The following is a 134,157-nucleotide window of genomic DNA, read 5'->3' as shown; positions in this document are numbered from 1 at the left end:
AGTAAGCTTTTTCTTCTTCAGGATATGGAGGGTGATCTATGGGGTCTCCAGGTCCTCCCCAACTTCCGTCCTTCCTCCCAATCTTAACATAGCTGCTGGCCATGCCCCTCCAGGCAGCCCCTTTGGTTGAGTGCCCTGTTAGTTAGAGTTGCTGGGAGCAGGGTAGGTGCTGCCTGTCAGGGCTAATGCTGATGGAGCCTAGGGCAGCAAGCTGGCATAGAGACAGAGGGGGAGGGGAGCAGTTGGGGTGGCAAGGTGGGGAGTCGGGGGTGGAGCTCAGGTCCAGGGAAATTAGCTATCAGAGGAGGGGCAGCTCTCCTGTCTCCTGCTGTTACGGCACAGGGGCTACCAGGTGAGCCCGCCTCACATCACATCCTTGTGCTCCTGCTTGGACTCCTTCATGACCTCCACATCTGGCATCTCCACAGTCTTCACCACGATGTTCCTCCTGAGCCCTCCAGCACCTTCCTGCAAGTGGCCACCTCCATGTCCAGGGCCCACTTGATGTTGAGCAGGTCCTGGCACTCCCGCAGGTGCAGGGCCATCTTGTCCTTGGGGTCTGCCCCTCTTCCTCCAGCCAGACAGGACCTCCTGGTAATACCCAATCTCCTCCAAGGATTCCTCCTGTTCCTGCATCTCAGTAGACTTTTTCTGTAAATGGGCAGATAGGAAGGAGTTTCCACCTTGTTTCTGTCTCAACTACTGAAATCTGCCAGTACAGGACAAAAGCAGTCAGAGATGACACACAAACAAATTAATGTTCCAATAAACCTTATTTACAAAACCTCTTTTTTGTAATCAACTTTTAAAAAAAAATCTTCTGATTTCTGCTCTGTTGCATTAAAATCCATTCATCTATCTGGACTTGGAGTGGATGATTTTGGCCATGCAAACGCCCTTAAAGGATTTTAGGGACCTCTAGGTGTCACTAGACCACACTGAGAGGAGTTAGCTTGACACACAGACAGACAGGGCAGGGGTCCAGTGGAAAGCAAAGGCAGGTGGAACATAGGCTGGGGCAGACAGGGCAGAGCAAGCCTAATCACAGGAACCAACCATGCTGAAATAGCAGAATGTTTTTAGACTCAGATCTGGAGGTATGTAAAACTAGGGAGGGGCTGCAACAATGAGGTGAACTGACACATAGGAACAGGGAAAGTTCAGGTTCGTTGCTGGGCAAGAACAATTAGGGAATCAATCAGGTGATGACACAGGTAGATATAGAGCAGGCTTGTAGCACATATATACCCCTAGACCCGTGGTCGGCAAACTGTGGCTCGTGAGCCACATGCGGCTCTTTGGCCCCTTGAGTGTGGCTCTTCCACAAAATACCACGGCGTGGGCGAGTCTATTTTGAAGAAGTGGCATTAGAAGAAGTGTAAGTTTAAAAAATTTGGCTCTCAAAAGAAATTTCAATTGTTGTACTGTTGATATTTGGCTCTGTTGACTAATGAGTTTGCCGACCACTGCCCTAGACCAATTAGCTTAACTCGCACCCATTATTGGGCCCCCTACCTGTGTGGCAGTTTGAATCTGTTTGTAATAAATTTCCCCACTTTTGCTTAAATCTTCTGGTCCATGGTGCTCATTCATCCCCAGGGATAAAAATGTCGGCTCACCATTCCAGTTATCAACACTTTGAGAACAACTGCTCTAATATTTTTGTTATATGACACTAGAGGCCTGGTGCACGAAATTCATGCATGGCGGGTGGGTATGTGTCCCTCAGCCCAGCCTGCACCCTCTCTAATCTGGGACCCCTCGATTGTGGGCTCAATCCCCAGTCAGGGAACATACGCAGGTTGTGGGTTTGATCCTCAGTTGGGGTGTGTGAGGGAGGCAACAGGTCTGCCTAAACGGGCAGTCGGACATCCCTCTCACAATCCAGGACTGCTGGCTCCCAACCGCTTGCCTGCCTGCCTTCCTGATGGCCCCTAACTGCTTCTGCCTGCCAACCTGATCACCCCCTAACCACTCCCCTGCCAGCCTGATCGAAGCCTAACTGCTCCCCTGCTGGCCTGATTGCCCCTAATTGCCCTCCCCTGCAAGCCTGGTCACCCCTAACTGCCCTCCCCTGCCGGCCTGGTCACCCCTAACTGCCCTCCCTTGCCAGCCTGGTTGCCCCTAATTGCCCTCCCCTGCCAGCCTGGTCACCCCCAACTGCCCTCCCCTGCAGGCCTGGTCACCCCTAACTGCCCTCCCCTGCTGGCCTGGTCACCCCCAACTGCCCTCCTCTGCAGGCCTGGTCACCCCTAACTGCCCTCCCCTGCAGGCCTGGTCACCCCCAACTGCCCTTTCTTACAGGCCTGGTCTCTCCCAACTGCCCTCCCCTGCTGGCCTGATTGCCCACAACTGCCCTCCCCTGCTGGCCATCTTGTGGCAGCCATCTTATGTTCACATGGGGGCAGCCATCTTTGACCACATGGGGGCAGCCATCTTGTGTGTTGGAGTGACAGTCAATTTGCATATTACCTTTTATTAGATAGGATAATACATTTTTTATTATTAAAGCCACTTTCGGTTGGCTCTTCTGTTGCTTGTGGCCAAAAGCATCTTGGCTGATAAACCCCAAGGGTCATTTCTCCAGGCAGAAATCTTCAATCAATGTCTATCTTGGATTCTGGGAAATGGCAAACCCACCCACAATCCTTCGACAGTGCCAGCAGGAGAGGAGAAATGACAGGATGCATGTCCAGGCAGAGAGGTCCTGAACCTCACTAGGTCCTAGAACATTGCAAGAGAGCTTCAGAGAGATTTCCATCTTTTCACTGGGAAGAGGGGTGTGGCTAAGAGAGGACTGAAAGGGACATGGTTTAGACCAGCGGTCGCCGCCAACCTTTCAGACCTCACGGACCACTAAATTCATAATTTTAAATCCCGCAGACCAATAATGTATTTAAAAAGATAAATACATTTGTAAAATAATGATTAGAGAACTTCCATTTTATTAATATGAAATGCACCTATTTAATATATCAATATTATAAATACTTATTTAATCATAACAAAATCTTCAAAGGTTGTTTAATTATAAAAAATTTATTAAAGTACAGTTAATTTTATGAAATAATTGAAGCTTATTTAAGTATTACGCATTTTTAGAGTGTGATATTTGCTCCTATTTGCTTGAAATAAGTTTACGGATTTTTGGCTCCAATGACGTTACTGCAAGACGGAGAGCCGTATTTATTTCAAGCTGAGACCGGTTTTAATTGCTGTGACAGATGAAAATGTTTTTTTGCACATATATGAAAGTTGAATCAAAATTTTCATATTTTTCACTCAGCAATGGGTATTCACTTTTACTGGAGATCCAAAAATGAGGTCTTGATAAGGATGACTGGAATTTAGCTTTGAGACTGTCGTCAGATGATAGATCGATGAGGCCTTCTTTTTCATTCATGCTTAAATTGCTATCTTCAGTGTTTGCTGCAAATGGATGTTATCCACATATTGCAGTGTCTGGAATCTTCTTTCTTTGGGTAATAACGACCAAAAGATTCTGTGAGTGATTGTAAGTGATTGTAGGTGTTGAACAATGGTTACCACCTGCCGGTTGACATCCTTCTCTCTCATATATTCATCAAAGTTTGAAAACATTTGCAGATCTTCTTGAGCCAACTGCATTTGCCACAGTAATATTTTCTTTTGAAAAGCATCCATTTTACCTTGTAGTATGAATACATCCTTAAGTTGTCCTTGCAAGGATATGTTTAGCTCATTTAATAGTGAAAAAATATCTGCCAGGTATGCAAGCTTGGCTACCCACTCATCATTGGAGAAGAGTTCTTGTAATTTCGGATTATTTTGCTGCTGGAAAAATATTTTTACTTCTTTGCGCGGGTGAACAGTCAGTCGGGTTAGGATCTTGTCCCTCGACAGCCATCTCACCTCAGCATGAAGAAGAAGGTGAGTATTCTGGGAGCCCATTTCTTCGCCAAGTGCCTCAAATCTTTGAGAATTGAGCACTTTGTGTTGAATTTCATTTATAACTTTAATAACATCTGATAATACTTCGTGTAAATCTGGGGACATATTTTTCGCCACAAGTTGCTCACGATGTATAATGCGGTGTGAGGACAAAATGTCTGGGTGACCAACATTTTTCACTTTTGCAACAATTGCTGAAAGATGTCCAGTCATGTTTGCGGCACTGTCTGTACATATCCCAATACATTTTTCCCATTCAATTCTGTGTTCCAGGAAATAACTAGTGACACCACATATGCCCTGTATAGCTTAGAGTCACCCCAGGGAGAAGTGGGGAGAGTGCGACCCTGAGTTGACTGAGGGACCCCTGAATTGACAAAGATGAACCTACAGTGACTGAGTTGAAGATATTGTTTCTGTCAAACAGAATAGGGGCTCCTGAGATAGAAATTAAGGTCAATTTTAGGGAATTTAGAAAACTTTAAAATGTTTTCATAAACATACATTTTTTCTAACAAGACTTAAATTAAAAATTTGCCAACCTGATGATTTTATTTCTATTAATTAATGATCAGTGAGGATGAGCATCATTCATGTATTATTGGGGCGTTATTTCTGAATCCACCACAGTGCTTTTGAATTCAGGGCCGTTAATGCTGACAGTTTAGAAGACTAGGATCTGCAGACGAACCCATATGCACACTGGGAGTGCTATTTTCACCTTTAAAGTGAGGCGATTTAGAGTTTGTCAAGCACCTCTCACCAACACCAGAGAGGTGCTACTAGACATCCCTCTGAGTGATGGGAGAGGGCTGTCCCCCACCGTGATCCTTGACTTCTCATATAAATGAGTTTATACGAGAGACCTTAACTGCATTGTAAAAAGCCAATTAATTAAAACAAAGCATGCACCTTTATTTATTGAAGAAGCAAGGAAGCTTATACACCTGGCTTATGAAGCGCAGAGGGGCTCTCAGCTAATCTGAAGAGTGATGAGTTGGGTGGGGGTCAGAGGCGTTATATACCCTTCTGTCTATAGGTCTCAAAATTCCTCTGCTGAATATCTTGGTACAGATTAATTCTCAGGGTCCCTTTTTACTTTGTCGTGGCCTTCCCAGAATTCATGAGCAGCACCTGGCAACTTTATCTTGCCAAGTCTTGACACTGCTGGCTTCTCTGCTTAGGGAGTAAACTGCCCTTTTTTCCTTTCCCTCTCCCTTTCAGCATTCTCTCCTTGGGAGGTTTTTAACCTTTTGCTCTCAAGTGTCTTTGGCTGGGGAAGATAATGGCTTGTTAGTTACAAGCTGGCTGCAAATTGCCTGTACTGTTTGGCCTTGTTTTAACATTCCTGTCTGTTTCCCTGTCCCTCCTGCACTGGAATCCTGTAACAAGACCACTGAAGAGTCGTACTCCTCTGTTTCAAGTTCATCTTCTGCCCTTCTCATATGTTCATGCTGTTCACCATGGGAGTTACACCTTGTTTTCACACGCATCCCTCTCTGCGTGTCTTCCTGTTTGCTCTGTTGACTGGCTGCTGGAAACAAAGCCGGGAATTGCGTTCCATGTGAATCCGGATTTTGTTACTTCCAACATCTCTCTTCTCTTTCCCAATATTGTAATAAAATCAACATGTGCTTCTTTGAATCTTGATTCCACATGGACAGAGGCAAGTAATTCTCCATCTTGTGCAATTTCTTTTATCTATTAAGCAACTTCAGTTTGCTTGCCGGCAGGGTAATACACATTTATTAAAAACAAAATGGTGCCCTAGCTGGTTTTTCTTAGTGGTTAGAGCATCGGCCTGTGGACTCAGGTTCCAGGCAGTCAAGTGTACATGCCCAGGTTGTGGGCTCGATCCCCAGTAGGGGGCTTGCAGGAGGCAGCCAATCAATGATTCTCATCATTGATGTTTCTATCTCTCTCTCTCCCCTCTCCCTTCCTCTCTGAAATCAATAAAAAATGTATTTAAAAAACACACACACAAAATGGTGCCCAGCTGGCATGGTTCAGTGGTTAAGTGTCAACCTATGAACCAGGAGGTCATGGTTCGATTCCCGGTCAGGGCATATGTCTGGGATTTGGGCTCAATCCCCAGTATGGGGCATGCAGGAGGTAGCTGATCAATGACTCTCTCTCATCATTGATGTTTTTCTCTCTCTCCCTCTCTCTTCCTCTTTGAAATCAATAGAAATATATATTTTTAAATGGTGCACAGAATAAAGAAGGCTACTTTAAATTCTACCACTCCAACACAAAAGTTAGCTTCATTTTTTTATATCACCATCTGATCCTTGCTCCACTACACAGATATCTGATACACTTATTTGCTGTATCATTAACTAAGCATTTTCCCCGTAACATTAGACATCAGTCGGCTATTATTTAGTCTACAAACATGATAAATCATAAAAACAATGGTATCATGGATTAGCAAAATCCTTAGTTATTGTACAATCTGAGTATTGTAACATCTCTTTATTCTACTTTTCTTCATTTATTTATTCATTCATTTACTCATTAATCCCACACATTCATGGTGCTAGGCAGTGGGGGTACAAATATAAATAAGACAGACACTGTCCCTGCCATCTAGGAGGGGAGATGGCCATCATGTGATCTTCATGCATTTACCCACATGAGTCCTACATTCATGTTATATTTGCACAAGCTTCAACATGCAGAATATCTCATTTTTAATGTTCGCTCATCATGTACAAGTGGCCAGAGTGGCAGTGTATGTTTTGGTGCACTGAGTTAGTTCCTCAAGGCTGTAAAAGCAGAACCATGGCAGACCTGCCTTCTCCTTTTGTGGTTTAATCTCCAGACAGCACTCCCTTCTACTTCCTGCCATAGGACTGGCAGTCAGATAACATGTTCTTTTGAATGAGAAAAACAATTAAGCATTGAAAATGTGAGAATAAGAAAGCACAAGATAAAAATAGAACTCACCAGCCTGCTTTATAAAATGTATTTTTAACTGGTGGGTTTAATGGTAGCATTTTTATCATCCTCCATACTTTCTGAACTATGCCACATTTATAAGGAGGAAGTCAGCAAAACATTAACCGTACCACTTAACTCTAGTTTTCAACTCTAGGCCATTATGAGGAAAGCTATTTTATGTTTGAAGCCCAGAATTAATCATTAACTCTTAAAAAAAACACTTTAGAAGAAACTTACTTTAAAATATATGTTTTAATTTATTTCAGAGAGGAAAGGAGAGGGAGAAAGAGATAGAAATATCAATGATGAATCATTGATCAGATGCCTCCTGCACGCCCCCTACAGGGGATTGAGCCTGCAAGCCGGTCATGTGCCTTGACTGGAATCGTGATCTCCTAGTTTAAAGGTCAATGCTCAACCACTGAGCCAAGCCCACTGGACAAAAAAAAAAAAAAAAAAAAATACAACTTAAGCCTGACTGGTGTGGCTCAGTGGTTGAGCATTGACCCATGAACCGAGAGGTCACCAGTTTGAATTGCAGTCAGGGCACAAGCACAGGTTTTGGGTTTGATCCCCAATTGGCGGGGGGGGGGGGGGGGGGGGGGACGGAAGGGGTGCAGGAAACAGCTGATCAATGGTTCTCTCTCATTGATGTTTCGATTTCTATCCTTCTCCCTTCCTCTCTCTCTAAAATCAATATAAATATATTTTTAAAAACTCAATTTAAAGCCTATACTTGAAAGAATAGCACCACCAACCCTTGAGTACCCTTTCTCTAATTTAAACAGTTCTTTACTGTTTTGTCCATTTTGCTACTTTTGCATATATATATATATATATATATTTTTTTTTTTTTTTTGCTGAAATTATTTGAAAGTAGATTATAGACATCACAACACTTCACCCCTAAAAGTTTCAGTACACACCTCCTAAGAACAAAGAGATTCTCTTATAGAACTACAATGTCATTACCACACCCAAGAAATGTATCATTAATGTAATAGGATCACATAATATCCTGCTGCAGTATCTTAGGATCGTGTGGCCTTGGGTTTGTGTGTCAACTCAGCCCGTCTCCCTGCTGGAACTAGCTGCCAGCTCAGCTGCCTGTGCGTCGAGTCCTGTCCCCGCCATGCCCACACCCCTGTTCATGACTAAAAGCCTGACTCGGGCACTGTCACTGCCCAGAGACTGTGCCAGGCACCTTCATCCACAGCTCAGACCCCTGGATGCAGACGCCTTCCAGACCCCTATAACTGAGACACTCCCCCCACCCCATTCCCCATCCCTGGGGGCCAGCCCCACAGCTAGGCTGATGCCTCTTGACCTTGACCTGTGGCCATGCTGTAGCTGCCCATTGATATTTAAAATAGCAGCATGTTAATCGTACATAATAGGACTGGCCATTGACATTTCCAATGCGTTCCTTGCACATGATGCTACCATGGAAAATGGCTTTCAGCAGCAACACCCATGAGCTTGAATTTCATTAACATTTATATCAGAAGATAGGTTCTCATAAAAGCCACGTGCATTTCAGGTTCTTAGTGAGGGAAAATGCTTTGGTCAGATGAAGATCCAAGTGTTAAAGGTGGGGAGGGGATGGACTGCTTCCTCTCTCATTCCTCTTGTTCATTTATTCTTTCAGCTCAAGCCTGCTCTTGCAGCAGGGCAGGGAGAGCACGTGGCCATCACAGGATGGCGCCCAATGAGCAAAGACTCAGCACCAGGACAAATGGGCATGTGACACAGACCTCTTCCAGCCTTGGTCCCTGCCCTGGTCACTTGCAGGCTAGGAATGGTGAGGACTCCGAAGAGCCCTTTGACCTGGGGAAGAGATCCTGGTGCTACCGCAGGTACAGGCTCAGCTGAGTGGAGTGTTCACTACTGTCTGCCAGTAACAGGAACTTGCTGCAAGGACAAAAAGCTGAGAGAAAAGGAAAAGGCAGGGGGTGAATAAAAATAGAAACAGGCTTGATGCTCTGACAGGCAAGATCCTCAATTAATCTGGTCCCTCAATGAGTAGAAATATCTCATTTGAAATAGAACTTTCCTCCCCCACCCCCACAAGCTTTGGGGCTTTCTGTTTCCACCACATTAAGGCCCTGACAAAGGGCTGCCGCACCGTGGATGCAGGGAAGGAGGGCAAGAGCAGACATTAAATGGCTCGCCCATTCCTCCCTTTTATGCAAACAGTGCTGGAGGCTGTGTGCTGGTTACCTAGGAAACAGCTTGGATGTGAAACTCCAGAAAATGTGCTATCAAGCAGCAGCCAATGCAATTGCTGATTTTTTTGCTGGCATTGCATGATGCCAGGCCATTGTCTTAACTGCTCTGAACCGGTTTCCTCATGTGCAGGGAGATCAGAACATCTACCAAGCAGGTGTGTGAGTGCATGAGTGTGGGTATGTGAATGCATGTGGGTGTGGGTGTGTGAGTGCATGAGTGTGGGTATGTGAATGCATGTGGGTGTGGGTGTGTGAGTACATGAGTATGGGTGTGTGTGCATGTGAATGTAGGTGTGTGAGTGCATGTAAGTGTGGGTTTCTGTGCATATGAGTGTGGGTGTGTATGAATGTGAGTGAGGATGTGTGTACATGTGAGTGTAGGTGTGTGAGTGCATGTGAATGTGGGTATATGAGTACATGTGAGTGTAGGTGTATGAGTGCATGTGAATGTGGGTTTGTGAGTGCATGTGAGTGTGCATGTGAGTGTGGGTGTGTGTGAATGTGAGTGTGGATGTTTGTGCATGTGAGTGTAGGTGTGTGAGTGCATGTGAATGTGGGTGTGTGAGTAAATGAGTGTGGGTGTGTGTGCATATGAGTGTGGGTGTGGGTATACATGTGAGTGTGGGTGTGTGAGTGCATGTGAGTGTGGGGGGGTGCATGTGAGTGTGGGTGTGTGAGTGCATGTGAGTGTGGGGGGTGTGCATGTGAGTGTGGGTGTGCGTGAGCAAAGCGCCTCCGCTAGCTGCATTACACAGGAGGAGCTCAGTGTGTATTTCCTTCCATCTTTTTTACTTGCCTCACAAGCAGAAGGCATTAAAAGGCACCATTGAATAAATGGGATATAGATCTGACATGGAAAGTTGGGGTAATGAATGAGAAGTTAATTCAATTGTTATAACTAAAATGATAATTTAACACTTAATAAGAAAATTCATTATGTGGTGTTAGATGATAAATCTTTAGTAAATTGAAAAATTATTTTCAAATACTTCTAATTTATCAGCTTTGGAAAAAGAAAAGTTTTAGTTTAATGTTTTAGCTGCCCGTTGACTGACCACAGCGGCATAGTAGGGGCGTGAGGGCCTCAGAAACAGCACTGCCTGTTGCTCTGCTCAAGTTCAGACCAAGTGAGAAAGGAATGTGGGAGTTGGACAGATCACCAGCAGAAAGGCAGCGTTATTACTGATGAAGTACCTGTTACTGTCCTGTGCAGAGACAATGGGCCTTTGGATGCTGCTCCCCAGAATGGGAAAGACTCACACTCTCATCCCAGGCAGCGCCGGACAATTGTGGCCACTCCCTGCCTCAGTTCCCTGGTGGAGCCGCTGTAAGCCATGGGCAGCTCCAGCTCACTCTCTCAGCGTGCAGGCTGATGTAGGAGCAGCAGAATCCGAGGTTGTCGATCACGTGTGCACCGAAGACTTCAAAGTTCAGGCTACATGTTTCCAGTTTAATTAAGGAAGTGATCCCTCTTCAGGGCTATGAGGCTCTCACATCCCCAGCTGTTGAGTTTAGGCCACTATGGCACTTCCGCTGAAGAGAGCTGCCCCACCCAGAGCCATGAACCCTTCCTCGGGGGTCACCTCATGTACAAGAGCTAGTCCAGACTCTGGCCGGGCAGCTCAGTTGGTTAGAGTGTTGTCCCAATACATCGAGGTTGAGGATTTGCTCCCTGGTCAGGGCACATACAAGAATCCACCAATAAATGCATGAATGAATGGAACAACAAATCGATGTTTCTCTCTCCAAATCAAGAAATGTAATTTTTTTTAAAGAGCTGGTTTGTGGGGGGGAGGTACAAAGGTTTAGCCTTCTTGCTTCAATTTGGGACATCTCTGAAGGGTCATCTGAGCTCCAGAGCACCCTTTGGGATGGGCTGAGCCCTTTAGTGGGACTGCACAATTCACTCCTCACTTCCCCCAAACCGGCTTCCTTCATTCTCCAATGTGCTTCTTATATAAATTTCTCTCTGAGTCTGTTTCCTGAGGAACTGATCTGACAGTTTTCCAAGTAACTAAATCATGCACTTAGATTGTAAGAAGGTGATGGACTTCACCATATAGAATTATATCTGGAAACTTACATTTTTCTGTGATTTAAGTGATATTTTTATATAATCACTAGAGGCCCGGTTCACGAAATTCGTGCACGGGTGCAGTCCCTAGGCCTGGCCGGCAATTGAAGTGCAAGTGTCTGGCGTGGAAGGGCAGGTCCTAGCTGATCTCTGGGCCCTGGGCAGCACCTGGGGCCCCAGGCTCCTGCACAGCCCCCTCCACCTGAGTTATCCGGCCCCTGCCCAGCTCCCTCAGCACCTGGGAGCTGGGCAGCAGCCCCACCCTCCCCTGCCGCCACTGGATAGGGCCCTGCTTGCACCCACCTTGGCCTGGTGCCGCCCGCTCACCTGCTCCACCATCCTGCCACAGTCCTGCTCTCGTTGGGGCCCATCGGGGCTGGTAGTGCCTCCACTGCCGCCCGCTGCCAGTGCTGCGTCGCCAACACCCGCCATGTTCCACGCACCCCCCTGCTGGTCAGCATATGTCATAGCGAGCGGTCGAACTCCGAGTTGGGGGGACAATTTGCATATTAGGCTTTTATCATATAGGATATTTCTCCAACCCTCCTCCTCCCTCCAGTTTTCTCTGTGGAGTACCTGGTCATCTAAGATTGGACTTCCAGCCAGTCTTCCAATTTTCTTATCAAATTCTCTCCAATTTTCTATCCCTCTCTCTTCTTACTGTGCTTTCTAGATTGGCTTGTCTTTATCTTCCAGTGTCTCAATTAAGTTTTCATTTGTGCTCTTGTAAATTTTGATTTCTAAGAGCATTTTCTTCTTTAAATTTTATATATTTATAGCATTCTGTTCTTATTTCATGGATGCACTATCATCTCATATCTGAGGAATTCATGAGATATATATTTTTTGTTTTGTTTTTTTGTTAATCCTCACCTGAAGATATTTTTTCAATTGATTTTTAGAGAAAGTGGAAAGGAGAGAGGGAAGGAGGGAGGAAGGGAGGAGGAGGAGGAGGAGGAGGAGGAGGAGGAGGAGGAGAGAGAGAGAGAGAGAGAGAGAGAGAGAAGAGAGAGGAGAGAGACATCAATTGGTTGCCTCCCCCACACGCTCTGACCGGGGCCATGATCGAACCTGCAACCAAGGTGTGTGCCCTTGACCAGGAATGGAACCCATGACCCTTTGGTGCACAGGCTGACACTCTAACCACTGAGAAAAACTGGCCAGGGCAGATTTATGAAATTTTTAACAGACATTTTTGTCCCCTTTATATAATTTCCTCCATATTTCTTTATTTTTTTATTTATTGATTTATTTGAGAGAGGGAGGCAGGAAGAGGGGAGAGAAAGAAAGAGAAACATAGATTTGTTGTTCCATTTATTTATGTATTCCTTTGTTGATTCCTGTATGTGCCCTGAGCAGGGATTGCACCCGCAACCTTGGTGTTGGGGCAAAGCCTCAAAAGTCTAAATTCAGGATGGATTCCAAAGAACTGACAGTAGCCTTATTCAAATTCATAAGAGCTTTAATAGGAGAAACTTACATACAGGGGCAAAGCAGCTGCTCCCAGTGGTGGCCAGGCTGGGAAGAATGCACACCCTCCCAGAACAGGGCTTCCCTTTTCATGGGGGGTTAGTAGTAAAAGCATATTGGGGGGCAGTTCTGTAGACCACCTGAAAGAGCAATGCATTCCTCAGCTAACAGGCCATTATCACACTCTATACATTCATCAACCTCCCTCCTGGGGCCTGAGGGTTATCTTTGGGCAGTATTCTGGCTTCTGGGTAGGCAGCCAAGCCTAAGGCCACAGAGTTAAACAGTCACAGAAGGTTAGAGTCCAATATTTCCCAGACGCCTTTACTGCTGGAGACATATTGCACCTCTGAGCTCCCCTATACCTGATGTCTCAGGATGACACTCTAACCAACTGAGCTACCCAGCAGGGCCATATTTCTTTTTTTAAAATCTTTGTTTGCTTGTTTGAGCCTCTGTCTTTCGTGATAGAGGCTTTCTTCATGTGGCTGGTAATCTTAGGTTTATGCTCCTTTAAGAGAGACATGAAGCTATTGGAATCTCTCAGCCCATGGGTGGAGCTTTTAGACTACAGGACTCATTGGGTGAAGTATGGGTGATCTGTCCAGTTGTTTGCTCAGAGAACCATCGGAGACTGTACAGATAGAACGCTAGCTGAATGTTTGCTCTGTGATGGTGAAATTTTATATGTCAACTTGGCTTAGCTGTGGAGCCCAGCTATTCGGTCAAACAATAGTCTCAGTGTTGCTGTGAAGGTATTTTGTAGACTCGACTCATATTAAAATCAATTTACTTTAAAACAGATGACTTTTCATGATGAGCCTTTCCAATCCCGTGAAGGCCTTAGGAGCAAACACTGAGGTTCCACAGAGAAGAATCCCTCCCAGGCGCCTGCCTGAGTTCCTGGCCTGCTGGCCTCCCCGCACACTCCAGACTCGGCTGGGTCTGTTTCCAGAGAACACTGACCGATACACGCTTCTTTGGAAGTGACTGTTCTCCTCTATCAACAGGTGAATTCTATTCCTCTACCTCCTCAATCTGGGTTTAGTTCCATGATTTGCTTTTGCTAATGGGGCATTGGCAAATGTGATACAAGCAAGGGTGGGAAAGGCATTTGTGAATGGGGGTTTGCCCTCTCCTGCCACTGGGGACCCCTTTGCCACCAAAGGAACAAGCATTACTAACCTGATGGACGACGAAAGACACATGGTTGTTGCTCCAGTTGACACCAAGCCAACTGCCAGACATAACAGTGCGTCTCACTAGACCCACAAGCCTGCTGACCACAGACACGTGCGTGAAGCTGCCCTAGAACAGTGGTTAGCAAACTGCGGCTCGCGAGCCACATGCGGCTCTTTGGCCCCTTGAGTGTGGCTCTTCCACAAAATACCATGTGCAGGCGCGCACATACAGTGCGATTGAAACTTCGTGGCCCATGCGCAGAAGTCGGTTTTCGGCCTGAGCGAGTCTATTTTGAAGAAGTGGTTCTAATGCCGAGCCACACTCAAGGGACCAAAGAGCCGCATGTGGCTCGTGAGCCGCGGTTTGCCGACCGATGCCCTAGAACATCTAGCCCCACATGAACTGGCCCATAACAAGACTACTCAGCCAGCCCTCAAATGTGTGATTGATAAGAAATGTTTCTGCTTGGCCAGTGTGGCTCAGCAGTTGAGCACTGACCCAAAAACCAGGAGGTCACTGGTTCAATTCCCAGTCAGGTCACATGCCTGGGTTGTGGGCTCAATCTCTAGTGGGGGGTGTGCAGGAGGCAGCCAATCAACACTCTCATCAGTGTTTCTGTTTCTCTCTCCCTTTCTCTTTCCCCTCTCTAAAAATCAATAAAAACATATTTTTTTTAAAAGAAATGTTTTGCCTCAATGCACTAAATTTTGGGTTAATTTGTTAGGTTGCAAAAGATAGCAGATATAACCATTATTACTACATCTTTCTTCTTGAAATGGTCATATACCCCAAAATATTCCTGCTTCCTATGCCTGGCTGTCAGCATTCTGACAGCTGAGTAGAAGCCTGGAGGTTTCAGCATTTCGCATGTAATATTTATACAATCCTCTGAATAAGTTAGGCCAACTATGAAGCTGGAGAAGGAACAAAGTCTCCATATAAAAGACTGCCCTCAATTCTGACACGTGCAAGTCTGAGGGGTTCTCAAACCACCCTCGCTTTCAATGATTTTCCAGAAGGATTCACAGAACTCACTGAGCTGTTACACTTATGGTTATAGTTTATCTTGGTGAAATAGTATAAATTAAAAACAGCCAGGGGAGGAGACACATGGGGAGGAGTCCGAGGGGTCCAAATATAGAGGTTCCGGTCATCCTCTGTCTGTGGAGTAATAGACCATGTTAACTCGCGGCATCAATGTGTGACAACAAGCACAGAGGCCTGCCAACCAAGGAGGTTCACCTGAGCTGCTGGTGTCCAGATGTTACTGGGGTTAGACCTCATGCTGCCCGCATAGCCAACCTGCAGACTCCAGCCCCTTTAGTCTCTCATTCCTAGGAGATCTGAACTGGCACCATGTGACCCAGAGTCCCCATCATCAATCACAGTGATAGATGGGCTGGTGAGGAAAGCCCCAGGCAAACAAAGACACTCCTGTTAGTCAGGGCATCCCAGGGTCCTAAAGATCACCTCCCAGGAACCTCGGCAAGGGCCAGACTTTGGGTAAATTAATTCTTCACAACACAGGTCACCCCTGGCCTTTAGCTAAGACTCTGAAAGCAAATCATCTTTGTCTGGGCATCTCTATTTCATGTGGCATCTATTAGAGCAACAGGAAACACTAAGCGATTCATCCTATAAAGTCATTACATATCTTTTCATACTTTTGGATGAAGTTGACTCTTTCCCACTCTTGATTTGCTGTTATTTGTATCTTATGATAAACTTGCACATAACTATTAAGCCTAAAAATGAGCTGATGGTTAGGTAAGTCCAGTTCTTCCCCACACCAGTCATTTTGTTACATCTTGAGGAGCTTTTAACTCTATTTCTCAATATATTTGATTGTCAATATCAATCTTAGAAGACTGTTTACACAAGGTGGTTGAATCTGACCAACAAGGCCAGTGCTACACTGCATCACAGTATGGTGACCTGAGCAGTGAGAGTCACAGACGCTGCCACATCACCAGAGCCCAGTGAACCACGAACACATAGTTCAGTCCATCGTCATGTCCCGGGATGTTGTTTGAGTGACGCTGCTCAGTTCTGCAGGTTTCCACTCACCTGCTCAGGTTCCAAAAACGAGAATGGTCTCAGCAGCAGGTGGCTCTGCCCTTCAGGCATCTGGTATAATTGGGCTAAGTCTTTCTCGAGGGACCAATATAAATACTTTACTTTCCTCATTGTATAAATCATGTATTCGTTCCTTTATCCTTCATGACCATTCCTCCTTCTCCACATTTATCATTTTATCTTTACCAAACTTTTGCACTTTTGTTTAGAAAGGATTTGGGTTTGGCCACTGCTGGTCTAGAAGCCAGCAGCAATACTAGTCTAGCAAGTGCCTCCCCTCGGTCCACTTCCATTTATACAGCGTGGGGCTCACAGGTGCAGAACTAGTGGGCTGCTTTGACCACTAGGAAATACAGCTCCATTCACTTGTTAACCCCAATTTTGCCAGATGAGATAGAGGCACAACCTTTATCTTTATCCCATCAACACCCACTTTATTTATCCAACTAGAGCCCAGGTGCATGAATTTGTGCACAAGTGGGGTCCCTCGGCCTGGCCAACGATCAAGGCCTACCAGGGGCCGGCCGGCCAGGGGGAGGGACCCTGGGAGGTTGGCCGGCCAGGCCCTCCGCCCCCCAATCGGGGCCAATGGGGGAGCCAGCCAGGTGCAGGGAGGGGCCGTGGGAAGTTGGCTGTGGGAGTGCACTGACCACCAGGGGGCAGCTCCTGCATTGAGTGTCTGCCCCCTGGTGGTCAGTGTGCATCATAGTGACTGGCCGACGGCTCGTTCTGGTCATTCAGTCGTAACAGTTGCTTAGGCTTTTATATATAGAGATAGTAACTGTTTAAAGATTTCTATCCTAGTGGATGGGTCTCTGGGCTCTCCCCATTGTGTTTCCTCTCATTGTCTTGTAAATCTTAGCCTCCACTGGCTGCAACCAACTATTCCCTTTGGTGGCAGCCCTGAGGTACCTCAGAACAGCCTGAATCCAAGCTGGTTCAGCCTCAAGATCCAGTCCGACACTCTACCTTTCATTTGATAACAACAACAGGCTTGATACTAGATTGTTTCTTGTTACTTGGTTTTCTTATGCATCCAGTGAGCCAACTTCTCAGGAGTTGGAGCTTTCATTTCTAAATTCCTTTGGTAAATTTTACCTTCCAACAACTAATTATAACACAGCTGTAGTTCTATACCACAGGTGACCTTGTGGTTACCCCAAAATCAAAGGCTCATCAGCCTCCACCCTTTCATCTTTCCTTTTCTTGAACCATATGTTTCAGCGAGTCGAGGTCAGGCTAGTGAATCCCACTTCTGACAGCAACTGAGAAATATTTGGGCCAACTGCCAAGTTAGAGGGATCAGCCTCCAAGATCATTCTTATTTCTGATACCAACTGCAAGGTCAGGGAGCCCTAACATCACCCTTGGATCTGATAATTCACTAGGAGGACTCACAGAACTTACTGAAAGATATTATACTCACAGCTTTCCCTTCCTTCCTTCCTTCCTTCCTTCCTTCCTTCCTTCCTTCCTGCCTGCCTGCCTGCCTTTCTTTTTTTATGGAGAAAGGATACAAATTCAAATCAGCCAAGAGCACATAGGGCGAAGTCCAGAGGAATACCAAACACACAATTTCTGTTGTCCTCCATGGAGTCAGGACATGTTACTTTACCTGGACAGATGTTTGACAATATATAGGGAGTGTTGCCAACCAGGGAAGCTCACCTGAGCTCAGTGTTCAGAGTTTTTATTATGCTTTGGGAGCATGTTTGTGGATGTCCCAGCCCACCCATCTAAACTCTATCATCCCCCTCTCCACTGCAGTCTCCCTGGGCCCTAAGGGATACGCAGGCACGGCCTGCCCTTTGGGCTACTCAGGGAGGGTGGATTATACATGCACTAGAAGTGGGCTTGGAGGGGTGCAAGCTTTGGGTACATTGACCTTTTGGTTCTACAAATGTCACCCCTGGAGAGGGGCATAGGCAAAAAGGGAAAAGCATGCCTTCAGTTGAAACAGATCCTGTTATTTAGCAAATCTCATTCACGCTTATCAAATCTTTAACCAGACTGCCTTCCTTTATTGCCATAACTATACTATCACCTCTGACTTCAGCTCACCGGGTCCTAGGTGATCCAAAAGGTGCACAAAAGCACATTACACCTGCAAGACGAGGTGCAGAATCCCAGACACAGAAAGTGGTTTGACTTCCGTCCTTGCCAGGTTCTCAAGAAGCTTTGGATCAAGAAGCTGAGGAGCTGGAGGACTCTAAGGCTGGACCGCTCAGCAGACCATGTGTGGACAATCTGTGTCCAGAGCTGCTGCTGGCTGGGCCACTCAGAAGGTTTGCCAGAAGCCCCCATTTTCCATGCTCTGCTTCCGACAATGACCAGAAGTGTAGGCAATCTTACCACAACACCAGCAACATCACCACAGAATGACAGGAAGTCCAGCAAATAGTCTGCATTGGACCTGATCCTGGCTTCCCCAGGGAGCACCTGTGCAGTGGTCAGAAGGAACCGCTGTGTGTGCGTTCCCGTAAATGTCTATGCCACCTCCAGAACTATTCACTGCAACCTGGAAATTCAGCAAATTGCCACTGTCATCCTAACTCTGCCACCTCAGGCCCCACATCTCTGAGCCTTCTCAGCTAGCTCCCTTCAAACCTCAAATTGTGGGTCGACTGCCTTGTTTAACCTTTAATAATAATTCTTTTTCAGCATGTTCCTAAGTTTGCCTCTTGTGAAATCTCTGATCTCTAAGACCCTCTTCACCTGCCAGTCAAGGAACTTGCTCAGCAGACGATAACAGCTAGTCCTTTCGGGCCAGCAGGAATGGGGAAGCCAGCCCACCTCTGATAACTGATTGGACCAAAGTCAACCTCACGTGACTCCTCTTCCGGTCCTAACAGTGCTAACCACAGACCGCCGGTGTGAAACAACAGGGGCGCTGACACCTGCTCACCCTGCCCCTTTCCACCCTCTACCCTGCTTCACCCAACTTTAGTCAGGCTTCCCCTACCCACAAACCAGGAATTTGGGGTCATCCCCAAGTTTAAGCAAGCACACAGGTGAACACTATGCCCCTTAACAGTTCACACTGAGAATCTGCTGACAACAGAGAAAATATTCCCGTGGCAGCAACCCGATTTTGTGCCTGTTTCCCACTCTTGTTTCCTCCTCACCCACGAAGCTCCATGGTCCTGCTCAAACCTCCCCAAAAAGAAAAGCCGATTCTGTATGATTTTAGATGCTTGCAGGTGTCTGAGATGAGAGCATTCTCCCTAGTGCATTAGCCTTTGATTAAAGTTGCTCCTTACCGAAGACTAGATATGTTTCTATTTGGCAACAGAGTCGCATAGATGAGGTGTTAGATCATCTGCCCAATGCGAGCACCATCTAGACATGGTAACATATGCCAGTCTGGCTTCCTGGCTCCCAAGCATGGTGTATGGGTGTGGGCGGCATCTGAACAAGGACATGTCTCTGTCAGAACCGCCACATTGCCCACCCAGCCTCCCTGTCCCCTTTTCCTGCTGCCAGTTCACAATAGAGGCTGTGCCCTCACCAGGGATCAGCTACACTCACTGCCCCAGTCCTGGTTCCAGGCTCCTCCCTTCCCCACTCCCCCACCCCCCCCCCCACCCCCATGAGCTCAGTGGCCAGAGGCCAGTATGGATGCCAGGGGCATCAAACTGCACACTTGGAGGGCTGGGTGGGGCTTGTGCCAGGAGACATTGATTCCCAACGCAGCCACAGGGTGGGATCCAATTGGGTCTGGATCTTGCCAAGACCCATACATCAGCCTGGACGCTGGGACCTCAGCCCTGCCTGGGGCTGCCAGCCTCCCCAGCACCCACAGCTCCTCCAGGAGACCTGCTGTGCCCACCCTCCTCCTCAGGCCCCTCCCAGCTCTTCAGTCTGTCGCCATCACATGGCCCAGGCTCTGCCAGTTCCCCAGCCCCTCAGCAGCCCCTGCTGGAGGGACAGGGGTGCACAGCTACCTGGTGTGTCTGGGACTCCTTGACCATCCGACCACCATGGCCGCTGCCCCAAGGGCACCAAGGAGAAAAGAGCCGTCCTTACTGGTGTTTAGGAAGCCAGGCCTTCATGTGATTTTTTAAAATTTCAATTTCCAGTTTTGGGAGGTCATCAGTGATGAGCATGGGATCGACCCCACTGGCAGTTACCATGGAGACAGCGAGTTGCAGCTGGAGAGAATCAATGTGTACTACAATGAAGCTGCTGGTGATTATTTGAATGTTTTTTGCTTTTCTTTCTACCTTGCTTTCCATACCGGGGCAGATGCAATGTACTAGGAACATACAAATGACAGAGAAATGCTTCTTGCATTCATTTAAAATGTCAGCTGCTAAAAAATACACCGCAGTTCCTTAAGACTCCTGCATGTTTGCCGTGGCCACGCTTGCTCATTAGCTCCTTTATGAAGCAGCAACGCTCCCCTATTCTTGTCCTTTTGTGTCACAAGCTGGAATGAGCTCTGGTGAACTCTGCTGGGAGAGGCGCAGAGAGCACCACCTTGTCTGATTCCTTTGCCATCACAGGTCTAAGTCCAGCTCTTCCCCCCGCAGGTAACAAGTACGTTCCTCGGGCCATCCTGGTGGACCTGGAGCCCGGCACGATGGACTCGGTCAGGTCTGGACCATTCGGCCAGATCTTCAGGCCGGACAACTTCGTGTTTGGTATGTTGTCGTGATCAATGGGAACTGGCTCACTGAGTCTTCTTCCTAAACACTGTGGAAACCAGAGTTTTTCGTGTTGAGTGCCAAGGTGGACACTGTGTGTCTACAGACGGCCCTGAGTCGTGGCCTCATTCCACCCAGTCCACGGGCCGTGACTGTCCAGACGGCTCTAAGAGCACTGTCAGCCTGCGGGGGCTGGTAGGTCGTCCTCGAACCACAGATCAGCCTGTGAAGGGTCAGGGATGAAGGGCAATGAACAAGCTTCCAGTGGGAGTTACTAGGCTACTGGTCAGTTCAGAGGGCCCGTCACAGTAGGTGGCCACTCCAAGAAGCAAAGGCACAGGAGTGAGGCACCTGCTTGGAGCCCGTGTCCTCTGATCTCATTGTGCCTTTGCTCTTGCCTGGTAATGGGGCCTAATATAAGTGTATAAATACTGAGACACACCTGTGCCAACTGGTCATGAGCACGTGTCCTTCCCCAGGATCGGGCCCTGACAGTGCCCGAGCTCACCCAGTCAATGTCATGTCCTCTCTACAATCCAAACGCTGGCAGCGGAGGGCCTGGCAGGGTGAGAGGGTTGCTAGCAGCTCCACAAAGACCCAGGACAGCTTTATCTGAGTCACAGTGTGATGAGGCTGCCCAGAAGCTGTGGTCAGCCTGCATTCCACACAACTCTCCATCCAGAACAACCCAACTGTGGGCGAAAAAGGTGACGGGATTCAGAAGTACAAAGTGATCCTTACAACATAGTCACAGGGATGTAAAGTAGAGCATAGGGAATTTAGTCAATAATATTGTAATAACTAGGTATGGTGTCAGATGGGTCTCGGTTTATCTGGGTGATCACTTCGTAAGATATATAAATATCTAGTCACTATGTTGTATACCCCAAACTAATATAATGTTGTATGTCAAGTATAATTAAAAAAATGTTTTTAAGGAGAGAAAAAGGAAAACAAAGTACAACCCAACTAGTTCTGAATCCAGTGCCTCCCTAGATTATAGCTGATTCCAAATTCTGTTTCATTTGGGGGCGGGGGGAGAGGGGGGGAGCAGGAAGGGACTGGAATGTTTAGCTGGGCAAGCCCTTGCTGGACCACTCCCTTCAGCATTAACCCCCAGGGATAACATCTAGGCCTCAGTTGTGCCTCTGTGAGCCCCTCCCAGCACACTTTCAGTAGAAGACAGACAGACTGGGTTCTGCACGCCTAGCTGGCAGCACGTAGAGGAAAAGGCTGACGTCAACCTTGTTATTTGCCTTGAAAGTGAAAGAACAAACCTTGAGCTCTGGAGCCTCGGTGAAAATGACCAGCACCCTTTCTGCCCGCAGCTTGGCGCTGTGAAGTGTGCGTGGTGGCCCCACCCAAGTGCTTTGGCAGCTCCGATTTCAGCGTGGAAAGGGCCAGTATTCAGAAAATAGATGGGAGGGGATCAGGACACGGGAAAGTGAAGGGAATTGGCTCCTCCAGGCGCTAGTCCAGTCCTGTACCGGCCTTGGGGGTCCTCGGGCTCAGAACCATCCTCAAGGCGGGGACCCCTTTGACTTGCACACTCTTGGGGTTTGGGTGAGAGAAAGAGCATTGCGAGTTGTGCTGCTTGTTCGTTGCCTTGCTGTGGACAAGCTCATGGACCAGGGGCCAGAATCACAGTACCGAGGTGTGTACACACTGTTATGGGCACAAAGGAGGGAGCATCACAGAGGAAATGACTAGAGCTGAGCCCTGCTTCAAGGGGAAGAGCTCCTGAAGTGGGGGAAGGAGGGAAAGACTGGGGAAGGGGGGGGGGGGAGAAGGGAGAGCAGGAAGGAAGCAAGGAGATAGTAAGACCAATTGTTACAGCTAAAATTTATATAACACCGTGGCTCAGGTGCTTTCTTTCAAATATTCATTCAGTCCTTGTAACAACCCCAGGAGGCAGTTGCTGTTGTTATTCCCACGTCACAGATGAGGCAATTGGAGCACAGAGAGGTTAAGTAACTTGCCCTGGGTCACATAGCTAGTAAGTGGCATATTCAAGATTTGCACCAACTCTGTCCAGGGCCTGTGGGAATGTGGAGTGGGCGGAATGGGGGGTAATTTAGTCCAGTAACGTGAACAGCCTTGGCCAGTGAAACAGGGGCAGTATGCCCTGAGAATTTGATATGGCCCAGACACCACAGACTATAGGAAAAGAGCATTCAGAGGAGATTGCATGTATCTGAGTTTGTAAGATCATGTCTGATTTAAATCATGGCATAATAAAATATAGTATTTTTACATTCTTAATGTTGAAGGCAAAAATAATTGAACTTACGTTAAAAAGGAACAAACAGCCGGCCTATGTGGCTCAGTGGTTGAGTGTCAACCTATGAACCAGGAGGCCATGGTTTGATTCTGGTCAGGGCCCGGGTCGGCCCCATTTCCTGCTATTATCTGTTTGTGCTGTGCAGGATAGCACTACGGTGGCATGGCCTGGTGGCTGGCCTGCCACAGGTGGAGGGGAGCAGGAGCCCAGCGCTCAGATGAGCCAGCTTAGGGTGGGCAGGCATTATTTAAAAACCTGCTTGTGTGCCCTGGTTGGTTTGGCTCAGTGGATAGAGCATCGGCCTTCTGACTCAAGGGTCCCAGGTTCAATTCCAGTCAAGGGCATGTACCTTCGTTGCAGGCACATACCCGGTGGGGAGTGTGCAGGAGGCAGCTGATCAATGTTTCTCTCTCACTGATGTTTCTAACTCTATCTCTCTCCCTTCCTCTCTGTAAAAAAAAATCAATAAAATATATTAAAAAATAAAAAATAATAAAAAATAAAAACCTGCTTGTGTGCTTCTCTTGGTGGTGAAACAGCACCAGAATGTCACCGGTGACGGGACCTGAGTTCAGAGATCTCAGTTCTTGCGTTCTGGCTAAGAAATAATTCAGATACAAGACTCAAATTATAAGAGGAAGTTTATTTAGAAAGTTACAGAGGTAGGAAAAGTGAGCTAGCTGGGTGTGAGCTCAGGAAACAAATTACAGAGGCCAAAGATGAGCCCTTGGAGCTTAGGAAAGAGAAAGGTAAAGGTAAAGCACCTGGGGGGGAGATGTGGGGGAAGGTGTGCTACAGGGAGGGGGAGGGCACTGGGCCATCGGTCTTGAGGTTATTTACCTGGAGGTCTCAGGGGAGGATCCCAATAGAATATTCATCAGCTTTCCAGGTGTGTCCTTTCAGGGTCATGGTCTCTGCTGATTGGTGGGCCCCAGGGCAAGGGGTCATTAATCAATGCAGCTGGTCCTGATCTCAGCTACCACATCACTTGTCTTTGTTTTGCTACTTTTCTGGGCCTGGAGCTGAAACACAACTGAGGCCTAGATTTTTTCCCTAGGGGTTAATGCTGAAGGGAGTGTTCCAGCAAGGGCCTGCATGGGAGTTGAATGAGGCCACTCTTAGGCCCTTGTTCCTCCTCTGAAGGGGACTACCACATGACTAGTGACAGGCCAGGGGAGGGAAGGTCAGGGGAGGGTCCAAACCTCATGACCAGCGAGATGAAAGGTCAGGGGGTCCAAACTACATGACAGATGAGACACTTGGAACACAGAGAGGTTAAGTGATATGCTAGGGGAGGAAAGGTTACCTTGGAGGTGAGGTCCTTGTTTTCCCAAATTTGCCTGTTGCTAGGTACCCGGAGCTTTCTGCCTTGGTGACCTTCTGTACCTGGCCCATCATCCTTGCTCTGCTCAGGTCTGTCTAACTGCCTACCACAGTTCTCTGACATCAGGGGCAGGTGTTGGAGGAGGCATGGGCAAACAAGTAAGAAGGTTGTGGCAGGAGGAGGCGGACTTGGGAAGAACATTGACTGCCAGTAACCCACAGAGGCCCTGCTGTAAGAAATGTCACTTATTTATTGACTGCATGTACACTAAAGGTCCCATTCACAGACACTGTCTCTCATCTTCACAACATAATACAAATGATTTCCAAATTTCAGACCAGTAAGAGAGGCTCTGAGAGGTTAGGTGACTTGCTTAACAACCCAATCAGAATGCAGCCAAGTGGGCACACTCCACAGGGTGATCTACACCTCCACAGGTAGAGAGATGCCCACCTGATAGAGTCCTCACATCACCAATAGCATCCCTTCCTGGTCTTCTCATCTCTCCTCTTTGGCATACCATGGTTGAAACAACAAAGGCCAAGAGGCAGTTATCTCCAGAAAGGCTTTGCGGAACTGTGTAATGGAGCAGGCCCTTCTCCGGGGAGGCTCTGGAAGACTCCTGCTGGCCGTGAAGAGCCCAAGCCCTGTGAGTTGGCGATAAAGGTGGAGAGCAGGTGCAGGACCAACCCTAGGAACCTGGGAACAGCACTTGTGGGATGGGCTCTATGGGGGGCCCAGCCATGTGGGGAGGGGAAAGAGGAGGAGAAAGTCTAGGAAACCCCTCCCACCCTGAGAGGAGGCCCCAGGTGCCTGCCTGTGTGGTGGGGCACCCTGAAAGACCAGCTTCCTAAAGCCGGGTGATAAAGCCATGATTTTGCCCACGCACCTCAGATATATGCTCATAGTAACGTGACAAATAGGCTTAGTATTTATGGCAGCATCACCTCGGGTTTTATGGGGTATTTTTGCTCCAGAAACTCGACCGGCTTTCATACAGAGCTGCTCATTTCCTGCTCACAAAGCTGGCTTCAGGGCTCCTGTAATTATCAACGTTTTGTAGTTGGAGAAACTGGCCCCAGAGAGGAAAAGGAGGATGTGCTGAGAAACAAAAGCAGTCCCAGGTCCCTGCTCACCTGGCCCACTGTTAAGATCATCTTTGAGAAGAATTAAGGTTGGGCCATACCTCACCCTAACCAAACCTTTAACACCCACCGGGGGCCTTCTCTTTATAAAAGGAGTCTAGGTGCCTTCATTTACTAGCTTCTGGCTACTCAGCTCTTTCAGCCTCCTTCCTGGGCTATGGCATCGGGATAGTAATACTGTTTGCTCCAGAATAGAAATACAATGTGAACCACATAGGTCATTTAAAATTTTCTAGCAATCACTGCTAGTCTAGAAATTATTTAAAAAGTTAACAGAAACAAGTGAAATTAATTTCAAAATATATCCCAAATATGTTGATATGTAATTAATACACAAAATCAGTAATGGGATGTTTTACATTCTTTTAACGTATGGAATCCATGGGATCCTCTGAGTATTTTACACTGAAAGCCCATACCAGTTCAGACTACCCATGTTTCACGTGTTCTGTATTCACACGTGGCTGGTGGCGCCGGGACTGGGCTGCCCAGATCTGGAAGATGTTGCTGTGAGGATGAGCTGACACCGTGTATGTAAGGCACTCGTACTTTGGCTGAAGCGTGGCTATTCTATTCACATTCATCCCCTTCCCTCTCTCTCGGCCACACACGCTCGCATCATTTCCCACATCTGAGTGGCCTTTACAAGGACCCAAGACCTAAAGCAGACAAACCCAGCACCGCGTCCCTTTTCATAGCCCCTCCCAAACCGACCGTTTTCCTTACACGCAGAAGGGGAGAGCCGCCCGCCCTCCCTCCTCGTTTTCCTTGAAGCCAGCTGCCTGCCCGTCGTTCTCGCCGGAGAACACCCCCTCCTCCCCACTTGCAGGCCCCCCCCCCCCCCCCGGGTTCATAATCGCCGCGAACCGCTCCCGTCCTCCCCCCCCCCCAACCCCACCCCCAACACACACCGGAATAGAAAGAAAACAAGGCTCAGGACGCAGGGAACCTCAGCGAGCCCCTGCGCTGAAAATTCTGGGCTCCCCAACCCAAAGGGTGCTGGGGGTCTCTCGCCCTCCCCTGCCCGGGAGGCAAGGACCCTGTTTGGAGGCAGCCTCCCCTCCGGGTCCCAGGACCCAGGTCTCCAGCGCCTCTCAGGGATCCAGAGGGACGGGGTGGCTTGGGGTGGGGATTCGGCTTTCCTGAATAACCCAGTGCAGAGTATGGCGGCACCGTGGTCGGGGAGAGGGCGGCTGGCTGGGTCGGAGGCCCTGGGGTGCCAGGTCTCGGTTCCTTCCGTGGACCCGGTGGGCGCGACGACCGGCCGCACCCCGGCACCGCGCACCGCGCCCCGGCTCCCCCTCGCGGTGCCGCAGTCTCGGGCGCGCCGCCCTCCGCACGTCCGCCCCCATCACGTCAGCGCAGGCCGGGCGGGGCCGGCGGCATAAAAGGTGGAGCCCGGGCGCACCCGCAGGTCTCAGGGTTCCGGTTCTCGGTCTCGCCGCGCTCCCAGTCCCGAGGTCCAGCGCCTCCACCCGCTCCGCAGCCGGCACCATGCGCGAGATCGTGCACATCCAGGCGGGCCAGTGCGGCAACCAGATCGGCGCCAAGGTGGGCGCGTCCCCGAAGAGGGGGCCTGGGGGGCGGCGGACCCCGGGGGTGGCAGCGGGTCCCCAGGGTGCGGGCCGGGGTGGCAGCGGGTCCCCAGGGTGCGGGCCGGGGTGGCAGCGGGTCTCCGGAGTCCCCGCCGGACCAGGGACGCATTCTCAGGGCGGCCGCCCGCGGGCTCCGGAAGCCCCATCACCTGCTGTGACGCAGCTGTAAGTGCCCTTAATCAAGGCCTTTGAAATTTCCTCGGAACCGACCTTAAGCTGCGTGTAGTTGGCGTTTCTCTGGGTGTATTAGTCTCTGAAATTTGGAGAGAGGCTGCGGCCGAATCAATCCAGAGGCCTCGTGTGGAATTTAATGGGATATTTTTGCCTATAGTTTGAATGAAAAAATTGCAGTGTCATTGAGGTGACAGATGTTATGCAGACTACTTGTTGGGATACAGAGATGCAACGTTAGGTCATTTCCCCAATCCGAGCACCGTCTGCATGGTAATATATGCCAGTCTGGCTTCCTGGCTTCCAGGCGGCAGGTGACGGTATTGGGGCTGCAGTTACCCCCAGTGGGCGAGGCCCGAGCGGCGTGGTGCGGGGGTGTGGGCGGCATCTGAGGGAGGACAGGTCTCTGTCGGAACCGCCATGTTCCCACCCAGCCTCCCCGGTGCCAGGGCCCTGCGCGCCGGCTGGTCTTGCCTGGTCGTCGCGCCCACGGGTCTCCCTGGTCCGCTGAGGGAGTCTAGACTCAGCACCAAGGGCCTCCGACCCAGCCAGCCATCCGCTCCCCGACCCACGGTGCCGCCCTTCCTGCTGCCAGTTCACAATGGAATCTGCGCCCTCACCAGGGATCAGCTACACTCACTGCCCCAGTCCTGGTTCCAGGCTCCTCCCTTCCCCACTCCACCCATCCCCCCCCCAGGCCCCCCCCCCCCCCCCCCCCCGTGAGCTCAGTGGCCAGAGGCCAGTATGGATGCCAGGGGCATCAAACTGCACACTTGGAGGGCTGGGTGGGGCTTGTGCCAGGAGACATTGATTCCCAACGCAGCCACAGGGTGGGATCCAATTGGGTCTGGATCTTGCCAAGACCCATACATCAGCCTGGACGCTGGGACCTCAGCCCTGCCTGGGGCTGCCAGCCTCCCCAGCACCCACAGCTCCTCCAGGAGACCTGCTGTGCCCACCCTCCTCCTCAGGCCCCTCCCAGCTCTCCAGTCTGTCGCCATCACATGGCCCAGGCTCTGCCAGTTCCCCAGCCCCTCAGCAGCCCCTGCTGGAGGGACAGGGGTGCACAGCTACCTGGTGTGTCTGGGACTCCTTGACCATCCGACCACCATGGCCGCTGCCCCAAGGGCACCAGAGAAGAAAAGGGCCGTCCTTACTGGTGTTTAGGAAGCCAGGCCTTCATGTGATTTTTTAAAATTTAAATTTCCAGTTTTGGGAGGTCATCAGTGATGAGCATGGGATCGACCCCACTGGCAGTTACCATGGAGACAGCGAGTTGCAGCTGGAGAGAATCAATGTGTACTACAATGAAGCTGCTGGTGATTATTTGAATGTTTTTTGCTTTTCTTTCTACCTTGCTTTCCATACCGGGGCAGATGCAATGTACTAGGAACATACAAATGACAGAGAAATGCTTCTTGCATTCATTTAAAATGTCAGCTGCTAAAAAATACACCACAGTTCCTTAAGACTCCTGCATGTTTGCCGTGGCCACGCTTGCTCATTAGCTCCTTTATGAAGCAGCAACGCTCCCCTGTTCTTGTCCTTTTGTGTCACAAGCGGGAATGAGCTCTGGTGAACTCTGCTGGGAGAGGCGCAGAGAGCACCAGCTTGTCTGATTCCTTTGCCATCACAGGTCTAAGTGCAGCTCTTCCCCCCACAGGTAACAAGTACGTTCCTCGGGCCATCCTGGTGGACCTGGAGCCCGGCACGATGGACTCGGTCAGGTCTGGACCATTCGGCCAGATCTTCAGGCCGGACAACTTCGTGTTTGGTATGTTGTCGTGATCAATGGGAACTGGCTCACTGAGTCTTCTTCCTAAACACTGTGGAAACCAGAGTTTTTCGTGTTGAGTGCCAAGGTGGACACTGTGTGTCCACAGACGGCCCTGAGTCATGGCCTCATTCCACCCAGTCCACGGGCCGTGACTGTCCAGACGGCTCTAAGAGCACTGGCAGCCTGCGGGGGCTGGTAGGTCGTCCTCGAACCACAGAGCAGCCTGTGAAGGGTCAGGGATGAAGGGCGATGAACAAGCTCCCAGTGGGAGTTACTAGGCTACTGGTCAGTTCAGAGGGCCCGTCACAGTAGGTGGCCACTCCAAGAAGCAAAGGCACAGGAGTGAGGCACCTGCTTGGAGCCCGTGTCCTCTGATCTCATTGTGCCTTTGCTCTTGCTTGGTAATGGGGCCTAATATAAGCGTTGTTGTTTTTATTTTTCGGGGGGTGGGGGGAGTAAGAGAACATTTATTAGGTAAGTTACAGAGGTATTAAAAGTAATTCCCAGAAGGAATTGGCTTAGCAAACAAGTTATTCAGGTAAAGGAAGAGCCTTAGAGCTTGGAAGTGAGGAAGCTAATGGTAAAGTGCCTGGAGGCGGGAGGGGGAAGAAAAAGGAAAGAAAGGGCAGGACGCACTCCCTCGAGGGACTGCACACTGGGTCCTCCATCCTAAGGGTTTTAAGGGAAAGGATTTTAGGAGAAGTCCCAGGGGAAGATCTCAATAGGATATTCAGCACCTTTCCAGGTGTGTCCTTTCAGGGTTGTGGTCTCCACTGATTGACTGGTGGGCACCAGGGCAGGGGGTCATTATTCAGTGCAGCTGGTCCTGAGGTCAGCTGTGGCTGGATTGGTTGCTTATCTGGTCCTGGAGCTTAAATACAACTAAGGCCTAGATGCTATCTTCAGGGAGGAAAAGTCAGGGTGTCCAAACCCCATGACCACCGATATGCTAGAGGAAAAGTCACCCTGGGGGCCACATCCCACCCCACAATTGATTGTCCACTGTTAGATACCCAGGGCTCTAAGTATTTTGTTTTTAAATATATTTTTATTTATCTCAGAGAAGAAGAGAGGGAGAGAGAGAGAGAAATATAAATGATGAGACAGAATCATTGATTGGCTGCCTCTTACACGCCCCACACTAGGGATCGAGCCCTAAATCTGGGCATGTGCCCTGACCCGGAATTGAACCATGGCCTTCTGGCTCATAGGTTGATGCTCAACCACTGAACCACGTTAGTCTAGCTAAGCTTTTTTTTTTTTTTTATCCTCATCTAAGGATAATGTTTTTATTGATTCGAGAGAGAAACATTGATGTGAGAGAGAAACACCAACCCATTGCCTCCCATATGCGCCCCCAACAAGGGATTGAACCCAAAACCTAGGTGTGTGCACTGACAGGGTGCAAGGGACAAAGTTCCAACCAACTGAGCCACCCGGCCAGTGCCTTAATTTGTTTTATGTAATGTTATCATTCTTAAATTCTCTGTCCTTTAGAAATAGTTTTGTCCAACTAATAACCTCATTTGAACTAATCTCATTTTATTGTGACCTCCAGTGTTTTTCAAGGTCACTGGTATAGAGAAATATTCAGTAGGTAAGAAAAGGCACCTAGTGCAGAGTCAAAGTGGCAGAGCTCTGAATTCCTTATGGTTCCCTAATAGTCTCCTTTCTCTCTGGCAGGCCAGAGCGGGGCCGGGAACAACTGGGCCAAGGGCCACTACACGGAGGGCGCCGAGCTGGTGGACTCCGTGCTGGACGTGGTGAGGAAGGAGTCAGAGAGCTGTGACTGTCTGCAGGGCTTCCAGCTGACCCACTCGCTGGGCGGGGGCACCGGGTCCGGGATGGGCACGCTGCTCATCAGCAAGATCCGGGAGGAGTACCCCGACCGCATCATGAACACCTTCAGCGTGATGCCCTCGCCCAAGGTGTCGGACACGGTGGTGGAGCCCTACAACGCCACGCTCTCCGTGCACCAGCTGGTGGAGAACACGGACGAGACCTACTGCATCGACAACGAGGCGCTGTACGACATCTGCTTCCGCACCCTGAAACTGACCACCCCCACGTACGGGGACCTCAACCACCTGGTGTCGGCCACCATGAGCGGCGTCACCACCTGCCTGCGCTTCCCCGGCCAGCTGAACGCGGACCTGCGCAAGCTGGCCGTGAACATGGTGCCCTTCCCGCGCCTGCACTTCTTCATGCCCGGCTTCGCGCCGCTCACCAGCCGCGGCAGCCAGCAGTACCGCGCCCTCACGGTGCCCGAGCTCACCCAGCAGATGTTCGACTCCAAGAACATGATGGCCGCGTGCGACCCGCGCCACGGCCGCTACCTCACGGTGGCCGCTATCTTCCGCGGCCGCATGTCCATGAAGGAGGTGGACGAGCAGATGCTCAACGTGCAGAACAAGAACAGCAGCTACTTCGTGGAGTGGATCCCCAACAACGTGAAGACGGCCGTGTGCGACATCCCGCCGCGGGGCCTGAAGATGTCGGCCACCTTCATCGGCAACAGCACGGCCATCCAGGAGCTGTTCAAGCGCATCTCGGAGCAGTTCACGGCCATGTTCCGGCGCAAGGCCTTCCTGCACTGGTACACGGGCGAGGGCATGGACGAGATGGAGTTCACCGAGGCCGAGAGCAACATGAACGACCTGGTGTCCGAGTACCAGCAGTACCAGGACGCCACGGCTGACGAGCAGGGCGAGTTCGAGGAGGAGGAGGTCGAGGAAGAGGCTTAAGAACTTGTCATAGACATCGTGCCGCCTCAGTGAATTTCTGTTGTCCTCAATGAAGCATGGTCTTTCTGTTTGTATCTATGGTGCTCAGTTTTGCCTGTCAGAAATTCACACTGTTGATATAATAATGTGGAACTCCTCTAAAAATTAAGATATATACTATACTAATTAAAATGCATGTGTCCAAAATCTTGTGGCTTTTTTATTTTTATTCTTTTCACTACATTCTTCTTGACTGTTTTTGGGTTTAGCAATTTTAACAAAATAGAATTTGTATTAAATGTTTTAAGTAATAGTTCTTTTAATAAAGAGATAAAAAGAAATATTTTTCCATCTTCACTGGTTCCAAGTATTAAAGTAAAGGAATCCAGCAAAGGTAAGGGAGTGAACGGGGATTTGAGGATAAAGCAGACTTTCTTCCCTTTGTTGGGAGTTAGAGCAACCCTGTGAAATGTAGAATCCGGGACCTTAGGCAAGGACTTTCTTCTATGTACTTCCTTTACACAAAGTGATAATACAACTAAAAAAGACTAGTGACCCCTGGTTCCTCTCAGATAAAAAGTACAGCATGAGTTCAAGGTGCCCTAAAAGAGCAGTCAGGAGCACTACAAGTGCTCACCTAAGATTTATTTGCAAATAAAGTAAATCATGACAGGAATTTATTTTGTCAATGTCAGAAATTCACAGCTTAATGTTAAGGAGTAGTGGAGGGAGGAGCTGGAAACCGGAGGGCAGGTGCAGGGAGGTGCGCCCTGGGGTGGGGGCAGAGGCCGCCCCAGCTCACAGGTTCTCGGCACACTTTCACTGTAAAAAGTCTTCTACTAACTTGTTGAATTCATTTGCAAAACGTAAATGGAGGTTGTGTTTGCCTTCTGGCATCAGATGCAACCTAAAGATAAAAATCCTATGTTTAATGGCACAGCATTTAAACCCTTTACCCGCCCCAACATGACCTGAAAATCTATAGTAAAGCCTGCCGCATCTTTTCCTGACTACTACTGGGGAGAAGATGTAAGGTACACAGTACACACTTTCCTGAATGGAGACTTAGAGTGAAAGCCTCCTGAGGCTGACTCTCAGTAACAGAGCGCACAGGCTGTATTTGGAATTGTATTCCATAACAGATGGTTTAACTGAACCTGACTGAGAGGGGCATAGGCTTTCGTTATTTTAAAAAAACAAAAAAACAATTTTACTAGTAATATGGTTGATTTTAACAAGATTAGAAAGATGATAAAATTCAATGTCCAGAATGCGCTGGATAGGAAGAGGTGAGCTGCTTGGGGCATCTATATAGTGGGAAAACCCAAGTCAATTCGGCCACCACCAGAGTCGTTCAAGGTTCCAAATCGCGTGGCCATTTTTGGAGAACTGAGTAACCCTAAACACAAGCCACTGGACGGAGGGTGAGGAGTGTTCCTTAAGGCTGTGAGGGCGGGGGCAGCCTGCATGGAACCATGTTCTGCAGTTGTCACTACCTGTCTTTTGTGGCAAACCTCCCTGTCCTAGTATGGCTCCTTCCCTTCAATAGGGCTGTGGTCAAATGTGGCTGGCTGGCAGTTTCTTTAATAAAGGAAGCCTTCTCTGAGTTCTACATTTTATTTATTGGCTATAAAAGCACAGAAATAAAAGTTTTAAATGAAAGCTTCTAGAATATAAGCACACAATTGGGCATTAATAGGACTATACGGGGACAAAACGTTGGTTTCTGAATTGCCTAATTCTCTGGTCTGTCAGCATGTGGGGTCTGAGAGCTCCCGGGACCTCAGCGAACACGGAGAACTTGTGAAAGGTCCTGTGGAACAGCTGCCCTTGCAGCTCCACCACATGGGGATGGGGGTGCCAAGATGATTAAGGCCGTTTACTAGAAAGGAGGAGAGATACATTGTTGGCATCTTTCTGAGGCTCCTAGGAAAGTTAAGGCCATTCACAGTAACTAGAACATTCCAAATTCAGTTCTAATGCTGTTCAGTAAAGAAGGGCAAACTGCACCAACCCCCAAGATAGGGTCCCAGTCGCCCCATACAAGGAAGGGCTTGCAGGGATGCTCAAGACCTCTGTTTTCAGGAGACAAGGAACCAGCTGCTAAGAATGCGGAAAGGTCATGAAGGACATGTCTAGGCTAAACTGCATCCTCTCTAATGTGTGTTGAGTTGGATTCAGAAGCAGAGACCCCAATCCTCCCAACTTGCAAGTCCACCTTTGTGGATAGCCATGCTGATTATCCTGTGCTCTTCCCCATTTCTGTGATTCATTCACTCAGCACCCCTAATGAGGCAGGAGAGACACCAGCAGTGACTCCCTTCTTTTCCACCTCATTGCTGTCTGCATTCTTCCTATAGTAAGCTCTAGGTCTCAGGGAAATAAAAACAAGTCTCCTTCATTAAGATTATGGGAGATCTGTTCTGGGGCATCTACATTCAGAACTGCACTGAATTATGGACGGATGGACGGACAGATGATGCTGTAAAGAAAATTGCTCTTCTCCTTGAGGCCTTCGGGGAGTCATTTCAAGTTCTTGAATATGCTTCCTTTAGGTCTGACACAAAGTCCCGGGACCCGAGGCCTCTGTATGCTCCTCTTTGGGAATAGCACCACGACAGGCAGTAGCTAGAGGTGTCCAGGCAACGCAGCAACTCCACTGCCGGCGCAGGTTCCCACCCAAATAACAAAAGGATCCAATCACATGCTCCACGGAGCGTGTTTCAAATGACCACGCCCCTCAGGAAAATCAGGAGGAAATCCACACCACCTAACACATGGTTCAGCTGGAGTTGTAGGACCTCTGAGACGGTGCCCAGGAGTTCCTATTTGCTGGGGCAGGTTCCTCATTGCATTTGGCACTTTTAGAAAAAGATGTGATTCTAGATCTTTTGAGAAATTAAAATGTTTAACTTCATAGTATAAACCCAGTGGTCAGTTTACTTCTGCCTGATACAGTCCTTCTAGGATCTCACTCTTTATAGCCAGGTAGCAAAGGAGAAATGATGCTGCCATCTACCATCCTTTCCTCAGTCCAACCTTCTACAGCTTTCAAATTCAGCTCTGAGAGCTACAGATATGAACAAGACTGTAAATAATGTGCTGTAGCATTCTTTTCCACGTTGATATAATGAAATTCTAAATTATTTATGAACCCATAGAGTTTCCAGCAAGTCTGTATTTTTGTTTTAATGGAAAACCAAAGTAGGGTTCTGACCAACTGCCTTTGAACTGGGCTATTGGCTGTTCACACCTTCAGAGTCAGACTGAAGCACCAGCTCTTCCGCTTCTCAGGCCTTCAGAGTCAGACTGAACCACGCCTTTTCTCTCCCGGGTCCCCACCTTCCTAACTCGTTCCAGCTTGCTGACAGATGACCTTGGGCTTCTTGGCCTCTCCGCTGTGTGAGCCACCTAACACACCCACACACCCAGACTAATAATGGTGCTGAACATGGGACGGAGGACAACCTGCCTCTCACCTGCTATGGAGCGATTTCCTGTTGTCTCCAGGAGCCCCTGGTCACCTGCACCTACACCAGCCTCCCACCCACAAAAATGGCAGCTACTGTGTGTTGTAAAATATTCACTCATTCCTCAAAAAATATTTTGAATGATATCATCCTCGATTTACTCACAAGGAAAACAGGCACAGAAATCCATGTACACTGCCTAAGTGACTGAGCCAACACTCCCTCCCTCCCCCAATTCCTGCTCCTCACCAACACTGCTATGAGTGTTTCTCTGGATCCCAAATACCCAGTCTGCTCTCCTGGCAGGACTCCGTTCCCCACTGCTCCCCTTTGGCCGACACTGGCCCCAGGCGCCACTCTGCGCACGTGGATGTTCCTCCTCATTCTTTCCCATCTGCTCTGGCCTCAGCCCAGAACACGAAGTTGGACTCTGTACCATGCTTTTTGGCCCTGAGTCACCAGTTGGTGACCAATGGCCATCCACAGAGGCTTGGCCCTATGTGCCTCTGCTGCTCCCACTTTCTCTTTCTTTCAAAATGTACTAGACTGCATCCTCGGATAGGTGTTGACATGCTCAACAGGCGGAAAACGAAATTCACATGTTCACCGCTGCATAAAGGTATGAATAAGAAGCTGTGTGGCCTCAGGCAGATGAGTAATTGGAGATGGAGGAGGAAGAGGAGGAGAAGACTGAAGGATGAGTACACTTGGCCAGGCTGTGAAGGGGCGAGAGCTAGAGCAGGACCAGGCAAAGTGCTGGTCACTTGCAACTGGGTCTCAAATCCAGGTCTCAGATCCTGACCTCTGCTGGCCTCCAACTCCTGAGATCTGAGCATCTCCTCAGAAACAGACAATTATGGACTGAATTGCATCCTCCCAAAAATTGTATGTTGAAGTCCTAACCCCCAGCACAGTGTGACCTTATTTGGATATACGTCTGTAAAGAGGTAATTAAGTTAAAATGAGGTCATTAGGGCCCACACTAATATGGCTGGTGTCCTTATAAGAAAAGGAGATCAGGACACAAACAGGCACAGAGGGAAGACCATGTGAGGACACAGGGAGAAGACGGCCATCTACAAGCCACGGAGAGAGACCTCAAAACCAACCCTACTGACACTTTGATCTCAGACTTCCAGCCTCCAGAACTGTGAGGAAATAAACTTCTAGTATCTAAGCCTCCCACCCAGGCTCTGGCATTTGTTGTAGCAGCCCTGGCAGACTAATACACATAATGAGCAGACACACAGTTCAGCAAGCTGTGGAGTCATCAGCTCTTCTGAGAGGTCTGAGCCCCACTGCCTCCTGGGGCCCATCACCCCAGCTCCAAAGAGTCTGATGCCAGCCTCTCCTCAATGCAAATTCTTTGAAAACGAGCTGGGGCTGGCCTCATGGGTGATGCCTGTCTGGGAACAGGAGACGCCCAAGCAGAGGCTGACTAGCTAGACGGGTGGTGAGCATTGTCAGTGCTTTCCTGTCTCGGAGGGAGGGCCGGACAAGCAGAGATACACAGGGACCGGGGCAGGACAGGGACCAAAGGGGCAGGTCTGCTCCCCACCACCATTGTGATCAGACCAGTTCCTACTTTATGTTTATATCCTGAACTTATGCATAAGATTTGTTGGGAGAAAGGGTTCAACTGCCTAAAAACAAATTTTAAAACTGGTGAACTTGAATGATCGCTAAAGCCTCTTTGCTTCCAAGAGATTCTATCACTCTTCTCCCACAAAGAGAGCAAAGAGAGAGACATTAACCTGAGCAAGACGCAGGCCTGCTGAACAACCCCACCCTTCATTAACCTCTTTCTGAGGAGAGAAAGGCATTGGTTTCATATTTGATATTTATTTGTTGGTAACATCTTTGAAGGGACAGACTGTATCTTTAAGTTGAGTTATAAAAGTACCTGACAAGGTAATAAAATACCAGGTTCCCTGGAGTTTGCTACACTCTGAGTTGCTACACCTGTTGTCAAGTGGCATGGTATACAGAACCACAGTATGACTTTGGTGCTCAAGGAATCCACCTTCCTTTTATGGGGTTCAAAATAAACCGCATCCATCCTAGGTAAATTCATGTCCAACATCAAGAGCTGTTTCAGCAGAGGAAGGGAGTAGGTGTAAACTGCAAGCTAGTTTTAGATAATCACCGCTAATAGCACTTTACCTTCAATGGATTTGTTCCAAAGAATGTTGCTCTAAGAAAAGTGATCTTCCATAAAATAGTCTGATGAAACAATTAACACCAGAACAGTAAGGGGATATTTTTCTCTCATACTGATGTATCCTGTTAGGACACAGATCTGGAAAAGAATTCCTACATTAAACTTCCTTGCAGACTGACCTTATTGAACCTGGCTGTCCAAGGGAACACATGCATTTACTATGAGAGTCAGCATACAAAACCCTGTCATTTCTGAAGGTAGAAAACAATTAACCAGAGCAGCAAGTATATAATCCAGGCATCTTACCATCATATTAAAATAAGAGTATGTTTATGAGAGGCAGCTGTGCTGTGGGGGAAAAGCACTATATTAGGAGAAAAACCATCTAGAATTTGTCTTTAATTGGCTATGCAACCTTGGATGATTACTTAGCATCTCAGCCTTGATATTCTTATGTGCAAAATGGGGACGATATTTCTTTTCCATAAGTTAGTTGTAAAATATAATTAGATTTTTGTATATAAAATGCCTTTTAAAATATAAAATGCTATATAACTATAGACATTATACAAGCTCATGGTAATTATTTATTGTAGAATAAGAAGCATGCCCCCACATTTAAAAGTTCTCTTGGGAACTGCTTTCAAGGCAGAAGCAGATGCAGTCCAGCAGGATGAGCCTTTTCATCTAAAATTAATCTAATAGGTATGATATGATAGAAATAGCAGTGGGAAAAGTTAGGGGCAAAAATAGAATATTGGGGACTAGCTATGGTTATGGGAAATATTAATCATGCTCTGTTAACCATGATTGCCTTGTGTTGGTTAAAGAAAGGACATTCCGACCTGGCTGGACTTTGTATGCCCCTGGGACCTGGGAGTCAACCTTGGACCTGGGATTCAACCTTGCAACCATTCTCATTCAAGAACCAACCAAAGGACTTGTATGCATGCGTACAAGCCTAACCAATGGACACAGACAACAGGGGGGTGAGGCATGAGTGGGAGGTGGGAAGGGCAATGGGGCGATAAGGACACATATGTAATACCTTAATCAATAAAGAAAAAAAACACCTGCCTATTATCATGGAAAGATTAACAACCTTTTTTGCCCAAACAATGGAGTCCCACCCCAGCTTCCTACTTCCCCTTGGCTGTAACCCCTACTTCCCCATGTGATCCTTGTCCTACCCTATATAAGCAGCTGGCTTATGGGGGGCTGCAGAGCAGATTTTTGTGAATGACCTGCTGCTCTCCCATACTGCTGACAGTATTGGAATAAACACTCATATATGATTCAAAAAAAAAAAAACCCCACAAAAACAAAAACAAAAAACGTTCTCTGAGAAATTTGTTTGTGAAAATACAGCATGGGATAGTGTGATTAGGAAGCAGTGGGATGGTTTCTGAGTCACTTTCCCTCCTGAACTGTGGGAGCTCCCAGGCAGCGCTGGCCCACAGTGGGCATCAGAAGTCGGCTCATGAAGGGAAAGGAGAGAGGGAGGATGAGAGGAAGGAACAAAGTGGGGAGGAAGAAAAGGATGAAAGGAGAGAGCGAATGAGCAAGGAAGGATTTTCTTAGGCTGCTAATAAAAGCCAGTTTCAAAAAATTCCAGAGTCCCAAAGGTGCCCTGCGTAATGACAGTACTGTTGAAGTTTACATATAGTCTGTGAAGTGGCGGAGGCTCATGGGATGTTTATTTTCCAGTATGTTTGCTTTAAAAAAAAAAGTTAGGTAACTATCTTCTAGTCACACCTCATTTTCTCCTTCAGGACATGCATCCATTGCATGTAAGGGAAATACTGAGTTTATTCCACTTTGAACTTTCATCTTGACAGAGTGGGCTGTAGATTTTGGCTGGCAAAAGCTGGCTCCTGTGCCAGCCAAAGTATTTAAAATATAAATTTATATATTTTTTCAAATTCAATACATTTTTCTTTAATTTAATTTAATTTAATTTTTCCATCACCATTTATCCCCTCTATGCCCTCACCTACCCCCTTCTCCTCCCCAACCCACCACGTCCCATAATCACCACACTGTCATCCATGTCCATGAGTTCTTTCCCCCCCCCCCCACTCTCTCTCTTTTCTCAATCCTCCCTCCTCATCTACTCTCTACCAGAGCTATATGCCTACTCTCTATTTATGAGTCTGTCTCTATTTTGCTTGATAATTCAGTTTGTTCATTAAATTCCACATATAAGTGAAATCATATGATACTTGTCTTTCTCTGACTGGCTTATTTCAGTTAGCATAACGGTCTCCAGGTAAAAAATAATAATACTAAAATAAAATAAAATAAAATAAAATATAAATTTCTATTCACTCTATACAAAAATGTAGGGAACTGAAGAACATAATTTTTGCTGACATAGCTTACAATGTTCCTGAAGCCCAAAGCCGGCTGGCAGAAACCAGAATGCAAAGGACAAGCAACATCTACCTGCTGTCTAACCAAGCACGCCACCAGCATGGTTGGGCATATGTTGGTATTTATAATTCTGAATAACAGGTTTATGTCTGGTATGTACATATTTAAGGCTGAAATGACATAAAAAGATTACAACATAATTTTAAGTGGAAAAAAAAGCAGCAGCAGAGTTGAATATAGAATATGATTATTTCTATGCGAAAAAAAGGAGAAACACAAAAATGCTAATGTGAAAGAATTGGGTGGCAAGCAAAAGGCGATTTATTTCCTTCTGATTTTACTGATTTTCTTTATTGGGTAATGATAATGATAAACTAGCTTGAAAATTCCCCAGTTGCATAAAATTGCTTTAGTTCACAACGATTGCTCTAAACCTAAACCGTCACCAGTGGTACAGAACTTGGGATGCGTCAGCACAGTTGCCTTCATAGTAACAAGACTTGTACCTGAGATTCCCTTCCTGGTGATTACTGGTTGCCCACAAACCAGGACTCCACTCCTGCTCCCCGTGTCCCGGGTGCCCTGTCGCCAGTGGTACTGTTTATGGACATTGGTAACACGGGGGTGGGGAGCCTTCCTGTCGCTTCCTTACTGCAGCTCTGCCATTTCCTCCGAAGCCCTGAGGCACCGGATGCTAACGCGGAGATTGGACTTACCGTGACCCTCTCACGTGCTGGTGGATGAAGTCAGCGTGAAAACGCGGGACTAGAGGGTCCTTCTCACCATGCACGATTAAGGTGGGGCACTGAACCAGGGGCAGCAAGTGCCGACAGATATTACCTGAAACACAAATGCATGAGAGTCGGCTTTAATGCGCCCACTCCACAAGCGCAGGCGAAGCGAGAGCTGGGCAAGTCATGCCTCTCCTAGGACCCAGGGTTCCGTCTGTAAAATCAGTGGTTTAAAGTAGAAGTGGTCTGAGGTGCCTTCCAGCTCTAACGTTCTTAGGGTTTCCTTTTCTGTTTCTCTGCTGGGTGGTTTTTTTGTTTTGCTTTTGTCTCCTTTTCTTTTAAAGCTCTAGTAGTGAACAGTTTTGCCTGGTTTAAATGCATCATCCGTGTAAAACATTAAGAAAAACAAACAAACGCTCACAACTCTTTATATTACATAGAGGCAGTTCCCAGTGTGCAAAGCCATGGTAGGTGCTTGGCGTCTGAAAAGCATCTGCTGTGCAACAAGGGCTTAGGTGGTCCTTGGGGTCCCAGTTAGCCCTCAAAGCCCATACACTTCACAGTGAACTTACAATGTACACAGCTTCTCTCATCCCCCCTGCCTTTGACATTCTGACAGACTTTTGAGAGATGATAAACTCCTCACTCCCACTTTTAACAACATTTCTGAGGCAAATATGGCACAGCCTGGGCTCCTGCCCCTGTCTACCCGCTCCCCCCGCCCCCCGCACCCTCCCACCATTCAGTCTCAGTGGCTCTTCAACCACTTTGAGCTTCAGCCTTCTCCTCTGATCAAACAGGGATTAACCCCAGTTCCCTGGTGGCCAAGGGGCCAGGCAGAGAAGCCAGAGCTCAGGTTTCTGGCACCAGCAGTTGCTCCACAAAGCCAGCACCTCCCTCTTCCCTTCCTCTGCATGTGCCCAGCAGAAAGCTCTGTGGCTCCGAGAAGCTAGGGGCCAGCCTGGGGTGCTGTCTGGGCACCTGCCTCTCCCCTCCTCTCAGTCGGGTGGACCAGGGAAATACTTCCCCAGGTCACTGACACTTCCCTCGCCTGTCCCTGGGATGACACGCACCTGCCAACTGTATACTCAGATAATTAAAGTGCTATTACTGAGTGCTCATTGTCTGTTAGGAACTGTTCAAATTACTTAATACCCACAAAACACATGGTAGTTACCTTTTAACTCATTTAGTATGTACGATTATAAATCAAGTACTTTTATTAAGCACTTCCTCTGTACTTGGGAGTGACCAAAGCTGAACATATATAACTCATTCAGTCCTCAAAACAACTGCATGAGGTAGTTACTAGTATCTCCAGTTCTCAGACAGGAAGCTGCAGCTTAGAGAAGCAAAATGATCTGCCGGCATCCATTCTAACAGCAAGCCAAGCGGCAAAACCAGAATTCACACTCAGGCCTGTCTAACTCCAAATCTGTGCAATTAATCCCTATGCTAGTCTGAGCGTCCATAAACTTGAGTGTACAACCATGAAAAAGGGCTCTTGCCAAATTAGTACAGAAGGGGGATGAGTAGTTTATTAACAATCTTGCCATAAGATGATTGATACACTGCTAGATCCTCCATATTATGACATTTTTTCACTCCCTTTTTCTTTTTTAAAGATAGATTTTACTTTTTAGAGTTTTAGGTTTACAGAAAAACTGAGGGAAAGGGACAGAGATTTCCCCACAACACCCCTGCCTTCACACATGGCCTCCCCCATACCAACATCCTTGAGCGATATATTTTTACAGTGAATGAGCCTCCACTGACATACCATTTTCGCCCAAAGTCCACAGTTTTCCTTAGGGCTCATGCTTGGTGTTGGACAAACTATGGGTGTGGACAAATGTATAAGGACATGTCCAGTATGGTAGCACACAGAGCATTTGCACTGTCTCAGAATCCCTCTGGTGACCGTTCTAATAGGTGAATAGGGGATCACATTGTTGTTTGGCCCAGTTTTTAATTGGATTGTTTTCTTATTGTTCACTTTTAAGAGTTCTTTGTATATTTTGGGTAGTTCTTTTGCACATGGGTCTTTTGCACATATTTCCTCCCAGTCTGTGGCCTGTCCTTCCATTTTTCTGACAGTACCTTTTGCAGAGCAGCAGTCCTTAATTTTAACATATACAGGACATATTTTTGAACTGCTCTTTTAATTCTGCTTCTACCTTTGAGAAATCCTACCTGTTCACTACTCTCTTCACGAAAGTATAGAGGTCTGCATGTCACAAAGTCGCCTTCTTTAGTGGAGAACTGTCTCAGACATTGTTGTACAGCGTTTTTGTGTTTGCTGTCAGAGCTGGGGGAAATGGATTTCAAGGACCTGCTTCTATGAGTGGATACTGCTTTCAAACAGGAGATACTGGCTGTTTTGAACTTAAGCCAAGAAAGTTACACTTCCAAATGTCCTTTCCATTGTGAAAGTTTAGACAGATGACTCATTCTGGAAATTATTACTTAAGAGATCAAATTGGCCCTTCAATCACAATGATTTTGTACTGAATGTTCTCCAAGATTAGATCTTAGCTATTCTCTATTTTTTCAGCAATTAATAAAAAAACACACAAGAGATTAAAAAGGTAAATATCTATACAAAACACTTTAATTAAGAATGTCTCTTAAAGGTGTCAATTCTTACTGTAATTGGAAATCATTAATTTTCAGATAAAGACAGGAAGAGATTGATTAGGGCTAAAGTCATATAACTTAGTTCTGAAGATGGGAGAAGAACTGAACACTCTTCCTCATGCTAATTCTGCAGAGGCAGAAGGTCAGGACAGAAAGTCCCTCCTTCATTGTCCTGGGGTAACTCATCTAAATGGGCAAAGAGAAAAAAAGTGGCATATACTGCAGCTTGTTTGTTTTCCAATTCCTCATTCTGAAGTTAGGAAATAAAGACTCTTGGAGGCTTCTGGATAATTATTTTGAGGAAGAAAAAACAGTCTGCTACAAAAGACCTTTATATAAACACTGTCTAGTTGAAGTGGATTTAATACCCAAGAAATTGCATGTACATAGTCACTAGTACCCTTTGTTCCTATGTCAATGTGTGAGGGTCATGGGCGAATGCATTCATCCTTGAGGGGTTCTGGAACATCAGGGAGGAACTCAGGCCAACTCTATAATCAGCAAAGAAACCATTAAATAGTTCATGTAACCTACCATCCGGAAGATGTTTAAACTGTTTTATGCCATCCACCCACTTTTCACAGGTTTTTGCAAAGTAGTCATACCCATATAGGGTTTCTAGAGGCTTTTTTGTTTTCTCACTCCACTTAGAAACATCTCGGATACCTGAAAAATAGTAGTGTGAACAAGGATAGGTTTAGTGTCATACTAAAGTTTATCTGTAAATATTCCAAGCACAGTCCAGCTCAGAGCCACTGTCTGCTCTCTGTTGCCAAGAACGCTTCCCCAGGTTCCTGTATGGCTCACTCCTCACTCCATCTGGGTCAGCAAGGCCTTCCCTTCCGACCACCCTCCCTCCACCTACTCCGCTTAGCACTTACCACTTCTTTGCAGTGTTTTCTGTGTCCATGGCTGAGTGTCTGTCTCCCCACTAGGATGTAAGCCCCAGTGTAAGGCACTTTGCTTTGTTTTGCCCCCCACTGTACCCCCAGGGCCTGGACCAGTGCTTAGTACAAAATAAGCAACAATAAATTCTTACCAAGTGAGTGAAATCAGATCTGCAGTTAATGCTTTCTGTTAAAGGTATATAATTAAAAAAGATATTCCTCTAATTAGGGTCATCTGAGTAAGGGTGATATTATTTACAAAAGAGGTTGTTTTTCTGAATTGTGTTTATGTACATTGAGAAATGCACACATATTTTTTATTCTAATTCCTGCTACTGAAGAAATATGGTTGTAAAAGGCTAAATACTAACTTCAAACTATACTGTAGATTATTCACTATTAGAAAAGGAAATAATAGTTAAAAACCTCTTTAAAATAAATAAACACATTTAATTACGTAGCCTAATCTTTTCCATAATTCTTTAAATACACAGAGATACAGATTCTAATCCTCCTGAGCATATTAAATATTGCTCATCTAGAACTTTTAATACACCGCCTCTGCTACAAGATGCACCTTTAAGACAAGCTGACACTAATAATGAGAATTCACATTGAACAAGATCTTAGCACTCAGACCTGGCAGACGCCCAATATATACTCAGTGAATGGAAGTAATGAAATGGGGCAGGAAGGGAGTGAGGGGGAGGAAACTGCTACTTACAGCTGTATAACTGCCTTCTAAAAAGGGAAGGTCCTGCTCCAGAGCCTGCCTTTGTTCTGCTGATTGGTTTAAATCTGGAGGTGGAGATTCTCTGTGCAAAAGTGAAAAGACTCCAGAGATGGCTGTAGAGAGGAGCCTAAAAACTAAGAGGTGGGAGGAGATTTGGGAAGAAGAAAAAGGAAAGTTGAAGGGGGTGGGGAGGGGAAGTGGTTGGAGAGAGGTGCTAGCAAGATCGTGTGAAGATGGCCAGTTAACCAGAGAAACCAAGATGGCGGCATAGGTTAAACACCTAACCTACAGCCGGGCACAACAATATCAAAAACACAACTAAAAGTCAAAACGGACATCATCCAGAACCACAGGAAAGCTGGCTGACTGAAATGCCCACAATTAAAAGGAAAAAGAAAACCACAAGGAAAATCAGAGAAGCCGTAAAAGCTTGAGGTATGGAGACACAGGCGGAGACACGAGCCCGCGAGCGTGCGGGGAAGACGGAGCCGGAGAGGAAGGGGCGGCTGACGGCCTGGCTGGCGTTCTCTGGCGGGAAGGAGATAAAAGCGCCAGATTGTGCTGAACCCCAGCTCCGACTGCACTGAACCCCATTTCCCGGCGAAACCCTGGGAAGCTGGGCTCATGCTGGGGGAGTCTGAGCTGTGGGACGGAGACACAGAGGAGCTGCGCCGGAGCCGCGCACGGGAATGCGCGCAGAGGAGGGTCTGTTGCCTGTGCCGCTGGATTGCCCTAGCGGGAAGGAGACAAAAGCTCCGGACTGTGCTGAATCCCTAGTTCCAACTGCACTGAACCCCAGTTCCGGGAAAGACCCGGGGAAGCCAGGCTCATACTGGGGAAAACTGGGCTGTGGGGCAGAGATGCAGAGAGGCGGCGAAGAGCAGAGCACCGGAGGCGCGCAGGGGATTGTGCGCGGAGGATGGGCTGTTGACTGTGCCGCTGAGTCGCCCTGGAGGGAAGGAGACAAAAGCGCCAGACTGAGGTGAGCCCCAATTCTGACTACACGGAAACCCAGCTCCGGGAGAGAATCTGGGAATCCAGATTCATTGGGGGAGAGACTAGACTGTTTGGCAGCGCGCGAAACTCCAGGGCACTTTTCTCTCAGAGGTGTTTGCTGGGAGTACGGAGGGACACAGGAACCTCATAGGGCGGGGCTGACAGGAAGCCAAGGCGGTAGGCTCCGCCCTGTAACTCCGCCCCATCCAAGCTGAACACAGAGGCTTTTACAATTTTGCAAGTCTAGTTGAATGGGGCTGTCTCCCGGCATAGACACAGCTGATCCTCACAGCCAATTGGGCCGGAGGTCACATCCTCCCAGTGTACCAACAGCAATCAAGGCTTAACAACACCAAGACTTTGCACTCAGCCCACAAAGGGGGATATCAAGAGCAACCACCTAGGGACATTGGGGAAGCTGAGCGATAGGGAGGCAGCCAAAAGGGGAAGGCACCGAAACAGGTCACGAATATAAAGGATGCTGTAATTCCTGCTGAGGGGCCACAGGCAATAGCTGACCTACACTACCCAGAAATGAGGGCATCTAGTGATCGGTGTGAGATGACACCAGACTTCGACCACTCCCATAAGGGACACATTCAAGAGGCAGACGCAGTGAGCGCCGAAGCCTTGATGCACCAAGACCCGGCACATAGGCGTGTCTTCCGCACAGCAACTCTTCCTTACATAGACACAGAGGGTCCGCACGGCCAATAGGCCTGGAGGACAATTCCTCCCAGTGACACCAACAACAATCAAGACTTAACTATACAAACAAGGACCAAGATGGAGGCATAGGGCAGAAGCCTGATTGCTGCCTACCACAACGGTTATGAGACTACAACGGGAGAGCAGAGCAGACACCATCCAGAACCACCGGAGGGCTAACTGAGCGGATGCTATACAACTAGAATAAAAGAGAGGGGTACGCGGGATGAAGCTGATGCCGGTGACCCAAAGACCACACTTTAAAAACTACGGCTCAGGCGACACAATGGCGGCCTGGAACGTGCTCGGTGCAGTTCCCCCAGCGGTCTCCGGCTGAGGGGAAGGCTTCACTCGCTGCCGAGCACGGACAGACGAGCCCCTGGGAGACATGGGGCGGGAGACTACGCGCTTGCTGACCTCCGAGTCCTTCAAGAATCTCAACACCCCGGAAGCGGCCAGGTGTGCACGCTCGGCGACCGGCCACCGCTGCAGACCCAAGGGCCGACGCAGCCACCCCGGACCAGCCCGCCGCCGCGCACCGGGCACACCGGAGCTTCGCCGAGCCCGCCGCCCAACGAGTTCTGCGGTGGCTGCCCTGGAACTCTGAGAAAATGGCCGAAGGAATTGCTGAGAGGGAATTGACCAACAGGAATTGGGATCAAGAAGACGAAACCCCGCTGGGTCCCGGATCCGGGTGAAGCCGCGTGCCCCTGGGTATGGGTGAGGCTGGGAACTGGGTCAGGGTGAGGCTGGGCCCCGGGTCCGGGTGAGGCCACGTGCCCCTGGGTCCGGGCGAGGCCATGCGCCCCTGGGTCCGGGTGAGGCTGAATCCTGGGTCCGGGCGAGGCCGCGGGCCCCTGGAGCCGGGTGAGCCCTGGGCCCCGGGTCCGGGCGAGGCCGCGGGCCCCTGGAGCCGGGTGAGCCCTGGGCCCCGGGTCCGGGCGAGGCCGCGGGCCCCTGGAGCCGGGTGAGCCCTGGGCCCCGGGTCCGGGCGAGGCCGCGGGCCCCTGGAGCCGGGTGAGCCCTGGGCCCCGGGTCCGGGCGAGGCCGCGGGCCCCTGGAGCCGGGTGAGCCCTGGGCCCCGGGTCCGGGCGAGGCCGCGGGCCCCTGGAGCCGGGTGAGCCCTGGGCCCCTAGGTCCGGGCGAGGCCGCGGGCCCCTGGAGCCGGGTGAGCCCTGGGCCCCGGGTCCGGGCGAGGCCGCGGGCCCCTGGAGCCGGGTGAGCCCTGGGCCCCTAGGTCCGGGCGAGGCCGCGGGCCCCTGGAGCCGGGTGAGCCCTGGGCCCCGGGTCCGGGCGAGGCCGCGGGCCCCTGGAGCCGGGTGAGCCCTGGGCCCCTAGGTCCGGGCGAGGCCGCGGGCCCCTGGAGCCGGGTGAGCCCTGGGCCCCTAGGTCCGGGCGAGGCCGCGGGCCCCTGGAGCCGGGTGAGCCCTGGGCCCCGGGTCCGGGCGAGGCCGCGGGCCCCTGGAGCCGGGTGAGCCCTGGGCCCCGGGTCCGGGCGAGGCCGCGGGCCCCTGGAGCCGGGTGAGCCCTGGGCCCCGGGTCCGGGCGAGGCCGCGGGCCCCTGGAGCCGGGTGAGCCCTGGGCCCCGGGTCCGGGCGAGGCCGCGGGCCCCTGGAGCCGGGTGAGCCCTGGGCCCCGGGTCGGGGCGAGGCCGCGGGCCCCTGGAGCCGGGTGAGCCCTGGGCCCCGGGTCGGGGCGAGGCCGCGGGCCCCTGGAGCCGGGTGAGCCCTGGGCCCCGGGTCCGGGCGAGGCCGCGGGCCCCTGGAGCCGGGTGAGCCCTGGGCCCCGGGTCCGGGCGAGGCCGCGGGCCCCTGGAGCCGGGTGAGCCCTGGGCCCCGGGTCCGGGCGAGGCCGCGGGCCCCTGGAGCCGGGTGAGCCCTGGGCCCCGGGTCCGGGCGAGGCCGCGGGCCCCTGGAGCCGGGTGAGCCCTGGGCCCCGGGTCCGGGCGAGGCCGCGGGCCCCTGGAGCCGGGTGAGCCCTGGGCCCCGGGTCCGGGCGAGGCCGCGGGCCCCTGGATCCGGGTGAAGCAGTGCCCCTAGGTCCAGCCGAGACCAAACCAGAGGGAGTCGGACCTGCATTACCACCATTTGTCCACCATCCAGAGCTGAGGGGTCAGTGCCGACATGTACTCATAGGGAACCGGTGGACATTGATATTGGGTCTCAAAAGAACTGTTGGTCCAGAAAGAAACTCACTACAGACTGATTCATTTGCCTGTCAGCATAACTATTATTGCTCGTCGCACATTCAATTCTTATAAGTATATCTATAGTGACACATGATTTCGCTCATCTAGGGGAAATGATGAACAACATAGACTGATGAACAAGAACAGAACCAGAAACAAGGAGGCATCGATCGGACTATCGGGCCTCAGAGGGAGGATAGGGGAGGGTGGGGGGAGGGGGGAGAGATCAACCAAAGGTCTTGTGTGCATGCATATGAGCCTAACCAATGCTTAAGTTCAACAGAGGGTTGGGGCATCCAAGGGGAGGGGTGTGGGATGGGAATGGGGGGATGAGGACAAATATGTGACACCTTAATCAATAAAGAAATTTAAAAAAAAAAAAAAAAAAAAAGATGGCCAGTTAAAAATTCCCTGTACATGGGATCTACTCAGCCATAACAAAGAAGGAAATCTTACCCTTTGAAACAGCATGGATGGACCGGGAAAATATTATGCTAAGTGAAATAAGCTAGCCAGAGAAAGACAAGTACCATATGATTTCACTCATATGTGGAATCTAATGAACAAAATGAACTAATAAAATAGGAACAGACTCACAGAGAACAGACTGTCAGCTGTCAGAGGAGTAAAGAGTTGTGGGGCTGGGTGAAAAAGGTGAAGGGATTAAGTAATAAAAAATGAAACAACAACTCATAGACACATACAACAGTATGGTGATTACCAGAGAAAAAGGGGGGTGGGGAAGGCTTTAAAAATAAATTTAAAAAATATTCCCTGTAGATTTTTTTTTTAATGTATGAGTTTATATGTGTATGTGTAAGCAAAAGTGAACCCTGAAAATAGAAGAAAGAGTAGTAAGACTACTCAAAGGGCTGCTTTTGGGGAAATGTGACTATTAGCTGGGCTTGGGAGCATGGAGCTGAACTTGAGACTCCTGGGTTGGCTGAAGTGAAACTGGCCCCGCCTGGTCCGACCCTGTGGTTCCCAGGAGTAGTGAATGCACATGCTCTGTGGAGAAAGCATTCTCAATGACACTCACTGGTCTTTCCTGTGGTTCCCAGAGTAAGAATAAGCAAATACTCATTCCTAATCGAGATCACAAAACAATCAGAATCTTTATGAAGCTAAAAAATAAACTTAAAAGAGAAAGTTTAAAAAATTATGCAGAACACCACACTGAGAGATAGGAAAATGAACAAGAGGTAGAAAAGATGGAAAGACAAGGTCTACAAAGTCCAACCAGTTCCAGAAAATTAGGAGAGAAGGAGAATGCAGGGCATGCAATACTTGAAAGAAACAGGCAAGACTGATTTTTAGAACTGATAACAGAGAAGAGTCCACAGACAAAAATAAAATGTAATTCAAATAAGAGAAATAAAAAGAAGCCACACTTAGACACAGAATAGTATATCAGCAACATATAAAAGAAAAAGAGAAAATCTGAAAAACAAGCAGAGATCAGACACATCACTCCATAGCAAGGAAATTAAATTGACAAAACTTCTCAATAGCAATTAAAGAAAGCAGCAGACAGATTAATGTTGGAGAAAATAATTTTCCACTTATATTTCTATTCTTAGCCAAACAATCTTTAAGGAATGAGGGTGACATAAAAGACATTCTTAGGTAAGAGGGTACGGTTAACACACCTGCCCTTACAGAACTTCTAAAGAATAACTTCAGGAAAGAGAGAAAGGATCTTAGAAGGAATGTCTGAGATGAAAAAAGGACAGGTGAGCAAAGTAACTGACAGTTTGGTAAATGTAAAAACAAACAAAACTCACCAAGTTAATGAGAAAATAAAACATAACATTTCCCTACATTGAATTAAATAATTCTGCCCCCCAAAAAAGCAAAAGACAAGCCACAGTTGTACAACATAACTACTAACACAACTACTAACCAGCAAGGGGATAGCAATCAGATGATCAAAAAACAAAACTAAAAAAAAAAAACCACCATCCCTGCTGCAAACTGGTAACACTGAAATAATATTGGAAGTGTTCCAGTCTCTTGCTATACCTAACAAAGTATACCTGTTAGACATATTGTGTTATATGTGTAGTTATCTATATATAGAGAGAGCCATGGTCGTAACATCCACAACAACTGGAGGCTTGACCAAATGCCAGGCTGCGTGCGCAGCAGGTGAGCAGGCTGAACTGCTGACTTCTTGGAGAGATAGAGAGAGGCGGGGCTGTTCAGCAGTGGCAGTGGCTGCTGGTGAGGCCCAGAGAGAGAAATAGGGTGATCAGACGCTGCTTCTCTCTCCGGCCTCGCCAGCAGCCAAGCCGCTCTCTCTTTCCCAGAGGTCAGCAGTTCAGCCCGCTCACCAGCAGCCTGGGGCAGCTGCTGATCAGCCCTGCCTCTATGATCAGGCCCGGAGATAGGCCCAGAGATGCTGACTGGCATAGAAACCGACCAATCAGAACCAAATCTGGGTGAACTGCAAGGAGCCAATGGTTGCCTAGGAGGCAGGACTTTTGACGCTGACTGGCATTGAAACTGACCAATCAGAACCAAATCGGGGTGAACTGCGAAGGCAGAACCTAAAGTAGGGGCTGAGGAGGGGTTTTAAGAGCAACAGCTGTTTGGTGTAAGGTGTAAGAAAGTGATTCAATTTTTTAATGACCGGTTGGCAGTATAGTTCATATGGCTGGCTATCAGTTCAGATATAGGGATTATGTGTTTTTGTCTGCCAAGAGCATTTCCTCCCGCTGAAAAAGGGTCCCTGCCCCCTTTAAGCAATCCTATCCTATATAATATATCTATACTAATAAAAGGGTAATATGCTAATTGGACTGGGTTGACCGGCCATCTTCCAGACATCTGACTTCCTTCCGGACAAAGCCATGGTAGTGGGGGCTGAGGCAGAGGCAGTTAGGGGTGATCAGGCAGGCAGGCAGAAGCAGTTAGGGGCAATCAGGCAGGCAGGCAGAGAGGTTAGGGGTGATCAGGCAGGCAGGGGGGGCAAGGTAGGGGCAATCAGGCCAGCGTGGGGGCAAGGTATGGGTGATCAGGCCAGCAGGGGGACAAGGTAGAGGCGATGAGGATGGCAGGGGGGCAAGGTAGGGGCAATCAGGCCGGCAAGGGGGCAAGGTAGGGGAGATCAGACCAGCAGGCAGAGGGGTTAGGGGCGATCAGGCAGGCAGGCAGGCAGGCGAGTGGTTAGGAGCCAGTCATCCTGGATTGCAAAAGGGATGTCCGACTGCCGGTTTAGACCCGATCCCACAGGTCTAAGGGTCCCACAGGGATTGGGTCTAAACCGGCAGTCGGACATCCCCCAAGGTGTCCTAGATTGGAAAGGGTGCAGGCTGGGCTGAGGAACCCCCCTCTGTGCACAAATTTCATGCACTGGGCCTCTAGTCCTATATAATAAAAGGGTAATATGCAAATAGACCGAATGGCAGAACAACGGAACAACCAATCAAAGCGTAGTATGTTAATGATATGCTAAGGCTGCTCAACCGCTTGCTATGATGTGCACCGACCACCAGGGGGAAGACAGTCAACTGGTCAACCAGTCACTATGATGTGCACTGACCACCAGCGGGCAGATGCTCTGACTGGTAGGTTAGCTTGCTGTTGGGGTCCAGCCAATTGGGACTGAGCGAGATGGGCCAGACATGCCCTGGAGCCCTCCTGAGGTCCCTCCCTGGATCATGCACCAGTGGAGTCCCTCAGCCTGGCCTGCGCCCTCTCGCAATGCGGGACCCCTCGGGTGATGTTGGAGAGCCGGTTTCAGCCCGATCCTGCAGGCCACTCCCCTTGGGGCACCAGACACAGGGCTCGTGGCTGGAGAGCACTGCTGTGGCAGCACAAGCTTCTCCCGAACAGGACTGATTAGGCGCGAGCCCACAGCAGGCACAGTAGGGCTGGGATGAGCGTGAGTGACAGTTAGGAGCAGCAAGCAGCGTTGGACTGCGGGTTTAGGCCTGATCCCAGCAGGCCACCCAGAGGGACCCCACCCATGCACGAATTCATGCACCAGGCCTCTAGTTACATGATAAAAACTTAAAAATTGCCCTGGCCTGTTTGGCTCAGTGGATAGAGTGTCAGCCTGCGGACTGGAGGGTCCTGGGTTCGATTCCAGTCGGGGGCATGTGCCTTGGTTGCGGGCGCATCCCCAGTGGAGGGTGTGCAGGAGGCAGCTGATCGGTGTTTCTCTCTCATTGCTGTTTCTGGCTCTCTATCCCTCTCCCTTCCTATCTGTAGAAAATCAATAAAATATATTTAAAGAAAAAACAACAACTTAAAAATCAAGAAAAATAAATGACATGGCCCTGGCCAGTTTTCTCAGTGGTTAGAGCACTGGCCTGTGGACTGAAGGGTCCCAGGTTCAATTCTGGTCAAGGGCACATACCTCGGTTGCAGGCTCAATCCCTGGTTGGGGCTTGTGTGGGAGGCAACCAATTGATGCGACTCTCTTACATCGATGTTTCTCTATCTCTCTCCCTCCCTTCCACTCAAAAAAAAAAAAAAAAGACATGAATAAGTATAGTACAGAAGAAAAAACCCTAGTGGTGCATAAACACATAAAAATATTCTCAACCCTATTGGTAATAGAAAAATGCAAATTTAGGACCCCCAATAAGATACCATTTTACACACATTTGACTGGCTGGAATTAAGAAGTCTAATTATTCCAAGTTGTTTGTTTGTTTGTTTGTTTTGTTAATCCTCACTAGAGGATGTTTTCCCACTGATTTTTAGAGAAAGTGGAAGGGAAAGGGAGAGACAGAGAAAGAGAAACATCGATGTGAGAAAGACACATCAATTAGTTGCCTACAGGATCGAGCCTGCAACTGAGGTACATGCCCTTGACTGGAATCGAACCAGGGACCCTTCAGTCTGTGGGGCAACACTCTATCCACTGAGAAAAACTGGCCAGGGCTGATGATTCCAAGCTTTGATGAGGATCTAAGTTAAAGTACTCATGTGTTGCTGGTGGAAGTGTAAATTTATTTAGTTGCAGAACAATCTGTCACTGGCAATGGGGTGTATTTGTATTCCACAACACTAGCAATTTCCTACACCCTAGAGAGACACTGTGGCTCACATGCTCCACAGGACAAGTACAAGAATGTTCATGACAACACTGGAAACAAATCAATTGTCTATTGATAAAAGAAAGCGAATGTAGAATGCAGCATGCTTGCTCAGTGGAGTATGATACAACAACATCATGAATGAATTCTAGGAATATAATGCTCCCTGAAGTATCACAAAAGACAAGCTACAGGGTGAAATCACTCAGTATACTTCAAAAACAAAATATATAATAAAACATATAATATAGCATATAATAAAATATAAATGTATGTTTAATTTATGATTTATATATCTAACATTTATATAGAAATGTTACACATTTTTATAACATCCTATCTAATAAAAGAGTAATGTGCAAATTAACCATCACTCCGTTATACCCACAAGCCATGCCCACCAGCCAATCAGGAGCCAGTAGGCAAATTAACCCAACCAAGATGGCTGCAGCCACGGAGCAAGCAGGAGGCTTGGCTCCACTCAAGGCTACAAAGTTTCAATTATAGAAGATAAATAAATCCCAGATACCAGGGCCTCCGCTTGGGTTGCCGGGGGGCATGGCCGGTCTGCAAACCACCATAGGCCCCTCGCCCAGGCCGCCCCACGCCCCAAGAGAACCCCCACCCTGATCCGGGACACCCTTCAGAGCAAACCAGCGGGCCCCTACCTGTGTACCAGGCCTCTATTCTATCTAATAAAAGAGTAATATGCAAATTGACCATCACTCCAACACACAAGATGGCTGCCCCCATGTGGTCAAAATGGCTGCCCCCATGTGGACACAGCTGGCCACCACAAGATGGCCAGCAGGGGAGGGCAGTTGGGAGGGACCAGGCCTGCAAGTGAGGGCAGTTGTGGGCGATCAGGCCAGCAGGGGAGGGCAGTTGGGAGGGACCAGGCCGGCAGAGGAGAGAAGTTGGGGGCGACCAGGTCTGCAGCAAAGGGCAGTTGGGGAGGACCCAGGCCTGCAAGGGAGAGCAGTTGTGGGGGACCAGGCCTGCAGGGGAGGGCAGTTAGGGGTGACCAGGCCTGCAGGGGAGGGCAGTTAGGGGTGACCAGGCCTACAGGGGAGGGAAGTTAAGGGCAAACAGGCTGGCAGGGGAGTGGTTAGGGGGTGATCAGGCTGGCAGGCAGAAGCGGTTAGGGGCAATCAGGAAGGTAGGCAGGCGAGCAGTTGGGAGCCAGCAGTCTTGGATTGTGAGAGGGCAGTCAGACATCCCTCGAGAGGTCCCACATTGGAGAGGGTGCAGGCTGGGCTGAGGGATACACACCCCCGTGCACAAATTTCGTGCATTGGGCCTCTAGTTAATATATAAATTAATATATTGTATATAATATTTTAAACATATCCTATCTATAAAACAGTAATATGCAAATCATCACTCCGCTACACTCACAAGCCACGCCCACCGGCCACGCCCACCGGCCAATCAGAAAGGGAATATGCAAATACACCTAACCAAGATGGCTGCAAACTCCGAGAGCAGCGGTTGTTGGAACTGGGATATTGGAGCCGAAGATCAGAGGGGAAGATCGGAGCCAGCAGGGGTCCCCCACAGGTGATCAGAGCCAGCTGGGGTCCCCCACAGATGATCAGAGCCAGCTGGGGTCCCCTGCAGGCGATCGGAGCCAGCTGGGGGTCCCTGCCCAGAGCCCAAGCCTCTGCCAGAGGCTTTAGGCCTTGGCTGGGGGTGGAGCCCTCCAGCGGAGACAGCTGGGGGTCCCTGCAGGTGATTGGAGCCAGCTGGGGGTCCCTGCCCAGGGCCCAAGCCTCTGCCAGAGGCTTGCAGCCTTGGCTGCTGGGGCGGAGCCTGGCAATCAGAGCAAGCTGGGGTCCCCTGTGGGCGATCGGAGCCAGCTGGGGGTCCCTGCCTAGAGCCCAAGCCTAGAGGCTTGCAGCCTTGGCCGTGGGTGGAGCCGGGCGATAGAGCCAGCTGTGGGTGTCTGTGGGCAATTGGAACCAGCTGGGGGTCCCTGCCCAGGGCCTGAGCCTCAAACAGAGGCTTGCGGCCTTGGCTAGGGGTAGAGCAGGGCGATCAGAGCCAGCTGGGGGTCCCTGCCCAGGGCTGGAGGCTTTAGGCCTTGGCAGGGGTGGAGCCGGAGATCACAGGAGATAGGTGTGAACTACAGAGGAAATACCTTTTCTGACCACTCATTGGCTAAGCTCCCTGTATGCCACTGGTAATATTCTTAGTAACTTGGGTATAAGAATCCAAAAAAAGTGATCTAGGGCTTTTCCACCACACTCCTGGAGAAAAAAATGAAGGTCCACTGCTGGAGGGCTAAGAAATGTCATAACCTGCCCTACACGGTTTGGCTCAGTGGATAATGTCTAGGTTTGCCAACCGCAGAGTCCAGGTTAGATTCTGATCAAGGGCATGTACCTAAGTTGCAGGCTCCTCCCTGGCTGGGGCCCAGGTCAGAGCTCAGGAAGGAGGCAAGCAATCTAAGTATTCCTCTCACTTTGATGTTTCTCTCTGTCTTTCCCTTTCTCTTTCACATTCTCTAAAAGTCAATGGAAACATATCCTCAGGTGAGGATAAAAAAAAAAAAAGAAAGAAAGAAAGAAATGTCATCCTATCTAATAAAAGAGTACTATGCAGATTGATCATCACTGCAACACACAATATAGCTGCCCCCCATGTGGTCAAAGATCCTGCCCCCATGTGGACACAAGATGGCAACCACAAGATGGCCAGCAGGAGAGGGCAGTTGGGAGGCACCCGGCCTGCAAGGGAGGGCAGTTGAGAAGGACCAGGCCTGCAAGGGAGGGCAGTTGGAGGTGATCAACCCTGCAGGAGAGGGCAGTTAGGGGTAACCAGGCCGGCAGAGGAGGGAAGTTGGGGGCAAACAGGCTGGCAGCAGAGTGGTTAGGGGGTGATCAGGCTGGCAGGCAGAAGCGGTTAGGGGCAATCAGGAAGGCAGGCAGGCAAGCAGTTGGGAGCCAGCAGTCCTGGATTGTGAGAGGGCAGTCGGACATCCCTTGAGGGGTCCCAGATTGCAGAGGGTACAGGCTGGGCTGAGGGACAACCCCCCTCTGTGCACGAATTTCGTGCACCGGGCCTCTAGTATTTTATAAATTTATATACATTTTTACAAAATAAAGTAAGTCCCCCATGGTAGGAAGGCCAAGACCTTTTAAGAACTAAACTGGCTAATGTTCAATATGAAGATATTTTTCTTGCTAAAATGTAAATTCCTCCCATGACACTTAGGACCCTCTAATACCATGGTTGTTCACAAGTTCCTGACTCAAGAGCAGAGATGCTATCTCATTCAAGTTTGTATCTGTTGTGACTAACACACAACAGACTTCCAATAATGTTTACTGGATTAACGAGGTGCTGAAGGAAAGGATGGGTTCGTGGGGTAGGGAAGAGAAAAGTGGGAGATGGACTTAGAAAGACAGAGGTCCTGGGTCACTGAAACACTGTGACAGCAGGCGATCCTTCAAATGAATTAACTTAGTAAAGCCAGGCATCTGGAGCAAAAGGTACCTATGGGAATGTGAAATCTGGGTTAAGATCTTAGCCTCCCACAGGAAATATTACCTGAATCTCAAGGGCAGGGAAATCCAGCTGGAGCTGGGCAAGCCAATTGTTCACACCAAGCACTGTGGTTAGAACACAGGCTTAGAAGTCACACTGCCTACTTCTGAAACCCAGCTCTTGCACTTACTGGCTCTGCGAACCTGAGCAAGTAAGTTCCTTAACTTCTCTGTGATATAGTTTCCTTTCCTAAGAAATGAGAATTATAATAACATTATGGGATAAAAGCAAATAAGTTAGAGATGAAATGTGCTAATAACAGTGCTTGGCCTATAACAAGCACTCAAAAATAGTACACGTATTTATATATTTACTTCTGTAATTTTTTAAAAGAGGAAGCCAGTTTTACACCAAAGTATAATTTCCACCAAAAATAAGTAGTAATTATGTTTCATAGTTACGGTAAGTTCCTAAAGTTACCATTTGAATCAAACTGTTTGTTGATCCAAAACAACTAATTTATATCCAAAAAGAAACTGATACATTTCTTTTTGAGCATATAATTTGTGATAAGTGCTGGAAACTTAATGAAGAAAACACTCATTCATCATCAATTAGTGAGTTAATCACTAATTGACTGGCTGGAACTAAGAAGTCTGATTCCAGGTGTCCTGGGGGGGGGGGGGGGTGGTAGCACAAAGGCACTGTTTTCTCTGGACTGGTGGAGGGGCGGGGGTGGAGGGGCGGGGTGGGGGGGGAGCCATCTTCACACAAGTTAAAGAGAAACTGGGCAGACTTTATAACACATGTGCCATTAGAGTTCCAGAAGAAGAGAAAGATATTGACAAAGAAAAAATATCAGATAGAATAATGACTACAAATTTCCCAAATTTGGTGCTCCAAAATACACAAAGCAAAAAACTAAAAAAGGAGAAAGAGAAAAATCCACAATTATATCTGGAGACTGCAACATTTATCTCTCCATCACTGACAGCACAAGTAGAGAAAAATCAGAAAGGATAAAGAAGGGCCAACTTCACCTACTAATAACTGACATTTATGGAACACTCCATCCAACAGCAGCATAACACATATTATTTTCAAATGCACATAGAACACTTATCAATATAGCTTATATTCTGAGACATAAAACAAATGTAAAAGAATTGAAATCATATGAAATATTTGTTCTGAACATTAAGTTCAGAAAATCGAGTTCTTTGGGAAAAAGCACAATGAAATTGATCATCTTCTAGTTAATCTGGTCAAGATAAAAAGAGAGATCATACAAGTTACCAGTTTCGGGGAATAAAAGAGGGGATATCACTATAGCCCTTACAAACTTTTAAAAAGTAATAAGGGAATACTACAAAGTACGCTAAAATAATCCACTGGCTTTGACAACAAGGAGATTATACTTATCTCAGTGAGAACAGTTTCAGTATGGGCCAGAATGGGAGATGGTCCAGAAGAGACTGAAGAAGGAATGCGAAGAGAATGTGTAGAAGCAGGGAGTGCAGACAACTTTTTCCTTAAGATTGCAGGAAAGGACAAAGAATGGTAAGGTAGTGACTACAGGTAAGAAGGGCAACCTTTTGGAGGAGGAACAATGCCCACCTTTATAGACTGAGAGGGAAGGTCCAGGGAGAGAAGTCAATAATACAGGAGAGGGAGGGAGAACCAAAGGCACCCTGTCCTAGAGGCAGCAGGAGGGAAAGGACTAGCAACAGAGTGGAACAGCTTTACACAAGACAGACACTCTCCTTGGAACCAGGGGCGATACACTAAGGACAGGCAGGAGTTCTGGCTGGGATTGGAAACAAAATCAGACTTATCATTTAAGAATTTCATAGTTCTTTATCAAACAGAAAGACTGTCAAGAGCTAAGGTTCTAGCCAGTTTGGCTCAGTGGATAGGGCGTTGGTCCATGGATTGAAGGGTTCTGGGTTTGATTCCAAACAAGGTTGCAGGCTCAATCCCTGACCCTGGTCAGGGCGCCTGCAGGAGGCAACTAATCGATGTGTCTTTCTCTGTCATTCCCTCTCCCTTCTACTCTTTCTAAAAATCAATGGAAAAATATCCTCGGGTTATGATTAACAACAACAAAAAAGAACTAAGATCCTACATAATAAAAAGGCAATATGCAAATTGCATCACTCCGCTACGCCCACGATTGGGCCGGCTGGAGGCGCGGGGGGGCGGGACTCAGGGTGGCCGATTGGCTGGCGGTAGGAGCGGGGGGCGGGGACTCGAGTCCCCACCCCCCGCTCCTACCGCCAGCCTAAACGGCCAACGCTGTGGAAGGACCCATGCGGCCAGCGGAAGACCCTGGTGGCGGAACTCAGGGTGGCCGATTGCGTGGCTGCCGGCACCAGTTTTCTGCCAGCAGCAGTTTTCCACTGGCCACCCGCCATCAGGGCGGGGCGCAGCGGAGCGGGGCGGGGCGGGGCGCGGCAGGGCGGAGCAAGGCGGGGCGGAGCAAGGCGGGGCGGAGCAAGGCGGGCGGCAGTGGCGCGCGGGTGCAGGTGTGGTGGCCCCAAGGCTGCGGCAGCGGCAGTGCACGCGGCTGAAGCGGCCGCTTGCAGGATTGAATCCTGCAAATGGGCTACTAGTTCTATAATAAAACATTGCCGTTAAAGAGCTTACTTAAGTCATGTGAATTGCAGAACAGCTGAAAAAGACTAGACTTGTAATATTCTAACACATGGGTCTGCAAACTATTTCTGTAAAGGACCAGAGAGTAAATATTTTAGGTTTTTTAGGCCAAGAGGCAAAACCAAAGATATGTAGAAAAAGGAGAGAAACTTCTGACCTTCCTGTCCCTAACTGTCTGGGGTAGGCCATCTGGGAACCTACAGCAACACACTCCTGGCCTGAAGAGAAGGGTCTTGGTGGGCCAGGCCAACATGCGGTGGAGGGAGGGTAGCCCAGGTCAATTTCACTTTGTGCTCCAGGGACCCCCAGATACTGATACACCCTTTTCTCCTCAGGGCCAGGCAGTCTTAATTTGGGCAGCCGGCTGGAGGCTAAGCAACTCCTGAACTGTCAACTGAAATTCCATGACTGGGTGCCTTGTTATAACCAACAGTCGCCAAGGTGTACATGACCACCAATCCAGGTCCTGGTAGCTATATTGGGAGTGGAGGAGGAAATGGGGATGAAGAGGAACACCCTATATTGGTCTCTAAGACTCACTACAATAGCCTCCCCATTGCTGCTGAGTCTTAAAAAAACATGGTGAACTGGAAATGTTCTCATGTCTCTACAAACCTCAAAGATAAGCCTGTAGGGCAATCCTACCTCCAAGCAACGCAGCTGTACTATCTTAAAACATGTGAATAGAGAGGAATGGTGGTGTGAAAAACCCCTTGTCCTCTCCCCCAAAATTTCAACAAGTTAACCAACTATAATTCAACAAAGAAATCCCTGCTCAACACAGCTGCATGCCTGAGAGACCTGTGCATTAAAACATCTAAAGGTGGGCAACCAGGAATAAACAGGGAGACAAGAGGGAAAGCGCAGATGACCTGAAGACGCAGCTGGCAACTGGGAGCTCACACCGAGGAGGAACAGAGAGCTGTGGGGGAGGGAGGATAGACCAGCAGGGTGAGAGGCAAGAGAGAGAACAGACGTCAGAGCATGGGGTTCTGCCATGTGGCTCTCCACTGTCTGGCTGGCAATGGTGTTTCATACAAAGAAATGGAACCACAGAGCCCTGCCGCTGCTTGGAATCCCAAAACTCACTTCCCATTGCCCTTGGAATTGTGTCAAAGAGCATATTATCTGTAAACCAAGAGCTATTGCAGTAGAACCACTGTTTCCCTCTGTGATTGATCCCTAGGAGGGGTGCTTAGAGCAGGACCCCATGGAGGTCATTCAAGTTTGTATCTGTTGTGACTAACACACAGCCTTGTTGGAGCTCCTTTGTAAGTAACAAATTACTTTTCTCTTGCTGCCTTAAAATTCTCTCTTTGTCTTTAATTTTTGACATTTTAATTATGATGTGTCTGGGCATGGGCCTATGTGGGTTCTTGCTTGGGACTCTTTGTGCCTCTTGTACTTGTGTGACCTTTTCCTTCATCAGGTTAGGGAAGTTTTCTGCCTTTATTCCTTCAAGCATGTTCTCTATTCCTTGCTCCCTTTCTTGTCCTTCTGGGACACCTATTATGAGAATATTGTTATGTTTCATGTTGTTCCACAGCTCCCTTAAAGTGTCCTCCTGTTTTTAAATTGTTTTTTTTCTTTTTGGTTCTCTGATTGAGTGATTTTTTTTCTACTCTGTCTTCGGATTCACTGATCCAACCTTTGGCTTTCCCTAATCTGCTATGTATTCCTTCCACTGTGTTCTTTATTAGTGCTATGCCATTCTTCATAGTTACTATACATTTTCTCATGCTGTTGAGCATCTTTGCCATCATTATTCTGAATTCTATGTCTGATAAATTTCTTATCTCCATTTTAGTTACCTCTTTTTCTGGAGAATTCTCTTGTTCTTTGGTTTGTGGAATGTTGTTTTTTGTCTCCCCATTTTGCCTGCTTGTTTGGATTTGTGACTATGTAATAACTAGATCTGCTATGCCTCCCAATATCTAGTGCAGGACAGTGTCAAATGCTGTTTCTGACTAATTACATCAGGCAAAGACTCAAAGCCTCCAGAGACCTGCCTCTGTCTAAAGACTGATTGTAATGGCAATGGTCCACAGGTGGGGCGAGAGGTTTTCCAACAATGTGGGGCAATTGCTTCTGCCTCTGAATGTAATTTTTTAAAGAAATAGAAAAAGAAATCATCAGACTTGTGTGGAACCACAAAAGACCTCGAATAGCCAAGGCCATCCTGATAAAAAAGAATGAAGCTTGAGGTATCATGCTACCAGACTTCAAATTATACTACAGAGCTACAATAAGCAAAACAGCATGGTATTGGCAGAGAAACAGACACACAGATAAATGAAACAGAATAGAGAGCTCAGCTATAAAACCACATGTATATGGATAGATAATTTTTGACAAAGGAGCCAGAAACACACAATGGAGTAAAAATGATCTCTTTAATAAAGGGTTGGAAAACTGGAAACCACAGGCAAAAGAATGAAACTGGATTATAGTTTGTCCCCATGTATAAAAATTAATTCAAAATGGATCAAAGACATAAATATAAGACCCAAAACAATAAGTTATATGGAAGAAAATACACATACCAAACTTATGGACTTTGGTCATAGAGAGCATTTTATGAACTTAATTCCAAAGGCAAGGGAAATAAAAGCAAAAATAAGGGAATGGGACTGTATCAAACTAAAAAGCTTCTGCACAGCAAGACACTGACAATAAAACAAAGAGGCAGCCAACCAGATGGGAGATGATATTTGAAAATAGTTGCTCTGACAAAAGTTTACTTTTCTTTAAAATATATAAAGAACTCATAAAACTCAATACCAAACAAACAACCCAATCAAAAAATGGGAAGAGGACCTAACAATACACCACTCCAAGAAGACAAATGAACAGCCAATAGATATATGAAAAGAGATTCAACCTCACTGGCAATTAGGGAAATGCAAATCAAAACTACAATGAGATACTACCTTATACCAGTTAGAATGGCCATTATCAACAAGACAAGCAATAACAAGTGTTGGACAGGTTGTGGAAAAAAGGGAACCCTCATCCACTGCTGGTGGGAATGTAGACTGGTACAATCACTATGGAAAGCAGTCAGGCGATTCCTCAAAAATTTGAAAATAGAGCTACCATATGACCCAGCAATCTCTCTCCTGGGTATATCCCCGAAAACCTTGAAATGGTGTATTCACAAAGATATATGCATCCCTATATTCACTGCCACATTATTCATGGTGGCCAAGCCATGGAAACAACCAAAGTGCCCTCTAACAGGGGACTGGACAAAGAAGATGTGGTACATATACACAATGGAATACTACTTGGCTATAAGAAAAGATGAAATTGTGCCATTTGCAACAACATGGATGGACCTTAAGAACATTATGCTAAATGAACTAAGTCAGTCAGAAAAAGCTAAGAACCATATGATTTCACTCATATGTGGGATATAAAACTGAAATTCATGAAAACAAACAGCAGTGTGGTGGTTACCAGAGGGATGAGGGAGAAGGGGGTCCTAATATATGATGCCAGGAGAAGATTTGACTTGGGGTGGTGAGTACATGGTGCAATATACTGATCTTATAGAAACCCACACCTGAAACCTATATGCTCATGTTGACCAATGTCACCCCAATCCTATCTAATAAAGAGGTAATATGCAAATTGGCCCTCACACCCTCGCAGAAGATGGCTGCCTCCATGTGGTCAAAGATGGCCACCACAAGATGGCTGGCAGGGGAGGGTATTTGAGGCAATCAGGCCAGCAGGGGAGGGCAGTTAGGGGGGAACAGGCCTGCAGGGGAGGGCAGTTGGGGGCAACCAGGCCAGCAGGGGAGGGCAGTTAGGGGCAACTGGGCCGGCAGGGGAGCAGTTTAGCATCGATCAGGCTGGCAGGGGAGTGGTTAGGGGCAATCAGACAGGCAGGCAGGCAAGCGGTTGGGAGCCAGCAGTCCCGGATTGTGAAAGGGATGCCCAACTGCTGGTTTAGGCCTGATACCTGTGGACATCCCCAGAGAGGTCCTGGATTGGAGAGGGTGCAGGCTGGGCTGAGGGACATCCCCCTCCAGTACACAAATTTTGTGCACCAGGCCTCTAGTACATTTAATAAAATATTAACAAAACAAAATAAAATAAAAAATGTGAATAGCGCAAACATTATGAAAATATCAGGTTTCATATTTGAATACAATATTTCCTTTTGTACTCATGTTATTTTAATTGAGGTTATGAATAAGTTCACTACAAATAGGAGAAAATGTAAATACTAGTTTTGCCCTTTCCTGAATCGTAAATGTGCCACTTCTGGAAAGAGAAAGCTTTAAATCACAGACTGGCTAAATTGCATTACTTTTCTGAGAAATTATTATTCCTACCTTAGAAATGAGAACTAGAAGAGGATATGACTTGCCAGGACATATCAAAATAAGAACTGAAGGGGAGAGGGGAGAGGAGGATGCTACTTATCATTATGTATCCAGTTCATGGAACCTACCCTGATAAATCATCTCATCTTCCTCAGTCACATAGGCGTTGGCCCCCCAAATCACTATCTTATGGATGTAAGATGGGTATTTTGCAGCTGCAATGAGGGCTGTTATACCACCATCACTCCACCCCAGCAAAGAGATCTTCTTAAACTTCAGCGTCTGTGGTAAACACAACAAAAAGCACAGCATAGATTATTGCTCCTCTCTGTCAAAAGAATCCAATAATCAATAATTAACAGAATCAATATAGCTGTGGGGTTTGGAATATCAATTGGTAATTAATGAAAAATCATTGAGTCTACCACTTGACGACATAAATGCTTCCTCTCAATTAGTTTGGTGTAAATATAACTGTCATAAGTATTGTTTTGAATATTGAAGAAACTACTTCTGTTTGGATAAAATCTCCAGGAACTGGAAACAATGGAAATCACCTGAACTTGGACATGACCAATAACATGAACACTTGAGCAAAGACTTTGAGAACAGCTGTGCAGATCAGAAAGGGAAACTGGATGAAATTAAGTCATTGCATCTGGTAAAGTCCCTAATTGCAACATTGTGAAGAAGTGGCTGGAGAAAGTTTGGAAGAGTATGGTGTCATGGGGAGGTTATGTTAGTCCCAGAGTGAACCAACGGGGCTCTGAAAATGTGTTTCACAGGGAAAATGAACAGAGATGCTGTCTATGACAGAAATGCTGTCTAGAACAGAGATGCTGTCTAGAAGTAAAACTTGAATTAGGAAAATTAAGTTAAGGAGTTAACAAATACCAGTCCAAGATAGTTCCTGATAAACTGGGATTACTACTCTGGATAGCAACTTGGCATTACCTTGTGAAATGAACACGTGCATTTTCTGTAACCCAGCAAGCCATCTCCTAAGTGGGTATGGAACTCTTATGCATATGTACCAGGAAATTGGTCTAGGATATCCACAGCAGCATTGTTATAATAGAAAACAAACAAACAAACAAAAACAGGACTAAAATGACAACAGACAACAGAATGATCTCTATACTGCTGTTTATAATCACCAAAGAAAAGGGCAACTTAAAAATGAAGTTATTTATCTACCATTAGAAGAGATGTGAATAAGAAGTAGTACATCCATACAAGGAAATACTATGCACCTATAATACTGATGTACCTCAGCTGGAGTGGCTCAGTTGGTTGAGCATGGTCCCGAGTACCAAAAGGTTGCTGGTTCAATTCCTAGTCTATACCTGAGTTGTGGGTTTGATCGCCAGTTGGGAAGCATACAGAAAGCAACCTGTCAATGTTTCTCTCTCACATCGATGTTTCTTTCTCTCTCCCCCATTTACCGCCTCTCCCCCCACCCCCCAGCATGTCCTTAGGTGAGGATTTTTTTTTTAATGCAGAAAGAAAATGCTGATGTAAACTTATATTTATTGACATGAAAGTATCTCTTTGACAAATTGGAGAAACAGTAGGTACGGTATAATACCATCAATATAAAATGGTGTATTTATATATGTAACTAGAGGCCCGGTGCACGGATTCATGCACCAGTGGGATCCCTCAGCCTGGCCTGTGCTCTCTCGCAATCCGGGACCCCTTGGGGGATATCCGAGAGCCAGTTTCAGCCCAATCCTCACAGGCCATGCTGAGGGACCCCACTGGTGCATGAATCTGTGCACCAGGCCTCTGGTATGCATAAGATCTTTGGTTAATCTCTTCTTGCTCCCCCTCTTCCCTCTGAGATTCATCAATCTGTTCCATGTTTCCATGCCTGTGGTTTCTGCTCCTGTGTTGAACGTCTGCCCCCTGGTGGCCAGTATGCATCATAGCTACTGGCCAGTTGGCCAGTTGCTTAGGCTTTTATATATATAGATAAGATTAGCCAAAAAGGCAGAGCCTCAAAGGCTTGGTAGTGGTAGCTCTACATAGTTGGGCTGTGGGATATTTCTACTTTCTTCTTTATACCTATTTACGTTTAAAATTTTCTATAGGAACCACACAGTATTACCCTTGTAGAAATAAAAACCAAAAACAAAATAAGTGACAGGTCCAGCCATTTTCCCTCCCCTGGGCTCTTCCCTAAGAGACCCACCTTCATCAGATCAACAGCGTCTTTTGCATCCCTTTCAAAAAAGTCCCCTGGGAAATCTCGATCTGGGGGTCTGGAATGTCCATATCCTCGAGGATCCCAAGCAACCACTGTGAAGAGCTTCTTATTTAGGTTTTTAATCTGAGGTCCAAAATCAGTCTCTCCACTTCCTAAAAATAGCCACTTGGTTAATTCAGATGAATGCTTTCACTGTTTCAAACACATTATTGTAAAAAAATAAATAATTACAATCTTAAATCAAAGTAACTTGTTTCTACTCAAAGTTAGACATCAGAATGTAATCAGCCAAGGAGTCTTGCTTGCAATGAGAATCCATTAACTGGGAGGCTGACTTCCTTTCCCTACAGAGTTCAGAGCTGCCTCGTATCTCCTCCTAGTGGCTACTTTGAGAAAGACAGAGGCCCTGATTCTTCATTTGGTCTTGTGTTATTACTGAAGTCCTGCACTTTTGATATCTCTTCAGCTTAATCTTCCTTTAAAAAATAAATCATGATACTGCACAGAAGTAGACTTACTGATATGATATGCTTATGGGTTATTTTTTCTTTTCTTTTTAAAAAATGACTATTGCAAGTGAGAGAGATTATAATATCTATAAACAAGTTTATGAGATTTGATCCAAGTTATTTAAAGCAGAATTCTAAACTCCCAGATGTTCTTTTACTAAGTGAATGTGAATAGCTCTGTAGGTATTTTGGGGTTATAACTAGAAATCAGAAAATTAAACACAGAAATGATGGGGCAGGGTGGGGTGTGGAAGAAACAACTCAATTTAGTTTATTTCATTAAAAATTTACAAAACAGCCCGGCTGCCTGTGGAGAGGGGAACTGGGTGCTGGGGACAGGGGATTTGGAGATAAAAATCTCACTATTTGTCTGATTTTTGAATCAGGTTAATGTTTTACATAAACAAAGTTTTTACAACTGGATAATGATTGCAATACTGAAATAATGAAAATCTAAGCTGGTAAATTATTTATTGCTTTTATAGATCGCTTTGGCTCGACATTAGCCATTGGAGTAAATGTCCTTCTTCATTACAATAGCTTAAGGAAAAACATATACTAAATGCTATCTAGACAAGGATGCCTCCATAGCTTCAGTACCACATTCAGCTCAAGTTCAGTCAGGAGGAACCATCAACTGAAATACTTTAGGAGAAAGAAGCAAATTATTTTTTTAAAAAAAGCATGAATTGGGATTATTTAATTAAACAAAATGACCCAATACTAAGACACTTAAAACTAAATTTTAGATGTCCTGAGATCATCAGAAAATCTCCCCCTGAACTTGCTACTACATTGAAACCACCTATCTGTAAAATGAGATTGAGATTCAACTGGCTTTACAATAGTCCATTCATATTGATCTAATTTTGATTTTTAAAACATCTGTAAGCTCTGTTTTGTTCTTAGCTCTTATTTTAACACACAGTCAACCACAAAGGGCCATCAATCCATCTTTCAGCACGGAAAGTCTCCCAAATGGAAAACCCAGAATTCCAGGCAATCTGGAATGGCTGGTCACTCACTCTGATTCTTCCCGTATTTCTTTCATTGACCCTGTCATCCTCCCAAAATGTAGGCAACCAACTACACAGTGTGCGTGCATGGGAAAAAAAAACAGGTATATAAAGGAATAAAAAATACATATAGCAGAAAGTTATCTTTCTAAATCACCTCACATTTACTGTAGCAAATACTACTTAAAGCATTTCTGCAAAGCACTAAAATTAGTAATCAGCATTTGGCCACTACTCTTGTGAAAGCCTCGTGGATCACACCGCATGCTAGAGCAGTCCATGAAAACCTTGCAGACCCAACATTCCAGGAAGCAGCAGGATGGCATGCTCGCCCTCTCCGGTCCGCTGGTAATGCAGGTGGACACCGTTCACAGCCACTTTGGTGGAGGTTACTGAGGTGCTAGAATAGAAAAACCCCATCCAGAAAGGAAAAGGATAAGTTAGCAGGGCCAATGTAATATGACAAAACTGCCCTTTCATACAAGGGCTCCAGTGCCCTTTGCAGGCCTCTCAGAGTACTCTGATTTGTGCTTCAGTTTTCCAAACCTGAAAAATGACCTGAGTTTGTATCTTCCTCACTAGACTGCAGTTCTGGGCTGGGTCTTCACGTTTGAATGTCCAGCTTGGGGCTTACCTTACACAAGTACTGAGAGGCTTGCTCAAATCAGTGACCAGACAGGCCCATAGGCACAAGCCCAGGGAGCTGGAAGCCAGGAGTGCCAATGTGCAGGCTGATGGGGGAGCTCCACACACTGGAACGTGATGAGCATCTGCGCAGCACAGACCACCTTCTGAACCTTAGTGGGTCCAGAGGAGCGACCTGGACCTGCAGCTGCCCTGGCAGCATTCCCAAGGATGAGACTGATCTCCAGGGTCCACAGGGAAGGCCTGGATCTCAAGGCTGTCCTTAGGCATATGACTTCTCACGTTCTTTAGCCAACTACAGAACGGCTCTAGTTAAGGATGCTTGTCTGCACTGATATGGCCAAACTAGTTTTTAAGGTGTTGAAATATTTCTGTGTTGATAGATAAATAGCAGGGTCCATAAGCTCTCATCTCAAGAGCCCTCCCCCTGCTACCAACCCTCCTTGGCCCAAGACCTCCCATGATGCAGCATCTCACTGCACATGCTTGGCGCAGAGAGGGTCTCGGGCCAGGGCTACTGCCAGGGTCTGTTCTGATTGTATGATGCATGTGCCATACCAGGTGTTCTGTTCTGATCCCTCTCCTCAGCTGCTCGTCCAGAAGCTCTGGGACACCTATGCCGGGATGTAGGCCCCCACATCAGGTTCTAATAGCCTCCCCCCAATTTCCCAGAAGGCTGGGTGACCTCAGGAAGGGACATTATGGCATGCCAGGACAGATGCTGGAACAAATGTGCTGAACACAGGTACATCAAGTCTTAAACAACACATACTTTCTGGAAAAATAAGACAGAATTGATTGGTAATAAAGCCTGACATGACTGTGAGCTCATTATCTTCAGAAATATTATGGGAAGAGCAATAATAAAGGCACTGGTAGTATCATACCAACATTGCCAAGTTACTTATTATTGATGTCCTATTCCTCTAATTTCTTGTTATTGTCAAGATGCCTCTAGGATCAAGATAAAAGCAAATAACGTTGTACTAATATTCATTTAAAATGTTTGTTTACTGACTCATTTGCTTTGCTCACAGTCTATTAGGAGAAAAAAATGAAGCCACAGAGATTCACCAGCAAACCCTCAGGGAGGGGTAGGTCATGACTGAGGGAGGAAGTTGAGGTCCACAGTTGGAGCAAAGGTTATTAGCATCTCCTGTGTTTACCACCCAGGAATGCTTAAGTTCCCAGATAAGATGACTGGCATTTGCACAGCTCACGATAGTGATGTGTACCTTTCTTGCTCCTTGTGCCCTAAAGATTTTTAAGGGGCTCCCTCCCTTGCTTGTAGAAGTAATTTTGTACACTGAGGATGCTATGCACCATCAGAGGATCCCCCCTCCCCCACCCAACTCTGTCAATGTCCAAGCTGGTGCATTTTCACGACTGGGTGCTGCTGTCTGCATCTCTCTGGGAACCCAGGAGCCAGCCCTAGGGCACTGTCTCCAACAGGCTTCCCTTCCCTTCAGTGCTCATCTCTGTTATTAAAAACCCTCTGCTTTCCCTCTGCACTTTGCTCTCTGTTTTGATTCCCCATTCCAAATGTCCTTTCTTTATCATTATCCCAACCCCATATTCTTTTGGTTGCCTAGTAATACAGAAATAAAATCAGGTAGTCTAAAATGGAGCATGATGGCACTTGTTGTCAAATTACTAGGGCAGAGGCAGCTTTAAAGGAGAGACAGCCTGGCCAGTGCGGCTCAGTGGTTGAGCATCAACCTATGAACCAGGAGGTCATGGTTCGATTCCCAACCGAGAACACATGCCCAGGTTGCAGGCTCCCTCCCCGGTAGGGGACGTGCAGGAGGCAGTCAATCAATGATTCTCTCTCATCATTGATGTTTCTATCTCTCTCTCCCTTCCTCTCTGAAATAAAAAAAAAAAAAAACATATTTCAAAGGAGAGGCAGAGAGATTTCATCAGAGATATTTGAAAAAGAGGAAGAAAGTAGCATTTGAAATGAACTTCCCAGAATACAGTGGGAGGGTGATCCTAACAGAGGAAGTAGTGTGGTAGAAGGCACAGGAGGAAGGACTCCTGTGGGGAGAGGGCAGTGTTCAGCCTGGCAGGAGTGGGGGAAAGAGGGAGCATATTTTGAGGCTGAGCAGTGACAGTTTATGGTTCAGGGGGAAGGAATGGCCTAGTGCACTGCCATCAACATATACCAATCTCCAGTCTTGGGAAACAGGATAGAGGACTTCTTATAAACAAAAGTAAATTAAATGAAAATCCATTTCAAACATAAGAAAAAAAGTTTTATTTTAAAAAATAATATTTATTGAGTGATTAATTTTCACATAAAAATTTAAATGGGTACAGCCTTTTTTCTCCAGCTTATCAAGGGGTCCTTAGATGGCAGGCAGGCCTCAGATAAACATGGTTACACTGTGAAGAGTCACCTGCAGGGAGCAGGCCCGGAAGAGCCCTGACATGTGCGTATTACTTGAACTACATTCACAGTACCAACTTTCCCAACTCTCGGCTAGGAAAAAGATGGAAAAGTTCAGAAAATGTAAAGAACAAAAGTAAATCCCTTTCCTCGGGCAGTTAATTTGTTGTTTCCACTACTTTCTAACCAAGGTGTTCTTAAGCAGGTGTGTTCACTAGAATTAACCTGTGAAGAGGAAAAACATACCTGCCTAGGACAATCCTGGGGGACCACCAGTCAGTACCTGGAGTAGGACGCAGGCATGTACCCTCTAAAATGCCTACACCCTATTGTACTCTTCATTCATGTATTTCCTGAACACGCACTTTGGGCACTCCGTGTGGCCTGGAGGCTGGCATGGAAGACAGATAATGAATCCTGCAACCAGCAGGTACTATGAAGTTCACCAAGTATTATGACAGAAGAGTAGGGGGTACAGGAGACCCTGGGGTTGGAGGTGGCAGACATCAAGCTCCCCCCGCCTCCACTATCATCCACATGGCTGCCCACTCAGCTCCTTTCTCTGAGTGTCTCCAGCCTCCCGCTACGTCAATGGGGCTCAAACTTAGATTTGAATCATGTGGCAAAACTTTTAATTGTTATAACTGCATTTTTAAGTTTTTGTTTTTTTTCTTTTCTGGAAAATTTAAATCTCTGGATGCCCAGGCTGCACTAAATCAACATCTCTGGGGTGGGATCCAGGCATTTGTATTTTTTTAAATCCCCAAGACATTCTAATAGGTAATCCAGGTAAAGAACTACTATACTGAGTTAATTTCTTGGAGGAGAAAAATAAAAATCCTATCTCCCTTTTAAAAAGCCTGTAGAAAGGCATGCTCATCTACAAGAGCCTATGTCTTACCTTGTATTTGTCCTCGACTCCTTTTTTCCTGGGAGGCTGAACAATTTTGTGAAAGGGAAGGTCAGGAGCAATGCAATGGCAATCAGTTCCTGATTGAGGGGCTGAGCCACTCCCCTCAAAGGGGAAGAGTCTACTGTGGGGGAGGTCAGAATGTAAGAGTTTGGGGCAAATAACTAAACTAACAGTAACATTTAGTGTCACTATTAAACTAAATAATGGACTACTAAGAGCTTATCTCATCTCCTTCATTTTGCGATGTAAGGCACATTAATTATAAGTAACCACACTTTATCATTGAGGAAGCTGATGGTTCGGAGGGTTAGGCAATTGCCCCGTCATCCTGCTGGGAAGTTGCAAAGTCAAGATGAGCACCTGACTGTCTGATACCAGAGCCTGTGGCACTTTTTACACTTTGCTCAGAAATAAAAACGGGGACATTTAATAGGATACAGTCTCGCTTTGAAAGGCCTACATAGTCTCTATATCTTGTATGTTGAGCAATTTCTTTTGTGTATCTTTTCCAAAGTAACCATTGGCTACAATAAAGCTACCTCGCAGAGCATGGATTTACATGAATTTTAATGACACACTTTTACATCTTTTATACCCTGCTTTTTTATTTAGATATTCATATATGTATCATTGCTAACTTTACCCACTAATTACTTAATTTTTACCTCCAAGGCCTTGAACATTCACTCTCTCAAATACTCTGTACAATTCTGCAAGGCATGCAGCTCAGAGAGGTTACGTAACCTGCTCAGGTTAATGTAGCCAGAAGAGGCAATGTAGCCATTTGAACACCAAAGGCCATGCTTCTTCTGTAACCTTATGGCCGGAGAGGGTCCCCAACAGGGCTCCAGCACTAGGGCCACTCACCCTGACCGCCAGACAGAAGGTGGTGGCAGGTTCCAGGGGAAGGAAGCTCTCTGGTTCTCCCAAAGAACATTCCGAGGTTCAACTCGGAAAATTTTTTTTTGTCAGGCAGTTAGTTAGGTTCTGTAAATTATTAATATTGCAACTGTATGTAACATAACTTCCAGATTAGAAATAAGAAAAGTCAGCATTCCAAATAACAGACTTACAAACAAGTTTTCGGAACACAACTCAATTGTAGTCGGGCACTGGCTGTGACAGGGCGCCTTTACCTACTTACTCTGGGCTGCAGCCTTGTTTCAGGATTAACCAATGCCACTGCTTATTTTCCCTGATTAAATGTCACATCAATTTGCAACCACAGTTATAAAATGGCAGTTCAAATTCCAGAGAAACCTGTTTTTGAGATATATTAAGAAGAATTATTTGAATGCTAATGAATCAGCCTTCCTGCAACCATTAAATAACCTACCATAACTTTGATATTGTTAAAATCACAGTAATTTTATTTCAGTCTTGTTCTGCAAATAGGAAACTGGATAAATTGTCATTTTACAGTGTTGGTTTACAACTGTGGCCATTGACATATATTTCCATTTGCATCAAAACAATCTTGAAGTTCTTCTAAAAGATCTATACTAATAAAAGAGTAATATGCTAATTAGACTGGACATCCTTCCAGACAAAGCCACAGTGGCAGGGGCCAAGGCAGAGGTGGTTAGGAAGCGACCAGGCCAGCAGGGGAGCAGTTAGGGGGCAACCAGGCTGGCAGGGAAACAGTTAGGGGGCAATCAGGACAGCAGGGGGGCAGTTAGGGAGCAATCAGAATGACAGGGGGGCAGTTAGGGGGCAACCAGGCCAGCAGGGGGGGTAGTTAGGGGGTGATCAGGCCAGCAAGCAGAGGCAGTTAAGGGCGATAAGGCAGGCAGGCGAGCAGTTAGGAGCCAGTGGTCCCGTAGGGATTGTGCCTAAACCAGCAGTCAGACATCCCCTGAGGAGTCCCGGATTGGAGAGCGTGCAGGCCTGGCTGAGGGACCCCTGCCCGTGTACAAATTTCGTGCACCAGGCCTCTAGTCTATAATAATAATAAAAAAGAACCTAAACCAAATATGAAACTCCTAATCAATCACATAAAAATGTAAAGCTGGTCACATTTTCTTCCTTTCTCCTTTCAAATTAAGTTTTCAAATGAGAAATTTCCACCTTAGATAAAATGAAGTTCTCAATGCTCTCTCTAGCGTTTGACTTTTCTTCCGAATCACAAATGGAACTTGCCCATCAACAGTTAACTGCGCCCACCTGGTGTGCTCAGTGGTGAGCATGGACCAGAGGTCATGGTTCAATTCCTCGTTGGGGCACATGCCCCAGTGGGGGTGTGTGCAGGAGGCAGCCTATCAATGATTCTCTCTCATCACTGATATTTATCTTTCTCCCTCTCCCTTCCTCTCTGAAATCAATAAAAATATGTTTTAAAAATATTTCAAACCAGTTAACTGCTTACATGCATTGTGTGTGTGTGTGTGTGTGTGTGTGTGTGTGTGTGTGTGTGTAGGGAGGTAGGTCTGTAGGGAATTCTTGCTGTTCTATCCACACTGTCCGCCTAGTATCTCTTAGGACCCAAGGCACCATTTTTAAGACAGCGGGTCAGAGATTAATCGGGTTTTTGTTGCTGGTGGTGGTTTATCTCAAAATGTATGTGTGTGTGTGTGTGGGGGGGGGGGGGGGAGGCAGGCTCTCGGGCGTCTCCGCAGACCCCCAGCACCTGTGGGAGTCAGGCGGGGGCCTGGGTGCTTCTGCAGGAGGTCAGCCAAGGCAGGCTCGGCGCTCGGGAGCCTGGCTCTGAGCGCTAGCAGTCGCAGGCTGGTTTTCGATAAACGAAACAGGAGAGATTATTGCCCTGAAGGTCTTAAGAGATTGGACAGAGCCACGGACTCCAAGCACGGGGTTCGCGGCTGTAATGGGCCACGCGTGCCTGTGACTAACCCTGACGTTTCCTCCCCGGCCCTTCGGTGCACAGCGACCGGCCGCGCACCGCGCCCGCCCCACTCCACCCCCCGAGGCGCGAACACTTCGCGGGAGCTCGCGCAGGGGAGGGGGCCGTTACCCGAACGCCGCGGCGGGCCGGGCCAGGGGGACGTGGGGCCCCGACTTCAGAGCCGAGAGGAGGAGCCGCAGGCGGAGCGCCCCGCGGCTGCTCTGCGCCATCGCCGTGGTCCCGGGTCGCGCCGGCGCCAGGAGAGCGCACGCGTGACCCACTCAGGCTCCTGGACGCGCCGCCGCCTGCCGGGCCGCGCATGCGCCAGGCCTCAGCCCGCCCCATCACCCCCAGTCCCAGCCTCCGCGGGTTCGCCTCGCACCGCCGGACGCTGGATGGCAATCTGGGTGCTGGCCGATCCGTGACCGAACGGGCACTGGCGGTCCTGCGGGGACCCGGGCACGGATCGTCTTCACTTGGGATGCCAGCTCCAGCTCCGGAGGGCACGTCCCCGCTGGATCTGCCCACCCCGCGCTCGGCGGGGTAACCTGGCGGTGCAGGTGGGCGAGCAGCCCCTGTCCAGCTCACCTAGAGGCAAGGAGCGGGTAGGCTCGGAGTTTGGCTGTCAAGGCGGGTGAAGTGCATTTGCTTCTAGAGATGATGTGATTAAAACATTTTTGTTCTTCATACCACCTCACACTCATCAGAATAGCTGTTATTTTAAAACAACACAGAAATTAATGTGTTGGAGGATGTGGAGAAACCCTGTGCATTGTTGGGAATATACAGTGGTGCTGTGGCTGTGAAAAATAGGGAAAAAATTAGACATTGTACTACTGTTATAGGCAGTCAGATAGACATGAGCAGAGCAAGGACCATGGACCAGGTGCAGAAGGTCACCAGGGAGCAAAGTTCCTGGGGCCTAGCAAGAGGCAAAACTAGGAAAACAAGAACCTGGTCCCCAAGGTAACCTTTCCTCAACTAGCATATCCCTGGTCATGCAGTTTTCATCTGGCTGGTCAGGCGGTTTAGACAATGCCCCCAAACCCCCCCCACTCCCGCCCCCCCCCACACACACACACACCTTTCCTCTCAAGAGATAACATCAAAACCAGGCAAGTGACATCCTGGCTGCCTCAGGACCAGCTGCATTGACTAATGACCCCGGCCCTGGTGCTGACCAATCAGAGATGACCCTGAAAGAGCACTCCTGGAAACTTGAGGAATATTCTATTGAGACCATCCCCTGAGACCTCCCCTAAGAGTCCCACCTACAAGAGAGAAGTAAATACCCTCAACACAAAGGACCCAGTGCCGGCTCTTCCCCAGGGGAGCACAGCTGAGCCATTCCCTTTCTCCCTCTTCCCTCTAAGGGACCCCACAAGACTCCCAACCAGGGGAGCAATGGGCAGTGGCAGTTCGTCCAGGCTAACCCCCTGAACCTGCCTCCAAGGCCCCCTTTTCTCTGACTTCTCAGTGAGACAAAGCAGCTCAGCCTAGGCCCTAGGCTCTCCTGTTGCTTCTTCTATGTCTTTCCTTGTTTCACTGTCCTAAGTGTGCTTTTCCTGCAGCCAATAAATTTTCCTGCACTTTGTCTCTTAATTGAAATGTTTCCTTCAAGAAGACAAGAACTGAGGTTCTTCTCAGTTCACCAGTGTAACACTACCATGATCAGGCAATTCCACTTCTGGGTATAGACCCCCAAAGAATCAAAAGCAGGGTCTCAAGCTAATATTCATACATCCAGTTCATAACAGCATCATTCACAATAGCGCAAAGGTGGAAGCAACCCAACTGTTTATCAATGAATGAAGGTATAAATACAATATGTATGAATATAATGGGATATTGTTTTGTCTTAAAAGGTGAATTCTGACACCTGCTACAACATGGACGAACCTTGAGGCCATCATGCTCAGTGGAATAAGCCAATCACAAAATGACAAATACTGGATGATCCCACTTATATATAGGTCCCCAAAGCAGACAAATTCATAGAGATAGAAAGTAGAATGGTGGTTGTCAGGGACTGAGGCAGTGGGGTAGGTAGTTTAATAGGGACAGACTTTCAGTTTTGCAAAATGAAAAGATTATGGAGAAAGATGGTGGTGATGTTAGCACAATGTCAATGTACTTAACGCCACTGAGCTGTACACTTGAAAATAGTTAAGATGGTAAATTTATGTCATGTGTATTTTACCACATTAGAATTTTTTTCTTCATGGCCATATAACTCAAGCTTTATAAAGGTTATTAACATCTGGAGATTCAGTGGAGGAAAACAACATCCCTTTTCTTCTACCATTATGCTTACTTAACTGGAAATGACTGGCAGATTCGTGGCTGTTTAGTCTTGGCTTGAATTATTCAAGATGACTACAGCTCCCTTGCATATATTATTTCTTCTCCAAGAAACCCACTGTGCTTCTAAGTGTTATAGCCATGGAAAGTTCTGTTAACTCTGGGGTCCTCACTAGCCCATTAGAACTTCTTGATCAGTAAAGGCAGGTTTGGCTTAATATGGAAGATGCAAAAATATTTATATTCTACTTTCAACATAAATCTACCCCATTAAATTTCCCAAATAGAAAGAAAACATATATTTCAGCTGGATGCTGTCATTTGAATTTCACAAATCTTTGGTAGGGCCAACATTTTATTTTTTTCTGAAATGTTGATTGGGGTTTCTTGTCAGAGATGATGAGGATTAAAAATAATTGTCTATAATTAACACCAGTTATCCTATTTGTAAGCAAAATGGCAGCACTGTGACATTTTAGATTATTGGGGTCACAATTTAAAGTACACATTTGAGAACTAGTCCTTTATAGTGTGGTTTAACATTATAGTATAGTTTTAAAATAACTATATTTCTGTGCCAGGCACCTTATGATGCATTATCTTATTTTACTCTTCACACCAATCTTAGACACTTTGCCCTCTCTATTTATAGATGAGAAACTGAGGCTAAGAGAGGTTAGGAAGCAGGACCCAGATATTTAACTAACAGTGGCAGAGCGGGATTTGTCTGCTCAATTTTAGAATCCTGCATGTGAATTATTACATATTATAGAATTCACTGCAGTAGCATCACCATTCTGATCAGTTTTGTGATCAGAAAGCTCTGCAATCATCCTATAAACACCTTTTTATTTTTTAAGTCCTCACCCAAGGATATTTTTTCCAATAATTTCTAGAGAGAGTGAAAGGGAGGGAGGAGGGGGAGATGGAGAAACATTGACATGAGAGAGACATATCAATTGGTTGCCTCCTGCATGCGCCCTATTGGGACTGGGGATCAAACCAGCAACCCAGGTATGTGCCCTTGACTGGGAATTGAACCCACGATCCTTCAGTCCACAGGCTGATGCTCTAACCACTTAACTGGACAGGACTAAACACCTATTTTTATTTATATTAGTACTAGAAGCCCGATGCCCTAAGATTCATGCAAGAAAGGGCCTTCCTTTCCCTGCTGCCAGCACCGCCTTCGCTCTGGCGGAAGTTGCCTTTCCGCCTTTCCACACTGCCCAGAGGCCCAGAGCGGCTGGGGTGGTGTGGAACGCCCCAGGCCACTGGGCACCTGTGTATGCAAATTAACCCGCCATCTTTGTTGGGTTAATTTGCATACTCACTCCTGATTGGCTGGTGGGCATCGTGAAGGTATGGTCAATTAGCATGTTACTCTTTTATTAGGTAGATAATTAGAAAAACTGTTCTCTATAAACAACACACATTAAAATGTTCAGCAAAATACTATTTAAAACACTTTGTAAGAAATAATTTTTCTTATTTTTGAAGACCTAACTTCATATTCTGGACTCAAAGCAAAGATTATGACCATAGCAACAAGTGGGCAATCTGCCAAGCAAGACTGAGCTGGAAGTGGGTCTTATTTAGGGTCTAAATATCTTTTTGGAACCAATCACGGATACTTTCTTTCTTATTTTGTAGTCTGTCATCTCACCTGGTTTCTGCCAAGGACTAGTGTTTTTGTGGTGCTTGGGCCTCATACTAAACTCCTCTGAAACAAATTAGACTCTTTTCAGCCCAGGTTTGAGAGACTGGGGGCGGAAGGAACAGCCTTTGAGCTGTGTCTGAGGGATGGCAGTGCTAGCTTTCATCCCGAGACAAGATGCTCTTTTTACCATCAGCTTTCTCTCTGCTGCCAATAGCAGGTAGTGAAAGAGGATATTGTATCGGAACAGCCAACCTAAGTGGTAAAGTCCCAGTGGAGAACCCTAAACTGTCTCATTTATATGAACACACATCATTTCAATGGATTACATTTAATGTACAAAATTTTATTTTTAAAACGTCAATTAAAATACTTTCCAGGAGCTCCAGTGGCACAATCGGTTAGCGCGCGGTACTTATAAAATACTTTCCACTTTTGCCTCTTATCAATAATCATTCAATCACCTTGGAAGCTGAAGGTTTTACAACACTGTTAAAATAGAGGTACAGGGACACATTTAGAGAAGAACTCACCCAGCCCCCACTCGCAAAGCCTGGGATCCTTTCCCCTCGTTTTCCTTTTGGTCTTTTGATTAATGCTGTGCGGCAACTAAGTAGTGAGCCTGCAAATGTGTGGTGAGAAAACTGAGGTTCACAACTTTATCACACGCTCTTCTCAACAGGAGTGATTTAGCCCTTCCAGGGAACACCTGGCACTGTCCAGAGACATCTGTGTCACAACTGAGGAGGGGAGGAGGGGGAGAACAGGGCTATTGGCATCTAGAGGGTGGAGGGCCAGAGTTGTTCCTAAACATCGTACAATGCACAGGACATCCGGCCCAAGATGCCAGTGGTGCTGGGATGGAGAAATTCTGCTTTACAGTCCCATTTCAGGGGTGTGTGTGTGTGTGTGTGTGTGTGTGTGTGTGTGTGTGTAAAACTGCTGGGGGAGATTTAGAATCAGAACCAATAATACATATGTACCCTCACCAGACCCTAGAATCTGTCCTGACAGCCAGACTGACCACACTGAACCGGGATAAACTGGGGAGCTATTCAACAGTGATCAGCCCTGAGGCTCCCGTCATAGCCTGCTGCCTCCTCAGGGCATACAGGTTGGGAAAGTGCCTAAAGTGCCAGGATGCTAAGAAAGAACTTAAAAACTTAATCAAGAATTTTCGTAGTTGTCATAATTCATAGCAATTTCTTGCAACAACTGCCTGGGAAATTGTGATGATCTATATTTCCCCCCTTCTTAGTACACCTTAAAATCCCTTCAGTTAATTTATGGAGTGGATATTGCATGCAATTCTTGAAGCTTGTAGTGACTGATATAGCATTTGATACTGATGTTAACAGACCCTATAACTGGAATGAACTGTGGTAGTGATACCAAAAAATCTATTTGAAGAAAAGTTAGCGATTTTTTTTCTGTACTTTGTTTATAATAGGAGCCTATATGGAGAAAAGAGCACAAAATAAGAAAGTTGGTTTAGTTTACATTCTCTGAATTTTTTTTTAGCATAACTGGAGGTTATGGGATAAAGTGAAAGAAAATGATCTTCCTAAAATATTTCTGTTTTTCCTTTCAAAACCCATCAGACTTCTTTTTTCTTTTCTTTTTCTAATCTTCACCTGAGGATATTTTTGCATTGATTTTTAGAGAGAGTGGAAGAGAGAGGGAAAGACCGAGAGAAATACCAATGTGAGAGAAACACATCGATTGGTTGCCTCCTGCTCGCACCCTGACCAGGGCCTGGGCAGGGGAGGATCCTGCAACCGAGGTACATGCCACTTGACTGGAATCAAACTGGGAGCCTTCAGTCTGCAGACCGGGCCAAACCAGCCAGGGCAAGGCTCTTTTTTCATCAAGGCTCAGGCATTCAGTTTAGCATGTTGTTTGCTATAGGTTTCTTTCCCATTTCCAGTTATGAAATGCAGGAAATGATTTTTGTGTAGACACAGAACCCAGATCGGTGAGGCAGCCCACTCTCAGTGGCTCACCCACTAAGTGAGGAGATGACTTCATGCTGCCGAAGCTGCTTCTAGTTAGTTCTGGCTGATAGTCCCCAAAAAGTTCAGAAGGTCTATGCGTGAGCACTGGTAGAGCGCCCAGGCCAGCTTTCCCACAGTGGCCCCCTTACTGCCTTCCCTCATCAGCCACTTCTGGAGCATCTGGTAAACTTTCTCTTTTAATCCATCTCTCTCATAGTCATGGTCAATTTCATCAATCTGAGATTCGGTGAAGCCCAGTTTACGGGCACAATTTTTCCAGGTCCTTCCCAGATTTTCCCTGACTGGGTCCAGGTGTTTATCAGTCAGACTAGTGGTATTATCTGCCAAAAAGAAAGGAGAAGGTGTTAAGCTGAAACCCATTTGAACATTCTAGCTTCAAAAACCTGTATAAAGTGAAGAGCACCTGGAGTCCAGTGGAAAAGATAACTTCTTCATTATATAGCTATTGACTCATTGGGTGGTACTTTACATGTCTGCTAGCCCATTAGCGGAGTTTTTGTGAATTAAAATAAGGAACCTCTTCCTCCTAGCAAATGCATCTCTGAGTTGCAGCTGATGGCTTTGGGATTAAAACCCTTGCCTGACTGTTAGGCTGTTTTAGACAACCTTAACCAGTGACCCTGTTTATACAAGATCTTCCTGATGTAAATGAGAAAACAACATTTATTTCCTTTTGGCCATTTTTCACTTACATATAGCCAGAGTTAAGGTCACTCAACTCCTGAGCCCCTTCACCCAACAATTCTCTTTCCTCTTACTTAATCAAGGAAATCGAGACCATCAAGTGCAAAACACCTACTCAAGGACAATGCCTCCCCTGTCTTTTAAGGGATGAGGCATGTATATTCTTCAAGGTCTATTTCTGGTCTCCTCCCTCCCTGCCTCAACTGTTGTCCTCTCTTCTCCAATAACCTCACTCTTTCTCCTGGTTCCTGCCTTTAGGCCTTCACAAAAATGACAAAAGGAAACAGAAATAGAAAATAATCACCACAAACAAACTATACTCCTTGATCCTCATTCTACCTCAGAAAGCTAAATATAAAGAAAAAGACATCTTATTTTTGCCCCTTAACTCCCATTATTTCCTCAGCTCCCCATAATGAAGCTGTTATCACCACCACTGGATGTCAGCAATCCCCAAACCTCCCCAGATATTTGACAAATTTCGTCACTACCTCTCTGCAAGAGGGAACCCTGGGTTTCATCAGATTCTTAAAGATACCCTTGTCTTTCCCAAATTTAGGAACCTATGCTCTAGTTATTTTAAAAACTATCCTTCAAGTGGGCTAGACAGGGATTGGCAGCCTGTGGCCTGTGGCCTGTGGCCCAACGCTGGCCCGTGGCCTACTTCTGTAAACACTGTTTTGCTGGAGCACAGCCATCCACACACGTATTGTCTGTGGCTGCTACTGCACTGCAGTGTAAGTTGAGTAGTTGCAACAGAGACCTCAAGGCCAGTGAAGCCTAAAACATTTACTATCTAGACCTTAATAGAAAAAAATTTGCCAACCCTAGGGTTAATCAGAAAGCTGGGTTCTTACATCACATTATTTAGGCCTAATGACTTCTTTCTCCAGGTTGTGTTTTGGGATTAATGTTATAAGCCCTCATAGTGGGACCCTACAAGAGAAAGTCCTCATTTTTATTACAGAGGTGCTGTTAAGGGCACAGTCTCCTATTGTTTACACAATTCCTTCTGATGAAGACCTGAAGGAGCTCTGTCCTAGGTCTGGATAATGATGTTTGATGATGATCATAATCTAATCCTTTTGTAGATCTTACTATGTGCCAGGCAGTGTTCTAAGCTCTTTATACATCTTGACTCATTTAATTTTCACAACAATCCATGAATTAGCTATTGTAGTAATTTTTCCCATACTAAACATAAATAAATTACAAAGACATTATATGGAAATTACACAGATATTTTACAGAGGAAACGGGACAACTTTCAGGAAGAATAACCAGATACCCTTTAGGATTCCACTACAAGCCTCTCAACAAGTAAGAAAGTTCAAGGTTTCTAGACAATGGGCCCTTAAAGAGCATCTTACCAAAGATATATTGGTACTTAGAAGCTGGCTCTTTCCAGTTCACATATGTGCTATCCAGTAATGGCAAGTTCACTCCAACCTCCATACGATTATTGTCTCCAATCTGAACGCCAGCACTGTTGTATATGGCACATTTTGCAGTCTCATCTGAAGAGAGAAGGACACAGGTAAGCACACCTAAATTGAAGGTAAGGTGAAAAAATGCAACACTGTAAAGGGCAGGGCTTCACTCCAAATGTTAAGTTAAACTATTTATTCTATGCCACCTTGTAAAATTTTTCTTCTTAAAATGTGGCTGAACCACATCCATTAGGATGGCTACTATCAAAAACAGAAAGTAACACGTGTTGACAAGGATGTAGAGAAACTGGAACTCTGGTGTGCTAATGTGGGAATACAAAATGGTACAGCCTCTGTGGTAACAGTATGGCGGTTCTTCCAAAAATTAAAAATAGAATTACCCTATGTTCCAACAATTCCTTTTCTGAGTATATACTCCAAAGAATTGAAAGCAGGGTCTCAAACAGGTATTTACATCCCTATGCAGCATTATTCACAATAGCCAAAAAGTGAAAGCCACTCAGTGTCCATCAGTAGATGAATGGGTACACAAAACATGGTGTATACATAATGGGATATTATTTGGCCTTAAAAAGGAAGGAAATTCTGGCACACATTACAACATGAATGAACCTTTAGAACATTATACTAACTGAAGTAAAGATAAATACTGTACGATTGATTCCAGTTATATGAGGTACCTACAGTAATTAAATTCATAGACATAGAAAGTAGAAGGCTGGTTGCCAGGTGCTGGGAGGAGAAAGGAAAATGGGGATTTGTTGTGTGATGAGTACAGCGTCTCAGTTCAGGAAGATGAAAAGAGTTCTGGAAATGGATGATGGTGACAATGTGATTTTCATCACAAATGGTAGCCTTTGGCCTATATAAGATTAGAAATAAAAATATCCAAGACTTATTTCTTATCTTCAGAAAACAGCAAGCAAGTAAAAGAATACAAGCAGATCCCTTCGCTTGCACCAGAGATGGGGTATAATGGGACCATTGTGATTCAGGTTGGAGTGGAAGATGCCTACCAGTTACAAGACCTATAAACCAACACGTGTGGCAGCTGCACTGAATCCTACCCAAACTGAACTACCCAGGCCACGTGGTTAGATGGAGACTATTTCATGGTGTAAGCTGCATCTGGCAGCTGAAGACTCTGAACAATTTGCCCTTTGTTACCTTATAGTCTACAACAGAGTTAACGGCTGTTTTATTTTCAGAAAGAAAAAAAAAAAAAAAGACAAGATTGGACTGAAAGGCCTCTTTACCTCTTGACGTCAGGGAGATGAAAGGAATGGTGGGAGTGTTTCCCAGCAGGTTGGTCTCAGGCACTGGAGTTTTATGCAGGCCTGGCATCTGGTTTGCATCTGGCCCAGACCAAAATCCGGAACCTCCTGTTCCCGCGCCCAAAGGTCTTGCTCTAAAATCATACGGATTATATGGAGTCCAGTGGAGTCCTGGGGATTGGCAGGTCAGTCCAGCGGGCTGGTGCACTGCACTCCCAGGACTGGCTGTGTTGGAAAAAGCAAGGCCTTTCACCCCTGGGTTTTGAACAGTCTCATAAGGTCTTGGCTGTGCAAAAGGGTCATGGGAGACCCTTCGTCTCCTTTCCTCCTCTCGGTTGTAAGCCACACCCTGTCTGGGTTGCTGTTTTGTTTGCTTGTCCATGCGGCTGCCAAAAAGATGGTAGTTGGCTTCCTCCTGGAGTTTGTTCTGCAGGCTGTACTCATTCTCCTCCGGCTGGTAGTCTGGGGAGGGAGCAAACCAGGACTCCTCCACAGGACCCATCCTGAATCCCTGTGAACTGTGCAGCGAACTGGGCTGTTCTGTGGCTAAGAAGAAATGTTCAACATTGGAGAGAGTTTCATGAAACATTAAACAGTAAAATTAAACCTGAGCCCCATAATGAATCTGTCCTCAGAGCAAAATACTGAAAACACTGAGAATAAGTAAATTCTTTTATTTCTTTTTTTGTTAATCCTCACCGAAGGATATTTTTCTATTGATTTTTTAGAGAGAGTGGAAGGGAGAGGGAGAGACAGAGAAAGATGCACCTATTGGTTGCCTCCTGCATGCACCCCAACCAGGGCCAGGGATCAAGTTTGCAACAGAGGTACATGACCTTATCGGAATCGAACCCTGGACCCTTCAGTCCGCAGGCCAATGCTCTATCCACTGAGCCAAACCAGCTAAGGCTGGTCCTCTTCTTTAATACGGAATGAGTAGGAGCCCCTGCCTGGCAGTGAGAGAGCACTAGGGAAGCTATAACAAGCAATAAGGTGGGTGTCGCAGGAATGACCAAGGAAGAAAAGGACTTGTGTTGCAGCAGTGAGGTGGCTGTCTCCTTGGTGTGATCCAGGGTTGGAAAATAAGAGCAACAGCTCTGGCCCTGGTTAGAGTATTGGCCCACACACCAAAGGGTCGTGAGTTCTAGTCCTGGTCAAGAGCACACACCTGGTTGCAGGTTTGATCTAAAGCCCTGGTTGGGACATGTGTGAGAGACAACGAATCAATGTGTCTCTCGCATCCATGTTCCCTCTCTCTCTCCCCCTCCTTCCCTCCCTTCTACTCTCTTTAACCCATTGTACGCCATACGTGTCCGTAGACGCAAGCTGTGGACCTTCCCCACACGCCATGCGCGTCTATAAAAAAAAAAAAGTGTTTTCCCTAAGTGGCAGCCCTGATCAACTTTAAAATCATTTTTCATGAGAACTTTCAGCTGAGAATATTCAAGAACACCCGAATTGTGAGTAATATATTTATTTTTATAATATTCATTGCAAATTGATTTTTTAAATTAAATTTAAAATATCGTGGCATGTGGGGATTGTTTCCGTTTTGGATGCATGGCAGTTAACTGGTTAAAAATTAATGGAAAAAATATCCTCGTGTGAGGATAAACAGCAACAAAAAAGAGCAGCAGCTCTGTGCTGTTTCCCATGGATCCTTTCATTCTTTAAAAGCCCTATCAGAGTAGGAGTAATTATCATGATTTGATGGATGAGGTTTAAGAGGTTAAGTGCCCTAGAACAGATAGCTAATAAATGGCTTCAAACTCCTATAGTCTGCCTTCCCTTTTGTTGTAAGGAAAAAGTATCCCTGCTTGACTCTGACACCAACCTCTCTGTACTCCGGGTCCAGTCATCTCTGACATTCTCTAGGACTTGGCTCCCACATGTCTCCTTTTTCCTAAGCCATCACTTTCTCCCTATCAGATATTTTAGGACTCATGTTCAGGATAGTTTATGATTTTGATGAACTCAATGTTACTTAACATTTCAAATATATGTATCTTGGCTCTGAATCTACACTAATAAAAGAGAAACATGCAAATTAACCATCACTCCGCTATGCCCACCAGCCAATTAGAGGGAATATGCAAATTAGAAGGAGAAAGATGGCAGCTGCCCAGCTGCTCCAGGCACGGAGTGACCAGGCAGGATGCCTGCTATGAGAGAGAGGGTGGGGGCGAAGGGATCTACAGGACCGGCACTCTGGCCACAGCGAAGACAAAGACTGCAGACTCCGGCCTGAATCTGCAGCGAAGATGGCAGACTCCAGCCGGAGCCTGCAGCAAAGACGAAGGTGGCAGACTCTGGCCGGAGCCTGCAGCAAAGACAAAGAAGGCAGACTCTGGCCAGAGTCGGTAGCAAAGGCGGCAGACTCCGGCGGGAGCGAAGGCCTGGGTCCCAGGTGCCGGAGGAAAACCAGTGCTGGAAGCCAAGGGAAGGAAGGCCTATTGCATGAATCTCTTCGTGCAACGGCCTCTAGTATAGTATAAATTCCTATATGACAGGTGTTAAATTGTATAGCTGCTTCTGTTTTTCATATGGTTGTGAATAATATTTTAGAGAGTACAGTGCATGTATGAGCAAACAAATAAGTGGATAAACAAATTTTCAACCGTAGTCTAAGTTACCTGAATTTGACCTGCTTGGAGGCACTGCTACACAATCTATTTGGAGAGACTGCATTCTCTTCACAACTTCATTTTGGCTAGGATACTCTTTCTATAATACAGAGCAAAATACATGTTTTAGTAAATAGCGAAAATAGTCAGTTCTAGAAAATTATTTTAAGAATGAATCCTTTCAGAAGGTAGAAATTTTACATAGCTCTTATAAGCAGTAAATATTAAAAAGAATAAATGGTTTTCCCAAATAGTCAAAACAATCTTAAAAAAAGAGGAACAAAGTTGGAGGGTTCACACTTTCTGATTTCAAAAATCTCTACAAAGCTAGAGTAATCAAAACAAGTGGTACAGCCAAAGACATATAGACCAGCAATTTTCAACCTTTTTCATCTCATGGCACACATGAAATAAGTACTAAATTCTGTAGCACACCCAAAAATATATTACATTTTTTGCTGATCTGATTTTTAAAAAGGGTATTTTGATTCATTCATGCCAGACAGCTACTTTTGTACTGGCTGTTGTCAATGTTTTATTTCACAATATAAGAAAAAAGAGGTCAGTGTCCCTGACTAAGTAGTCAGGAATTGCATGTTTTAAAAATTCTTGCAGCACACAGGTTGAAAATCGCTGTGCTAAGTGAACATGCCAGACACAAAAACACGAATATTGTGTGATCACCCATCAGTGGGGTACCTAAAATAGGCCAATTCATAGAGACAGAAAGTAAAATAGAGGTTACCAGGGGCTGGGCAGAGAAAAGAATGTGGAGTATAATGGGTACAGTTTCTGTTTGGGATTTTAAAATGTGGAAATGGAAACTGCTGATGGTTGCACAACATTGTGAATGTATTTAATGCCACTGAACTGTACACTTAAAAATGGTTATTATGAAAAATATGGTTATTATGATGGCAAATTTTATGTATCTTACCACAATAAAAATTTTTATTCCTACAAAATAATAATACTCATTATAGAAAATGTAGGTATTTATATTTAAAAAGAAAGTTACACATTGTGCCTTCACTCAAAGAAAAAAATTAACATGGTATTTTCTTCAAGTCTTTTCTTAGTCATATTTGAATTTTGCTCCTAATAGACTGCAAACTACATAGGTAGGTGGTTAAAAATATTCACTGAACAAACCTATGAGTGATTTGGGGGAGACTGTTAGAGGATATTAATTATGTACAAAGTTTGTAGCATTTTATAGATTGCTTTTTATTTAACCTGATAAGCATTTTTATGTTATTTTAATTTATAAAAGTAACTAGAGGCCCGGTGCACAAAATTCATGCACTGGGCGGGGGAGGGTCCCTCAGCCCGGCCTGCACCCTCTCGCAGTCCAGGACCCCTCAGGGGATGTCCACCCACTGGCTTAGGCCCGATCCCCCTGCGTGCAGTGGAGGCAGGAGAGGCTCCTGCCACCACCACTGTGCTTGCTAGCCATGAGCTGGCTTCTGGCTGAGTGGTGCTCCCCTTGTGGGAGCATACTAACCATCAGGGGGCAGCTCCTGCATTGAACATCTGCCCCGGTAGTCAGTGTGAGTCATAGCAATCGGTCATTCTGGTTGTTCTGCCGTTTGGTCAATTTGCATATTAGGGTTTTATTATATAGGATTGTTTTCTCTTGATAGTTATGTTTTATTACACAGAATATATAAGTACACATTCCTTTTAAAAGACTCAAATTGTGCACAATCACACAGAACAACACTTGAAAGTTGTTTCTTCCAACCCACACTCTTTTTTAGTCCCTAGAGGTAATCCTTACTCAGAGCAGGTTGTTCATCCTTTTAATCTCTCTAAGAATTTGCATATGTATTTGTAAATATACATACATATATATTCATATATATACGTACATACATATGTACATACACACACAAATATATTCAAAAGGATCATACTCTATGTATATTTTGACATTTTTTCCACTAACAACAAGTCTTCAAGATCTTTCTGTATCATTATATGTTAGTTTCTGTCTCTTTTAAATGGTTATATATTCTGTAGTTTCAATGAATCATAATATAGTATATTTACTTATGAATTATTTGGGTTGTTTCCAATATTTTACTCTAAGAAACTAAGGTGCAAGGAACTCCTAGACCTAAATCCTGAGCATACTTGTGAGTAGGATATATTATTAAGAGTAGAATTTCTGCAAAAATTATGTGCTTTTAAAAGTTTGATAGATGCTTCATTTTCAATAAACTTCACCAATTCACACTCTTGTTGTTGTTGCTCATCCTTACTCGAGGATATTTTTTCCACTGATTTTTTTTTAGAAAGAGTGGAAGGGATGGGGGTGGGGGGGGGAGAGAGAGAGAGAGAGAGAGAGAGAGAGACATCAATGTGAGAGAGACACATCGACTGGCTACCTCTCGCACATGTCCTGCCCTGACAGGGGCTGGGGATCGAGCCTGCAATGGAGGTACACATCCTTGACCAGAATCGAACCTGTGGCCCTTCAGTCCATGGGCCGACATTCCAACCACTGACCCAAAGTGGCTAGGGCAACCAATTCACACTCTTAACAAATAGTGCGTGTGGACTGCTTCTTACTCTGCATTTTCACCAACAGTTGGTATTACCAATCTTTTAAAAATGTTGAGCTTAGTGATGAAAAATTATAATCAATTCATTCTGCTTTTCTCTATTAATGAGGCCATGTATCTTTTCTATTGTCCATTGATGGATTCATTTGGTCATATTTTATTCAGGACCATGGCTTCTATATTAAGTGTGATTGGCCTGTAATTTTCCTTTCTTTCCTTCCTTCCTTGTATCTTCTTTTTCAAGTCTGGGAAAAAAGGATATGCTAGTCTCATAAAATGAGTCTGGGAGAGTTCTCTTCTCTATTGTCTGGACAAACTTATAAGATTAAAATAATGTATTCATTGAATATTTGGTAGAAATCAAATTTGCATATGTATTTGATTCCACAGCTATCTGGTTGTGGAAATTTCTTTATGGGAAGAATTTTCCATCACTGATTCTATCTTTTTTAATGGGTATAGGAATAGCAGGATTTTAACTCTATTTGAGTCAGTTTTGCTAAGTTATACTTTATTTCTAGAAATTTGCCCATTTTATCTAAGTTCTAAAATTAATTAGCAAAAAGTTGGTCACAATATCCTCTTAATACCACATTGATGTCTACAGGAGCTAGAGTGATGCCTCTTTACTCATTATTTCAGTCTTCTTTCTATTTTCCCTGATTGGTTCATTTTATTAGTCTTTTCAAAGAACCAACGTTTAAATTTTTTGATCCTCTATTAGCTGCTTTCTTTGTCACTAATTTATGCTCTTCTGTCTCTCTTTTTTTTTTACCTGTTTAACAATTTTTTTAATTTACATTTTGTAGATTTTTTAAAAAATCTTTATTGTTCAGATTATTGCAGTTGTTCCTCTTTTATTCCCCCCATAGCTCCCCTCCACCCCATGCCCTTACCCCTCTCCCCCACTGTCCTCATCCATAGGTGTATGACTTTTGTCCAGTCTCTTCCCGTACCCCCCACACCCCTTTCCCCCTTAGGATTGTCAGTCCACTCCCTTTCTATACCCCTGATTCTATTATATTCACCAGATTATTCTGTTCATCAGATTTTTTATTCACTTGATTTTTAGATTCACTTGTTGATAGATATGTATTTGTTGTTCATAATTTTTATCTTTATCTTTTTCTTCTTCTCCCTCTTCTTACAGAATACCTTTCAGCATTTCATATAATACTGGTTTGGCGGTGATGAACTCCTTTAGCTTTTTCTTATCTGTGAAGCTCTTTAGCTGCCCTTCAAGTCTGAATGATAGCTTTGCCGGGTAGAGTAATCTTGGTTGCAGGTTCTTGCTATTCATCACTTTGAATATTTCTTGCCACTCCTGTCTGGCCTGCATAGTTTCTGTTGAGAAATCAGCTGACAGTGGTATGGGTGCTCCCTTGTAGGTAACTAACTGTTTTTCTCTTGCTGCTTTTAATATTCTCTCTTTGTTTTTTGCTCTTGGCATTTTAATTATGATGTGTCTTGGTGTGGTCCTCTTTGGATTCCTTTTGTTTGGGGTTCTGTGCGCTTCCTGGACTTGTAAGTCTATTTCTTTCACCAGGTGGGGGAAGTTTTCTGTCATTATTTCTTCAAAGTTTTCTGTCATTATTTCTTGCTCTCTTTCTTCTTCTGGCACCCCCATAATTCGGATGTTGTTACGCTTGAAGTTGTCCCAGAGGCTCCTTACACTATCTCCATATTTTTGGATTCTTTTTTCTTTTTGCTTTTCTGGTTGAGTGTTTTTTGCTTCTTTGTATTTCAAATCTTTGACTTGATTCTTGTGATCCTCTAGTCTGCTGTTGGATCTCTGTATATTATTTTTTATTTCAGTCAGTGTATGCTTAGTTTCTAGTTGGTCCTTTTTCATATCCTCGAGGGTCTCACTAAATTTATCAGCCTTTTCTAGAAAATTTTTGAAAAACCTTATAACTGTGGTTTTGAACTCTATATCCAGTAGTTTGCTTTCCTCCATTTCTTTCATTTGTGACCTGTTTCTTTGTCTCCGCATTTTGGCTGCTTCCCTGAGTTGATAGAGTGGCTTTGTGTGCTAGGTGTCTTATAGGGCCCAGTGGCTCAGCCTCCCCAGTTACCTGAGGTGGACACTCTTGGTGCACCCCTTTGTGGGCTGTGTGCACAGTCTTGTTGTAGTTAAGCCTTGATTGTTGTTGATATCACTGGGAGGAATTGACCTCCAGGCCAATTGGCTGTGAGGATCAGCTGTGTCTACGATGGGAAAACTTCTGTGCTGGAGACACCCTTATGAGGCAAGACTTGCTTCAGTGGGGCTTTGGCACCCACTGAGTCTGCCCCCTGAGTGTGTCCCTTATGGATCTGAGGAGTTGTAATCTGGATGGTCTTACTCTGACCCCTGAGTACACTGGCTCTTGGATCTCCAAGGAGGTGCTAATTTAGCCTCTTCCTGAGGCCACCCAGCAGGAGCTATGGAGAGATCTGCAGATTCCTCTTCTTTGTTTGAGTTTTGGAGGTGCCCAGATGAGGTCCAGCTGTGAAGCAATGCAAGCTGCTGTGAGGACTTGGGCCTTCTTTTGGATGTTCTGGGTCTCTCTGACTCAGCTGCAGTTTGATAGGTAAGTTTAGATTTCAAAGGACCAGGCCATTCATATGCAAAAGCCTCTGTGCTCAGCTTGGATGGGGCAGAGTCTCAGGGCGGAGCAAACAGCAATGGCTTCCCATCAGCCCTGCCCTAAGAGGCCCCTGGGTCTCAGTGTCCCTTGGTAATCTCTGCAAGGACCTCTGAGAGAAAGTCGCCCTCAAGTTCCGCCCGCTTCCAGACAGTCCAGTTTCTCCCCGTATGAGCCTGGGTCCCCAGAGTCTCGCCCGGAACTGGAGTTCAGAGCCATCGGGTACTTGTGTCTCCCTCCGGCTTGAAAAAGCCAACTGCGTACTCAGTTGCCAGCCCTCTCCCCGCGTGCCTCCATACCTCTGCACTTTACTTCCGCAGCTCCTCTGAGTCTCAGTGTGCTTTTCTCTTCCCTTCTAGTTGTAGAATTTCCACTTAGCCAGCCTTCCTATGGTTCTGGATGATGTCAGTTGTGTCTTTTAGTTGTAGTTTTGAAGTGGTTGTGCAAGGCGACAAGTTCAGGTGTTTACCTATGCCACTATCTTGGTTTCTCCTCCATTTTGTAGATCTATGCTCTTCTCTTTTTACTGCTTTCTATTTGCTCTAGGTTTATTTTGCTATCTTCTCTAGATGAATGCTTGGCTAATTCATTTTCAGACTTTCATATATATAAATCAATGACTATATTTTACTATTAAGTACTCCTTTGCAAGTTCTGTACATTTTAATATGTAGCATTTTGTTAGCTCCAAATATTTTCTAAATTCCTTTTTTTTTTTTTTTTACCCAAAGGGTATTTAAAAGTATATTTGTTAATGTCTAACCAATGGAATTTTCTAATTATCTTCTCAGATTAATTTCTAGCATAACTGAAATGCAGTCAGAGAATGCAAAACTCTTTATGTAATCACAATCCTTCAAACTGATTCTCATTTTATATTCCAGTACAAGGTCAATTTGTGAAAATGTTCTGTATGTTCAGGAAAAGCCTTTAAAGATAAGAATTCTGCAGTTATTAGACACACTGTTTTATATATTTCCATTAGGTCAAATGTGTTAATTATGTTCTTCAAAGTTTCTATATCCTTACTGACACATTTTGTTTGTTCTACAAATTAGAAGGAAATTTGTATTAAAATCCCCCAACTATGATTGTGGATTTGTTGATTTCTTCTTTGAGTTCTGCAAATTTTTGCTTTCCATACTTTGAGGCCATGTTTTCATGAGCATGTACACATTTAAAGCTATTATTATCAACCTCGTTAATTGAACCTTTTATCATATGAACTATTACTGATTACTGTGGTAACGCTTTTATGCCTTAGTGACTATCTTTCATGATGCCCTTTGGATGGCTTTCTTGGCTTGCAGTAGATGTCTCTCTTTTAAAGTGTAAAAGTCTGGCAATTCTTAACTGTCCAAGTGTTTTTCCTTTCTTTGTATTTTAAAATTGCTATTTGCCTGCCTGTTTTATTCACTATAGTCTCCTTTTCATGATTCCAGCAGTATATTGCTGAAAGACTATGACAGTAGCTCATTTCCTGAGTGTGTATGTAGGGCAGGTCTCTGCTCCCCTTTGTTGGTTAGTTGGTAGTGGTCTTTGACACACCTCTCGGACTCCAGGCTTTCAAACATACCGCTTCAGCCCAAAGCAGCTGCTGCTCCCATTTGTTGCTCAGCACAAGGCAATTAGGGGGAGGAGCCAACTTGTATGACTGATACAACTGTGGACCCCAAGTAATCTCCCTGCCAATGTCTTAGGTGCCATGCTGTTTCTTCTCTATATTGACTCAAGACTTGTTCCTCTGGTACTTCTTCAGCATTGTGTTCTGGGTTAGCTTTTCCTTTTCTGTTACATGTTTCAGCAAATGTAATTCTGTTGGCTTTCTATCTTTCAAGACTTCCTCCAATTGACTGATCCATGTAGGGTACTTCCTATTCTACTCAAGAGAAATTGTGCTTCTGTTTTCACATTGCTGTATACAGTTGCTCTCATTTCATTAGTCTTGAAGGCAGAATGGGTCCAGAATGCGAAGGCCAAGCTGATATCTCCATAAAATTGATAATTTTGTTTTATGTGGCTACCAAGCTACCTTACCTCCAATCTCAGTAACACATTATATTGCTTTGGTTTTCATGACTAAAAATATATATGCTCTGATATATTAACATTTTAAGCATCTGCTCTATTACTTACCTTTAAACTCTTCACGTCCTCTTCCACATCGTCTTCTAAATTATGTAAATAAAAAGGCCTAAATATTTCTTCAATGCCTAGATAAGAAAAACAGTACTTTAAATTTCTTAAGTATTTTGTAAAATAAAACTGAAATGTTAGTAATCTATTATCTTTGAATTACTTACCTTATCTGTGGTAAAGCAGTAAAATAAAAATGTAAATACCAAATCACTGACTTTCAGGAAAAGACTAACAAGATTAATAACTAGGGAGACAGAACAAGGGACAGTATAACACTGGAGACCAAGAGCTCCTGCCTAACAGCATGTGGTTTCTCCGGCTATCTGGCACAGAGCCCTATCCACCGTGAGCTAACCTCCAAATGAACCAGGATGGGTGCACTCTGTTTCTGCCTCTGTGGCATCAGATTTATATAGGATGGAATACTCAGAATGAGGATTTGGTATAAAGAGTTACAGCTGTTGGCCTTGAAAGAAAAAAGCAACTGCCACTCTCTGGACGAGGGAGTAGATGTACTTTTCCTTATTTCTCCTGCTAAGCACAATGGAAACCCCTAGACATATATATAGAACAAATATAAGAAGACTCTGAGCAGAGGAGAGACAAAGGCAGACCAGATAGGGACTTTGGGATCTGAGAAAAGACATGACAATGAGTTCACTGGGTTTTCCTTTTGCCTCATAGATTCCAGATTTGCACCCGAAAAAAGCTAGCAACCCAACAACAACAAAAGCCCAACCAAACCCCAACCAATAAAATACTTCCTATTCTATTCCAGAGAAATTGTGCTGCTGTTTTCATATTACTGTGTATAGTTTCTCTTATTTCATTAGTCTTGAAGGAGGAATGGTCCAGAATGCCAAGTTGTTATCTGCATAAAATTGCTAAGGGGCAACCTAGCAGGACAGAAAACCTTCAGTAAATTTCCACATTGGAACCAAAATACACAGAAAAACGGTAGCTCCATCTCCATTCCTACCAGCAAAGGCTGAGTGTGAGTGGATATGTCCAACCTCATGAGACAGTAACAGGGTGCTCACCATTCCAACAAGGATGATGTCAGAGAGGTCCACATAGGAGGCCGGGACTTACCTTTCCGCTGGATGGTAATGAGCCCCTCCACTCCTGTGGGGTCAGTAGACTACAAGGCAGACTGGACTTGCAACCTCACCTTGAAGTAACAAAATGCCCTTTCTCTGTCCCGATGGGGAAGTGTAGAAGGAGGCACAAGGGGGAGTTAGTACTTTCACCTCCAATGCAGTGTCCATGGAGACCATGTGGACGCTGCGGGAACTTCCACCCCTGACCAGTCAACCAGGAGCCCCCTCTACTTCACACGTCAACAGGGCTAAGTGGGGAATCTGGACTCCCCTCAACCTGGTACTAACAAGGTGGCAAAACCATCCCACAGACAACACCATGCCAGAGAAAGCCAGCTGTAACTGAAAGCTTAAAGAAGACCCAGATCTCCTAACACATTAAGAAAGAAAAGCCCAACAAAAGTTTTATTGAGAAAATCACTCATCATACTGAAAACCAGGAAGATCTCAAGCTGAATAAAAAAAACAAACAAAAACACAACACCACAACAATCAATAGATGCCAACAGCGAGATGACAGATATTAGATTTTTTAAACTTTATTTTTATTGTTGAGGGTATTACAGATGCATCCCATTCCCTGACCTCTTTGCCCCACTCCTCCTGGCTCCTGCCCCATCCCGGGCCTTCACTGCACTATTGTCTGTGTCCATGGGCTATGCATATATGTATATAAGTTCTTTAATTAATCTCTTCCTCTTTCCCCCACACCCCACCGTTCCCTGTAAGGTCTGGCAGTCTGTTCCATACTTCCATGTCTCTGGACCTATTTTGTTTGTTAGTTTATTCTGTTCATTAGATTCCACATATAATTGAGATCATGTGATATCTGTCTTTCTCTGACTGGCTTATATTATTTAGTTTAACATAATAATCTCCAGATCCCTCCATGCTATCTCTAAGAGTAAGAGATCCTTCTTTTTTTGTTTTCTACAGCTGCATAGTATTCCACTGTGTAAATGTAACACAGCATTTTTTACCACTCATCTACTGATAGGCACTTCCAGATCTTGACTGTTGTAAATAACGCTGCTATGAATATAGGGGTGCATATATTCTTTCTGATTGATGTTTCGGGATTGTTAGGATATATTCCCAGAAGTGGGATTGCTGGATGAAACAGCAGTTCCATTTTTAATTTTGTGTGTGTGTGTGTGTGTGTGTGTGTGTGTGTGTGTTAATCCTCACCAGAGGATATTTTTTCCATTGATTTTTATTTTATTTAAAACTAGAGGCCCGTTGCACAAAGATTCGTGCAACAGACCTTCCTTCACCTGGCTGCCGGCATCAGTTTTCCTCCGGCACCGGGGACCCAGGCCTTGGCTCTGGCCACCGCCTTCCGCCTTCTTTCAGGGTCGGGGCTTGGACCCCGGCGGCGGCGGCGTGGGGTGGGTGCTGCCCGGCCCCGCGCCGACATCCGCGATCAGGGCGCTGCCGCCACCTGGGTCACCCCCTCAGCGATCGGAGCGCCGCCGCTGCCTGGGTCCCTCAGCGATCAGAGCAGTGGCGGTGCCCGGGTCTCTCGGCGATCAGAGCGGCGGCGGCGCGGGGCAAGCGCTGCCCGGCCCCGTGCCACCGCCGCCCGGGTCCCTCAGTGATAGGAGCGCCTCTGCCGCCGCCCGGGGTCCCTCAGTGATGAGGGGCAGGGCAGCGCGTGGGGTCCACCATCTTTGCTGGGTTACTTTTGCATAGCGCCCCTGATTGGCTGTGGGCATAGCGAAGGTACGGTCAATTAGCATATTACTCTTTTATTAGGTAGGTTATCCTATCTAATAAAAGAGTAATATGCAGATTGACCATCACTCCAACACATGTGATGGCTGCCCCCATGTGGTCAAAGATGGCTGCCCCCATGTGGACACAAGATGGCCACCACAAGATGGCCGGCATGGGAGGGCAGTTGGGAGGAACCAGACCTGCAAGGGAGGGTGGTTGGGGGCAATCAGGCCAGCAGGGAGGGCAGTTAGGGTAGACCGGGCCAGCAGAGGAGGGCAGTTGGGGGCGACCAGGCCTACAGGGGAGGGTAGCTGGGGGGAACCAGGCCTGCAAGGGAGGGCAGTTGGGGGTAACCAGGCCTGTAGGGGGGGTAGTTGGGGGCAACCAGGTCTGCAGGGGATGGTAGTTGGGGGGGACCAGGCCTGTAGGGGAGGGCAGTTAGGGGCGACCAGGCTGGAAAGGGAGGGCAGTTAGAGGTTACTGGGCCAGCAGGGGAGGGAAGTTGGGGGCAACCAGACCTGCAGGGGATGGTAGCTGGGGGGAACCTGGCCTGCAGGGGAGGGCAGTTGGGGGGAACCAGGCCTGTAGGGGAGGGCAGTTAGGGGCGACCAGGTCAGCAGGGAAGGGCCATTATGGGTGACCAAGCTGGCAAGGGAGGGCAGTTAGGGGCGACCAGGCCAACAGGGGCGGGCAGTTAGAGGTGACCAAGCCATCAGGGGAGCAGTTAGGCATCAATCAGGCTGGCAGGGGAGTGGTTAGGGGGTGATCAGGCTGGCAGGCAGAAGCGGTTAGGGGCAATCAGGCAGGCAGGCAAGTGAGTGGTTGGAAGCCAGCAGTCCTGGATTGTGAGAGGGATGTCTGACTGCCCGTTTAGGCCCGATCCTGGTGGGATCGGGCCTAAACGGGCAGTCAGACATCCCTCGAGGGGTCCCAGATTGGAGAGGGTGCAGGCTGGGCTGAGGGACAACCCCACCCCCGTGCACGAATTTCATGCATCGGGCCTCTAGTGTGTGTGTGTGTGTGTGTGTGTGTGTGTGTGTGTGTGTGTGTATTATTTCAGAGAGAGAGAGAGAGAGGGGCGGGGGGGAGAAACATCAATGATGAGAGAGAATCATTGATTGGCAGCCTCCTACATGCTTCCCACTGGGAATTGAGCCTGCAACCCGGGCATGTGCTCAGACTGGAAATCAAACTATGTGGGTCATAGGTGGATGCTCAATCACCAAGCTACACCAGCCGGCCTTCCATTGATTTTTAGAAAGCATGGAAGGGAGGGGGGAAAGGGGTAGGGAGGGACAGAAGAAGAAACAGGGGGGGAGAGAGAGGGAGGGAAGGAGGGAGAGAGGTGAGATGCAACTAATTGACTGGGGCCAGTGATTGAACCTGCCCTTGACTGGGAATGAAACCCATGACAATTTGGTGCATGGACTGACAATCTAACCACTGAGAAACATGGGCTGGGGCCCATTTTTAATTATTTCAATACTGCTTCACAATGGTTGCACCAGTCTGCGTTCCCACCAGCAGTGTTATTCTTCTTTTTCCACATCCTCACCAGCACTTGATATTTGTTGATTTATTAATGGTAGCCATTCTGGCAGGTGTGAAGTGATACCTCATTATAGTTTTAATTTGAATCTCTCTGATGATTAGTAACATTGAATATTTTTTCATATGTCTCTTAGCCATCTCTATGCCCTCTTTGGAGAAGTGTCTAGTTACTTTTTAAGTTGGACTGTTTGATTTCATTTTGTCAAATTGTATGAGTTCTTTATATATTTTAGAATTTAACCCCTTATCAGATGTATCATTGGCAAATATGTTCTCCCAAACAGTGTGCTCCCTTTTAATTTTGAGGATGATTTCTTTTGCTGTGCAGAAACTTTTTATTTTGATGTGGTCTCATTTGTTTATTTTTTCCTTTGCTTCTCTTGCCCTAGGCTCATGGTCGGCAAACTGTGGTTCACGAGCCACATGCGGCTCTTTGGCCCCTTGAGTGTGGCTCTTCCACAAAATACCATGGCCTGGGCGAGTCTATTTTGAAGAAGTGGCATTAGAGGAAGTTTAAAAAATTTGGCTCTCAAAAGAAATTTCAATCGTTGTACTGCTGATATTTGACTCTATTGACTAATGAGTTTGCCGACCACTGCCCTAGGCGATGTATCTGCAAAAATTCTGCTCGGTGAGACATCTGAAATTTTACTGCCTATGGTTTCTTCTAGGATTTTTTTGGTTTTATGACTTACAGTTAAGGCTTTTATCCATTTTGAGTTTATTCTTGTGTATGGTATAAGTTGGCGATCTAGTTTCATTTTTTTGCATGTACTAGTATCTGTTCAATTTTCCCAAAACCATTTACTCCATTGTATGTTCTTGCCTCCTTTGTCAAATATTAATTGAGTGTAATGGCGTGGGTTGATTTCTGAGGTCTCTGTTCTGTTCCATTGATCTATGTGTCTGTTCTTGCACCAGTACCAGGCTGTTTTTATTACAATGGCTTTGTAGTATAACTTGAAATCTGGTATTGTGATCCCTCCAACTTTCTTCTTTTTTCTCAAAGTTACTGTGGCTATTCAAAGTATTCTTTGGTTCCATATATATTTCTGGAATATTTGTTCTAGATCTGTGAAATATGCCATTGACAGCTGATTAGGGATTGTGTTGAACCTGTAGATTGCTCTGGATAGTATGGATATTTAAATTATGTTAATTCTTCCAATCCATGAACACAGTATATGCTTCCACTTGTTTGTTATCTTCCTCTATTTCTTTTTTCAATATCCTATAGTTTTCTGAGTACAGATTTTTACCTCCTTGGTTAAGTTTATTCCTGGGTATCTTTTTTTTTTTTTTTTTTTGCAATGGTAAATGGGATTATTTTTTAGTTTCTCTTCCTGAGAGTTCATTTTGGGTCTATAAAATGCCACCAATTTCCAGATGTTAATTTGTATTCCACTACTTTGCCAAATTAATTTATTAAAACTAGCAGTTTTTTGATGGAGTCTTTAGAGTTTCCTATGTACACTGTCATGTCATCTGCAAATAATGACAGTTTTACTTTCTCTTTTCCAATTTGGATGCCTTTTTTTTTTCTTCTTCTTGTCTGATCGCTGTGGCTAGGACTTCCAGGACTATGCTGAGTAAGAGTGGTGAAAGCGGACATCCTTGTCTTGTACCTGTTCTTAAGGGAAACGCTTTTAGTTTTTGCCCATTGAGGACGATGTTGGCTGTAGTTTAGTCTTGTATGGCTCTTATTATGTTGAGGTATGATCACTCTATTCCCCCTTTACTGAGAGTTGTTATCAAAAAAGGGTGCTGGAGTCCTAGCTGGTTTAGCCAAGTGTGTCGGCCTGTGGACTGAAAGGTCCTGGGTTCAATTCCTATCAGGGGCATATGCCCGGGTTTCGGGCTTGAACCCCAATAGTGGGTGTGCAGGAGACAGCTGATCAATGATTTTCTCTCATCACTGATGCTTCTATCTCTCTCTCCCTCTCTGAAATCAATAAAAATAAATAAATAAATAAATAAATAAATAAATAAATAAATGGTGTTGGATTTTGTCGAATGCTTTTTCTGTACCTATTAATATGATCATGTGGTTTTGTCTTTCAATCTGTTTATGTGATGTAGTCATGTTTATTGATTTGCGAATATTGTACCAGCCTTGCATCCCCAGAATAAATCCCACTTGATCATGGTATAGGATCTTTTTAGTGTATTGCTAGGTCCAATTTGCTAATATTTTATTAAGGATTTTAGCACTCTGTTCATCAGGGATATTGGCCTATAATTTTCTTTTCTTTTTTTTTTTTGTAATTTCTTTATCTGGCTTTGGAATTAGGATTATGCTGGCCTCATAAAAAAAGCTTCAAAGTCTTCCTTCTTCTTGAGTTTTTTGGAATAGTGTGAGGGGGATAGGTATTAGTTCTACTTTGAATGTTAGGTAAAACTCACCTGTAAATCCTTTCGGTCCAGGACTTTTGTTTGCTGAGAGTTTTGTGTTTTGTTGTGTTCTTTTTTTTTTTTATTTCTTCAATTTCTTTAGCTGTTATCAGCCTATTCGGGTTTTCTGATTCCTCCTGATTGAATTTTGTAAGATTGTACGTTTCCAGAAATTTGTCCATTTCATCCAGGTTGTCTAGTTTATTGGCATATATAGATGTTCATAGTATTTTCTTACCATCCTCTGTATTTCTGTGGTGTCAGTTGTTATGTCACCACTTTCATTTCTGATTTTATTTATTGGGGTCCTCTCTCTGTTTCTTGATGAGTCTGGCTAAAGGTTCACATATCTTGTTTATCTTTTCAAAGAACTAGCTCTTCTTTTCATTGATCCTTTGTATTTTTTTAGTTTCTTTGTCATTTATTTCCACTCTGGTTTTTATTATTTCCTTCCTTCTACTTCCTCAGAACTTTTCTTGCTGTTCTCTTTGTAATTCTTTCAGTTGTAGGGTTACTTTGAGCTTTTTCTTGTTTCTTGAGGTAGGCCTGTAAAGCTATGAACTTCCCAGTCAGTACTGTTTTTGCTGTGTCCCATAGATTTTGCATTGTTGTGTGTGTGTGTGTGTGTGTGTGTGTGTGTGTGTGTGTGTGTGTGTGTGTTGTTGTTGTTGTTTCATTTTTATTCCAGAAAGTTTTTTATTTCTTGCTTGATATCATTGGTAACCCATTCATTGTTTGATAACTTGCTATTTAGCCTCCATGTGTTGGACTGTTTTTGAGTTTTTTAAATTGTAATTGATTTCTACCTTCATGCTGCTGTGTTCTGAGATGCTTGATATGATTTCAGTCTTCTTAAACTTTTAAGAGACTTATTTTGTGTCCTAACTTGTGGTTTATCTTTGAGACTGTCCATTTGTACTTGAGAAGAATGTATATTCTGCAGCTTTGGGATGAAATGTTCTGTAAATAGCAATTAAATCCATCTGATCTAGTGTGATATTTAAGGTTGCTGCTTTCTTGTTTTTTGTCTGGAAGATTTATCCAGTGATGTAAGGGGGGTGTTAAAGTCTCCCACTGTGACTGTACTGTTGTTAGTCTGTCCCTTAAACTCTATCAAGAGATTTTTATATATTTGGGTGCTCCTGTATTGGGCGTATATATGTTTACAAGGAATATATTTTCTTGCGGAATCATTTCCTTTAGTATTATATAGTGATATTTTTCTCTTGTTGTATTAGTAGCATTTGTTGTGAAGTCCATTTTGTCAATTGTAAGTAATGCTACCCCTGCTTTTTTTGTTTGCTTGTTTCTATTTGCTTGGAAAATATTTTGCAATCCCTTCACTTTCAACCTGTGTGAGTCATTTGTTTTGAGGTGGGTCTCTTATGGACAGCATATATATGTGTCATGTTTTCTTATCCATTCAGCTGCTCTATGTCTTTTTATTGGAGCACTTAATCCATTTACATTTAAGGTTATTATTGATAGGTAATTATTTATTTCCATTTTTATGCCTATGTTCTTCTCTCTCTCTTCCTATTTCTTCTTCTTCTTACAATAGTCCCTTTAGCATTTCTTGCAATGCTGGTTTTGTGTTAATAAACTCTTTTAGACCTTTTTAGTCTGGGAAGCTCTTTATTTCACCTTCAATTTTGAATGATAACTTTGCTGGATAGAGTAGTATTGGTTTCAGGTCCTTGATTTTTAATACTTTGAATACTTCATGCCATTCCCTTCTGGCCTGTAGTGTTTCTGTTGAGAAATCAGCTGACAGCCCTATGGGAGCTCCTTTGTAGATAAATGGCTATCTCACTCTTAATGACCTTAAGATTTGTCTTTAACCTTTGCCATTTTAATTACAATTTGTCTTGGTGTGGGTCTCTTTGTGTTCCTCTTGACTTACTCTTTGTGCTTCCTGAACTTGTGTGACTTTTTCCTTCACCAGGTTAGGGAAGTTTTCTGTCATTATTTCGTCAAACAGGTTTTCTATCTCTTGCTCACTTTCTTTTCCCTCTGGTAACCTTATGATGTGGATTTTGTTCCATTTAATTGTTCCAAAATTTCCTTAAACTCTCTTCGTGCTTTTTAAGTATGTTTTCCTTTTTCTGTTCTAATTGAGATTTTTTTTTTCTACCATGTCTTCCAAATTGCTGATTCCATCCTCTGCTTCATCACGCCTGTTTTTAATTGCTTTCAGTATTCCTGATGTCAGATATAGTATTCTTCATTTTTGCCTTGTTCTTATTCATTGTTTCTATGCCTCATTTTATGATAATGTAGTGCCCACTATGTTCCTTATAATTCCCATTAAGTTCCTTGTAGTTATCAGTAAGTTCCTTGAGCATGCTTATAACCAGTACTCTGAAATCTATGTCTGATAAACTGCTTACCTCCATCTCACTTAGGTATTTTTCTGAAGATTTCTCCTTTTCTTTAATTTGGGGATTGTTTCTTTGTCTCCCCATTTTAGTTGTCTCTTAGTGCTTATTTCTATATATTAGATATGACTACTTATGACTCCCAGTCTTCATGGGGTGGACTTTTGTAGAAAATATCCTGTGGAACCCAGTAGAGTAGTCTCCTTAAACCCCTGAACTAGATGCTCTAGGAATGACCCTTTTGTGGGTTATTTGGGCTCTCCTGTTGTGGGTCTTGATTGTTTTTTTCCCATTTGTGGGTGGGACCTCCTTTCAGGCTGGCTGACTGAGAAGCTCAGCCCAAACCACATCATGTGAGCTGTTGTACTAGTGCTGACAGGGCAAAACAAAACAAACAAACAGGAAACAAACAAAGACATATAAGAGATCCCAACAGCAAAACAACCACAAAAGAAAATATAACTACAAAAGAGAAAAAGAAGATAAGAATAAAACAAAACAAAAAAAGGAAAAGGTAATAATACTACGAATAAAATATAAATAAAAACAATACTAGAAGAGGAAAAGAGGAAGAAAAAAGATTCTGAAAGTAAACAAGGGAGAGAAATAAAATAAGAGAAAAGAATAAGAAAATGAAAACAGTAAGAAAGAAGAGAAAGAAAAAATTGTGAAAAGGTGAAAAAAAGATAAAGTGAAAGGAGCCATAGAAAGAAACAATAAAAATAGAGTAAGAAAAGGAAGAAGGCAAATAAGAGATATGAAAGAAACAAGGGAAAAAAGAGAAAAAAATAACAATAAAACCAAAGCAATGAAAAAAGAAAAATATTGAACCCCCCTCCCCCAGAAGGTTGCAGGCTCGATCCCCAATGTGGGGCATGCAGGGGGCAGCCGATTGATGTTTTTCTCTCGTCATTGATGTTTCTATATCTCTCTCCCTCTTCCTTCCTCTCTGAAATCAATAACAATATACTAAATAAAAATTAAAAAAAAAACTTTCAGTACCACCCCCTGACCTCCATGGAGTCCAATCACCAATGATTTAATCAATCATGCCTACCTAGTGAAGCCTCCATGTAAATCTCTAAACAATGGAGTTTGGAGAGCTTTCAGGTCAGTGACTTCATTGAGTTTCTGAAAGAGTGGCATATCCAGAGAGGGCATGGGAGCTCTGTAGTACCTCCACTCCCTCTCCACTCCCCAAATACCTTGCTTTATGCCTTCCATTGGCTGTTCCTGAGTTGCATCCTTTATAATAAACCAGTAAATGTAAGTAAAATGTTTTCCTGAGTTCTGTGAGTTGTCCTAGTGAATTACCATATCCAGGGAGTGTTATGAGGACTCCTGAATTTGTATTCCAGCTGGGAGAAAGTGTGGGTTGCCTATTTGTATCTGGTCTCTGAAATGGAGATAATTTTGCAGCAGGACTAAGCCCTTAAACCTGTGGAGTCTGACAATAACTCTGGGTAGACAGTGTCAGAATTTAGTTGAAGTCTAGGACACACAGTTAGTGAAACATTTGGTGCCAGAAGCAGTATTAGAAAAAAGACACCATATCCTGGCCAGTGTGGCTCAGTAGGTTAGGCATCATCCCATACACCAAAAGGTTGCCAGTTCGATTCCCAGTCAGGGAACATGCTAGTTTGTGGGCTCAATCCCTGGTGGGGGACTGTGCAGCAAGCAGCTGATACATGTTTCATTCTCACATCGATGCTTCTCTCTCTCCCTCTTCTTCTCTCTCTAAAAATCAATAAAAATATTTTTTAAAAGAAAAAGAAAAAAGACACCACAACACAGCAATAAAAAATATGGGTAAATACAACAGACTTTCTTTCTCCTCTTGCATTTTCTAAACTATATTTGACAGTTGAAGCATAATTGTAACACTCTCATGTGTTCAAAATGTACATAGAGGAAATATTTAAGGCAATTATATACAGGGGAAGGTAAAGAGACTTAAAGTTTTTATACTTCTCTTAAACTGGAAAAATAATATTAGTAGACTCTGAGCAATTATGTATAGATTATGTAATACCTATAGCATCCAATAGAAACACTACATTTAAAGATATTATAGATAAGTCAAATAGAATTCTAAAAAATATTCAAGAATTCATAGGAAGGCAGGAAAAAAACAACAACAAAGAAAAATACTCAAAAAGGCAGATGTGAGCCCTAACATATCAATAATTACATTAACTGTAAATAGTCCAAAAACACCAGATGAAAGACAAAGATTGGCAAAATATTAAAAAAAATAATGACCCAACTATTAGTATATGCTCTCATAAGAAACTCACTTCATATATGATTATAGGCAGCTTAACCTAAGAAAATGAGCAAAGCTTTCTACTCATAGAAAGCAGGGTAGCTATATCAATACCCAATAAAGTGAACTTCAGAGCAAAAATAATTACTACAAACTGAAAGGAACATTTACCTACACTAATAAAAGAGAAAGATGCAAACTGTACTTTCACAACGCCCACCAGCCAATCAGGAATGAGTATGCAAATTAACCCAACAAAGATGGTGGGTTAATTTGCATATGCAGGCACTGAGCGGCCAGGGGTAGGGCGGGATGCAGGTGTTCCGGGCCTCTGGGCAGTGTGGGAAGGCGGAAAGGCGGCTCCGGCCGGAGCAAATCCGTGCCGGCAGCCAGGGGAAGGAAGGCCCATTCTTGCACGAATCTTCATGCATCAAGCCTCTAGTATAATGATAAAAGGATCAATCCATTAAGACATAACAATCCTAAATGAATATGCACCAAACAACAGAGATACACAAAAATTAACTCCAAATGGATCATGTTTTCCAATAAGATATAAAAGGAGTAACTGGCAAGAAAGACAACCAAATTTTTAGTTCTGTGCTCTTATTCTGTTAGCAATGAAGAATTTTCCTTGACAATCATAGAAAAAATTAACAACACAGACCTAAATGTAAAATTGTAAGAATTTTAGAACAAAACATAGAAGAAAATCTTTGGGACCTAATCCTGACAGTTCTTAGACTTGACACTAAAAGTACAATTCATAAGCAAAACAATTAATAAACTAGACTTCATTGAAATAAAAAAAAACAAACACTTTTACTCTGAAAGACCATGCTAAGAGAATGAAAAAACAAGCTACAGATTGGGAGAAAATATGTAAAAACTAAATATCCAACAAGAGAATACTATACAGAATATACTGTATAAAGAACATTCACAATTCAATAGTAAAAAACAACAACAAGCAATCCAATTAGAAAATGGAAAAAAGACATAAAGAAATTGTTAGGGTCGCCAAAGGAGGAATGCATGAGGCCAAAGGGGTGAAGAATTATGAATTTATTGGGTCATCTGGATACCAGATGGGCTGAGCCCCAAAATGGAACCAGCCCCCAGGGACTGGGAGTCAGAGGTTTTTAAAGGACTCTAAGTGGGCTTTTTCTGGGTGGAAAATTCTCTGTGCAGGTCAGGATTCTGGGAAACTCTGGAGGGGAACAGATAATGGTCTTAGCAGGTGGAATGTGGTCTAAGAAAGTGGAATGTCCATTGTGAAGTGGCCTGAAGGTCAGTTCCCAGGGGAGGGGGTATTGATTCAATTATTTGATCAGACCTAACAGCAGTATTTCACCAAAGAAAATAAACAGATTGAAAATAAGTACATGAAAAGATATTCAATGTCATTAATCATTTGAGAAATGCAAATTTAAACCACAATGAGATATTACATCACACCTATTAGAATGACTAAGATAAAAATACGACAATACTAGTAAATGTGGACAAAGATGGAGAGAAACTAGATCACTCACACATTGCTGATGGGAGTATATAAAATAGCAGAACTACTCTAGAAAACAGTTTGGCAGTTTCTTAAAACCAACCAAACACCTAAACATGAAACTACCACCAAACTAGCTATTTCACTGCTGGGTATTTATTCCAGAGAAATGAAGACTTCTATTCACAGAAAACCCAGTAACATGAATATCTACAGCAGCTTCAGTCCTAATATCCCAAAACTGGGAACAAACCAGATGTTCTTCAAGGAGTGAATAAACCAACTTTGGTACATCCATACCATGGAATAGTACTCAACAATAAAAAGCAATAAATCACTGATACACACACCTGGATGAATCTCTAGAGAATTATACTGAGTGGCAAAAAGCCAACCCCACAGATTACCAAAAGGTATTTTATTATTCCATTTATGTAACATTCATGAAATAACAAAATTATAGAAATGGATAACAGTTTAGTGGTTTCCAGAGGGGAGGGAGGAGTGGGATTAGGGAGAGAGGTGGATGTAGCTATAAAAAGGACAACCTGAGGGACGCTGGTGGCAATGAAAATGTTCTGTATCTGACTGTATCATTCACAATATCCCAGTTGTAACACTGTGCTATAGTTTGGCCAGATGTATCATTGGGGGAAACCAGGTAAAAGGAACATGGGCTGTCTCTCTGTCTCAGCTGCTGCATATAAATCTACAATTATCTCAAAATAGGAACTTCAATTTTTAAAAAGTGAAAAAGGCATGAAAGAAAAGAAGTCAACAGGGGGAAAGTTAGGGAGATGGGGGGTAGATAAGAAATCAAACGAAGGACTTGTATGCATGCATATAAGCATAAACAATGGACGCAAAACTCTGGGGGGTGAGGGCATGTGTGGGTGTGGGGTGGTGGGGGTAATGGTAAGATATGTACACATATAATACCTCAATAAAAAAAAAAAAAAAAGAAAAGAAAAGAAAAGAAGTCAAGCCAGGAGAAGATTTAGGCTGACTGAGCAAATAAGAAAATAGGCACTAAATCAAAGGACCCTTCTAATCCTCTGGTGTGTTAAGTGGTAGGTGGGGCTTCATTTCTGTTTTCTCAGAGCAGAAACAGGAGGGCAAAATGCTTTAAAGGTTCCTAAGTTATTTCCTACTATTTATTTTTTTCTTCACCCAATTTTCTTCTTTCCTCTGCCTCTAGGATCTTAGCGAGATCCTTAGTAACATAGAGGAATGGGACAAACCCATGTGAGTGGTATTCACTGTATGCATGTGGGAGTCCATTTGTTTATGGATTCTACTTTTAGTGTCAAGTCTAAATGGATAAACAAAATGTGGCATATGCATACAGTGAATACCACTCAACAATAAAAAGAAAATTCTGACACGTGCCACAACATGGATGAACCTTAGGACATTATTCTCAGTGAAATAAGCCAGTCACAACACGAGAAATACTGTATGATTCCTCTTATAATGAGGAACCCGAAGTAGTCAAATTCATAGAGACCGAAAGTAGAATGGTAATTGTCAAGGGCTGGGGTAGGGGAATTAGTGTTTAATGGGGACAGAGTTTCAATTTGGGAAGATGGAAAAGTTCTGTGGATGGATGGGAGTGATGGTTGCACAACATTGTGAATGTACTTAATGCCACTGAACTGTATATTTAAAAATGGTTAAAATGCTAACTAATGTGATACATATATTTTAACACAATTTATAAAAAGTTAATTATAAAACAAATTAAATTTTGGGAGGGATAGCATCTTTTCATTGAAGAAAAAGTGTTTGAAATCTAGAAAATCAGTTTGAACTCACAAGTGGAACTCAGTTTTTTGAAGACTCAAAGCAACTTTCTGACAACATCTTACTAGGAAAACCGCCACATCAGTGACTGTACACAGTCCTAAGAGATGCCCTTACCAGGAAATGTTGGCCGCACTCCCGGGTCCGCCTCCCAGCACTGCTTCATGAGGCTGATAATCTCCTTTGGGCAGTACTCAATGATGTCGTCCACATGTGGCCTATTCCCAGATTTAATACATATGATCAGCTGCTGCTCACAGATAGCATCTGTAAAGCAAAGAGGAGCCTCCGTTTAGACTTTCTTTTAGGTCCTGCTCTTCTCCGGCCACTAATCTCTCTGCCTGGGACATGCTTTTAGTAAAGCTGTTCGTCTGACAGGGGCAGAAGGGCCCTGTGGCAAGGAGCCACACAACATTTTAATTTCTGCAGATGAAAGACAGAATTCACAAGAAAGCCACCTCCTGGTAGAACAAGTGGAATATTAATGAGTGACTTAAAAGGTAGAGTGATAATTGCTACTCAGAAAATAAATACAAGGTTCTGAGAATGCAACCTTCACCAGATGGTCAGAGAGGGCTTTGTGAAGTCCAGAAAAATAAGGAGTTATCCAGGTAAGAAGTGAGGAAGGAGTTCTCAGAGAGGATGACTATGGGCTAGGGAAGTAGGATATAAATAGATTGGAGGTTCTGTAAATTATGATGTATCCCAGGAATTATGAGTATTTCAGTATAATTGAGCATATTGCCTAAGGGGAAAAAAAGGAGTAAAGCTAGAGAAAGAAGCAAAAGTCAAATCAGAAAGGAGCCGAGACCGGTTTGGCTCAGTGGATAGAGCGTCGGCCTGTGGACTCAAGGGTCCCGGGTTCGATTCCGGTCAAGGGCATGTACCTTGGTTGCGGGCACATCCCCAGATGGGGGTGTGCAAGAGGCAGCTGATCGATGTTTCTCTCTCATCGATGTTTCTAGCTCTCTATCCCTCTCTTCCTCTCTGTAAAAAATCAATAAAATATATTTTTAAAAAAAAAATCAGAAAGGACCTAGTATTGCATACTGAGGAATTTGAACTTTATCTTTAAGGCCCCAGAGAGTCTTGTAAAAAAAATTTTTTTAAACAGATGAGTGAGATGATCATATTTTCTTTTGGGATGACCAGTTGGGCTGCAGTGTGAATGGTGGATGCATATGAGGAGCCTACTGCAGAAATGCAAAGGGTTTGACTAAATAGAGTCCAGTGGTGATAGAAAGAAGTGGGTGGATTGAAGGTGTATCTTGAATCATATATATACTTTGACTTTGTAAGTTTGGATGTCTGATTGTATGTGGGAAATGAGGAACAAGGCTGAATGACTAAGGTTTCTGGTTGGGCAACTCAGCAGCTGGGTGATGATGCCATCGCTGAACATAACAAGAGCCACAAAGCTGAGTGGGCTACAGGAGAGCAGGTAGATGAATTTGTCCGGGGGAATGCTGCTTTGAGGTTCCTCTGGTACATGGAATAGTTCTAACAGACAAGTGGATCTCTAGGCCAGGGCTAGAGATAAGAGATTTGAGAGACATGGGCAAAGAGGTGATCATTGAATCATGGGAGCTCATAATCACCCAAAGAAGAATGGGTAGGAAAATGTCTATTCGTTTAGGCACTTAACACACTGAAGAATGACTGCTTACGTATCTGTTCTACATGAACCATGTCTGTCTCATCTTTACAGTCTCAATTCTGGTTAAAGTGCCCATAGAGGTTCTGAAATGAAATAACTCTTGAATGAAGGAGTGAATGGATGCAAGTTGTCTGACATGCATGCCTTGTAGGTAGGACGAAAGGGTAAGTCCTCACACGCAGAAGCCAGCAAGCTTTCTTGTCCAGGAAGAGTCCTGGAATTTCCCAGCACCTCCTGAGCTTAGATGCATTATCACGGCTCCTGTTTGTCCTGTGGCCCCTGGTACCTAAACTGAGATTATTCCTTCAGTCAATAATCATTTATTGAGCACCTACTATGTTTCTGGCACTGTGTGTGCAGACAGTTGGGAAATGGAAGAGGATAAATCAGATGTGGTCCCAGCCCTTGTGGACCTTAAAGTCTAATGGGTAAGACAGACATTAAATGAACAAACCATTATAAATTTTAACTGACTTCATTGAAGGCCATTATCTCATTTAATGATTTTGATGAATACCCAAATCCCACTCCTGTATAAATGTCTTACTTTCATATGGCTCTTTGTTTGCAAATATTGCCCACAGTACTATGGCAAAGCTGTACACGTCCGACTTCTCCGAGGGCCTGGCGTTGACGTCATTCAGGTGCTCGGGCGCCATGTAGTGGAGGGTGCCACCATTTTTCTTAGAGAGACTGTCTGCTTTCCTCTGCTCATTGTGTTCCTCTTTAGTCAACTTACTCCACGTCTTAAAGGATGCAACGCCAAGGTCAGCTATCTGCAAGTGATCAAACCAACGGGATTGTTCTATGAAAATGACAAGCAGATCAGATTTGTCTTGAAATTTGGGGCTCATCCAATAGATTGGAGGTACAGTGAACTTTCCAGAAATGGCTGCAGTGGATAGTGTTAAAATAGCTACTTCTGAACAGACTCAGAAACTTTGTATTTCCTCAGTCATTTAGAAAACCTCCCCTAAGAAATGTCCATGTGAAGTTCTGGTATCTCAATTCTTATGTAACTGGAAAAAACAGGAAATCTGCTAGAGCAGGTGGTGGGAGGGGAGGAAAGGAGGTGAAACAGAAGACATTTCTGACATGAACAGCAAAACACATTTGTCTTAATTTTTCATTGACTCTGCATATGTTTTCCAACTATTTCTGGAGGAAAAACGGTAATTTCTTCTGAGCATGCTTATATAGCAGACAGTGATGAGGTACTGCACCTTCCATTTTCCAAAACGGTATCCGAAAGTCCATGGATGCTAGTCTCCCAGGGTCCCAAAGACACTGCGGATAGGGCTGTGCTGCTTCGGGTTTTGAGCTGGTAGCCTTAACTGAATCTAAGGGAAGATGGGAGGGGAAGGAGGAGAAAAACTGACAAAAAGCAGAGAGAAAAACACCAACATCAGACACACACAAAAACGGAGAGAAGTGGCAGTGCAAAACGACAGAACAATACAGTGACCAAGAAATCAAAGGCGACAGTTTCACTTCTGCCTCTAGGAACCCAGCATCCGCGGATGAACTCTGGCACGTGGTTATGTAAAACCCACAGACTCTAACATAACAGATATGGTATTAACGTAAAGAAGGAACGTTCCTCTTAAGACAGGAATAAGAACCCATCGAAGACGAGGATGAAGTGTTAGAAGAATCTTCTAGCAAAGAGGAACACCTGCGAAAGCAGTCCCACAGTCCTTACCCCCAGGCGCTTCCCCTTTCAGATTTTTGCGCTTGGATCCCTGCTGCCAGAACCAATTAGCTATGATGACCCCACCTACTTAAGTATAAAGTGAACGACCACAAAATCCCTTTCTCATTGCCTTCCCTGCGATGAAAAGAGTTGGGAGTTTTCAAGAGGAAACATAAAAAATGCAGATGAAAGCACACAGATCCATAAAAAATATAAACTCCAGCAAGTCTGTGTCTTTCTTTTCAGTCCTTGGCACCACCGTCACCACGAGAAACTGAGGCAGGTCTTCCTTTAGAGGCACCGTGCACAAACATGGATCTACAGTGAAGAGTCACAACTAAAACCACCCCAGCTTCTTCAGCCTTTGGATGACGGTTTACCTTAATGTGAAAGTTGTCATCAACCAGGATATTTTCAGGCTTTAGGTCCTTATGTATTACACCTTCTCGATGTAAATAGCACATTCCTTCAATGGTCTCCATAATTATCCTTCCTTTTACAGAGAGGGGGATGCTGATCTAAAACAAGTAACATTAAGTGTATGAAATGGAAAGGCAATCAAACACGCCAAAGCAACTGTTTCACTCGGGAGTAGTGGAGCCTGCATGTGAGGACGCAGTTACCTGCCTTCTCTCTGCTCTGCAGCACGGCGGACAATGCAAAACAGGCCCCTTTTAAAGAAAGAGTTCGCCATGGGTGCTGAGGGTATTAGTGGTGTGTTCTTCAGTGTTAAACTAAAACTTCCATGACAATATGCTAATATATAAAAATGATATACAATTAAGCTCCCTATGTATTAAATATGTGAAAAATGTCATGGAAATGTGTGCATGAAATAATATTAGAAGAAAAAATACAAGGGAATGTGCTTACACTGATTAGAAACATGGAAAGATTAATCAATGAGATAATATAAGGTCCTTAATGCTGAAATGAATGTAATATCTATTTTGTGACTTTATCAGGCACTTCAGGTTTTGTAGACTCTCAGGTCATTCTTACAATTGTATTCTAGTTACATGAACATCTATGTTAATATAGAGAATTCCAGTTTTTACTTAGAGTAGTTAAACATTAGATTTGCTTAACATCGTGAAACAAACTCTGTGTGCGAGTGCACAGTCCCTAGTTTACAAACAGGCTGTTTCCTAAAAATGTATGTGCCTGTTGGTTGTTGGTAAACAGGAAACATTGAAATGCTGGAAGTTAGACTCCAGCAAAGCCCCCAAACCGTATCTGCCCCATACCGCAGCTGAAGTGCAGTATTTATAGCCTGATCACCACCATACAAAAATGGCCAGATCCTCCCTTCTTCCTCAGTGTACCTTTGCAGTTAGGAAAACATTCTGAGCAAGCACTGTAGATCCCCTTCACATCCCTCTTTCTGTTTCTCTCCCTCCGTCCTCCTGACTTTCTTGTTGAGCCTGTTAGTGCACCGTATCTTTGCCTGCTTCCTTCATGCACCTGATCTTACCTAGTTTTGGAGAGAAGAGCAATCTGATCAAATGATAATACAATGTGTACAAGTGATTATCTTGTATCTTTCCCACAGGTATTCGTGAGAGATGTCTGTGACTTAGAAGAATTGCCATAGCTTCGGCAGCTGTGAGGCCAGGGGAGAAAATGGAAAAGCGGAGGATATTTGCCATAGAGACAATCATATCCCACCACCCCCACAGGCAATCTATGCTTTGCCAAACCTAGTTATTTGCAGTTTCCCAAATTTGGCATACTCTCGTTCCTTGGCACATGCCATTCTCTCTGCCTGGAACACTTATCCCTAATTCTCTGCTTCAAAACCGCTACTTGTCCTTCAGATTTTGGCTCAAGCATCCTCCTTCTGGAATCCTTTCCCACCTGCCCCATGCTAGAGCATGTTTCTCTCCTCTGTGTTCCCATAGCACACAATGAAGAGGTCTATGAAAACATCACACACTATTTGCCCCCTTTACTAGTCTATGTCTTATTTGCTACTGCTTCCTGAGCAATTAGCACAAGGCCTTCCTCTTACAGATACATAAACTTTTTAAAAGTGCTTTAGACTTATTTGGTTTTGGTAAACTTGTTATTTTCCTGTTTTAAGTCTTTCTTCACCAGTGTTCTTGCCTCTAATGCTGTACATTTAAGCTGTAAGTTTCTTAAATGGTATCAATGTGCAATCATTAATACTCCTTCTCATACAGGCCTTTATAGAATACACTCTTTAATCAATCAGTTAATATGTGATTGTTATCCATTGTGCATATACCCCTCATCGGACCCTGTGCTTCATGCAGACAGGGCCTGTCTCTGAATTGTGGATCTCAGAGTGGCTGACAGCAGGGACCCAGACGACTGTCTGCAGGGAGGAGAGAAGGGCCCGGCCACCCTCTGGGCAGGGAGAGTCACGGAGGATTTAATGAGGGATCGACCAGAAAATCCAAAATATCTAACAGTTTGCGAAAGGATTCTTTTTCACCAACATCTACAAAAGAACGCGAAGCATAACCATCTCAGACAAGTGCACAGTCACCATGGGCTGTGGGGTGGAGCCGCACCTCGGCCTTCAGCACGTGCATCAGGTTGCCCTTCTCCATGTACTCCATCACCAGGGAGTAGTTCCCCTCCTCTATGATGATGCCCAGCAGCTTCACCACCCGCTCGTGTCTCAGTCTATGCATCATCTTGCCCTCCTCAAGGAGGGACTCGTTGTACCTGTGGGAGGGAAAGGTACTGTGAGGATGGGGGGTTAGCTCCTCTTCCCTTTGTGCCCACGCCAGTGCAGCCCATGTCTCCCGGGCATCCTGGCGCACGTGTTGTACTGGTCTCTGCCAGGCACTGACTACAAGCTGTAGAAGGCAGAGTGGTTTTTCCTTCCCAGCGGCTGGCCGTGAGCCCTTAAGAAATGTCACACTGCTGAACCAACGAGAGAACAGTAACGTGAAGAGCAGCAACAACACACGGTCCGAGAAAAGGACGGTGCTGGACAGTGTAAGGAAAATGCAGCTCTCTCATAACCACTGTGGCAAGAAGGGGAAGTAAAACAGCACTACCAACTGTTTTGAACAGAGAGTTCCTGGAACCGCTAAGTAATGAACCACTTTCTTTTCTTTTCCATACTTGGGGATAATCCTCACCAAACATGTAGAGTAAGTCTGTTTTCACTGATCTCTCCCATTTCCTTTTCATCACCTTCCTCATCACCCTGATCTCCTTCCCTTTTTCTACTTTAAAAAAAAAGTACTTTTTTTTTTAATTGATTTGAAAGATGAAGGAAGGGAGAGAGAGAGAAACATCAATGATGAGAGAGAATCGTTGATCAGCTGCCTCCTGCCCGCCCCACACTGGGGATTGAGCCCATAACCCAGGCATGTACCCTGACTGGGAATTGAACTGTGATCTTCTGGGCTTTGTCTACTTTCTTCCCTTCATTTCTTGTCCATTATTTACCAGCTGTAACCTTTTCATCAACCAGCCTCAAAATCCTTGTCAGCTATACAGGGACAGTAACCACCTTGTAGGGTTGTTGGACATGCGCCCGTGTGCTGACACCTACACCATGGTCTGTCTCATTCTAAAGCCAGTGCCAGCCTTCCCCACCGCAGCCTCCGCCCCCTGGGGCCAGCCCACAGCGGGTCCACCTGCCCCACTCCCCACTCACTCTGTTCGCTTAGGCCCCGTGTACACCTTCTTCAGTATGACGAACCCATGGGATCTGTGTAAACACAAGGACACCTTCCCGAAGCCTCCGCTGTCTAGGTGCTCTGTCTCCAGGAAGTCACTGGATTTCATCTTAATGTCATCCAAAGACATGTCTGGTTTCCTTCCGATGTGCAGAATGCTCAAAAACACACCACCTTTTCTTCACCTCAGAACTGTGCCCTGTAAAGAAAACAAGAAACCATCTCAGTGCAGAAAACTCATTATACTAAAACTACGTGTTTTGTGGACCTCGATTTTTTGAGGATAGACTTATAATGAACGTTTCCCCATATTTCTAAGACTCACAGAAGACCACAATTCGATTCCTTAGACTTTCATTGCTGGCAACATACAGGACTACAAAAGTTTGAAAACCCTCCTGCTACAAAGGACCCATATATGTTGGGTAACACAACACAAACACGTATTCCCATGCACAGCTAGGTTAGCAGGAAGGAAAACCCCAGGGACTGAACGCAAACAGGGCACTGGCCACAAGCCGTGGCCCACACAGTAGCTGCTGTGGACTGAATGTTCGGGCCACCCCCAAATTCACACATTGAAGTCCAATAAGTAGTAGTATAAGGTGGGGTATTTGGAAGGTAATTTGGTCAGAAAGGTGGAGATTAGTTTCCTTATCAAAGAAAGGAGGGAGTTTTCTCTCTCTCCACCACTTGAGGACACAAGAAGATGGCCAGTAAGGGAGCCCTCGCCACACATGGGTCTGCTGGCACCTTTCCCTAGAACTGTGAAAAATAAATGTCCTTTGTTTAAGATCCCCAGTCTGAAATCTTTCCTAGCAGCGAACTGACTAAGACAGTGACCCTCTGGACACAACTAACTTGCTATCCAGAGGCCAGGGACCAAAGCCCAGATGGGACAAGAGCTGAGGTCAGGAAATGCAAGAAGAGGGTTGAAAGAAAGATCCCCCTTAATACAGCACTCCTCGGTGTGCTCCCCTACTCTTTGTGAAAGGATGGACTAGAAAAAAGCAGTCCATTCGCAAAGGAACTCATCTTAGACTGGGCCTGAGGTATAAAAAATGTCTGTGTGAATTCATAACCTTGGGCCTATCCTCAAATAGACTTGAGCTTTGAATGTAGCCAGGATTCTTATAACCATGATTCCCCAAACCAAGAACTTTTACATAGAAAGTGGTCACAGACTGATGGCATCCCTGGATTATAATGCTAACGCAAACACAACGCAATCCAGCCAGGCCAGTCAAGATTCCCAGAAATAAAGAACTAAGTTAACGTGAACTCCCTTTCCAAAATTATAAAACACAAATAAAAAGTTCATCATGAACCAGACTCAGCCAAATATTAGGCATTATGGATAATTAAATTTCCAAATAGCTCTAAAGTAATCCTATCTAATAAAAGAGTAATATGCAAATTAACCATCACTCTGTTACACCCACAAGCCACGCCCACCAGCCAATCAGGATCGAGTATGCAAATTAACCCAACCAAGATGGCTGCGGCCAAGTAGAGAGCAGGAGGGAGGCCTGGGTTTCCCCGGCGATGGAGGAAGCCAAGTTTTCCACACACCCTGGCCAGCCCAGGCCTCCACTCCAGGCTACAAAGTTTCAATTATAGAAGATAAATAAATCCCAACAAAAATGGCGGCAGCCATGGAGCTGGAGAGAGCAGGAGGCTAGGGTTGCCCCCGGCGATGAAGGAAGCCAAGCTTCTGCAGCCCTGGCCTGCCTTGGCCTCTGCTTAAGGCTACAAAGTTTCAATTACAGAAGATAAATAAATCCCAACAGAAATGGCTGCAGCCACGGAGCAAGCAGAAGGCTTGGCTCTGCTCCAGGCTACAAAGTTTCAATTATAGAAGATCAGTAAATCCCAGATACCAGGGTCTCTGCTTGGGTCGCCGGGGGGCATGGCTGGCCTGCAAACCACCACAGGCCCCTCGCCCAGGCCACCCCATGCCCAAAGGGAACCCCTACCCTGATCCGGGGCACCCTTCAGGGCAAACCAGCTGGCCCTCACCCATGCACCAGGACTCTATCCTATCTAATAAAAGAGTAATATGCAGATTGACCATCACTCCAACACACAAGATGGCTGCCCCCATGTAGTCAAAGATCCTGCCCCCATGTGGACACAAGATGGCCACCACAAGATGGCCAGCAGGGGAGGGCAATTGGGAGGGACCAGGTCTGCAAAGGAGGGCAGTTGGGGGCAATCAAGCCTGCAGGGGAGGGCAATTAGGGGTGACCAGGCCTGCAGGGGAGGGCAGTTAGGGGTGACCAGGCCAGCAGAGGAGGAAAGTTGGGGGTGACCGGGCCTGCAGGGAAGGGCAGTTGGAGGGGGGACCCAGGCCTGCAGGGGAGGGCAGTTAGGGGTGACCAGGCCTGCAGGGGAGGGCAGTTAGGGGTGACAAGGCCTGCAGGGAAGGGCAGTTGGAGGGGGGACCCAGGCCTGCAGGGGAGAGCAGTTAGGGGTGACCAGGCCTGCAGGGGAGGGCAGTTAGGGGTGACCAGGCCGGCAGGGGAGGGCAGTTAGGGGTGACCAAGCCGGCAGGGGAGGGAAGTTAGGGGCAAACAGGCTGGCAGGGGAGCAGTTAAGCATCAACCAGGCTGGCAGCGGAGTGGTTAGGGGGTGATCAGGCTGGCAGGCAGAAGCAGTTAGGGGCAATCAGGAAGGCAGGCAGGCGAGCAGTTGGGAGCCAGCAGTCCTGGATTGTGAGAGGGGTGTCCGATTGCCTGTTTAGGCCCAATCCAGGTAGGATTGGGCCTAAACAGGCAATCGGACATCCCTCAAGGGGTCCCAGATTGGAGAATTTCGTGCACCAGGCCTCTAGTCCTATATAATAAATAGGTAACATACAAATTGACCCGCACGCCCTCACAAGATGACTGCCTACGACCAGGCTGGCAGGGGGGTTAGTGAGGAATGACCAAACGACTGAACAAGCAGGCTGTGTAGGGGCAACCAGGCCGGCAAGGGGGGTTAGTGAGGGATGACCAAACGACTGATCAGCAGGCTGCATGGGGCAACCAAGCCAATGGGCGGGGCGGCAGTTGGGGGTGACCAGGCTGTCAGAGGGGGGCAGTTGGGGGTGGCCAGGCTAGCAAAGGAGAGCAGTTGGGGGCGACCACGCCAGTAGGGGGGGGCAGTAAGGGGTGACCAGGCAGGCAGGCAGGTGAGCGATTAGGAGCCAGAAGTCCAGGATTGTGAGAGGGATATCCTACTGCCGGTTAGGCCCGATATCCATCCTTGGGGGGTGTCTGACTGCCAGTTTAGGCCCGATTCCCGGGATTGGGCCTAAACTGGCAGTCAGACATCCCCCAAGGGGGTCCCAGATTGGATAGAGTGCAGGCTGGGCTGAGGGGACCCCCCCCCCCATGCATGAATTTCATGCACCAGTCCTCTACTTATGAACATAAGAAGGAATTTGAAGACTATAAAAAGAACAATGCACTATCTAAAAGAACAGGAAGATGTTAAAAGGATGAGGATTTGGAGAATTTGTACATCAATGCTATGAAGTATACAATGTATACAATTTCAAAGAAGAACTATCTGCTTCATCCTTCTACTCTTCTTCCATTCACTGTATTCATTGTTTCCCTAAATTGAAATAATGAATAAAAATTCATGGGCAGCATGAGACACTACTACACATTCACCAGAATATACAAATAATGGCGAAAATATGAAGCAATTGGAATTCCCATCGCATTGGTGGGAGCATAAAATTGTACAATCACTTTGGGAAAAGGTCTGGCAGTTTCTTATAAAACTAAACATATACCTATACTATGACCCAGCAATTCCAAGCCAAGAGAAATGAAAACATATGTCCCAAAAGACTTGTACAGTGTTCATAGCAGCTTTATTGGTAATAGTCCCAAACTGGAAACAGCTATTTATCAATAAGAGCATGGGCAAAAAACCCCTGTGGTATATTCATACAATGGAATACTACCCAGCAATAAGAAGAAACAAACTACCAATACACACAACACTGTGAGTGAATCACAAATACACTGTGCTGAGTAAAGCCTTTTACAAAAGAATACTATCTAATAAAAAGAGTAATATGCAAATTACCATCACTCCAACACACAAGATGGCTGCCCCCATTTGGACACAAGATGCCTGCCACAAGATGGCCAACAGGGGAGGGCAGTTGGGGGCGACCAGGCCTGCATGGGAGGGCAGTTGTGGGTGGTCAGGCCAGCAGGGGAGGGAAGTTAGGGGTGACCAGACAAGCAGGGGAGGGCAGTGGGAGTGACCAGGCTGGCAGAGGAGGGCAGTTGGGAGGGACCAGACCTGCAAAGGGGGAAAGTTGGGGGGGGGACCCAGGCCTGCAGAGGAGGGAAGTTGGGGGCGACCAGGCCTGCATGGGAGGGCAGTTGTGGGTGGTCAGGCCAGCAGGGGAGGGAAGTTAGGGGTGACCAGACAAGCAGGGGAGGGCAGTGGGAGTGACCAGGCTGGCAGAGGAGGGCAGTTGGGAGGGACCAGACCTGCAAAGGGGGAAAGTTGGGGGGGGGACCCAGGCCTGCAGAGGAGGGAAGTTGGGGGCGACCTGGCCTGCAGGGAAGGGCTGTTGTGGGGGACCTAGGCCTGCAGGGGAGGGCAGTTGGGGGAGATCAGATCTGCAGGGGAGGACAGTTAGGGGCAACCAGGCTGGCAGGGGAGGGCAGTTAGGGGTGACCAGGCCAGCAAGGGAGGGCAGTTGGGGGCAACCAGGCTGGCAGGGGAGCAGTTAGGCATCGATCAGGTTGGCAGGGGAGTGGTTAGGGGGTGATCAGGCTGGCAGGCAGGCGAGCGGTTGGGAGCCAGCAGTCCTGGATTGTGAGAGGGATGTCCGACGGGCAGTCAGACATCCCTCAAGGGGTCCCAGATTGGAGAGGGTGCCGGCTGGGCTGAGGGAAAACCCTCCCTTCCTCCCCGTGCACGAATTTCGTGCACTGGGCCTTTAGTGTATACTATATAATTCCATTTATATGAAGTTCTAGAACAGTCAAACTAATCTGTGTTGTTAAATGAACACTGGTTGCTGGGGCCAGAGTAAGGATTGAGTGGGATGAGGCATGGGGACTTTCTGGGGTGAAGGTAATGTTTTAGCATCTCAATGGGGGCTTAGAGTTATAAAGGCATAAGAATTGGCCAATACTCAGCAGGTAATACTCTTAGGAACTGCAGGTAAACTTTACATCAAAAGAAAAGTGTGTAAACATACTGAACTCTAGCAAGTGGTGTGCATGCTGAAATACTTAGGGGGAAGTATACTGATATCTAACTTACTTTGCAGACAGACTGGTGGATAGAGAAAGGGATAAGTGATGGATGGCTATGCAATAAAGCAAGCAGAGTAAAATTATGTTAATGGTGCATATGTGTGAGTTCACTGTAAAAACTTTTTAACTTTGCACTTTGAAGTTTTTTATAATAAAACTAGAGGCCAGGTGCACAAAATTCGTACACTGTTGGGGGGGGGGGTGTCCCTCAGCCCAGCCTGCACCTTCTCCAATCTGGGACCCCTGGGTGGATGTCCAACTGCCGGTTTAGGCCTGATCCCCTGTAGGATTGGGCCTAAACTGGCAGTCAGACATCCCTCTCACAATCTGGGACTGCTGACTCGCAACTGCTCGCCTGCCTGCCAGCCTGATCACTCCCTAACCACTCCCCTGCCAGTCTGATCGATACCTAACTGCTCCCCTGCCACCCCAATCGCCCCCAACTGCCCTCCCCTGCCGGCCATCTCGTGGTGGCCATCTTTGATCACATGGGGGTGGCCATCTTATGCAAGGGTGTGAGGGTCAATTTGCATATTACCTCTTTATTATATAGGATGTTGGGAGCGGGGTAGTTTTAAAAAATAAAAGTACCTGGAAGGGTTTCTGAAAATGCCTGGGCTGACAGTGGTCTTGTGTGGTGGCCGGCTGCAGTCGGGCTCAGGTCACCAGCCTCTACACCCTGTACAAAGGCTGTGGGTGGGCCCTGCACCTGACCATGTGCACATATCAGAACAGTAGAGGACACCATGGACCAACTTCCTCTAATGTGAATCATCACCTGTAATGTGAGTCATTACCAAACAAGAGGAAGCACCCTCGAAAAGTAGCCCATCTGTGGGTCAGAGGTGGGGGAGGAGGGAGGCTGTTCACTCATGAAGACTGAGAGGACACAGGGCCAGGCAGGCACTGAAGGTGAGGGAGTGGAGGCCATCATGATGGGGAAAAAGCACTGGCCTTCCTTTCTCATGACTGAAATCTAGTTCTGTAATTTATTAGCCCTGTGACTTGTATACTTCACATAAGCCTCACTTTTCTCATTTTCAAAAGGAAATAATGACGGTGTCACAGGACCAATAAGGATTATATAAGAACAAATATTTGGAAACACATTTGTTGCCTATTTTATGGCTCTGGCTCTGGTTGGCCCAGCTGCCCACATTCATCCACATTCATCCCATTTTCTAGGCAACAGGCAGCTGACATCACTTTGCTCAGCAGTTCTCCACTGACCAATCCTTGTGAGTGTGTGTGTATGTGTGTGTGTAAGAAATAAAACATATTTCAGCATTTATTTTAGGCCTCCTTTTCCATTTCTGTAGATCCTCTGCAGCACACAGAACCCAACTTCGGAGGGTATTTTACCCCGCTCTTCCATTACAACCCCTTTAGGTAAGTCTTCTCCTGGCTACATGCTACTCATCCCTCAGGTCTCAGCCTTTATCATACCCTCAGGGAAGCCAGCCTAAGTCTTCCCATTAGACATTCCCACAGAACCCTGTATTTCTCCCTTGAAACAGTTAAGACAGCTGTAATTTGAGATTTGTAAGAAACCTCACAGACAGCAGGAAACACTTACTGTCTCCAGTACCTACCATAGAACCTGATATGTGGCAGTTGATCATTGAATGGACAATTTTTTTTTAAAGAATTCTTTAATTGTACCCAAATAAAGGGTACAGTTAAGTGAATTATGGCACATTCATAAAATTGAATATTATTTAGCCATTCAAAATTGTAGTCTGTAAGTTAGATATACATGTAATGAAAGACACCAAAATGTTAGCAACGCATATATTTGGATGGCAGGATGTTTACTTTCTTCTTTACACTTTTAATAGATTTCACCAATTTTCTACAATAAACACAAACTACATTTATAATGACAATTAATTTTTAAAGGAAATAATTCCTTCACTCAAAAGTTCTTTATTCTGAGGAATCAAATCAGAGATGCTGATAAAAATTATGTACATACAAGGATGTTCCCAGTAACCTTACAGAGAACAAAAAACATATAGAGCAATTTACATATACAGAGGAAAGAATAAGTTATGGCCCATCCACACTCTGAAATACATCTAGCAGGCTTCAAAAATGATGTTATATGTGAATATTTAAAAACATTTAAGAAAAACTCAGATTAAAGAAACATGTCCAGAAATATGCCTATTGGGGTATAAAACTTCAGTTTTATGAGTTCTATTTGGGATCTCTCCTTCAGCTCAGGTCTTACCTCCCCAAATCTGCCAACACAACTAAGACTTGAAGTGTCTCCTGGGAGCATGATGCTCAGGTGAAGGCCTCCAGGTGAGTCACTGCACTCTGTGAGGGTGGTTCCCGTCCCAAGTCAATTCTCCTTATAGTCTGGCCCTTTGCTGGTTTATGAACTTTTCCATTGTTTCCAATGATCTCTAATTTTTACTCTTTACTCCCCTTTCTTCCATTAACAATTCAACTTTATAAGCACTGACTATCTTAGGAAGGCCCTGTCAGTGGTTTACATACCCAGGAGTCATAGAAACACTGCCTGTAGGCAGGTATAAACCACCTTATAAAGCCACGTTACACAACAATTAAGGAAAGCACACTGACCTGTTATGTCATGTTATGACAACTAATTTCAACTAATTGTGTCCATTGTAGTGGGATAAATGGGTATTAATTCAGGGACTCAGAGAAGCAAATGTTTTCCACTGATACTGATTAAAAATTCCAAGAAATTTCATGAATTATCTATAAGGCAGTTGAGTCTGTATATTAAAGTATTCAAACCAACATTCAATTAATGTTTGTCAATTACACCTCAATAAAACTAGGGGAAAATATAAATGAGTAATAAATAATTAATACCCCCAAAACAGGCAGAATTAATTTATGCTATTAACAGTCAGAGTAGCGGTTAATATTAGGTGGGATACGGGAGATAGTGAATGAGAAGGGGGGTTTCAGGAGTGATAGCAATGCTCTATTTTCTTAATTTGAGTAATGTTCACTTTGTGATACTACATACAGCTATACAGTTATGATCTGTGCATCTTTTTGTACATGTTATCCTATCTAATAAAAGAGTAATATGCAAATTGGCCATCACTCCATCACAAAGATGTCTGCACCCACAGCTGAGGCCAAGTTCCCATAAGGAGCCTTAAAGAGCAATCAGCAGGCACCTGAGGCTAGGCCCTCCCCCACTCCCATGGGGCTTGACAGGGGACCTCAGGCCGTGCCCCCCACCCGGCGGGGCTTGACGGGGGACCTTAAGGTGCGCTTCCCATCCTGGTGCTGAGCTAGGGGACCTCAGGCTGCTCCCCCCACCCCAGTGCCAGGCCGGGGGACCTCAGACCGCACCCCCCATCTGGTGGGGCTTGACAGGGGACCTCAGGCCACGCCCCCCGTCCTGGCGCCAGGCCAGGGGACCTGAGGCTATGCCCCCTGCCCAGCAGGGCTTAACAAGGGTGGGACTGGCTGGGTCTGGATCTAGCCCAATGCGGGGGGGAGCAGCCGGGTCTGGGTCTCACGCAATTTTGAGGTGCATGTGGGTGGGCGGGGACTTGACTCTGGGTCCCATGGTGAGCCCCAGACTCTGACAGGAGGAAGGTTTTCATATACATTTTACTAATTTTCTTTCATCTCTGACACTTCTATTATAGAGAAAGGGCAAAGAGTAATATTAAATTATTTCCTCTAATTAATCCCCTTTTAATGTGCATGAAATTCCTGCACTGGGTCACCAGTACATCAATAAAAGTTTTTTAGTCCTGGCCAGTTTGGCTCAGTGGCTGAAGAGCCAGGTTCAATTCTGGTCAAGGGCACATACCTCAATTATAGCTTGATACCCGCCCCAGTTGGAGCACATGTGGGAGGCAACCAATCGATGTGTGTCACTCACATCGATGTTTCTCTCTTGGTCTCTCCCCTTCCCTTCCACTCTAAAAATCAATGGAAAAATATCCTCGGGAGAGGATTAACAAAAAATAAATAAAAGTTTTTTTAAAGGCTTTAGAAAATATATTTACCTTTCAGGGGTAGAGGATGATTTTTTTCAATTCAATGACCATAAGGAGTCTGACAAAAAAAATGTTGGTTGCTTACCTATTATTGCCCCCACCCAACCACCCACTGTCCTTTCCCTGTTAATAGGACTTCGACTTTACTCATGTATCTAACATGGACTTCACTAAAGTTTTATGATTATACAGCTTGATGCTTTCCCTAAATAAATGAGAACTCTGAGCAAGGAAGAGACAAATGATGAACATGAGACAAGACTGAAAAAGTTTAACCACATTACCATGTACATTAGCACATTGTGACACCATGAAATAAGTGTAGGTCTCATTAATCCAATTTACAAACAAAGAAACTAAAATTTGGAGTTGAATGATTCACCTAAAGTGGCAGAGCCTTTGACTCTTCACTCAAACTTCCACGGTTAATTCACTAACAACATGCTACTTCATCTAGATAGCAAACTATAATCTGCCCTTGTTAAAAATCAGATGCAAGTACCTAATCTTATAGTCCTGATCACCTATATTACGTAAGTATGCTATAATCAGAAATATAAGGAATATACAGACTAAATTTTAAAAACATGAAAATATATGGTTGAAAATCAATATTCTACAGGTTAATACAATCACTTTGCCAGAGTATAATATCCAACCAAAGCATGCGAAGGTATATTTTTCAAATCCCTAGATCATATTAATGGTATTAACATGTTATGGATTAATAAGCAACAAATAATAGTTTGCCATTTTGGAAATTGGTATTTGGAGAATTTTTATTAGCTTTTATTAATAATATTCACAATCCTGAAAATGGAACACATCTTTAGTGGTCAATATAGGGCAGATTGAGGAAAATATAGGGCAGATTGAGGAAAATTAAATAATTGTTATTGCTATTTTATCAGTAATAATAACGATGACAATATACCCTAAATTTTAAACAGGCTTAGTCTCCACTTTTTGTGTTTACAAGAGCTTCGGTTTTCCACATTTCTAATTGACTATCATTTCTTCCTTAATCTAGCACCAACCAGGTGGTTACAAACTGCAAATCAAGTACTGTCACTCTACATTCCAAAGTTGACTCAGAGCCTTGATTTCTTCCAGTGTAAACCAGGGAAGGACTTCTGCAAAGTTGGTTGATTATAACAGCCTCAGGCTTTATCAAAAATAAAAGTTCTGAGCCAGGAAGAGACAAACCATCAGCAGGACACAAAGAGCAGCGTCTCCCCTTCCTCTCCCCCCACCCCACCCCCACCCTACACACACAAACACTTCCAGCGGGTTTTTAATGCTTTTAAGGATGGAACTAATATTCTTCAAAACCCTGAAAAGATTCCGTAGCACTTCGTAAAAGCAAATGCCACTGGCCACCGAAGAGGCCTCCTAGGGTTATGACATCAGCCGCTTTGGTCAATGGGGCTGTTGGCTCTTCTTTCCCATTAGCTAGTTCACGTCTAAAATTATGCAGAAATGCTTTTGATTGTGTTTGCAACCCCCTGTGGCCCCAAGTGCAACAAAAAGGTCCTTTCAAAGGTCGGATTGTAACTTACTGAAACGGCAATGAAAGCTCATCATTCCCACCAAAATAATAAAACCGGAGGTTCTGTCTCAACATCACACAGCTTTCGCGGCCGGAGGGGAGGTCTCCGCCCTGGTACGGATTTACACCAAAAGCTCCGAGGAGCAAGCGCCTGAGCCCTGGACAGTCAGCCTTGCACCCGAATTCCGGGAGCGCTGGCGGAGGTTTCCAGGACTAGGTACCATTTATCTTCCTTTGTCCTCCGACTCCTTTAAAACAGAGTCAAGCTGGGATCCTTCGGCTGACAGATCTCCAGGAGCCCGCCGACCTAGCCCTCCAGACCTGGGTCAAGGGACCTTACCCGACTTCCGGGAATACCGGCTCACTCACAACCGACTTCCGGGAACGCCGCGGACTCCGCCCACCACCCGCTGGGCCATTCGCCGCTCGACTTCGGGGCCCCGCCCCCAACTCATCGGGAGCCCCGCCCACCTGAGGTCCCGCCCCTTCCGGCATCCCAGTTCGCGGAACTCGCCGCTGCTGCCTCCGCTCAGACGCGCCCGGGAGTTATTTACTTTCGTTTTCGCGGCAAACCTCACCGAGCTCGGCGCTGAAGGAAAGTGGTGGAGGTCCGGGATTACTCCGATGTCGCGGCCGCCTCGCAGGGTCGCAGCCGGGAAGGACGCCGGAGCCTGACGGAGTCCACAGGGACAGCGCGGCGAGCTCGGGGAGACAGGACCGCAGCGGCCGCCCGGCCCCGCGCTCACCGCACCCGGCTCGGCGGGCCAGCGCTCCCTCGGCCGGTGGGCGGCACGCTCGGCACCTGGCGGTGTGGGCCGGGACCGCCGCGCTGCGGAGGCCGCCCCGGGGTCCGGGTCCGGTGTCCGCGCTGCCCGCGCCTCAAATGAGCGAACTCTGGGGCGGGCAGCGGGGCGTGGACTGCTCGCTCTGCCTCCACCCCCTGCCCCCGCGGAGGAGGAAGACGGGGCCGAGCGCCGCCCTGCGCCGCGGCGCTCCGTACCCCGAGATCCGAGATCCATTTGCATCCCAGCCTTACTCTGAAGCGGATTGGGAGGCCAGGAGAGAGGACATGTTACCTGGTCCTGGAAACCTCTGCCACCGGGAGAGGCAGCTCGGCGGAGTTGACAGCGCCGGTTGGTGGTAGGGGATGGGTTACCCAGGGGGTGGGTTACCCAGTGGGTAGGATTCTAAGCTCTTACAGCAGACCTAGACCCTCAGGCAAATTACCCTCTCTTCACTTGTAAGTTGAGGCTAATAAAATCTCTGGGGCTGTGGAGGGAGAAATGTGGTAATTATTTATTTTGTAGCCTTTTAAACTGGTGATGGGGAAGTCTCAAGCAAAATGGGAAATGCTTGCTATAGTGCTATATTAAAAAGCCAATAATACATACTGCATGATCACATATTGTAAAAAGATGAAGAGTCACGTGAATGAGAAGCTACAAACTGAAAGAAAATATTTGAAAAAGACATGTCTGATAACTGTTATCCAAAATACATTTGACCCTTAACAACTTGGCTTTGTACTTTGTGGGTCTACTAATATGGGATTTTAAAAATCTGTTTTTAAGTGGACCCACGCGATTCAAACTCACCTTGTTTAAAGGGTCAAGTGTATTTCTATGTTGGAGGGCCCGCTTAAGTTATACCCAGATTTATGACTGCTTGGGTGGTGGATGCCCCAACATCCCCACCTCTTGTTTAAGGGTCAACTAAAAACTTAACACTCAACAATTAAGAAAAGGAATAACCTAATTAGAAAATAGACAATATATCTGAATACACATCTGTGGGTACAGATGGCAAGTAAGAATGTGAAAGATGCTCATCATTATAGGGAATTGCAAATTTGAAAAAACACCGGGATATCACTCTTACATATTTTCTAGAATGACTAAAATCCAAAATATTGACAATACCAAATGTTGGTGAGGATGTGGAACAACAGGAATTCTCATTCATTGTTTGCATGAATCAAATTGGTACAGCCACTTTGGAAGAAAATTTGACAGTTGTTTTGTTTTGTTTTGTTTTTAAAACAAAAACTGTCTTAGCATATGACTCAGCAACCACATATCTTGGTATTAACCCAAATGAATTGAATATTACTCAGTTCCAAAAAAGAAATGTGCTATCAAGCCCCCAAAAGACATGGTTGAACCTTAAATGCTTATTTCTAAGTGAAAGAAGACAATTTGAAAAAGTTCATAATATGTGATTCCAACTATAACATTCTGGAGAAGGCAAAATTGTGGAGACAAAAAAATCCATAGTTGTCAGGTTTGTGTGGAGGGATGGATCAGTAGGTGGAGCACAGGATTTTAGGGCAATGAAATTACTATGTATGATACTATATTGGTGGGTACATCATACATTTGTCAAAACCCATAAATGTACAACAGTGAAACCAAATGTAAAGTATGGACTTTGCTTAATAATGATGTGTCAGTGTTGGTTAATTGTTGGACTTTGCTTAATAACAAATGTACCACACGGCAAGATGATGATGGGAGAGGCTTTGTGTTTTGGGGGACTGGGTGTTGGGGTAGAATATGTGGGAATGGCTCAGCAACCACATGTCTTGGTATTAACGCAAATGATCTTAAAGCTTATGTCTACACAAAAGCCTGCACATAAATGTTTATATAGCCCCTTTATTAATTGCCAAAACTTAAAGGCAACCAAGATTGTCCTTCAATAGGTGAATGTGCCAAAAACAAACAACAACAACAACCACCACCTGTGGTCCACCAATACTGCATGATGACTCACTTTTGCTGTGAAACTAAAATTGTAAAAAAAAAAAAAAAAAGCTGTAAAAAAATAAAGTTACATATATTATTTAATGATTTAATGAAAGGGTTACCTATTCATTTAACAAACATTTCTAAATAGTGTATAACAAGTATGTACTAGATACAAGAATATCTGATGGAAGATACAAATTATACAAAAAGGCATTCATTCAATAAATATTTACAGATTACCTGTTTTAGGCACTAAAGACTTGATTGTTAATAAACGAAATATCTCTACCCTTATGGAGCTTACATTCTAATGGGGAAGATGAATGAATGAATAAACTAGTATGTTAGTAGCAAATATTAAGAGAGAGAAAGCACCAAAGTTGGATAGGCGTTCATATATGTGTGGGTAGTATATCACAATTTTAGATTGAGTGGCCAAGGAAAATCTCACTGTAAAGGTAATATTTGAGTAGACAACTAAAGGAAGTCAGGGAGAAAGCCGTGAGGATATCTTGGGGATAAGCATACAGAGCAGAGAAAGGAGAGCAAGGGCAGCAGCTCAGAGATGGGAGCAGAGGGAGAAGCCACGTGGCATAAACAAGACAAAGTAATAGAGGATCAGGTCAAGGAACAGGGAAAATGGTGTGAGGACTTATGGATGGGTTTTTTTTTTTTTTTAATATGTCTGTTGATTTCAGAGAGGGAAAGAGAGATAGAAACATCAATGATGAGAGAGAATCATTGATTGGCTGCCTCCTGCACACCCCCTACTGGGGAATCAAGCCTGCAACCTGGGCGTGTGCCCTTGACCCAAATCGAACCTGAGACGCTTCAGTCTACAAGCTGATGCTCTATCCACTGAGCCAAACCAGCTAGGGCTTATGGATGATTTTATGAAGATTGTTTTTTATTCTGAATTAGTCGAGTCATTGGAGGGTTTTGTGCAGAGAAGAAGCATACTCTAAATTATAATAGGACTAGAGGTCTGGTGCATGAAATTCGTGCACGGGGGTTGGGGGGGGGTCGCCTCAGCGTGGCCTGCACCCTCTCCAATCCGGGACCCCTCGGGATGTCTGACTGCCTCTCGCAATCTGGGACCACTGGCTCCTAACCGCTCGCCTGCCTGCTTGCCTGATCGCCCCTAACCCCTCTGCCTGCCTGCCTGATTGCCCCTAACCACCTCTGTCTGCCTGATTGCCCCTAACCACCTCTGCCTGCCTGCCTGATCACCCCTAACTGCTCCCCTGCTGGCCTGATCACCCCTAATCGCCTCTGCCTTGCCCTGCACCCAGGACCCAGGATTCCCTTTTCCAGCCAGTCAAAGCACCTGGGACCTGGGCTTCCCTCCCTCTGGCTGGCCGTAGGCACCCAGGACCCAGGCTGGCTTCACCAGGGCCGGCCACAGCTGCAGGGGACAGTGGGCAGGCAGCTTCGCCTGGGCCCTAGCTGCAGGCACCCGGGACCGCAGGGCGTGCAGCTTGTCCCTCTCCCAGCCCCAGGCGCAGGCACAGCCGCTGGCACCCGGGACCGCAGGGCGGGCAGCTTGTCCCTCTCCCGGGCCGCAGCCTGGCTGGTCCCCATTCCTCTCTTGTGAGCTCATTTGTACCTGGCTGGTCCCCATTCCTCTCTCCCCAGTGTTGAGTGAGCAGTTCTGGCATGAGGGTGTGAGGGTGTGATGACCATTTGCATATTAGATCTTTATTATATAGGATTGCTCTGTTGCTGAGTTGAAAATAGACTGCAAAGGGACAAGAGCAAAGCAGGAGGTTATTGCAGTAATACAGACAGGTGAAGATGACTTGATGAGAGTGATAGCAATAGAAGTAACAATAAATTGTTGGGTTCTGGATAAAATATGAATGTGGAAGTGACAGGATTAGCTTAGGGACCAGAAACAGTGTAAAACAGTGTAGGAAATAAAATAACTGGAAAGTTTTTTTTCCTGAGCATACCTTGAAGGACAGAGTTGAACAGTGCAAACAGCAAGTTTGTGAAAATAGATCTCTGTTTGAACATGTTAATTTGAGATGTCTATTAAACATCCAGGTGGAGATATCAAGTAGGCAGGTGGATATCTGAATATGGAGCTCAAGGAAGGGGTCCAGGTTGAAAATGTAAATCAGAATGTCATGAACACAAGGATGGCATCTAAAGCTGTGAGTCAAGATATCAAGGGAAGGAATGTAGATAGAAAAGAGGCCTGAGGAATGAGGCCTGAGGTCCTACAATATTTATGAGTTGATGAGATGAAGAGCAGCCACCAGGAAACTAGGGGAAACGAGGTGTGTGGGGGGGTCCTTAAGAGAATTATTAGTTGTGCCAAATGCTGCTAATATGTCAGGAAAGATGAACTGAGAATTTACCTTTGCTTTTGGTAACATGGATATTTTCAAAGACCACAATAATGGAAGTTTTCGTAGCATGGTGGGAGTAGATTCAAGTAAATGTTTGAGGACATGGGGAGAGAGACTGAGTATAGTTAGGTCTTAAAAAGGAATTTTTCAGAAAAGGGAATGAGATGAATAGGACAATAGTCAGAGGTGGAAATGGTGTAAAAATTTTATTAAGATCTCATATTTATTCTAAGAAACTTCACAGTCTTTTGGAGAGATGCAGGGGCCTGATGTGGCGGGGGCCAAACATGGCGGGGATCTCCCTTTTCCGCGTCCCGCGCGGAAAGAGAGATGAACGAACCGGTTCTAAATGGAGGCAGCCAGGGATTGAGAAATAATAGAAATAAAGAGAGCAAGATGCAGAAATAGATTCACAAAGCTGGGGGCTGGGTGGGACGCCATTTTGTCTGCTGGAGAGGCAGCATAACGACGACCCTGAGCCACACAGCAGGTTTATTTTATATCCCAAAAATCCAGGAAGTAACGCCAAAACTTAGGATCAAAGGAGCTTATTTGCATTCTTAACTAGGCCCCAGCATTACTGGATTTACATATCTACTCCCGCCCCTGCTGACACCTGGGCTGCTATGAAGTCAGAACCGATTAACATGTCCAGCCTTATTGGGGAAGCATGTTACCAGGGCGTGGCTCTGCCTACACCCTGAGTTCAGCTGACGATAATTAAAGAAAATTGCCCATGTGCCTTCCCAGGTGGCCCTCTACAGAGAGACATTTTTTTTTCCCATACAAATGTTATTTAATAAGGGGAATGATAAAGGTATGTGCCGGGTGTTATGACAACAGGAAAAGGTTCTACTTATCAGGATAATAATTCTACTCAAGAGGAAGAAAATCAGGAAAGACTTCACAAACATGAGTAGAGAAATTCCTATTCTGGTCTTGATAGAACATACAGAATGAATCCTTCCATTGAAAACAATAATGCAACATGGACAAAACATGTAAAATGACTGCTTGAAGGCATCAGAGAGCAGCTAACACGGAGAACTAAAGAGGCTACCATCCTTGAGAAGAAAGCATATGAAGTGAGCTCCATATTCATTCACACAGCGTTTTCTCTCAGGACATTTCTAATTCTGTGTAAAGGGAAATAGAGCCCAAGCAGAAAGCAGCAGTCCCACTGGTTGAGTAGGTCAGAATCTGGAACCTAAGCAGCAAAACTTAGGAGGGTACTAAAGAGAAACGACTCCAAAATTGTCCATTGAAATTGCACTGCAATGATTGGCTGATGACTAAACTGCACATTTGTAGGGACAGACTCCAGGAAACCCAGCAGGCAAGAGCAAATCAGAGGCTAAAAAGCTGAGCAGAGTTTTCAGTAGCTCCATAGTACTAGCAAAATAGATGTTGGATTTCAAGCCCTGCCAAGCTGGAGAGGCTCTGAGGAACACTCTAACCTTTCTATCAATATATCAGAGAAGAGGCAGGCCCTATGAGTCAAGACCATGCTTGTTTTCCTCTGCCCAGGCTACCATAACAAAATACTATAGACTGGGTAGCTGAAACAACTCACATTTATTTTCTCATTGTTCTAGAGGCTGGAAGTTTGAGATCAAGATGCCAGAATGCTCAGTTTCTGGCTAGGCCTCTCTTCCTGGCTTGTAGGTGGCCACCAGCTCACATGACCTTTTCTTTGTGCACCTGTGGAGAGAAAGAAAGCTCTATGGTGTGTCTTTTAATAAGAGCACAATATCCCATGTGAGGGTTCCATCCTCATGACCTCATGTAAACCTAATTACCTGCTAAAGAACCCATCTATAAATGTCAGCACACTGGAGTGTTAAGGCATAAACATAAGAATTTTGAGGTGGGGGACACTGTAGTGGTATTTCTCTCTTTTCTGTGTCATCATGGAAAAGGTACTGGTCCGGTTGCTGAGTGGAGGAGCTGGGGATTAAGAAATTAAAGAAAGAAAGAGACCAAGAGGCAGAAATAGATTCATGAAGCTGGGAGCTGGGTGGGCCGCCATTTTCTCTGATGGAGAGGCAGCATGACAACGATGACCCGAGCCACGCAGTGCGTTTATTTAATAGGCCTAGATTTACATATCTAGTCCCGCCCCTGCTGACACCTGGGCTGCTATGAAGTCAGAACTGATTAACATGTCCAGCCTGATTGGGGAAGCATGTTCCCAGGGCATGACTCGGCCTACGCCCTGAGTTCAGCTGATGATAATTAAGGAAAATGCCCATGTGTCTTCCCAGGCAGTCCTCTACATCTCACCCTTTTTTGTTTTTTAAGCTACTATAATAAAAGTAAAATTTAAACATTAAGAATAAAACTCTAAATTAAAACAATGCCAATGCAAAAACTAAACCACATACATGTAATCATTTTTAAAACTTGAACGTTAAGAACAAAACTGGCTATCCTATCTAATAATAGAGTAACATGTAAATTACCATCACTCCGCTACGCCCACGATTGGGCGGCGGGAGGCTGGGGGGCGGGACTCGGGGTGGCCTATCCAGCCATTGAGAGGCACGGATCCGCTGCCACTGAGGGGGGCTACCCTGCTGTTGAGAGGTACTCCACCCCCTGCGCCTCTCAACGGCCAGATCCGCAGCCGCTGAAGGGGCCTGCCGCGGACACCCAGCTGCGCCTCTCAA

The 134,157-nt window shown here is 45.7% G+C and overlaps 3 protein-coding genes across 6 annotated transcripts; 1 reads left to right on the top strand and 2 right to left on the bottom strand.

Moving 5' to 3' along the window:
• The first annotated feature begins 26,703 nt into the window (after positions 1 to 26,703).
• LOC307102765 (tubulin beta-2B chain-like) lies at positions 26,704 to 31,772 on the top strand. Its single transcript, XM_079776422.1, has 4 exons — positions 26,704 to 26,850; positions 28,276 to 28,384; positions 28,729 to 28,839; positions 30,526 to 31,772. The coding sequence occupies exons 1-4, from the start codon at positions 26,794 to 26,796 to the stop codon at positions 31,584 to 31,586; spliced, it is 1,338 nt and encodes a 445-aa protein (XP_079632548.1). The 5' UTR covers positions 26,704 to 26,793; the 3' UTR covers positions 31,587 to 31,772.
• Positions 31,773 to 31,896: 124 nt separating this feature from the next.
• On the bottom strand, positions 31,897 to 74,789 carry BPHL (biphenyl hydrolase like). The gene is made up of 7 exons (XM_079776423.1): positions 74,625 to 74,789; positions 68,006 to 68,109; positions 66,170 to 66,336; positions 64,104 to 64,257; positions 43,472 to 43,603; positions 40,286 to 40,409; positions 31,897 to 32,472 (listed from the first exon to the last, which is right to left on the bottom strand). Exons 1-7 carry the CDS (start codon positions 74,723 to 74,725, stop codon positions 32,385 to 32,387), a joined length of 870 nt encoding a protein of 289 aa, XP_079632549.1. The 5' UTR covers positions 74,726 to 74,789; the 3' UTR covers positions 31,897 to 32,384.
• A 3,842-nt stretch (positions 74,790 to 78,631) lies between these two features.
• RIPK1 (receptor interacting serine/threonine kinase 1) lies at positions 78,632 to 129,229 on the bottom strand. 4 transcript variants are annotated; one of them, XM_079778290.1, is made up of 11 exons: positions 126,942 to 129,229; positions 115,534 to 115,754; positions 114,431 to 114,587; positions 112,274 to 112,411; positions 110,748 to 110,976; positions 108,661 to 108,810; positions 93,832 to 93,908; positions 86,511 to 86,601; positions 83,860 to 84,423; positions 82,523 to 82,669; positions 78,632 to 80,788 (listed from the first exon to the last, which is right to left on the bottom strand). In XM_079778290.1, exons 2-11 carry the CDS (start codon positions 115,683 to 115,685, stop codon positions 80,502 to 80,504), a joined length of 1,992 nt encoding a protein of 663 aa, XP_079634416.1. In that variant the 5' UTR covers positions 115,686 to 115,754; positions 126,942 to 129,229; the 3' UTR covers positions 78,632 to 80,501. The 4 variants fall into 4 exon arrangements, with proteins under 4 accessions (XP_079634416.1, XP_079634418.1, XP_079634417.1 ...); XM_079778292.1 differs by lacking the exon at positions 126,942 to 129,229 and adding an exon at positions 126,728 to 126,823; XM_079778291.1 differs by lacking the exon at positions 126,942 to 129,229 and adding an exon at positions 126,398 to 126,697.
• Between the last annotated feature and the right edge of the window lie 4,928 nt (positions 129,230 to 134,157).

Source organism: Cnephaeus nilssonii (genome assembly GCF_951640355.1).
Source record: "Cnephaeus nilssonii genome assembly, chromosome: 7".
NCBI lineage: Eukaryota > Metazoa > Chordata > Mammalia > Chiroptera > Vespertilionidae > Cnephaeus > Cnephaeus nilssonii.
This window is presented reverse-complemented; position numbering and strand designations above follow the sequence as displayed.

Excerpts from the sequence above, each read along its gene's own strand:
- LOC307102765 (XM_079776422.1), top strand. The coding sequence starts at position 26,794 with ATGCGCGAGATCGTGCACATCCAGGCGGGCCAGTGCGGCAACCAGATC. Across the intron at positions 26,851-28,275 it reads GCAACCAGATCGGCGCCAAG|TTTTGGGAGGTCATCAGTGA; the intron begins GTGGGCGCGTCC and ends TTAAATTTCCAG. Across the intron at positions 28,385-28,728 it reads GTACTACAATGAAGCTGCTG|GTAACAAGTACGTTCCTCGG; the intron begins GTGATTATTTGA and ends TTCCCCCCACAG.
- BPHL (XM_079776423.1), bottom strand. The coding sequence starts at position 74,725 with ATGGCGCAGAGCAGCCGCGGGGCGCTCCGCCTGCGGCTCCTCCTCTCG. Across the intron at positions 64,258-66,169 it reads ACGCTGTTGATCTGATGAAG|ACGCTGAAGTTTAAGAAGAT; the intron begins GTGGGTCTCTTA and ends TGTTTACCACAG. Across the intron at positions 32,473-40,285 it reads CAGCACGTGAGAGGGTCACG|GTTGCATCTGATGCCAGAAG; the intron begins GTAAGTCCAATC and ends TTTTATCTTTAG.
- RIPK1 (XM_079778290.1), bottom strand. The coding sequence starts at position 115,685 with ATGTCTTTGGATGACATTAAGATGAAATCCAGTGACTTCCTGGAGACA. Across the intron at positions 114,588-115,533 it reads ACGGGGCCTAAGCGAACAGA|GTACAACGAGTCCCTCCTTG; the intron begins GTGAGTGGGGAG and ends TCCCTCCCACAG. Across the intron at positions 82,670-83,859 it reads CATCTCCCTGACGTCAAGAG|ATGAGACTGCAAAATGTGCC; the intron begins GTAAAGAGGCCT and ends TTCTCTCTTCAG.